At 29.0% G+C, this 109,537-nt stretch overlaps 11 protein-coding genes across 21 annotated transcripts; 6 read left to right on the top strand and 5 right to left on the bottom strand.

Annotated features, from left to right (window-relative positions):
- Positions 1 to 4,078: 4,078 nt before the first annotated feature.
- On the top strand, positions 4,079 to 11,927 carry LOC113858479 (probable ubiquitin-conjugating enzyme E2 24). Of its 9 annotated transcripts, none has more exons than XM_027491154.1 (10): positions 4,079 to 4,439; positions 5,408 to 6,234; positions 6,368 to 6,496; positions 6,611 to 8,067; positions 8,630 to 8,767; positions 9,113 to 9,547; positions 9,628 to 9,691; positions 10,272 to 10,411; positions 10,617 to 10,928; positions 11,438 to 11,927. In XM_027491154.1, exons 4-10 carry the CDS (start codon positions 6,622 to 6,624, stop codon positions 11,702 to 11,704), a joined length of 2,802 nt encoding a protein of 933 aa, XP_027346955.1. In that variant the 5' UTR covers positions 4,079 to 4,439; positions 5,408 to 6,234; positions 6,368 to 6,496; positions 6,611 to 6,621; the 3' UTR covers positions 11,705 to 11,927. The 9 variants fall into 9 exon arrangements, with proteins under 9 accessions (XP_027346955.1, XP_027346956.1, XP_027346953.1 ...); XM_027491155.1 differs by having other exon boundaries at positions 4,098 to 4,430; XM_027491152.1 differs by having other exon boundaries at positions 4,098 to 4,430; positions 6,442 to 6,496; positions 11,438 to 11,801.
- Positions 11,928 to 13,356: 1,429 nt separating this feature from the next.
- Positions 13,357 to 15,709, bottom strand: LOC113859885 (pentatricopeptide repeat-containing protein At2g33760). Its single transcript, XM_027492550.1, has 2 exons — positions 15,127 to 15,709; positions 13,357 to 14,558 (listed from the first exon to the last, which is right to left on the bottom strand). Exons 1-2 carry the CDS (start codon positions 15,707 to 15,709, stop codon positions 13,357 to 13,359), a joined length of 1,785 nt encoding a protein of 594 aa, XP_027348351.1.
- A 2,346-nt stretch (positions 15,710 to 18,055) lies between these two features.
- Positions 18,056 to 18,773, bottom strand: LOC113859884 (CASP-like protein 1C3). Its single transcript, XM_027492549.1, has 3 exons — positions 18,619 to 18,773; positions 18,383 to 18,485; positions 18,056 to 18,280 (listed from the first exon to the last, which is right to left on the bottom strand). The coding sequence occupies exons 1-3, from the start codon at positions 18,771 to 18,773 to the stop codon at positions 18,056 to 18,058; spliced, it is 483 nt and encodes a 160-aa protein (XP_027348350.1).
- Positions 18,774 to 20,172: 1,399 nt separating this feature from the next.
- LOC113858893 (protein LOL2) lies at positions 20,173 to 22,788 on the top strand. 2 transcript variants are annotated; one of them, XM_027491687.1, is made up of 4 exons: positions 20,173 to 20,349; positions 20,783 to 20,890; positions 21,653 to 21,762; positions 22,491 to 22,788. In XM_027491687.1, exons 1-4 carry the CDS (start codon positions 20,256 to 20,258, stop codon positions 22,557 to 22,559), a joined length of 381 nt encoding a protein of 126 aa, XP_027347488.1. In that variant the 5' UTR covers positions 20,173 to 20,255; the 3' UTR covers positions 22,560 to 22,788. The 2 variants fall into 2 exon arrangements, with proteins under 2 accessions (XP_027347488.1, XP_027347489.1); XM_027491688.1 differs by having other exon boundaries at positions 20,173 to 20,353; positions 22,491 to 22,780.
- Positions 22,789 to 23,862: 1,074 nt separating this feature from the next.
- Positions 23,863 to 25,705, bottom strand: LOC113858892 (DNA ligase 1). The gene is made up of 8 exons (XM_027491686.1): positions 25,580 to 25,705; positions 25,412 to 25,501; positions 24,920 to 24,979; positions 24,788 to 24,827; positions 24,580 to 24,673; positions 24,255 to 24,314; positions 24,070 to 24,161; positions 23,863 to 23,949 (listed from the first exon to the last, which is right to left on the bottom strand). Exons 1-8 carry the CDS (start codon positions 25,699 to 25,701, stop codon positions 23,863 to 23,865), a joined length of 645 nt encoding a protein of 214 aa, XP_027347487.1. The 5' UTR covers positions 25,702 to 25,705.
- Positions 25,706 to 38,198: 12,493 nt separating this feature from the next.
- On the top strand, positions 38,199 to 40,257 carry LOC113858836 (E3 ubiquitin-protein ligase RMA1H1-like). The gene is made up of 2 exons (XM_027491605.1): positions 38,199 to 38,331; positions 39,078 to 40,257. The coding sequence occupies exon 2, from the start codon at positions 39,311 to 39,313 to the stop codon at positions 40,031 to 40,033; it is 723 nt and encodes a 240-aa protein (XP_027347406.1). The 5' UTR covers positions 38,199 to 38,331; positions 39,078 to 39,310; the 3' UTR covers positions 40,034 to 40,257.
- Positions 40,258 to 45,938: 5,681 nt separating this feature from the next.
- Positions 45,939 to 58,604, top strand: LOC113857514 (vesicle-fusing ATPase-like). The gene is made up of 21 exons (XM_027489496.1): positions 45,939 to 46,266; positions 46,472 to 46,567; positions 46,647 to 46,728; positions 46,826 to 46,876; positions 47,710 to 47,880; positions 49,941 to 50,095; positions 50,179 to 50,287; positions 51,004 to 51,103; positions 51,177 to 51,232; positions 51,678 to 51,743; positions 51,840 to 51,922; positions 52,343 to 52,476; positions 53,606 to 53,816; positions 55,379 to 55,510; positions 55,585 to 55,645; positions 55,748 to 55,807; positions 56,508 to 56,566; positions 56,657 to 56,744; positions 57,052 to 57,174; positions 57,457 to 57,522; positions 58,149 to 58,604. The coding sequence occupies exons 1-21, from the start codon at positions 46,091 to 46,093 to the stop codon at positions 58,290 to 58,292; spliced, it is 2,223 nt and encodes a 740-aa protein (XP_027345297.1). The 5' UTR covers positions 45,939 to 46,090; the 3' UTR covers positions 58,293 to 58,604.
- Positions 58,605 to 58,830: 226 nt separating this feature from the next.
- Positions 58,831 to 61,778, bottom strand: LOC113858199 (30S ribosomal protein S5, chloroplastic). 2 transcript variants are annotated; one of them, XM_027490715.1, is made up of 3 exons: positions 61,041 to 61,752; positions 59,375 to 59,620; positions 58,832 to 59,104 (listed from the first exon to the last, which is right to left on the bottom strand). In XM_027490715.1, the coding sequence occupies exons 1-3, from the start codon at positions 61,694 to 61,696 to the stop codon at positions 59,017 to 59,019; spliced, it is 990 nt and encodes a 329-aa protein (XP_027346516.1). In that variant the 5' UTR covers positions 61,697 to 61,752; the 3' UTR covers positions 58,832 to 59,016. The 2 variants fall into 2 exon arrangements, with proteins under 2 accessions (XP_027346517.1, XP_027346516.1); XM_027490716.1 differs by having other exon boundaries at positions 58,831 to 59,620; positions 61,041 to 61,778.
- A 21,013-nt stretch (positions 61,779 to 82,791) lies between these two features.
- On the top strand, positions 82,792 to 85,181 carry LOC113857815 (40S ribosomal protein S6-like). The gene is made up of 6 exons (XM_027490033.1): positions 82,792 to 82,891; positions 82,973 to 83,037; positions 83,440 to 83,497; positions 83,591 to 83,699; positions 84,056 to 84,328; positions 84,752 to 85,181. The coding sequence occupies exons 1-6, from the start codon at positions 82,886 to 82,888 to the stop codon at positions 84,988 to 84,990; spliced, it is 750 nt and encodes a 249-aa protein (XP_027345834.1). The 5' UTR covers positions 82,792 to 82,885; the 3' UTR covers positions 84,991 to 85,181.
- A 3,248-nt stretch (positions 85,182 to 88,429) lies between these two features.
- Positions 88,430 to 89,723, bottom strand: LOC113859179 (uncharacterized protein C6G9.01c). Its single transcript, XM_027491994.1, has 2 exons — positions 89,304 to 89,723; positions 88,430 to 89,171 (listed from the first exon to the last, which is right to left on the bottom strand). The coding sequence occupies exon 2, from the start codon at positions 89,153 to 89,155 to the stop codon at positions 88,775 to 88,777; it is 381 nt and encodes a 126-aa protein (XP_027347795.1). The 5' UTR covers positions 89,156 to 89,171; positions 89,304 to 89,723; the 3' UTR covers positions 88,430 to 88,774.
- Positions 89,724 to 107,742: 18,019 nt separating this feature from the next.
- On the top strand, positions 107,743 to 108,489 carry LOC113859883 (dof zinc finger protein DOF1.4-like). Its single transcript, XM_027492548.1, has one exon. It carries the CDS (start codon positions 107,743 to 107,745, stop codon positions 108,487 to 108,489), a length of 747 nt encoding a protein of 248 aa, XP_027348349.1.
- The last annotated feature ends 1,048 nt before the right edge of the window (positions 108,490 to 109,537 follow it).

The raw sequence follows: 109,537 nt of genomic DNA, 5'->3' as shown, positions 1-109,537 counted from the left end.
TAAAATATTATCATTTTATAAAACGTGTGCAAGCACCTTTGTGACATGTGATTATGCATTTGAGATGTAGAATAATTCCATGTCCACCTTCATCGGTTAATATCGTTTTCCATGAATGTCGACCAAACACAAATAACACTGACACGTAAACAACATTTCAAAAATATATAATTATAATTGTATGGTGTACAGGTGGCTCAAGGCCTCCCAATTAGGAGCTCTTACCATAGGGATATTTATAATTTAATATTGATAACTTTTTAAGTAAAAATATTTAATTTATCATATATATATTACCGTTTAATTTATATTGATTTAAATATAATAGTAAATTTAGTCCAATTCTATTTAATTAAAAGTTATTTTTATTAAATTATTGAATTTTTATAATTTTATTTTTATTTAAGTAGAAGACAACATTTTATTATCTCTTCTTTGCCTTTTTTTAATTTGAATCTTATTTTTATATAAAACAAATGATTTACATATAATAAAAAAAGGACATAATAATAATTTAAATTAATAAACTTTTATATATATATATATATATGTTGAAATAATATAACGTATCCTTCATAAAGAAAAGATGTAATTTTAAAAATAAAAATATAAAAACTGTTATAAGCACGCAATATAAGTTCATAAATATATAATTATGAATAATTGAATATTAAGTTAATTTATAAAAATATATATGACACACAAATGATTGAATTGATTTTTAAAATTGAATTCAAAATATGCTTGAATAATAAAAAAATATTTTCTTTAATTTTAAATTTGTTTGATTTTTAATTTTTCTATTTAAGTTCTGGGGTTTGCAAAATTGGATTAATTTATGAAGATCCATATCTCACCATGTTGCATATTGATACCATACTATATATGTGAATTATATTGCTTGCACCCAAAATAATTTGATACAGAATATGTGAATATTCGAGTTCGTACCTCTCAGGACTGTTTAAGAGGAGAATTTGAAGAAAAAACAAAGAGGACACAAATTTTATTTTTAAATTAAAAAGTGATATATCACTCATGATAATAAAAAACCAATACATTAAAATGATATTTTAAAAACTGTTAAATTAAAATATTTTTAATTAAAATAAAAAAATTCTATTTCTCCATTTATTTTTCTAAAATCTTCAAGAGATTTTTTGGTTATTTTTTTTACCTTCACTAGGGCATATTGGTGTTTGAACGAGCAATTTTTTTTCGAATCAATGGTAGTTACCACCTGAGAGATACCCCACCATCATTTATATGAAAACCTTCTTGTTGACTACTATTATTTAAATAAAACTAAAAATTTTATTCCAACAAATATTAACATTTAAGATTACATAAACTACTGAAATAAAATTTCAATTTTATTGAAAAAACAACACCAATAATAACTGTGCTTAAGTCTTCAAAATCTTCTTGCATACACTTTGATAACCTCTTACACACCACGGATTATTGTTGTTTCTTTGTAATGCTCATATTGAGGCTTTTGAAAGATGAATAGAAACAATAACTTCCTGTGGTGCATTTATCATTGACAATAAACCCACAGTATTCAACTGGATCAAGCAGTAAGTAATTTTACTACCTTTGTTGTTCAACAACAGAAGTAAAGCAGTATGCGGTAGAAATTAATTTAACCAAAAAAGTTGTGCATAAACAAGTGGGTTGTGCTAAAAAAATCATTAGTTCAAAGCTTTCCATAGAAGAACCCTCATATCTCTTCATAACTGGTAGCCTAGCAATCATCAAGGGTCATTGAATTTGGAATCAAATATTGGGCACATACATAATCAAAGTACAAAAAGCACTGTCAATCTGGAATCCAATGAACAAAAAAGAAAAAAGAGAAGGTTTAAAATTCCATGTGCTTACAGGAAGAGAGAAACTCAGAAAAGTTGTTAGGAGTTGGTCATTTTCAATTAGTGGAATGTTCTACTTTTCCAACTAGACTGTGTCTTAGTGCTTAAGTCACATTCTTTAAATATTGGCAACTAGGAAAATCAATTCTTCTACTTTATTTTGTGGTTCAGTTAATTCATATATACTACACAACCAAACTCATTGGTTCCTAATTCCTATTTGTTTGTTAACTGTCAAGGACAATGTTGATGTAGCATATTCTGTCTATTAATAGGAAAAAGAAAGATAGAATCACTTACTTGTCTCTGCAAACATTCTTAACAAATTGTCCCTTTGTCGATCGATCATGCTAATGCTACATTTTTATGTAAAATCATTCCACTCAATTATGAGCATCAAGGATATTCTTTGTTTTAGCTAGAAAAGCAACATATGTTGATAAGAATATGCAGGAGAATAAACTTGAGATATCCTTGCTTAATGGCTAGAAATTGCTATATACGATTGGCAAATTTAGTGCTTTTATCACTAAAGCATATAAAAGATTGATTAATGGCTGTATTATGACGATATATGTTAGTGGCTTCACATACTTAAATTACTTTCTGAAGTGTTGTTAACACCGTTTCAACACAAGGAAACGAAAGGATAAATGCTAGCTTGTACAACTCCATTTTATGGTACGTTTTACTTTTGGGGAATTTAGATTAACATTTGGTTTTTATTAGGATAGTGAACTTTAATCAACAGAAAGTAAAGACAATGTAAGTTATTTAACGCTTCAAATTGAGAAAAAGTAAAGCATGAGATGTTTCATTTCTTTTTGTCTTTTGGATTAAATTTTAAGTAGATTAGTAATATCATTTTTTTAATTTGTACAAATTACATGTAATAAAAAATAAGTTTTTTTTTTATTAAAAATGATAACATTTAGTAATATTAATACATTAAATATATTTTTTTAATAAAAAATCACTATATATAAATTTTTATTACATGAAACGGTGCTAGGATTGAAAAAGCCATAACAATATTGAGGATTCAATTTGTTTTTGAGTTGTGTTTTGTTCTTTTAAAATTTGCTCGACGGTCCTACTCTTTTCATATAATCAAAACAAAAAAGTGAAAGGCTTTAGATATCTAAAGCACGTGGCCTTTTGATTGAATCCAAGATTCATGTATAGAAAACATACTATTTAGCACCTGATTGAGGAGATTTTTTTCTACCTACTACATGCATGGAATGATATTATGAGAAACGCAAAAAGAAAATGCAAGACCACTTTGTCTTTAAATTCCTTATGCGTAACATATATGAAAATTAATTTGTTAAAAAATAAGTTTCTTGAAAATAAATTTAACACATTATTAATTTTCAATTTTTTTACTACGGATCTAAACATACTATGTAACTGATTATTGTCAACTATTGCCAAAATATGTCATTCTTCAATTAATTCTTAATAACTAAAATAAAAATAAAATTCTCAGTTTAAAAAGTAAGTTAACGAAATATGAATATAATAAGTTGGAAGATTTAGTAGGGGGGTACATGTAAAAAATTAGACTATGTTATATGGATAATAGGCAACATAATAAACATATACAACTATTAGATTGTGCATGGATTTACGTAACAAAAGATCAATTAATATCAAATACATTTAGATAAATGTAATGATAAAAACTAAATTAGTTTTCATATATAGAAAAGGGTTATTTTTATATACTCTTAATTTTTTGCTATTGGAAAGAAAACGAGTTTTCCCAGTACAATTTATTGTATCATGCAGTATAAATTTTTTTTTTAACACAATAATAATAATAATAATAATAATAATAACCAAAATAATTTCATCATAATCAACCTTTTATCCCTTAATAAAATGACAACGGTCGACCCTAAAAAATTTCCTAGCTACCAATTTTACCCTAGAAGAAAAACAGAAAAACACACACAGCAAACCAACAGAGTTAATTGTGACATAGTGACATCAAACCTTTCATTAAGTCAATTATAGTTACTTAGTGGCTTCAGACCAGTTTCAAAGTGTTTGACTTCTGTGTCACATACAGTGAGGGCAAACAAGTAATTAAACACAAACTGTCTCGAAGTAGTATTTTGTGTCTCTAGTATCTGGTATATTCGTTTCAGTTGGTTCAAATAGTAACACTATTTATATGTAAGAAAAAGGCTTTATTCGTTACACTAACACTAGTTCCCTCCTTCACCAAAGCCTTAGCATTTCAGAGAGAAACAGTGTTTCCCTGCAATGGGTCCAAAGCTTTGTGGTGATGTGGAGGATGGTGGAACTGGCCGTGGAACTAAGCCTATTTGAACAATACCCACCTTTTCCTATTTCTAATAAGCCTGAAAATTTCTTAGCTAGGAAAAGAGAGCAAGCTAGTTTTTTGAAGCTTAAAGCAAAATTTCAGAAGTAGCTACTTTCAATTTGTTATGTTCCTGTGGATGGAGTTCCTTCATTTGGTGGTTAGAGTCATGGATGTTTCTTGCTTCTATGCCTTTTATAGCTTATATGGCTCCTATCATCTCAAAGGTGCTAATGGTACTTCCTTGCTCTGCAAATTTAACCCGTTTTCTTTTAACTCTTATCTTAGATTTAGTTATGTGTTGAAGATTGCAACTTTCTTTGTGTATACTCAATCTAATGCTAGATTATGTGTTTGATTGTGCTGGATTCGAGAAAGTTGATTTCCATACAACATGATTATGTTAGAAGAGATTTCAAGTGAATTCCAAGGATCAATAAAACTTTGGGATTATTATTCCAATTAAAGCAATAAAGCTGTGGTTAATTTGCCAATAACAAATTGTAGTTTGTTTAATGGATTCTACTATATCATTGTGATTTTGTAATGAAAAGATATGCTATATCACCTTTTTTTTACCTCTATCTTTTTCAAATGACCAACTTGAGACGGTGGGATTTTCTTTTTCTTGAAATTTGAAGTGCAAGATCCCCGTGATTTGTGGACAATGGTTTCCATACGAAGTAGGATGCTAGATTGGATTTTGTATGTATAAATAAAGGGTGTTGTTAACTTTAATCCTTAGGCTTAAGTTTAAGAATCCACCAGTAGTAAGTTTTTATTAAGAAGGAACACATTTATTACTATAAAAGTGTGATAAATACTTTTTTTTAGTAAAATTTTACTATTATCAGTTCTCAGAGTTGAGGTTAACATTTCCCGTAAATAAATAATGTGCATGTGTCTTATTTTATTATTTTCTAACCTATCGAAATGTAGGGAATTTAGAGAAAATATTAATTCTACACTTTTATAACTTTTCGTTTTGTTTGTCAAAACTCAGCCACTCCTTTAAATTCTATTTCTTTGATGTATAATTAAACATTTATTTATTGAAAGAAATTCTCTTACCCCGTGAACTATGATGCTACACTACACTATAAAGTAGTCAGCTTAGTTATCTGCAATATCATTCTTTTGTTATTTCCATTTTCTTTTCATGGAAAAGGTTTGGAAGAATCACTCAGTAGTCATTTTGTTGCAGGTTCAAAAGAAATAATCTGGTAACAGAAGCCCTTTCGCCAATGGCAATTGTGTTTGAAATTCTCCCTCTTGCTGTGAATCAAGAAGCAGAAAATATTTCTGTTGAGTGGCTAAACCATTCCGGATTGCAACTCTGGAATTTTATTGGTTCGGGATATTGACCAAGCTTTCCTGATACCAGATAGACCTGATAAATAGTGTTAGGCCTTGTTGTGGAAGCAAATCTCCTTTGGCAGTGTAACCTCAATCTTGGAAGAGGAAATTTTCTCTCCCTTTTGCAATTATTTATGTTTGAAGATTCAGCTGTACTGAGCAAATCTCCTTTGGCAAAAGTTACTTAATTTCCTTTGGTTGGATTCCAGTTTGTAAAAATATATGAAATACAACTTTTGCCTTCTGCAAAAGTATTACCATTCAGAAGTACTTTCTGTTGGAACTCAACCCTTTCAGTAGGGCAAATCTCCTTTGGCATCTTTTGATTGTCGTGGTCTGCTTCCTCAAATAACTAGAAATTATCCATCCGGTAAACCAACCAAAAAAATCAAGAGTTTCTTTGACATTCTGTTCCAAATTGGGATATCTCTTTTGGCATTTTGGGGTCCTTGATTGATTCCTATTACTCAATCGGGCAAATCTCCTTTGGCATCAGATCTCCAATTTCAGTGATCAATATAATCTTTTGGAGATTCTGACTATCTGTGACAGAAAGTAGTATCAATCAGAGATATTTTGTATTACACACAATTATCCATTGAACTGATTGAAGGCAATATCATCATATCTATTGTGATCACAATACATACACTCTGGGTTAATTTGCTTGAGGAGGTAAAGAAATTTTTGAATCCCTGTTTGTTGTTAATGTTCATTTATGGATATGTTAAAAGTTTATCTACAATTTTAAAGTATCCAAAGCAACATTTCAAGATAGATTACTAATTTATTTATCTTTCAAACATAGGTCTCATTCAAAGGAAAAATTTTACAGCGTTAAATCTACCTCCGCATTAACAGTTTGTGTCCTTTCTCCTCAACATACCACTTAGCACTTGGTGAAGAATAATTCTGATTCCATCTATTTTAGAATCTGGTGAGAATTCCCATACATGAACTAAAAGCTCTTTTTTTTCCTATTGCTATGTTATCATGTCATTTTATTGTACTTCAGCAGTTTAATTGATGTTATAATCATATATTATGACAGGTACATAATTGATGGATCCTATCACTAGTGATTCGGACTGGGAGACTTCCAGTGACAGCAGCAGCAGCGAGGATCAAGAGGAAATTGATTTTCTGTATGGTGGGAAAGCTCAGAGCATTCTATCAAGTTTAGAGGAAAGCATTGGAAAGATTGATGACTTTCTTTCATTTGAAAGAGCATTTGTTCTTGGGGATGTGGTGTGCTCTTTGTCAGACCCATCTGGACAAATGGGTAGGGTCATAAATGTTGATGTGTTTGTGGATTTGGAAAGTGTTAAAGGAAAAAAAGTATTTAAAAATGTGAACTCCAAGAAGCTTTTGAAGATTCGCTCCATTTCAGAAGGTGATTATGTAATTAAGGGGCCATGGTTTGGTCGGATTCAAAGGGTGGTGGACAAAGTCACTGTATTGTTTGATGATGGAGCTAAATGTGATATCATTGCCTTGGAAAAAGAGAAGATTTTATCACTGACTCGTAATTTTCCTGAAGATTCGCAGTATCCATACTATCCAGGGCAGAGAGTAAAGGTTATGTCCAATGCTTCTAAATCAGCTAGATGGCTATGTGGCACTTGGAGTGACAATCAAGATGAAGGAACTGTTTGTGATGTGGAAGCAGGCTTGGTGTATGTTAACTGGCTTGCATCTGTTCTTGTGGGTTGCAATTTGAATGCAAATGCTCCCCAATGCTGGCAAGATTCTAAGAACTTGAATGTATTATCATGTTTTTCACATGCAAACTGGCAGCTTGGGGATTGGTGCATGCTCTCAGTTGCTGACCAAAAGGAACAGATTATTCAACATATGCCTAAAAGTGATCTTACAATGGAGCATTGTATGACAAGAGGGTATGAGAGAAGTAACCTTAACTCTTACATTGGTGACTTGTTTATAATTGGGAAGATAAAGACCAAAGTTGATATTGTGTGGCAAAATGGTGAATGTACTTTGGGATTGGATCCAGAGAATTTGCTCCCAGTGAATGTTATGAACAATCATGAATTTTGGCCTCACCAGTTTGTGCTGGAAAAAGGTGCTTCTGATGATCCTCTTAAGCCTTGCAGTCAAAGATGGGGTGTCGTCCAATGTGTGGATGCAAAGGAGCGTATCGTAAAGGTAGAATGGAAAACTGTTTCCATATCCGACCCTGATAATTTGGATGAAGACAAAATGGAGGAAACTGTGAGTGCCTATGAACTTGTAGAGCACCCAGACTACTCCTGTTTTTTTGGTGATATTATGTTCAAGGCGGCTCAAAAACAGCTTGGTCACCAAGCTGATAAAGAAAAGGAAAAGTCAGTGCCTAACTTGAATATGGAGGTTGCTCCCAAAACCAGGAACCAAATGAGTTATCAGGATGAGTTCCCTGATAATTATTTCCTGAACTGTATTGGCAATGTTACTGGTTTCGATGATGGGTATGTGGAGGTGAAATGGGCTACTGGTTTCACTACCAAGGTATGATATATAATTTTCTGTATTTAATATACTGTAGTTTACGAGGCTAATAGATGAATGTGGTGCTGGAGAACTCATGAAATTTATGCTTCCCAAATCTCAGTATCTTGATGAACAGTTTGATCCTATTAGCTTATTAATCCTCAATGCTCCTTTTACATGGTAGTGTTATTTTTAAATGTGTGTCACTGTGACTATGTGCATGTTTGCTAGATATAAGATCTTTCAGAGCTTAAACAGTGGTTGATTTTGACATGCTGGTTAGTGTTGTTAAGATTGGTTTAGGATGATTTTTCTAATAGCTTCAAATATAATAGATAACTCTCCCATTCATATTCAAAATATGGTTGTCATGGTTTGTGAGTAGCCACTTGAATGACTTGAGTAACCATCCAAGTGGTTAATTAGTCCTAAAATGGAAATACCTTTTCCCATAATTCCTTTGATTTTATAGCTTTCCCAAAGTTGTTTCTCATATTCTGTGGCAATGTATACATTAATTTATATCTTTTCCTTCACTGGAGGTAACGTATGAATTTCTTTTTTTTGTTTTGCCCAACAGGCTTCACCTAATGAAATTTATCGGATTGATAAACATGAAGGTTCAACTGTTACACCCGCTTTTTATGAGACAAATGTTGAAGAGTTAACTCAAGAGATGATTGAACATGGAAGCCTACCTTCTGACCAGAAGAGAAAGGTTAGGGAATATCTTTTTTTTCATGTTTTGTATCTCTGTGTGATTCTAAGTGTATTAATGTGTATGCTTGTGTATTACTTTCATTTGTTGAATGGATTATCGAATTGGGACATTTGAGACCCAAAAGTCTGGGCTTGGAAATTATACTGAAAAGCCAGATAGTTGATAGAGCAAAAGAAAACACTCAAGGAACTTTTGCATTCATTTTAATTTGTCAAAAATGTTTAGTGTGGAAATTATTGGCATTATCATCCTAAATTATACTTTTCAAAGATTAATTGCTGATCATGAGCTTCCAAATGCAGCTGTCCAATTATAAACTGATATGTCACATTTGATGATCAGGACTTGTTAAATGATGATAGAAATATAGAGAATTGTGAAAACTATCTTGGGGAGTGTAGTTCTTTTTCCCTTCCTCGAGCTACCTTTGAACTTTTCTCCAGCATAAAAGCCAGCATATTCCAAACACTTGGTGAAAATTCACTTTCAGGAGCAGCTTCCTCAGTATCTCCATTTGGAAAGGATAATGAATCAGACTTTCTTGATAAGAAAGATTTGGAGACTTGTAACCTCTATGCTGAACAAGATCCAATGATTGAGTTGCAGTCTCCTGAAGACAAAACATCATATCCAGAAGTTATTAAGATTCATGAGAAGAATGATTTTCCATTTTCTTTAGACAACAACAATTCAAACCAGTTTAAGCAGTTTGATATCATAGAAAATTGCTGTGATCACCATTTTCATGATGAGGGAAAAGTGTTGTCATTATCACAGGTTAGTAATTCATCATCACTCAAAAGTGGCATACCATATTACAGTGATGTATCAGGCTAAATATTTTTTCTCCTTTGTAGGTAAAAAAAGGTTGGGTGAAAAAGGTTCAGCAAGAATGGAGCATCCTCGAAAAAAATCTTCCTGGTGCATACTTTATCTTATTTATTTTAAACCACACGTTTACATACAATGAAGTCTGTGTTGTTATAGAATGCATCTCTGCCACTTTATGGACCGAGATTGATAACCTTTGTAATTCCCTTAGTCATTATGGCAAGATGACATGGTATCTGTTTATACCTTATTGATTCGTAGACACTGCCAATGGACAATTTTTCATAAGGCAAATAGGGAAGTTAAATTTGAGAGAAAATTTTGATTTTAAGATCAGGATCCTTAGCTTGAGTAAATTACTGTGAAGTAGAAACCAAAATGGTGGTAGTTGTAAAGAGAAAATGAAACATTGTCAAAATTTCATCTTGTAAAAGTGAGTCCATAAATTTAATTGAAGTAAAACGTTATCATGTAATCATTATTCATTACTGATCATTGAAAATTTAACCTGGAAACAAGCCAAAAATAAGTAGCCTGTAATGTAATTTGGAGTCATGCCATGTGTTGATTGCTTCATTTACTTATGAAACGTGAAATCTGTTAGAAGTACATTGTAAATATTCATAGCAGTTTCTGCAAATGCACTAACAATCCTTGTTGACCAAAACAGAAACTATATATGTTCGTGTGTTTGAAGAAAGAATGGATCTCATGCGAGCAGCTATTGTTGGTGCATCTGGAACACCTTATCATGACGGGGTGTTTTTCTTTGATATATGCTTCCCTCCTGAGTATCCCACTGAACCTCCTGTAAGCTTTCTAAACATAGTTTTCAGTGCTTGTTAATTATTTACTTATAATTCATGCATCATCACCCTTGTTTATAAGGTTCTCCACTTCATCGAAATGAGAAGTTCAGTTAAATCCCATGCATTTTGTAGAAAATCGTCTATATTGAAACTGCTCATGTTCAAAGATCTCATGTTGTAATCATGGCCTTTGAAATCCCATGCAGATGGTGCACTACAATTCTGGTGGACTCCGATTAAATCCTAATTTATATGAGTCAGGGAAAATCTGTCTGAGTCTCCTAAACACTTGGACAGGCACAGGCACTGAAGTGTGGAACCCTGGAGCCTCCACTATTCTTCAAGTCCTTCTCTCCCTTCAGGCCCTTGTCCTTAACGAGAAACCTTATTTCAATGAGGCTGGATATGACCAACAAATTGGTAGAGCTGAGGGAGAGAAAAACTCCATCAGTTACAATGAAAATGCTTTCCTTGTCACAACCAAATCGATGCTATATCTTATAAGAAAGCCTCCAAAGGTAAATTACTACTTCTATACATAGATTTTCCTGTATTTGATTATATATGAATAGACGATAATTCATAGTGGCATCTCCGGTTAGTTGTATGTTGACCATTGGTTTAAATAATAAGTACAACATGCCAAAAATGTGTCAAGAACACACAAATGCATAAGACACTGCTAGAGCATAACCCAGATATTGTGCATATTTAAATAAAAATAAATAATTTCTCAGCGAAAGAGTAGGTTCATTTTGAAGATAAATTGGTGAATTGGTCAAAGATATATTTATTTCCCTATTTGGAGAGGATCAGATCTAGCTGTTCTGTCCATGATTTCCAATTTTTCATACTTCTTGGCATGAAAAATTATTATACTAATATACTCTAGATTAAACTGTGGTTTCTAGGCTTTGAATCCTATATATGGCCCTGTTTCTAGATTATGGTGCAAAAAAGGGGTCCATCTTAGTCCTTGAAGTAATCATATGAATGGAATTGCGACTGACAATGATGTCTGATGCAGCATTTTGAGGCACTGGTTGAAGAGCACTTTAGAAAACGCTCCCAACATATACTTCTTGCTTGCAAGGCATATCTTGAAGGGGCTTCAATTGGATGTGCTTTTGGTTGTGCGAAAACCGAACATGAAAACCGGAAGGGGACTTCAACAGGATTTAAAATTATGCTTGCTAAGCTCTTCCCCAAGCTTGTAGAGTCTTTTTCTGATAGGGGAATTGATTGCAGTCAATTTGTTGATCTTCAAAAACAACCTTTTGCTACTAAGTTGTAAGTAACTGTCAAATTTCCCGACCAAGATATTCCAATCTTATGTTTAATATCATATGTTTACACGTATCAGTTTAATATCAATTTAATATGTGGGTTTTGTACTTTGGTGGTTTGGTAATATGTTGATCAATCAATCAACATAACAGACTTGTGCTCGTGGCATGTGTATGTATCACATCGTGGCTTGTAGATGTAAAATATGAAATAAGAAATACAATGATTGGAATGATTTGTTTGTGGAATAAATATATAAACCAAAAGAAATATGAGAGGAAAATACTATGATAATGAATTTAAGAATAACATGTATTACTGCAGTCCTCTAATTTATTCACTTGAAATATATTTGTGGATATGATCAAAGTAAAACCTATAATTTCAGCAATTCTGAGTTAGTTTTTGGAGATTGAGTTAAGCCTAATTCAAATTTGAAATGGTGTAAGAATATATAGTTGATTTGATTTTAGGTTAACCTTAACTTCAATAATAATAATAATAATATTAACAACAACAACAATGATAATAGCAACTTGATTTCATGAATTTTTTAGGTAAAATTAATATTTTTATCTTCTAACTTAAATGATAAATTTAATTTTATTCTCTAACTTTATTTTGATTGATTTTAGCTTTCTAACTTTTAAAAACAGATTTAAATAAGGTTTTTCTATTAAAATATTTTTAACTTTATTTTGAAGCACACACATTAAGTATTTGAATTGAAAAAAAAGGAAGAAGAAAAAAAGATGAGAAAAAATTTAAAATCTTGAGGAACAAAATGAATAATATATAAATTAATTAAGAAAGAAAATAATAAACAGTGCACAACACGTGATAAAAAAAACAAAAAATATTAATAAAATTAACATTTTTTAATAGAGATGACTTATTTAATTTTTTTTTTTTTATAAATTAGAAGAACAAATTAAATTAAAATAAAGTTAAATGACGAAATTGAATTTACCTTTTAAATTAGAGAATAAAATCACTAATTTTGTCAATTTTTTAATACAATTAACCTTGAATCAACTATAAATCCAATTAAATACTCAGTTAAATGTAATTGTAAATTGTTTTAAATGTAGAGTTATACAAAGATTCATTAGTAACTTTTCAATTCATCATTTACCATTGGAAACTATTCATGCTAAATACCATTTTCTTTTTAAATAAATTACTAAGTTTTAAATAAATTTAAAATATGATAATATTTTTCCTCGATGCTCTCCACATTTATTGTTCTAGTTGCTTTCAACTTTAGTTCTCACTTAACAATCTTTCTCATTTTTATTTTTATGCATGTTCATATTACTAACACTTGAAATTACTGTGTATATTGAATAACGAACAATAACATTTGCAACTTTTTACATTTATTTATAAATATACTATTTATATAAAACAGTGTATGCTAATAAAATGTGATTTGACGTTGACTTTTTTCTTAGGGAATAATCAATGCTTGCCGCAATTATACTGGTGAATTTCACTTGATAATAGCAACCCAAATTCTCGTAATTTGTCTTGCATGCCATATTATATTATTCCTCACATATATTTTGGTGGTTGTATATGAAATCATTATCATTCCATCAAGAGTTTGTTCTCAAAAGAATCTCCAATTAATCAGATTCACGTGGGTTTAAATTCTCATCACCAATAATCTAAACAAGAACAAGAGCCTTCTCTAATATGATGGAAACGAAGTTTATCCCGAATGATTATCTCTCTATTTGTCACAATAGAAATGAACTTAATCGCTGAATGACAGTCTTCACATATCCTAAGGTTCTTGACAATCCTGAGAGTCATTCCATGGCTAGTTTTCATCAGTCCAAATGCTACTGCAAGCTTCTCACTATGATATCTAAGAGCATACTCCCTCTCTTCTTCTTCCAACTCATGCATTGCCGATTCAGAAACAGGGGCATAACCTGCTTCCTTGCACCTCCACATCAATTCATCCAAATAATGATAAATTGCATTTGTCTCAGGGTGAGACTTGTCACCCATGCTAAAAAGATAAGTTTTATTGTTGAAATCAACTGTGCTATAACCTACTTGCTTTTTAAGACCTTTTTGGATCATTATGTTTCTAACAGATTCCACTCTATCCATCTTTCCTGCTAATGCATACATGTTAGAAAGCAATACATAATGGCCAGGATTCTCTGGCTCTTCAGAGATGAGATACTCAGCAACTTCCACCCCAATATCAAAATTCTTATGCATCTTGCAAGCCCCAAGCATTGCAGTCCAAATTGCTGGAACAAGTTCTTCAGGACTAAGTCCTTTAACAAATTGGTATGCTTCATTGAGCAACCCAGCTCTCCCAAACATATCAACCATGCAAACATGGTGCTCCACTCCTGGAACAAGATCAAACTCATGCTTCATGCTTGCAAACACAAAACGCCCTTCGTCTATTAGCCCTGCATGAGCACAAGCAGATAAGACAGCAACAAAAGTTACATTATTAGGCACTATCCCCCATGCTTTCATTCCATGGAAAAGCTCCATTGCTTGAACACCATGACCATGCATACCATACCCAGATATCATAGCTGTCCACGTAATAACATTCCTCTCATTCACTGAATCAAAAACCGCACGCGCTCTCCTAACGTCACCACACCGCGAGAACATGTTTATCAACGAGGTAGCAAGAACCACATTCACACGAATTCCACTGCTAACGATATAGTCATGCACCCTACACCCCAGATCAAGCGATCCCAGTTGAGAACAAGCAGATAACACGCAAACAAAAGTTGCGGAATCAGGTTCAATCCCCAATTCTCGCATCTTGTTAAACAACCCCACTGCTTCATTGGCAAGCCCGTTCTGTTCATAACCTGAACAGCTAAAATATCATGTTAGTTCTTCAAACTACGAATACCACTTAATTTAATCCTTAAAATTATCAAATTACCATCCTCTAATGTAACTGTTTGGTAAAACCTAATTTTGGTAAATAATCAATTGTTTTTTAAAAATTCTCCCGATAAATTAAAAAAGTAATTATTTCTTCAAATATATATAAAATAAAAAGCACACTTAATTCTTAATATTATCAAAATAGAGTTGTTTAATCTTAATTAATTAAATACACAATAAATATGATTTTTGAGTGTGTGTGTGAATAAAATTTCAGGTGTCTGTAATCTTGGTAAAACCTAATGTAACTATTTGGTAAAACCTAATTTTGGTAAATAATCAATTGTTTTTTAAAAATTCTCCCGATAAATTAAAAAAGTAATTATTTCTTCAAATATATATAAAATAAAAAACACACTTAATTCTTAATATTATCAAAATAGAGTTGTCTAATCTTAATTAATTAAATACACAATAAATATGATTTTTGAGTGTGTGTGTGTGAATAAAATTTCAGGTGTCTGTAATTTGGCGCATTACTCTAACCAGATATCATGGAGTTCCAAGCAACGAGACTTGGTTGAGGCATCTTATCGAACACCTTCCGGGCAACACCAAGCGCACTTGATTTGGCGTAGAACGCAACAAATGCAGCTTGGACAAAGGAATCTGAGGCATGCCCAGAAGCCAAAACGTGGGAATGAATAATTGTACCGAGTCGGAGAGCAGAAAGATGAGCACAGGCTTTGATGACAGAGGTGAAGGTGTAAGTGGAAGGTGCAATGCGAGAGAGGAGCATGCGACGGTAGAAGATGATGGCATCGAGAGAGAAACCGAATTTTGAGGAAGCATTGATGAGGGAAGTGAAGAGGAAGGAATCGGGGTGAGAAACGGAGCGGAAGAGGCTGCGAGTGTAGGAGATGGAACCGGCGGCGCAAGATAGAGTGAGGAGTTTGGTGAGGAGAGCGCGGCTACGGTGACAGCCTGTGACTACAATATAAGCGTGAGCTTGTTGGAGAGGTCTCAGATGTGGTCCTGCACGTACCACAGCTTCGTATTCTGCAGATTTTGGTGGGCTTTCTGCAACGTCAAGGTTGTAGTTTTTCTTCCCCTGCTCTTTGGCTTCCATGAAAGGAAACAGTATTTGGATAGGAAGAGAACCTGGAGAAATGTTGTTTTTAGAATAAATATGAAATCTATCAAAATGTTCATTAAATTAAATTAAATATTATTTTATTCTATAATATATGCAATTATTAATCAATCATATTATTCTCTATCATACTTTTAATTGTTCCAAGATAAACTGATTTAACAAGTTAAGTGTTAATTAATTATTTTGCATAATGATAACATAATAGAATAACATGCTTTGAAGTTTATTTTTCTTAAAATATGTTAATTTGGTTTCTAAATAATTTTTAAAATTAAAATTTTATATAGATTAAATTAACCAATGAAATATTTTTTACATTATTATTAAATAACATGTCAACTTATCTTATTTATTAAAATGATTAATATTTAAGCAATATTATAGATAAATAGTTAATAATTATATATGTTGAGAACTAAAATAATTTATTGTTGCATTTTTAATACTAAAATGACATTTTATTTAAATTATAAGCAATTTAACAAGTTCTCAAAATTGTAGAGAATAAAATATTAATAATTACATCAGACTAAATAATGTTTTACTTAATTTAGGGACTATTTTGATTAATCTTAAACATAAGAATTAATTTGAGAAGTTAATTACTTTTTGTTTTTATAATAAATTTGAGTAATTTAATTTCTATTATTTTTAAAATTTATCAAAATAATTCAGAAACTGAGAAAAATACCATTTTATTCTTTCAATGTATGCAATTATATAGTTTCAAGAATTTATTAAAATATTATTTTAATTTTAATGCAGGTCATCATCAATTATTTTAATCTTCAATCTATACATTTGTTAATTATTTGTCTCAATTGTCATTTACATATTAATATTTCTAACAAATAAAATGACTTTAAAATATTAAGTATCGTGTAAATACGATACACAGCATTTAATGATGATAAAAATATTCAATCAGTTAATTTAATTATCATAAAATTTTTAATTTAAAGATTATTTCGAAACTAAATTAACAAATAGTAAAAAATAAACTTTAAGGCGTGTCACTCTATCATGTTACCATTAAATGTTAGTGAGATGATTAACTAACACTTTGATGTGTTAATTCAACTTGTACATTAAAAAAACTAATGTCTAAATAATGGTAAAAACTAAGATAATTGATTAATTGTATATGTTGAGAACTAAAATGACTAAGAATTGTATGTGTTAGAAAACTAAAATGATATTTTATTTAGATTGTAAATTATTTTAATAAATTTTTAAAATTATAAAAAATAAAATAATTAACAATTTTATATATTAGAGTCTAAAACAACATTTTTAATTAGTTTGAGAACTGTGTTTATGAATTTTAGAAATAGTAAAACTAATTTGATAGTTTACTTCAATAAATTTATTTCTCTTTTTTTTATTAATTAGAGAGTGGTAAAAAAAATTAAATAGGAGATGTAATAAAATAGTAGAGAAAATTTATCATTATAAAAATAGTATAACTCTTTTTTTAAAAGAATAATGTTAATTTCGCATGTGTCGGTTGAATTGTGCGTAGAGAAAAATAAAAGTACAGTAGATGATGAGAAAAAAATAAATGTCAAGAAAAAGCAATAATAATATTACTCTTCAATTTTACAGAGCAGAAGGTTAATGACACGTTAGAAACATTATAGAGATCAAACTCACTGTATTATTGCAAACTTACAATGTATTTAGATATATACTTTAATTAAATATTTGTTTAATAATGTTTTTAAAATAATAATTTATGTTATAAATTTTTAAAATATTAACTTTGATTCTTAATGTTAAATTTAAGTACTAATAAATAGTAAGATTTTTAAAATAATAATATATATATATTATATTTTTATAATTTAATAAAAAATATTATTTTCAATTGTTAAAACTTAACTTTTAAATATTGAAATTAATAAAATAAACTTTCGAATGGTATTTTATTAGACCAGGTCTTCAATGTTTAGTGTTTCTGAACGCGTAATCGATTTTCAATTGAAAATGGATGACATTATAGAAATACGTTACAAACAAGTCCTTAAATGGCAAATAATTTTACCGCTCTATTCACGTTAAATAAAGGTTTAACATTGAGTTTTAATTAAATATCGTAGACTCTTACTGTTAAACGAAAACAAATTCGTTGACTGCTGATTAATAGATAAAACCAGTTCTAAAATTAAAACAGAACCAGATAATTATGTATGTATCCACGCTCTTAACAGCGATGATGAGTGCATTGACATAGATATATCTAACTATAAATTAATAAATCAATACAGGTGATGTGAAGGGACAAGAAAATGCTACAAGCTCTCAGGTATTCTGGTAGTTTTACAGGAGAAGTGGGTTGTGTACAGAATAAAGAGAAGAAAAAATAAGTAAAAAGTAGATAAGAGCTGCAGCAAAAGCAGCAACTAGAGCTCCAGTAACATGGTCACAAAATTTAGGAACTTGTCCACAAATGGGTAACCAACCAGCATGACTGTTGCCTTTCTTGCCCACGTGAGCTATTGCCAATGCTGCTGAAACGCTTGAAGAAAGTAGCATGGCTATCACCTGACCCATAAAAATGTGATAGTAATTAAATAATTTTACAAAGGCTCAAAATTAAGTTAAATAGAGAGTGAGAAATTAAAAGTTACACAAATGGTAGCTTACCACATCTAGGATCACAACCAAACGCCAAAGTGAAGTTTGGGAACTTGCGAAGAGAACAATAAGGCTGTATGCACATGCTATGGCTTCAGCTATCACAAAGTACCTATAATATATAAAACATATAGGGACTAAGCCAATGAGAATTTAATTAAGTTAAAATGGTTATCATTAATAATAATAGACTAGGCATTTCTTTACATGCTCTCATAAAAGGAGAAAGGGGATGAAAATCTCACTTGAATACTTGCTCATTGCTATATTTTGCAGTGAAGGTTAGGTTTAAGACCTCAGCGGAGTCATGGCTTGTTACCATTACTACTATTGCTGCTATGGTTGCTCCAAAGGCCAATAACCTAAGGAAAAGTGTGAGGACTCTCTTGCTCTTTGTCATGGAGGATACTACCTTGAATTGATTGTCGAGTTGATCAGAAGAAAATTATACAGTGTGAATATATATATATATGCTAGCTGGTGTGGCAAGTATTAGGTAACCAATATATGGTCTAGTGGCCTCCAAAATGCATCTGGGTAGGCAAGTTTAAAGTTGGTGCTTTTGATTGTTTACCTAAGACATGTATCCAAACCAATTTGATTATGACAGCTAAAAGACATTTGTCGGCCTGTTGAGTAACTCTCAATTTGGACCTGCAAAGCTTAACATAATAACAAGATAATATTTTTATTATAATCAAGAATGTATTTATTTTATTTAATTTCAATTATGATTCTATATATAATATTAAAACAAATAAGTGTGTGTGTGTATATATATATATATATATAGTTGGAATCCTTTGAGAATTCAACTCACTAAATTAGAAAACAGACATGTTGTTAATAAGAGGGAGCACTGTTTACAGAATTACTATCTAGCTAAATTGGCCAAGAACTGAAGAGCGGGAGGTACGATCATGTACCTTACCTCATTGAGTTCTGAGTTCTGACAGTGTTTCCCATGATTTTACAGATGTAGTTATCGCATGTATTTAATTGATGGGTTTTATTAACTTGTCTTAATATTTGATAGAATAATAATATAAAAAATGTCAAGAGTATTAATTAAAATATTAAAAGTAAACAAAATCATTAAAAATATATATAAACTTGTATTTACTTTTATAATTTTAAATATATCTCAATGTAATTTATAATAACAAAAATTGTTGTTTATTAATTCTTTAAATAATATAAAAAATGTAAAATTTTAACATTGACAATGTATTAAACTTAAACTATTTAAAAATATTATTTTATTTAAAATATCATTTATAAATCTCATACCAAAATCAATTTTATCTTACAAAAAAAAATTGTTCACTTCCCCTGTAAATTAACTACTACTACCACATTAAAAAAATAATATTAGTAATACTAACAATTTTTTCGTTCTTCTTAGGTGCAAACTCTAATTAGATCAGAAGCAACAGTAACAATAAATGCAGTTAGAAAAGAGGAAACTCTTAAATTAGTCAAGAAATCACATGCATCGTATATTTTAATTTCTTAAATTTTAACTTTTTGATTTTAAGAAGTAAAATAATAATAATAAGATAAAATAAATAACATTTTATAAAATTAAAAATAATAATAGTCTTAAAAATTGAAAAATAACTTATAAATTCAATTTAAATGCATTACACTAACATCTAATCATAATGATCATAACCATAAAATTTTTTATTTTTATAATAATTAATATAAAAATCTTACCAATAATATATTATAATTAACAGTATAAATACCAAAATTAAACTGATAAGATATACTTATCATACAGTAATCTTGACGACTGTTACGAGGATTTACTCGAGTATAGTACCATTTACCCTAGCGGAACCCAAATCGATTGACTAAAGTGTAAGCAGTGAGCAAGATGCAAAATCAACAACTACACAAAGAAGACGACGATGATGGCCCGCCACCAGGGTGGCAACCCATCCCCACTCCGCCACCACCACGACCTTCCGGTCGGTTTATACTCTTTCCAATGCTTTGCTTTTCTTCAAACGTTAAAATTCAACCATAACCACTTGGGTATTTTGTGCAAATTTCTAAACTTTTTATAATTATTCATGCGTTTGTAACCAGCTTCTGCACAATTAAGTGGATTAAAGGCCTTTATTATTCTCAACCATGCCTTCTTTCTGTTTTTTTTTCCGAAGTGTATCTGACTATGGGAATATTTATTTCATTTTCTATCAAGTGATTGTTGGATGCAATATTGCAATTTTAGCATCTTGAAGTCCGCAATAGGCTTAAAGGAATTGGTTGTGTGTTTCTGGGTTGTTTTTGAGATGCCACTGAAAGTGTCCATTTTTATTATGTTTTTGAAATTTTGATAATCGTTTTGTGAAATTGGGTATTACCTTGATGACTCTGATTATCAAGCTGTGTGAACAGGTTCAGCTCAAATGATTTGTGGTTCGTGTCGTCGCCTGCTTTCATATCCACGTGGTGCCAAACATGTCAAATGTTCATGCTGTCAAACGGTCAACATTGTATTTGAAGGTTACTCATTTATCTTTGCTTCTGTCTCACATTAGCATGTCTCTGCTATGAACCTCAAGTTTAAGTTTAGTTTTATGCATTTGATTGATTGAGGGTGAGTTTGGATAAACGATTTAATTAAGTGGTCATTCAACTAGAGGTCATCATATGTGAGATAATGTTTCAAGCTTTTAATTCAATGAGCCTCAATGTGTAGTTTATCGGAACAAGTTAAAGAGTTTATAGGAGGATCATTGGTCACTTTCCCAAGTTTAACAAAACATCTTCAATGTTAGTCTTAAGTGCTTATATGATAAACCCAAATAAGTTTTGTGGAAGCTATTTCGAACACCCCCTTTCATAAGCAAATTTATACTTGCTCCAACACTACTGATATGATTTGTTTGCTCTAAGCTTCCAAATATAATTTTGTGTATTTGTTAAAATATAGAATATTTTCCTTAAAAAATAAAGAGAACATTCTGGTCTTCATAGACAGGTTGGAAGCAAAATTCCAATGAATAATCACATTTGGATTTGATGATGATATCATAGACCAAGTTTTCAACTAGAGATTTCAGTATGGCTGCATGGTAAATCTCTCCATGAATGCAGATACATTATGTGGTGATATTAAATCCTTCCATTTTGAAGTTTTTACTTATGTCACTGTATTCTATTTTCTTGAATTTCCCCGGACTTCCTTGTTCAAAATATGACATGTGGCAGTACCCTTTTTGTGTGCCAAGATATTTCTACCGATAACCCTTTCCCTCATTACAGCTGATCAGGTTGGACAAGTTAAGTGTGGTAGTTGTGCAGTATTGCTAATGTACCCATATGGTTCTTCACAAGTTAGATGTTCCTCATGCCGGTTTGTGACAGAAATTGGGGTATGTTAACTGTATTCATGCAGTAGTCTGTCTCTGATTTTGAAGTCAGTATAACTTATGTAGCTTCAAACATTTTTTTTTAATTTATTGAATACTTCATGTGAAAAATATAGTCTTCTATGTTTTTGAGATGGGGTTTGTTTTACTAGACTTACCATGAAATTACCATAGAATAAGTGTTCATATGTCAATTGATCACAATGGATGTCCCCTTAGTCAAAAAATTATATAAATGTTCCCTTAAGCTTTTAAACATGCATAATGAAAGGTAGAACATACAAAGAGGTATTTATACATATTGTGGTTGACTTAATGAAGGATCATATTTACAAATTCTATTTCAATTGGTATTGATGGTTGATTTGTTCGGAACTGTTAAATACACATGAACTCAGACTCAGCACCAAAATCCGAGATGCCCGAATACGGTGGAATTCAAAAAAAAGTGTTTTCTGTGCAAATACAGAGGAATTCACTCTGAGTATATTACAGAACAACTAATTTGAAATTTTAAGACATCCAACTCAAAGAGGACCTAGTGTTTACTTTTTAAGGAATATTATTTAATTGGTTTTTATATGGGCTGCATGATGGGAATTTATTCTCGCTCAGATAGTTAGACTTGCCTCTTTCGATTCAATCCCAAGTCTTCCTACAATTGCTACAGATTTTGTTGCCTAAAACAACTAAGAGTTTCATTTGAAAAATAATTTCACTCTTTTGCGCAGGCACACAACAGGCGGCCTCCATGGTCTGTGCAACAAAGGAAACCAACTCCTTCCAAGGCTGGTTGTTAGTGGTCTGTACATTGGCCTCTTAGATGGACCATTCTTGTATAACAAACAAATTTGGTAGGCGGGTTTCACGGATGAATCTCAAAATTGCTTTGTTTTTGAGATATGTATCCAAATGGAATTATTTATTGAACTGTAAGTCTTGGGTGTAAGAGGTGGGTTTCAGTTACCTTAGCATGACAATTTTTCTCCTGTTTTTAACTAAACTGAAATCCAAAGTTGAATTTTAGTGGACATAAATGGGGGTGGAATACCCTTCCTAAAGTAATATAAATATTGACATGGGGATAAAACTAAACAATTCAATCTTTTAAGAATGTGATGATCTTTTATTTGACATTTACCTTATCCATGATAATGTTTCATCTGGTTTCCTGCCGGTAGTGAAAGGGACTCAAGCTCAATTCATTGAATTTCATACCCTTTTTAGTATACCCAATGTCTTCTATCGCATTCATTTCAAACACAAAAGAAAAAGGTTTAGCTGTTGTAACTTTACCTAAAAAATAGCATTAATAATTTGAAATGTCCATCATTGATTCTCTTTCCTAAATTCGGCGTTTTTCATGTTTCCAACGGGAAAAAAAAAATCTATATCTGATCCCATAGTTCGTGTTTATTGTTTATTTGTCATGTTTAAATGAAAGTGGTAGGCTCCATTTCCATTATTTGAATAACCTGGAATTCTAACTTTAATATGCATTTATGCTGCTGTTGACAACCGTAATTATCCATTGACTTTCTGTAAAGAATACTAGTGCAATGCGTGTGGCAAAAAAGCCATTTGCAGGTATATTTTACTCTGTAAGATGCTGTTTTAGTTCTTTAACATGTTGGCATTTTGACTGCTGAGAGGATTTGGTGAGGTTAATTGAAATTGTAAAACCAATCATAATCGTTTGTCTACTATTCAATGATAAAGGTTAGCTTATTTCATTCGCGCGCACACCTAATTCGTCTACTGAGATAAAAAGAAGTGTTAAAAGACAAATGGGTCTTCTACTAGAGTTGTGCAGCTCAGTATTCTACTAGAGCTGTGTAGCTCAGACTTATGGAGAAAAGATGTAGAAACGGCTGCAGGAACGCTTCAGAGTTAGGGGAAAATATATCTTAATATAAGCAGATATTGCACTGAATTTGTGTTGGAAGGAATTATATTTTTAACAGCTGATTGTAATAAGAGATTAAAATACAAGTGGAACTACTTAAAGAGAGTTGATCTCGAGTTTATCTACGATGACATTTTGCTGTGAAATGAACAGAAACAATGATTGTGACTGAATCAAAATATCTCTGTATTGCAGTCTCAATCATCAGGTGGGAAATCCTCGTCTGAGGTACTTTCCAAGAATGAACCAAGAGTTTTCCTTAGAATGCTGAAAGTTTTATCGTCCTGTGTGACAAAAAATAATGAGTAAGAAATGCTGTGCCTGAAGGAACATATGAGCGTGTGAATCTGAGAACGACACGAACAGATTGATACTGAAAATCTAGATCCCACTGCTTAGTATACCTGTTTCTTCCTTTTCAAAGACTGTTCCAGTTGGGCAACTTTATCATTGCAGGCTTTTTCTTGTTCAGATAGCATAATTCTTTCCTTCTTCCCTAAAGCATTCATAAAGTTTTATAGAATAAAATCATTGAATTCGGATTTCAGTTTTACATATTCTTGAAGACGGATAAAGTTGTATAGCTTACTCATTTGTTCATATCTGACAAATAGCTTTTCCTTTTCCTCTTCAAATTTGGAGATAATATCTATCAATTGGTAGAAGTAGTTAGCATCTAACCAGCAAGGAGTATGATTATATTATATCACATAAAACAGATGAATTACCAATTTACCACTATATATTTCAAAAGTGGCACTTCTTTTCATAGAAATTACCACTACTATATATTTCAGCTACTGTCAAAAAATTATATTACGACACCACCAGTATTTTCATTCTTTCAGAAGCAGCTCAACGCTCATAACAGATGATCCTAGTTAGTCCACCGATGAAAATGTTGCAGGAAGTACCTTTCAGGGCCTGCAGAGAAGTAGCTTTCTCTTTGGAAAAATTCTCATGGAGTGCTTGAAACTTAGCAGTTTCGTTCTTCAAGGAACTTTCGTACTGCATGCTTGTAATTGCAACAATGATTAAACCGGTGTTGGAAAACACGCATTTCCCCTTCCCACTCATGACTCAGTTATCAATATCATACATAAACCATAATCGTCTACAAACCTCTTTGGAACTCTTTGAAAGCGCCTTAGCAAAGCTTTGCCTGAAATTGGAAGAACAATATACTCTTTTATACAGTGAAATAAAAAAGACAGAGAAGCCTAAACAGACATGCAGTTCTGACTTCAAACGTACCTGTCCTTCTCAATTTTGGACCTCAATCCCTCGATCATTGATTTAATCTCAGAGGCCACACTATCGCAAACAAAAAACACCAATCACACCGGTTTTGCGCCAATCACCAAAAAACGTTAATTAAACAATCAACAAATAAGAAAACAAAAATAGTGACTACATCAAATTTTACAGTTCCATATATAGAAGAAAATACTCTGGTTTAAGTTCAATTTTATGGTGTTAATATTGATAACAGAAATACAAGTCCACAATAAGAATCGGGTTTCTGGTTCACAAGTCACAAAATAAGCGTAGGAAAACAGGTTTGGATTTCAAAGAAGATCGAAAATGGAAACAGAAGTAAGCTATGTGCATCGATTCAAAATCAGAAACAAAACCGCTAGAAGCGTTTTACACATTCGAATCATTCCAGGTGCAATCTTCAAAATTCAAACCAATTTAAAATGAAAGATTCAGGTACGATCGAAATGCGAAGTGCAAAAGCAGTACCTGGAAATAGTCTCGTCGTTCTTCTTTTGACCATCCTTCTGAGCCTTATCTCTGATCAGGTGCAGCGCCGACACGATTCCTTTGATGTCACTGCAAATTTTCATTATAAGAGAAATTTTTATCATAATTCCAACCAAAATTAAAAAAGCAAAAGCGCTGAAGACGAACTCGGAGAGATCGAAATCCACATCGAGATCGAAATTATCTGTGGCTGAACGGTTATTCTTATCGGATTTGGAACGTTCGGATTCGGATAGCCGCTTCCTTGATCCGGCTTTGGTTGCAGACATTGCAAACCGTTCGACCGTTCGAAGCTCGGTGAAAAGATGCTTTCTGAGTTATGGAAGAAACCCAAGCTTTGATGGTTACTGCATAGCTATCCGCGTTTGCGCGCGCTCAAATGGTTTATGTTCCCTAATTTCAAAACTTCCACGTTGGCACAGTCGGTACATTATACAATTCTTATATTTTTATTACATTAATTATTACACTTATTTTTCTCTTTGCACAATCGTTTAACACTCTAAAATAAAATGATATATAAAAAAATACTTTCATATTTTATATTTATTCAGTTAGCACATAACAGCTATTTTAAAAAAAATTAATTAATTCCAGGATTTGCTGATAAAGGGTTACATTAAAAATTGTCACTCTAATTTTTTATTTTAATTCAACCTTTTGTCACTTTGTTAATTGTATTTTTTTTTTATCGTTTTAAAGTTTTAATTTGATCTCTTTTGTCAAGTTTTAGAAAAAGTATAAAATTTGAAAAGGTATAAAAATATGTACAAATGACAAAAGAAACTAAATTAAAATATAAAATATTAAAAAAGTTAAATTGAAATGAAAATAAAATTAAAAGTTTTGATTTAGTTTTTTTTTATTTGGCCTTTTATCGATCATGGTCATCTTTTATCGTAAAAAGTTGTTGCAATTTTTGTTAATATTACCAAGTTTTGACAATAATTAAAACTAATATTGAAACAAGAAAGAGGTGTAAAAAATATATTAATAAAAAATATAAGGCAATATTACAATTTTAAATAAATGTAAGGTCAAAAAATAATTTAATTTAAAAGAAAAGGTTTTCTTCTACCAGTAAAAACTTTTCAATTTGTACACCAATAAACAAACCAAAATATCGGGAGAAAGAATTTAATTAGTATTTTTTGTATAATTATGAAAGAAAGAAAAAAGTCTTCGCATGAACAAGGAAATTCTAAAAAATTAGGTTACGACTAATATATTTTAAAATCATAATAACAATTTTATATGATTATGAAATAATTCATTAAAAAAATTAATTCTTAATTCGTTTTTCAATTTCATATTTTAGAATTAAAATATACTACGGAATGAAACACATGCATCTCTCTATTATTTTGTAATAAACTTTTGTTATTTAAATATAAATAAATTTTTTTAAATTAATCCATACTTGTAAAATAAGCGACAAACGATGCTAAAGAAATTAAAATCAAACTTTTGCCGCTGTGCTAGGTTTCCTTTTGCCCTAGGTTCCTTGGTTTCTTGATGTTGCCACGTCGCTGGCAGCCTCTCGAAGGATCTAAAAAGGTTTCTATCTTAGAAATACTAACAATTGGTGAAGAGCAGTAATGTATGAAGCAAAATGAAAAATAGAAACGTTTAATGGAAGAGGTAGAACTAATAAATCGAAACACACAGAAGGCAAAGTTGGCTTCAACATCAACTATGGAGTTCTTCAAATCGTTCATACAAGAAGATATTCCTGCAGATTGGCAAGCTAATTAGGTGCTTTCTGAACATAACTCTCCTGCGTTTGTACCTTATAAAGATACGATTTTAGATTAAAAAACTTAGATTTAGTTTTGAGAGACAATGATATCAAAAGTTTGGTTGTAGAGGAGTTTAATATTCCTCTTGAAACTGAAGAATCTAGGATAAGCAATAATCATAGTTAAAACCTTTGTCTATAACTAAAATACCTTTAAGTTTTCATTGATAGTTAAACTTTTAGGTAACTTGATTGATTTTAACTATCTAACTCATAAATTAAGAAATATCTTGGAGGTAAATAATTTCTTAAAAAATTTAGATTTTAATAATGACTTTTTGTTGATGAAATTTGATAATATAGAAGATTATAAATATGCTTTGTTTGAAAGAATTTAGTTAATTATTGATCACTATTTTCTTATATAAAGATGAAGGCCTCTTTTTAGGTCAAAAGACTAAAATCTTAGGAAAATAGTATTTTGGGTGTGTCTACTTGATCTCTCTTTAAAATTGTACAATAAAAAATTCTTATAACAAGTATGTATTGCATGTGATTAATGTTAAAAATTAATTCTCACATTTCTCTTTTATCTAGAGATAAATTTGTTAAAATTTGTGTTGAACTGTATTTAAGGAAAAAAAAAACTAATTACTTTATAGAAAGTATGGTTATAAAAAAGAATCTTGTTCTAAAACTACTAAACCTACTCCAAATATTAGACATACTTTGCCTAGTCCTAATATTCCCAATTAGGGTAAAGAAAGTATACATGCTTCACATATTAACCTTTTTAGGAAAGAAGCTTAGGGAAATCATAAGAGAATTTCAATGGAGGAGTAGGGTAAGTTTAGATCTTAGATGTTGATCAAAAGGTTTATAAGAAAGAAGTTAGGACAACTTTGTTTAATAGGAACACTAAGTCATAGTAGAAAAATATAGGGAACTTACTTCAAGCTCTAGGTTTAATGTTTTGAATAATTTTAGTGGAAGCTAGGAAATGACATTTGTTACTCGGAATCTAATAAGTAACCATAATATGAACTATGAAATAAAGTTAGTTAAGAATGATTCACTTAAACCTAAATAAGGTTTAAAGTGAACATTTAAAAAAATATATTCTTTATTATGCATATGATTTTTATTATTTTGAAATTTTTTAAATTCAATGTTAATTTTAATTTTTTTATAATATTTAAATTTTAAAAATATCATGTTTTTAACAAATTATATTTTAAAATAATAATAATAGTTAAAACATTTTTAAAAAAATTAAAATTATATTTAGTCGTACATATTAAAGTTAAAAACATATTTAAGACTAAACTAACTTATACACACGCCCATGGTTATTTATTAAAAAAATATTTTAGTAGATATATTTTCTTAAAATAATACATAATAGTATATAAATTTTATTCTTTTCTTGTGCCTTGATTAGATGGTGAGATGAAATACGGTAAAAAGAAAAAAGAAAACAAATAAGAGAGTAAAAAATAAAATTTAAATTAAATAAAATAATATATTATTTAGATAAATAAAAGTGAAAGATAAGAAATACTTTTTTATTTATTTAAATGAGTGAATAAGAAGATAAGCAGAAACAAATAAATTTTATACAAAGACATTTTTATCTTTATATCTAACGAGTTGCTTTTATTTAATTACTATTTATTTCTCTAAAATTATAGTATAAATATTTATTACTATTTGCTTTAAAATATTTATTTTATTATTTTTATATAAAATATGTTTTTTATATTATAATATATTTTAAATTATTGTACGAACAAAACAATAGCAAGGGTTAAAATGAAAACAGCAGAGCTTGGTTTCAATTCATGAGAGATTTTTTCCGCCTTATGAGAAAAAAAAAATATTAAGGTGGAAACTGCAATTTTTTTTTACTTTCAATCTAAACTAAGGAAGTTAATGAGTTATTTTGTTTCAGATATTTGTATTCTTATTTTTTATTTAAATATTTATATAAAAACATTAAAAATAAATTTTCCTTTAAATATTTTCTGTACAGATCTTAAAAATAAAAAATAAGATGTCAAATTTATAATTTAAAAAAAAAAAAAAAAACGTTTTCAGAAATCAGAGAGACCATAATTTTTCCAATCCCTTTTCAGGGCAGGCTAATATTTTTTAGCTAAACAAAGAGAGCGTCACTGTCTTTACCGTGAGGAAAGAGCGTGTTTGTCTCTGCTTTTCAGTTTTTAGCATTTTAGAAGGCTGCACTAATTGGAGTAGCAAAAGCCGAAATGGCGCGATACAAAGCAAGTTAAAGAACCAGAAAAGGATAAGGTGAGTAGGCAGTGGGACATGTGGTTGCTTAAACACAAACAGATAACGTGCTTGCATTATTCCCTTTGCACTTTTGCAGCATGGTAATTCGATCGACCGTGATCAAGTTCAGACAAATCACAAGCAGGGATTTGTCACATGTTCATTCCTCAAGCTATTCTAGACTTTCTAGGATTATATAGAATGTTTTACTTTACAAATAAAATAATAAAGATCAGGGCAAATAACTAATCCCAATGAACAATTACATTAAATATATCACTTACTTATCAACAGAAAAAAAAACTCCCGCTATACATTTGTTATATTAGTAACAATTCATTCTACTAATTCGTACAATCTTACTCATGGGAATCAAATAATAGAATCAATTGAAGGGAAATTACCCCATTTTGCTATTAAAAAAAAAAAGAGGCGATTTGTTGCCTTTATGAATAACTTACTTCCTAAATATCTAGCCTTATCCGACTTCTATCTTCAGCTGCAGAAAGAGGCTTTAATTTGACAAGGTAAAACTTGTATTTTTTTTTTAATGTATTTTTATGTTATTTTTAATTAAAATTTATATTTGATGTTATTATATATTATATATTTAAAAATAACAAAAAAATATTTAAAAAACTGTACTTAGATTTCATGTCTTTAATATTGTGCAGGGATAGCTCGATTGTATAGAAGTTGACGCTGATAAAGAGAATCGGATAAGGTTCCATGTTTTGTGGTGCACATGCTTCCCCTTAGAATTAATGTCCTTTGAGAAGCAAAATGGGGTAATGGAGTGAGTTCCTTGCTAAAGAGAAATGTAGAAAGATCTATGCTGAGTACCAATTCTCGATGTCCCTTCTCTTTTTGTGTGACCTCTAGTTGATGGCTTATTTATTTATTTTTTAATGCATTTTAAAACATAAATTATCATTATGTGTAAAAATAAAAAAAATTTAAGAGATTTTTTTATCATATTACCACGTGTTTTGTCTATATGTCAGATAAAACTATTTTTTTAAATTAATAATTTTATCGAACTAAGAGACAAAATTTTCACAATGTAACACATGTTAATAGTTTCATTCATAAAATATAATTTTAAAAATTTAAAAAGATGTTTGTTATTTCTAAAGACACATAATTCAATCAGGAGATTTCGTTCTTGACAAAAATGAAAAAGGGTTTCATCTTTGTCAAAGATAAAATACACTAATTGGCTCATGTGTTACAACGGTTAATAATCAACGCACTTCTTTTTTTCTCTCCCTGTTTTAGTTCCTCTTTTTTCCTTCTTTTTTTTCCTTCCATTTTCACCCATCTCCATGTCTTCTTTCTTAGTTAAAGATCTTATGTTCACTTAGCTCCTTAACCTATGTCTTTTTCCTCATAAAGAAAAAGGAGTCCATCATTGTAGATCTGGTTCCACCTGCTGTCCATGACAGTTATTGGAGAGCCACCTTCACCTACATTTTGAAAGGAGTTGTCGCCAGTTTAGTAGTTGCAGGTAGTGGAGAGCGCCTAGCTGCCGATAGTTGTGAGCTGGTTGATGAAAAAATGTCATTCTTGCTGGAAAAAAGGACACTGTTCATAGCTAGAAACTACCATTATCGTCGGAAACTACTCCCAGGTATTATTTTTAAATATTTATTTTTTTAATTTGAAAAGCATTTTTTATTTAGATTACATGTAATTTAAATTTGAAAAAAATATTTATAGAATATAAAATTGAAATTTATTTAAATTTTGTAAAATGAATGTTTGTATTTAGAAGTATTTTAGTTATTTTACGTGTAAAATAAAAAATAATAGAAATTGAATAAAATTATTCAAATAGCAAATGTTAATAATTTAATGAGGAGCTTTAAAAATAGATAAATAAGATTTATTTTTATAAGATTGATTAATTATATAACATATGATATATATATATATATATATATATATATATTATGGTATTAAAATAATAATCCTATTTTTGCCTTTGACTTTAATTAAAACAAAAATTGATACAGTTAAATTATAAATTCAAATTGTAACACCCTTAATTTCGTGGCCTTTATATGAAAAAATAAGAGTTTTGGTGTAAAGTATCTTGCTGTGGCGAGATATCTCTTGTTGTAACGAGAAAGAACATTCAAAATCAGGCTCTCTGATGTTCTCTTGCTATAACAAGGATGCTCTTGCTGTAGCGAGAATGACATACAACAAAGAAAAATTTTGTCTAATTTTTTCGCTACAATAAGAGAAGAGCTCGCTATAGCAAGAATATTGTGAGTTAAGGAATATTTAAAGGTCTCCAACTTAAAAAATTGAATCACAATAAAAAAAAATTGACCTCTCCTCTGTTCTCTCTTATTTCTCACATTCTCTTCTTAGAAATTATCCTCTAAACCTTAACCCTTAAGACGATATTCTCTATCGGAATGTTGTGTCTCCCTCTCGAATCTCTAGGAAAAATCGATATGAGAGACCTATTTCTAGGTAAGGGGAGTGATCCCAAATCCTAACTTTTCTTTGGTATTTTGATTTGAAAACACTAAGTTTTCTATTAGAACCCTAATATTTTCTTAAAACCTAATGTGTAGGAATAGAGAGTTTGACATGAAAACCTCATGCTTACTTTCAAAACCAACTAAATACAATTTGTAACAAAAGTTCTGAACTAAACTATTTCAAGATATATTATGATTTTACTAGTAAACCTTGTTCAGAGGTAACTTAAGATTTACACCTTTAATATTTTTGAAATAATAGATATACTGTGAATATTGGATATTGCCAAACTTTAGGACAGATGACTGTATTGATACTAAGCAAACATGTGTATGTTAGATTGTACAATTGGGCTGAGTTTGGAAGTGTTCGATCTTTGGCACATTGTATTGGCTTGTGTAATGTGAAATTGTTTAATGATATTTTTCTATTAAATGATATAATAAATATGGATGTCGTTTGATAGTTGAAGTATGTCAAATGGGTGAAGCTATGCTATTGATGAAAAGTGTTTGATTGTTTATAAATGAAAAAAAAGTTTTTTTATATGAAATGAAATGATATGACATGATAGTAGAAATATGAGAAATGTGATTATAATACGTGAGACAGAATAGATTAATGGATGGTATTATGATACAAGTATCGTGGTACATCAAATGGTGTACTCATAATACATGTATTATAATATATTAAGTTATACAATCAAGACTCACGTAGCATGACACGTTGATCTATGAAAAGGATATGAAAAAGAATGAGAATAGTTGAGAATTGTCGAGAAAAGAGAATAATATGAAAAATAGCAAGAATAAGTATAGATAGTTATAGAGATACACTATAGGTATATAGTCTAGAGAAGATTTGAAAAATCTTGAAAAAATGAGGGTAGTGAATGCTAATTGTAAATGAGTGTACAATGATTTGCTGAAAATAAAAGCATTCACAAGCCACACACTCATTTCCTAACGAGACTCCTCACTATACATTTGTTAAAAAAGGTCGGGTCGGCACACGTGTATCTTGTTGTTGCGGCTAACCAGCAGCTATCTATGCTATAAAGTCCTAAAAGGATCCCAGAGACAATAAATGTGAAAGTGTGATGAATATGAAATAATATAGAAATTGTATGATTATAATATATGCATTGTAACATATCGGTTGATGTTGTTATGATATATGTGTTGTAATACATTGACGAGTGCTATTAGGACACATGTATTGTGACATATTAATTGATGTGGTATAAAACATGTATCATAACATACAAATTAGTGTGAAAATGCATGTCATACATATTTACAAAGATGATTGATTGATTATCATGTATATGCTCCGCTGTGATAATGATTTATATACTTTGAGTGTTATTATTAATCCAATATATATATATATATATATATATATATATATATATCAAATAATATTTTTCAGATAATAAAAGTGAAAAGATAAAAGTAGTTAGTCCGTTCTAGGTCCATAATCCAGTGACTTTGTGAAAAAAAGACTGTTCTATAGGATTTAGAATAATTTGAAGAATTGTAATATTTTATTATATTTACATTTTAAGCTGACAAAATTATGTAAATACTTTAAATGTTAATTTTTGAGTTTTAAAATACTTTGATAACTTTTGTTGTAATTAATAATTTTGAAGTGTCATTGATTATATCTTAAAATTATATGTATGCATTGTGAATTAAATAATTTGCTGGACATAAATTTAAGTTTTATTTATTACTTTAAAGTCTCAAAATTATTTTTTTGAGAATTTTAAATACTTTAAAATCTTATAGAATTTTCATAAGAGTAATATAAGTTTTACTTTTCTTCAATTCTTAAATTTATAAAACACAATAAAATTCTTCTATTTTCTCTTTTGCTATAAAAATTTATTTATTTATTTATAAGAAATCGAGGGTAATACACAAATTGTTAAAATTTTATTGGTAATATATTAATAATAATAATTTATAATTAGATATGTTTATTTATTATTAAATAAAGCAGTTAGATAATTAAATATAATTTTAGTAGTTAAATTTATATTTTAAAAATTATAAATAGATAATTGTTAATTAGTCTATAAAAAATAATTATATTGACATTAAATTTTCTGCAAGTAAAAATTGTGTTTTTAATGAATTGAAAAATAAAATTATTAATTAGATATGATTAGATATGATGAGATATAAAATTTAGCTGCCCAATCTAATAATTTTAATAGAAAGATTGTGGATATAATTTATAATTTTTTAGAATGTGGATAAAATTGTTTTCTAACAAATGGATTTGTAAAAAAAACTAAAAAATATAAATGTTGATTAGATATGTATAGTTATCATTAAATTAAAATTTTAGATTATTTTTATTAATTTTAAGAGTAAAACAGTTAATTGTATTTAGTTTAAAATAAATATAGTAAAATATAATTGTTTTTTATGATTAAATTGCAAAATCATAAATTTAAATTATCAAATTTAAAACTTAAATATTGTTTATGTAAATATTATAAATACATTGTTGTTAATTAGATTTATTTATGTATAAATAAGCAACAAAATTACATAATTACCTTGTCAAATTGAATTAGTACTTATTAACTTGTAGTTAGTTGAAATAAATAATTAGTAATGTTCAGATATTTAGTTATGATAAATTAACAATATTAGATACTTTAATTCCTATATTTAGGACTAAGAAATTCTTTTGTAATTATTTAAAATAAAATATTGGAATTTTAGAATTATTTATTTATGAATAAACAAGATCATTATTTACTAAAATTATAAAATTTAGATGTAATATTATTAAAATTCATATTTACATACTTATATTATAATTATATTTGAATGATTAAAATGCTATAAATAGAATTTGAATGTGAATTATTAAAATAGTAAGAATAGATAATTGTTTCAAAATATAAGGTTATATTAATATTAAATATTCACAAAATTTTGTTTAAAATCATTTATATTTATGTATTGTATTATAGTTTATGTATGGTAATAAATGATATTTTTACATTATGGTTGTAAATAAAGAGCATTTTTATGTAGTATTTTAAAGTATGTTGATTATTTGTGTATTTGAGGTGAAAAATTATTTTATTTAATGCTTTATGTTTGTATTAATAATATGTTTATAGTAAATATTATACTAAATTTAATCTCTAACATATACATTATGGTCAGAATCATCCTATTTTAAAAGTTAGAAAGAGTCAATTTATTCTATCTAGTTCAGATGGTATTTCAAAGGAGATCCTTCCACATTTAGACCTTTCGTTGATCACATGCATTAGTGGAGAAATGGAAGCCAAAGACGCATACATTTCACTTGCCTCCTGGGGAGTGTACCATCACTTTGCAAGACATTTTTGTGTTATTAGGTTTACAGATTGATGAAAGATCAATGATAGCACCTACTAGAGGTAACTATGCTGATATGGTTGAGGAGAGCCTAAGGATTCGACCAAAACTTGATGCTTTTGTTGGTAGCTTCTTGAAGATGAGCTAGTTAGACCAACATGTCACTCACGTCGCGATGCATGCGCAAATTTTGTTACAGATCACCCGATTTGTCAGGGTTTACATGTTATAGTTGACTGGGAGTTTTATATTGAGCGATCACTCTAACAGCAAAGTTTCAGTGAGTTACCAATATTATAGAATTTTGCTATAATCGGTCAATATAGTTGGGGGTCTGCAATATTGGAAGTTTTGTATTGAGAGCTCTGTATGGTCACTAACATTGTTTAGCTGCATTAGTTGTTATGTGAGCATGGGATAGGTTTTCGTTTGTAGCTCTTGATAACCTCCTCCCCACACACATGAGCCATCTTCTATATGCTACTAGGTATTTTTCTTACCTTTGTTTTTCCCTTTGCCTAACTAACAATGAATATTAACTTTAACATACATATTTTTTAGGTGGTTATCAAACCAAAGTTATAGAAAAGGCAGGAAGAATATTCTTATTACAGATATAAATTTGACATGCTTAGTCGTGATGAGGTAAACATATTGAGTTTTGTAATATTTGTAATTGTGTTAATATTTAATTATGTACATATTTAACTTAATTAATATTTTATAAAAAATAACATTGAACTTGTTTATTACTTGTAGATTATTTGGCAACCATATTATGATGATTTGATTTTATCATTATCACCTATATGTCGCGAGGGAATAGATTTTTGGAGAATTATATTGGTAAATTTAAGTTTGAATCAAAATCACTATCTATGTTTATATCAAATGGACTGTCTAATGGAATATGTCTTTCATCAAAATTATTCTCATATGTATTGATGTTTTCATCTTCATCTTCATCTTCAACTTCATATTGATTTACACATCCTTCAAAAAATAATTATTTATTAAATATGTGTGGCCACTACTAATAAACCATAAATTATTGTACTAAATTTTTTTATATCTTATGTAACTTTTATATTTATTGTTTTTATAAGGTTAGGTGGAGACATTGATAAGTTTAAGTCCAACATATCTAAACCAAGTTTTGAACTTTCATTAATTGTAACACTTTATTGTTCATACACATTAATTATACAATTAATGTTTTCATCATCACATATATCCAATTGAGTATATTGTTTAGCACTTAGATCAACTAAAAAAATTTGAAATTAATCTAGATATAACATGGTTATCACTAAGATTCAACTTTTCATAAATCTTTTTTTTCTAAGTCTAAAAATTTATACATTTTTGTATCTTTATCATTTTTTTATTATCTTCAAATGTCACATATTTGTTTCTTAATAATAATTTTCCATTCTAATATATAATGATAATAGTATCACTCATCATGCATGTGTAAAAAAGGAAATATTAATAAAAATTTACAATTTTATATAAATCATAAATAACAAATTAATATTTACCACATTATAACACACTACATTCACTTCTACTTACTGTTATTCCTTATCTTTTATATTTTATTTTAAATTTAATATATACTAATAAAAAAATATTTCTCCACATGCTTTAATTACTTACATGTATTACACATATTTAAATTAATTTAAAATAATAATTATAATATTATTTTAAATTAGATATTACACATAATATTAAACTTCTACTAATATAATTTTAACATCTTTTGTAAAAACTACTAACAAGTAAACTATTTTATTTTAACATACACAAACATATTTAAAAACAAAATTAAATTTACCCACATCTAATTAAACTTATTTAATTTAAAGAAACCAACAACTCTAATAATATTTATATTTAAATTTAAAAATAACATAACTAACCTAAAAAAATTGTACTAACTCTTGCTATATGTTTGCATACACCAAAGTTTATGAAGAATTTTTTTTTAATAATAAAGTGTAGTTACACTCTTAATCCATGAATAAAAATATGTGTCAAAGTTCATAGAGTTTTATTATTTTTTAGACAAAATTAACTAGATCACACCATATGTCAGTATTAAATGTTTCATTATTTTTTAAACAAAATTACTAAAATTGTCATGTGTCATAATCTCAATAATTTCTTTCCCTTAATCGACAAAATTATTAAGATCGAACTACGTGTCATCATCTAATTATTTTGTCTTGTTTTACAAAATTGATGTTAAATTGTCTTTTTATCATCGAAGCTGGTTAATTTTATCTTAATCCTAGACAAAACAGCCTTACGTTTTGTTAAGTTTTATTTTCTTATGATTTTGTTCTATATAAGAGATAAAATTATTAATTTAAAAATTAAAATATAATTTTATCTGACGTAAAGATGAAACATAAAGTGACGTGAAAAAAAAATCCTAAACAAAAAAATTGTTTATTTTTATAAGGTAATTTGTTTTTTAAAATGCATTAAAAATAAAAAAGCCTTATCTTTTCAAATTTTAAGTATACCCTCTTCATTAGGTGAGGACCGCTAGCGAGGCGATCAGTTTAATCGGGTCAGTTTGGTCGGTGTGACCACAAGACAGTGACAAAAGATTCCTTGGTTAGTATGAAAACATACATATTAATGTACCACAGAGCCTAATTTTCTTTAAATTAAAGTTTTACAAGTTTTACTTTATAAATTTATAAAGTAAAAGTTGTAAAACTTTAATTTTAATTAAAAAATACCTCCATAAATGAGCAATCCCTTCATTAAAATACTGCATATGTTGACGTTGTCATGTGACTTTCGGATTAAAAAAATTGTATAAATGAGGCCGTAACGAATGACGCGCTTCACCACTCTCCTTTCATAAACCATTAAACCCATCCGCAACTTCTCTCTCTCTCCATGGTAATCTCTGCTCTCTGCTCGAACCTTCTCTGCACACGTGGATCCCTCAAATTCTCTCTCTCTCTCTCTCTCTCTGGGTATTTCTTTTAGATCTTCTTGTTTTTGGCATTTAATATTTAATTGTTTGTTCGTTGCTAAGAATGTAACAAAATGCTTTTTGTTCTTCAATCTCACAATCGCCCCTTGTGCGTTCATATATGATTTTCGAGGGTGTAGTTGCTTTATGTTTGTCGTGGCCAATGCATGTAAATTTCTTTGGATATGAATATGTGAGCAGTTTCAGAGTTGGTTGGATCTGTCTTTTTTTTTTTCTTTTTTCTTAGGCCATCTTTGTTACTCTTGGTTCAGATATTGCTTGGAAGCAAGAGATTGGGTTTATGAAACTTGATTCATTTGATAAGAATGCTAATGTAACATTTTAGGTTTCTGATTAGATTTTTCACCTAATTTTGTCTGTGTATTAAGCCGTGACAGTGTTTGCTCCCTGTTATAAGGTATTAAGGTTTGTTGTTATGCTTGCATGTTAGGTCTTTATTTTGAAATTTCGTATCCAGTCATGGACCAATATTACCTTAGCAGTTGCTGGTGCTATCAGTGTTACCAAATACAGATGGAGAAATGAAATGCATTTTCGATTTGTTTTATGCCCTTTATGGTATTAGATTTCATGAGTGACTGATACTTTAGTGTTCGAAGTGATATGATCCTCTCCTCATGATTGATGTTTTCTTTTTCTTGCTTTTTTTAAGGTTTGGTTAAGTGTCCATTTTATTTCTATTTAAATTTAATGTCCTGTTGTTTGTTTCTTTTCTGTTGAGTGCAGCTATTTACTTAATGCCCCCAGAAACTTACTTAATTTAAGCCGGTTTGGTGATTAGTTGGTCTGGGCTAAGGGCCTGTTTTGTTTAGCTTCAAAACCTCCATTCCAGCCCAATTGAAAAATATCTCCTTCTCACGTAACTTACGTTGAAAAGCGAGTAAATTCAGTCTGAGGATTTACTTAAAGAGGCACTAAATTAGCACTGGTTGCCAAGTTCCAAGAAGGTTCCTTAATTCATGGCTTTTGAGCACTACGTTTCCCAGGAATGGAAAACCATCCCAAACCCTGAGACAGAGACAGAAAATTTGGATGGTTGTTTTGATTGCAACATCTGCTTAGATTTTGCACATGAACCAGTCGTCACCCTCTGTGGCCACCTCTATTGCTGGCCATGCATCTACAAGTGGCTCCATGTCCAAAGTGCTTCTCTTGCACCTGATGAGCACCCACAATGCCCTGTCTGCAAGGATGATATATCTCATACCACTATGGTTCCTCTCTATGGCCGGGGCCAGGGCCTTGCCCATTGTGATCGTGATAGGAAAGCATCCTATAGAGACATCTTTATACCTCCAAGACCACCTGCATTGGGTGCTCAATCTTTGTTGCCAACATCATCTCAAAATGGTCAGCAACTTCCATATCGCAATCCTTATCAGACTCAGCATTTCGACCCTCCTTTATACCAAGAAGAGGATGACTCATCATCACAAATGCTCAATCTTGGGGCCACCATCACACCAGGATTCCCCCACCTTGTGGTTGGGATGTTTGGGGAAATGTTTTATACCCGAGTCTTTGGGAACTCGGAAAATTTCTACACCTACCCAAATTCTTATTACCTGGTAGGAAGTAATAGCCCTAGGTTGAGGAGGCAAGAGATGCAGGCAGACAAATCATTGAACAGAATTTCAATTTTTCTTTTCTGTTGCTTTCTTCTGTGTCTTGTCGTCTTCTGAGCACGATTGAGATTATTCTCTATTTCCCTTTTGTATAATTTGTAAAGAAGAATGGGTGTAAGCTTAAGAACGGGATAGATTGAGGTATTGTATGTTAGGCTAAAAGAATTTCTGTTCTTCAACATTCATTACACTGTATTAGAGCTCCATTTTGCGGCGAGTCACTCTATGGGGATGTTGTATTGTACCTTATTCTATGACATGCTGAAGTTTTAAAAAATTCGATACTTCACCACCTCAATTGTGGTTTGCCCTTGAACTGCTATAGGCGCTTGTTGGGTAATTCCAGTTTCATGTGTCTACTTCAAAATTTTCAGCACTTGCTAGAAGAGATCATAAGTCCAGCCAAGATGATTGAAAATGTGTATCATGGATTGAGTGATAGATCTTTCTCTTATATAATCATAAATGTAACTGTATTCACAAGGTTTAAGTCGTGAATGAGTTTGGATAATTTACGTATGTTATAATATCTTGAAAGTATTATAACTGGTTGGTTAATCCAACCTAAGGAATTAAAAAAATGCTTCCGATGGAATTGGTAATTTTGTAATGGATAAGGTTTGCATGTTCAAGCAAATGCAATGAGCTGTCTAGTGTCTACCCTTATCAACCAACAACCGTAATGCATGTGCAACTAGCTTTTGAGATAAAGCTTTGTTTAACTACAGCTTTTTTGTTGGTGGTGGTGGGGGGCTCCATTTGGACTTTGGAAGTTGAAATTTCGGCCAGCTGACAAGGGACATTTACGAGTAAAGCCATGCACGATCTACCATTTTTATTAGAGCTGTCAAAAAGCTTTAGCTCAAGAGTGAGTTATGAAGTAATTTATCCAGTACTGTTCATGTATTAATTAAAAAATTAATTAGATTTTAAATTGATTAGTTCAAATATGAGTTAAGGTGAAGATATTTATGAGTTAACTTCAAAACACTCCAAAATTATACTTCAAATCTACCATTCTAAAATATTAATTAAACACCAATCTTTGTTTGGACTTATATTTGGCACTGATGTGCTTTGTTAATTTATTCTTCTTTTTCTTTCTTTTCATTATCCTTTATTTTATGTATAGCATTGACTAAAAAATAAATCAAATATATTATTATTAATTAATAAAACTATTGATATCATATTAAAATTTTAAACATAAAACTAATTCTTTAAAAAATGTTATTAACATTTAAAATTAACTTTAAAAGTTAATGACAATAAAAATGTTATAACCTAATTAAATTTACATATAAATTTATATTTATTTTAATATTAGTAGCTGAATTTTGGAATCACAATTACTAAAATTTTAATATATCTATAAACCTTTGGCTATTTGTTGTGTTCGAAAGAATTCATGTACATAAAATTGTTCCGATCCAAAATGTATTTCTTTTAATTTTATTAGTTTTCAGGTTAGTTGCTTTGCAACAATTAATCAAAAAATATATAAATTATGACATAAACTCTGAATAAATAATAAAATCTTTATAAAGTGTATGTATATAAAGCTACATATACACTTACACTGTAGAAATTTCAAAAACTATACAAAATACAAGTTATCGTTAAATTATTTTTTGATACTTGCTATGGTGGTAGATGTTTTACGTGTACCAAATCCTCTCAATTAGAGAGGGTATAATAGATTTCACCTTATTTTTTTATTGTCTTCTTACCATTTGTTGATTACTTTAAAACAATTGTAATAAATATTAGTTATCATAACTGACTTAATTAATTATAGTTTTATGATAAAATAAAAATAATAAACAATTCAAAGAATTAGATTAGTTATATATTTATATCTAAATAATAAAAAATAGATATAATAGATATACTCATTTCATTTCATATTAAATATTATTTCAATAATTTATACGTATTTCAAATAATTTATTACTTTAAAATATAAACATAAATTATTTTTTAATAATATTTTTATATATTATTAAAACAAATCTTACCAATTAATTATTAAAATAAATTTAATATTACTTTAAGAATAATTTTTACTAACTACCAATAATTTAATAAATTTGATTTATTTACTTATAATAATAAAAAATAATCATTTTATTAAGATCCATGCATTAATACTAAATGGTCTCTAATTTTTTTTATATTAAAACTAATAAGTAAGAAATAATAATGTACAATACATAAATAGAAAAACTTATAAAAAAAACACTTTAAAGAGTTTCACATAAATTGTAAATGCATTTGTTACTTTAAGTAAGAATTATAAATATAAATTTTATAGTATGTAAAAAGTATCAGATTATTTTTTTATATATAGTATTTAAAAATAATATATATCAAAACATAATTTTTTAAAAAAATTGCAGAAATATAAAATTCAAAAATCGTTAAAAAATTAGGATTTAGAAGTTTTAAAAGTCTCAAAATTTATCAATAAAGATTTTTCAAAAAATTATTTAAAACTTTAAAAAATAAAAAATTGTTAATATCATTTTTTTATAAAATAATAATAAAATTTTAAATATAAAAAAACACTACTGACAATTTTTTGTCAAAAAATGCCGTTGACAGTTGTTGGTAAAAAAAATTGTCATGATATGTTTTTGAAAATTTTCATATTTTCATAATTTTTCCCAAAAATACTATATTTTGGTAATTTTTATTTTTTTCTCATTTACAAAAAAAGCCAAAATTATTATTATTATTTAACCATGATAAAGTACCATATATTGAAAAAATTATATAATAAAAGATTTTTTTATTATTGTGATGAAACTTTTATTTGGTTATATAAAAAAAATTAAAATAATAAATTTTTAAAATTTAATTTAATCTTACTTTTATTTGATCTTAAAAATATATTGTTGGTGTCAAGAATAATATATAAGTTTTTACTAATTAGATAATTTATGTGTGTGTAAACCATTGAAGAATATAATAATAATTTTTTTTCCTATAAAACTTTGACCTTGACCAATTCTGTAGACTTTTTAGTTCACAAGACTTTTAATTTGTTGAGTTTTTTTTGTCCTAATTTAAACGAGTCACGGAAAGGGCTGGGCAATTGAACTTTTTAAAACCTCTTTTTGAATCAGAATAACAGCAATGTCTTAAATGATTTTTGAGAAATGTTGAACAATATGAAAGCTTATATGACAAAAATAAAATTTATTTACCAATAGAATTAAGTTACCACATTTTTGTGCGTGTGAGATTTTTGTATTATAACTTTCATATTAATTAATATTTCAATAACTTTTATCAATGCATTATAAGATTTTAGTCGTTGAATTTAATGATAAATTAAAGTTTAAGATTTATTACTGTTAACTTGTAATCTTAATTTTCATTAAATTTATTAAAATAATTTATAATTTAAATAATATATTATTTTAATCTTTAATGCATGCAAACATCAATCATTATAGTTTTTAAGTATATTATTTTTAATTATTTTAGTTTTTATTCTCATTTAGATATTAATTATTTTTACAAAGAAGTTAACCTAATATATTAAGACTAAAATATTAATTTAAAACTATTTTAATAGATTTTAAAAATAATAGTAACAAAAAATAGTTTTCTCGTAATTTTCCTTAAGCACCTGTGCACCCTTGAATTGCTTATGCACTGTAGTCTGCACCCAGAACGACTAGCTAAAAACAAGTCAAATTGGTCCAAAATCAGTGTTAAAAACTGATTTGCACCAGTTAATTTATATTTTCTTTAAAAATATATTTTTGAATTTTTTTATCTTAAAAATGTTCTTTTAAATTGAATAAAAATTACTGAAAAATTATAAAAAAATATGTACTCAGTTTTTTTTATCATATATCTTATTATTATTATCATTATTAAACAAAGCATAAAAATTATTTTATATTAATTTAAAATATATTTTTTCTTAACTTTTTAATTTTTTATGTTAATTTATTATTTAGTATTGTAACATATTAAAAAAATTAATGATCACCGGTTCAAACACGATTCAAACTACGGTTGAATAATTGAACCAATATTTGTATTAATTCAATAACTAGTTCAGTTCTAAAAATATTGATAATAATACCCTTAAATTGTGTTCCTAATTTCACATTATTATCATTAATTATATTTTTGTCTTGCTCATTTTTTCTTTTTGGCCTCCTTTTCATTTCTTGTTCATTTGCCAAGACATGTTTGGTGAATTTTATTCTTATTCACCGTTAATGAGAAAATTAATAATTTAAATTTCAACGAAAGCTCACAATTGAAAATATATTGCGGTTTTATATATTTATATATCATAAAGATTCTTTAACGAGTTCTTCTTTATTTTATTTTTATTCTTTACATGCTGAAAATATTTTTCAGAGCTGTCTTATTGTGAAAATGCCTTTTTAGTCAAGACAGTTAAAAATATAAAAATACTTATAAAAATAAAAAATATTTTAAAATTTCAATTATTATGACACTCATATATAATGTTGTTCTGCATATATCTGATCACTTCTTTATTGATCATGAACAAGATTAACATCAATTGTCAAACAATAAAATATTGTGAAGGTCTTAATTTTTCTTTTAAATATAAATACATGATATAGAGGATAGCATATGGTCGAATAGGACTCTTCATTCTCCTTCTTCTTAATCATAGTTTCTTAAAATCAGATTGCACCGATTGATTATACCGTATGAACGGAAAATTGGCCAAGTGACTTGTTTGAATAACTCATAAAGTTAAATAAACAAAGAGTTGATGAAAAGTAAAATCACATGAGATGGATGAAAATGGATGATTTTTTGTTCTAATTAATTTTTAGAACTTATTAACTTCAACTTTTAGAGTTAAGAATAAGTAAATAATAACAGTAAACTTTTATTAAAAAAATATTTATTGTATTTTTATAATTTTAATATAATAATTTTATATTTTTTATAAAAAATTTCTATTTATAAATACTTAAATTCAGTTATAAGATTAACAAAACTTTTAATTTTTATTTTAACCAAAAAATTGTTTGGGTTCAAGCATGCTCAACCTTCATCCACAATAATGCGTGAAATTCCAAGTGAAGGGCAGGTTTGATAGAGGACTCAACACTATTCTGCATACAAAACATGTTATGTTCACGTACTATATATAAAACACATTAAAAAATTCCTTTTACACTCTCTATTTTTAATCTGAAATTGAACTTCAAAATTATTCTAAAAATTAAATTTTAAAAGTAATTTATAAATTATATTTTTAAATTTAATTTCTAAAATATATTAAATATTACTTTAAAAATTAATTTTAGAAGTCATAATTTATTTTTTGAAAGCAATAAAAATAATCCTTCTTCATTATATAAAAAAAGTGCAAATAGAAAAAATAAGTAAAAAAATACTTCACCAAGCAATTTTTTAGCTCAAATATCAGTATAAATTTATATTTTTTAGTATTTCTGAACTATAAATATAGACTATACAAATATTATAAATAAAGACTAATAGAGGTTAATTTGAGTGATAAATAACTTGATATTTCTTAAATAAGGTCTCAAGTTTAATTTTTTATAAAATACTATAAACTAAATATTTTTCATCATTTTAAACTTGGATATTCAATTGTTCATTAATAAAAATATTATTATTATTATCTAATTTTTTTAAAAATGTTATTTAAACAAAATATTTTATAAACTAAATATATTTTCAATATTTTTATTTTCTTATAAAAGAAATGGAACACACTCTAAACATATTTTTAATAAAATTTGAAAATATGAAAATATTTTTTTTAAAAAATTAAAACCAAACAATCGTAAAATTTTCTGAAATTTCTCTATAAAAAGATATTTTCACTAGGGACTACATTTTTTAAATATAAATTATGCACACCCCTTCAATTTCAAACAAAAACCGAAAGATTAATAACATTTTAGGGCAAATAAACCAAACCGAAAGACCAGTTTATGGAACATTTTGTTTTTGACAATTCTGTATAGAAGGAAAATTCCATTACTTAATATCTAAGACAACTCTCCCGCGCCATTCCCATTCCATTGTGTTGTGATCTGCAGGTGGAAGAGAGAAGCAAGATCTGTTAGGAAAATGGCGAGTGGGTTCTCCGGTTCAACGTCGATGATCGTCACCAACACGCCATCGCAGGACCTCGCCCTCACCAACCTCGCCTTTTGCTCAACCTCTGATCTTCCCCAATTCGCCGTTCCCTCTCACCACAACCTCTACCTCGCTTCCATCGCCGATTCCTTCGTCTTCTCTCTCTCATATCCTCCATCACTATTCAACGCTTTCTTTTTCAATCAAATCTTACTACTACTATTATTATGATTATGATTTCCTTCAAGTCAGCTATCATTTTCCTTATTTATATTATGTTCAAAGATTGAGTTGCTTACAATCACTTGTTCATTTTTTGTCATTAATGCGTGGATTCATGATTTGTATTTTGTGGCCTTAACTGAGAATTACTGCTCATGAAAGCATACGCAGTGGCCAAATTGCGTTGAATTCCATTCAACGTCGCTGCGCCAAAGTTTCTGCTGCTGAATCCGTACCTGTGAGCCGGTTAGTTTCTTATACTATCGAATGATTGACTACCGCTTTTTCTTGGTTTCTTACGATTTCATTTTTTCTGTTGTGTAAGATTCGTGCCACCCGACAACTTCAACCTGGCATTGCTAACCCTTGAATTGGACTTCGTTAAAAAGGGAAATAAGAGTGAACAGGTGTGTTGATATGGAAAAGTGCTCGTTGTGTTGTCGTCAATTTGTTGCTCATTAGAGGGTATGGCATTAAAATTGTTGGTGTTGCTTTGTCATGTAGATTGATGCTGTTGTACTGGCTAAGCAACTTCGGAAGAGATTTATGAACCAGGTAGGGTCTTTCACAAGGTTATCTGTGGTTTGTCAGTTATCATTACTGTATGGTTGCTAGATGTTAACAATACTAATTGACAGAGATTTCTTTCAAAAAGTTCTGGCCTAGATTGATCACTGTTGTAAAACAGAAAGGAAAATATCAGGGTTGTTGCATAACTTCTTTTGTTATTATTTGCATGAATGTGTGTTTATCATTTTTGAGAAGCAGTTGCTATATGTAATACATAGTAGCATAATCAACTGATTAATATGTTATAGTTCCTCTAAAATGGTTATGTCATGTCAACAATACTATTTTTATTTGGTTTTCACAATTATTTTGAAATTTAACTTGTTCATGATACATTGATACCTGATAGTCTTTCCTTTGTAAGCGATGCATGGTTATTCTTAGTTATAAGTTTGTTTTTCTTTTTTTTCCCTCTGATCTATTAGGAGAATAATTTCTATTGAGGGGAGAGGGAGAGAGAGAGAGAGAGAGAGAGAGAGAGAGAGAGAGCTAGGGAGGAAGGTGGTATTGTATTTTTACTTGAATCGTGATATATTTTTGCATATAGCTGGATGAAAGTAAACAAATTTTCTATTGTTCACTAGCTTGCCCATGATGTTGTTTTGATATCTCGTGCATGTTATTCTGTTTAACCTTCTCTCATCTCACATTATCGCATTATTCCACAATTTCTCAAATTATTTTCTAATTCTAAGGAAGCTTGGGAACATTCTGTATCCTGGGTACCTCTATTTTCTCTTTCATGTACATTGCTTTCCTTTCGTTAGATGTACCATATTCCTGGATCAACATTTTTTATTTGATCTTATTTTATGCAGGTTATGACTGCAGGGCAAAAAGTGTTATTTGAGTATCATGGAAATAATTATAGCTTTACAGTCACTCAAGCTGCTGTTGAAGGCCAAGGAAAGTCTAATTCTCTTGAAAGAGGGATGATTTCAGATGACACATACATTGTTTTTGAAACATCACGGGATAGTGGAATTAAGGTGAGTTTCCCATTTTGCTTTCGACATCTATCTACATTTTTCTACTTGGTTCTTTCTTGATGCATTATGAATGCTTACATGGCTTAACTATCCTTTGATGCTTCACCAATTCACATGGGTCAATAGAAAAGGTAACAGACCTTTAACTTCAAAAGTGAATCATAATGATGGAACAAAAATCTCACTATTTGAATACACTGCACATAAATTACTCAACCCAAGCTGATTAAATACCTTAAATTCTAACCTTGAGTAAATATGAAGATCAAGATCAAAATGCATAATCAGCATTGTAGGGGTGCCGTACCAAGACACTATCTTTGGTCTTTATACAGGAGCCATCTGTTGCCTCAGTGTACTGTGAACTATCTCATTTAAGTTCAGCAATTCTTACCATGAAAATTTGTGCTGGGCAGTATAAAAATTCCACATCAGAGCTGGATCTGAACAACGTTTAACCTATTGATGCATGTGGTAATGGAAGTACCCAGTACAACTTAAAAAAAATAGCCAATACATAAATATGACTAAGGAGGCATCCAGTATTTTATCTGGGAAATCCAAGCTACTTCTATATTTCAAAACTAACTTAAAAAGAGGAGAGGAAAGAGCTGATCAGTGGTCCAGGTCAGGATCAACAATGGTTTTTCTTTTATCACCAGTTCACATGTCTCTAAGCATCTTAAATCCCACATCAGAAAATGTATTTTTGTCGCTTCCGTTTGCAGTTAATTCCCTACATTATGGTTCTTAAATAGAAAGAATTGAATGTAGGAAATGCCTTGTGATATTGTTTGCTATGAAAATTAATAGGTCTAAATCTTAAATTGGTTAATATTGGACATTGATTTACATTAGAATTATCTAATAATTAATAAATGTTAAAATACATAAAAATAATTTTCATGTTGCATTTATAAGATCCTTTAAATATACTGATGTGAGATGTGACCCATTGATAACTAGAAATAAGTGATTGTGGCAAACTTACATGAGTGAGAATGGCTGAAATGACAAATTCACAATTACACTTCAAAAATTATATATTGTAACTAAATATACAGTGTATGATATATTATTATAAGAGAATAATATCAAATAAAAGGAAATATGACACATAACAAGGCGCTAGGCTAGCCAATGCTCAATCACTTCTAGGAAGTCCTGAAAAATTTGTCTACTTCCATTTTTCAGTCAGCCTCTAAGCCTATTAAAGCTTGTAGGAAATATACCTAGACAAAATCGAAACAGAAACAGACAGAGAAAAAAGCAGGCCAGCATGACATACCTTTTTATATATGTGAAATAAAATTGATTACTGTGATAGTGTGATATTACCAATTCTCACTCAAATAGTAGTAAATAAACCACATAATTGTGTACATTGACAATGTGCATTCTAAATTCTCAAAACTTACAGGTATAACCAGAGAAGTTTCTAGAGGGCTATAAAATCCTAGTTCATTCTTCTTGTGGACCTACAATTTGACAGTAAAACTGAGAGGAGATGGAATTCTCATATTGGCTTCTGGTATAAGAAAGTAATTGTCTAAGAATACGAATAGATATTTCAGAAGCAGAAAGGAGAAGAGGTCGAACGATGGCTCCCCCTCTATGCATGATTGTCAACCCCATCAAATCTCATTCCTGTCTGTGTTGTTTTGAATGTGCCTCACCCCTATCAAAGCTGAGAGCCACAATGAATTTAGCAGCCATGGAGTTTTGGTGTTGCGAAGTTATTGGATTGGCTTATCTACAGTAACATTGTAAAAGCTCGACCGATGCAAACATTCTGCATTGTGTTGTTAGATTGTGATTTGGTGAATGTTTGACAATCCTTGACATTAATATTAACATAATTTTTGTTTGGCAATATCTTCTGTATGTCATCTGAAAATCAGTTATTTGGTAGTGGTTAATAGTCATTATTTTATATACTCCACATGAGATAATAGCCAATACTTTTCTGAACAAGATAATTACATTTTATGAAAACTTATGTACTCTGCTGATTGTAATTATCCTTGCATGTATTTACTGGTTTATGTTGTGCATTGTAGATTGTCAATCAACGTGAGGGTGCCACAAGCAACATTTTCAAGCAAAAAGAATTTAACCTTCAGTCTCTGGGTATTGGTGGTCTGAGCGAAGAGTTTGCTGATATATTTCGAAGAGCTTTTGCCTCTCGAGTTTTCCCTCCCCATGTGACATCCAAGTAATAGATCAGACACTGATTCATTTAATATGCTGTTTTTATTGTATTACCATGTTCTTACTTGGAAGCCTTTGAGGTTTCAGATTAGGGATCAAGCATGTGAAGGGCATGCTGCTTTATGGGCCTCCTGGAACTGGAAAGACACTTATGGCACGTCAAATTGGGAAAATTTTGAATGGGAAGGAACCAAAGGTTTGGAATTTATTCCTTATACTTGTGTAACAAATTTGAATAAGTACATCTTTATGAAATTGTTATGTATGCAATCGGCAGTTTATTGAGACAAGATATTTGTAATTTCTTTCATTGAATTAATATCTTTTAGTCCCTTCTTTATTTTTAATAGTGGACTAGTAATTGCCTTGGAATATGCTTTTGTTATACAGTTTCTGCTGTCTTCATTTTAATAAGAATAGACAAAACAAGATTCTTTTCGTGTTGTCAAATAAATCATTTATGTATGCTGTTATTGATAATGAATCTAGGCTTGATTTGACAATATTGAATTTGAATGTTTTTCTACTGTCTTTGTTTTACTTAGAATATGATAAAACAAGATTATTTTCATGTGTTGTCAACTAAATCATTTTCGTATTGGTAATGAATCTAGGCTTGATTTGACAATATTGGATTTGAATATTTTTTGTGTTTCACTCTTCTCTAACTTTGTGAATGTAGCTTGCAGAAGTTTTATTTGGGTAGGTGTTACTTTCTCCTGACATATTATCAATTCTCACCCTGCATTTATGCCTTCTATACTTACTATATTTTTGTGACATGTAATTGGCATTCTTTAATTGTTTCAAAATTGGAAAAATGTGTACTTTGCTTGCTGTATGCTGGTATTTGGTTATTATTTTTGTGGTGGTTGAGGAATCTTAGTTTTTGCTTTTTATGACATGTACTAGATTGTAAATGGCCCTGAGGTTTTGAGCAAATTTGTTGGTGAAACTGAAAAGAATGTGAGAGATCTGTTTGCTGATGCTGAACAGGACCAGAGGACCCTAGGTGACGTATAGATACACATTGCATATTCCTGAAAATTTCATATAATTCACTTTTACTGTTCACTGTTTTCCAGGGGATGAAAGTGATTTGCATGTAATTATCTTTGATGAAATTGATGCTATTTGCAAGGTATAAGGTTTCTCAACTTTGCTCAACATCAATAATCTATTATGTTGCTATTGTCAATTTGTTGATTAAGTTAATAAGCAAGTAAGCAACCATTGAGTTTTCCTTAACTGGCGAAATATTTATATTTTAGCTGTAGCATAAACTTTATTATGGTTGTTAAAAATGTGGGACATCTTAACAATGGTCACTTAGCAATGGTCACTGGTCAATATTAATTTTTTTATTCATTTTGTGTTCATGTATTTACAAGTGGAAAATTTGTTTTTATCTTAGTTTACTTGAGTAAGTTCATAACTTTGATCAATGGCAGCATGATGACATTTAAATCTGGGTCCTTGAAAATTTTGCTTTTAGTTCTTTGAGTAATCATGAGCATTGAATATCATGATTGTATTGCCTGGTACTGTATATAACCACGCATTGTTCTTTTTCATGTTTTGTGCAGTCAAGAGGTTCAACTCGAGATGGTACTGGAGTTCATGATAGCATTGTAAACCAGCTTCTTACAAAGGTCAGTGAAGGCGTTAAATGCATTTTTATTGAAAGAAACAATGTTCCTACAGTAGTTGTATCTGTAAAACTAAACGACTATTTGCTTGGTGTGCAGATAGATGGTGTGGAATCACTAAATAATGTTTTGCTTATTGGAATGACTAACAGAAAGGACATGCTTGATGAAGCTCTCTTAAGGTTTCTACATCTCCCTCCCATGTTCTAGATCTATGAATATTCTTTACATGGAAAGTATAATGTTAACACTCAGCAAGTATACCATTACTAACTATCAATGGATCTCTCCTTTTACTTATACAAACTATCAATTTCACTTCACACACTTACCCAATCTGATTTTTCCTATTTATCGCTAGTCTCTTATAACTAACTGACTGACTGACTAGTGTAACCAACTATTGAACTAACTAATGACTAATAGCTGTCCTTATTCAACTGACTAATGCAACTAACTGTTGACTAACAACTGTTCTTATTCACTCTCATTATACATCCTGACACACACTTAATCCTGACACCTGTAAATGATTTGTTAGTAGCTGTCTGCACATTTAGTGTTTATATTTTAATAATTTATCATTTACTTGCGTGTTGTAGACCAGGGAGGTTGGAAGTCCAGGTTGAGATAAGCCTTCCTGATGAAAGTGGTCGATTGCAAATTCTTCAAATTCATACCAACAAAATGAAAGAGAATTCTTTTCTAGCTCCTGACGTGAACCTTCAAGAACTTGGTATGTGTTCAGTGATGCCAGTCTTGTCATACATATGTTTATAGATTTCCCTTTTTGATGAAAGTGATAAAAAGGTTGGATATTATGCTTCTTATTTCCATTTGCAAAATATTTCATTACTAATGAATATTATTCATCATCTATTGTATGCTCTTTTATTGCATGCAACTTGAAGGCAAGTCTATCAAATTAAAAATTGGTTCACAGTTATTTTAGTTTCAAGCAGTTTCTAAATATATGTCAATCTTACCTTTGAATTGGTTTCGAAGTTACCCAAGCATGGGCACACCAGAAACAACACTAACACAGACTTTGACATTATACATGTGACGCAACAAATGGGAGATGTCCAATTACTTTTTACCATTTAGACTTTATCTTGGTGTCTGTGCTTTTGTAGAAATCACAACTAGTTCATGTAAAGGTTGGTTTTATACTAGTTTTTACTTCATATTAAATATTGTTTGCTAAAATGTGGTCAAATGATTTTTAAATTTTAAATTAAAAAAAGTGAGGAAATTTTTTGTTCAAGCATGAACTGAAAAAGTACAAGCTTATTGGATAGTTTCCTTTGTTAAAATAGTTTTGGCTTAAATATTTATCAAATAAAAATTGATTTTATAAATTTTGAATTATTATTAATCTTAAAAATTTTGGCACCAGTTCCGTTGTACCTGACTGTTTTGTTTTAGAAGCATGACAAACATCTCAAGAGGCCAAGATATTCAGAAAACACAAATGCATTCTTGTCCTTTGTGATAATACTATTCTTTGCTCAATAAACTAGACAAATTATGGCTCTATATTGTAATTTGTCAACACTTACTTTTGTTTGATGGTTTTAGTTAGTAATATAAGGATATGATTAATGGTTTAAACTTTAAAGGCAGGCATAAGATACTGAAAAAGATATTATATATACTCAGTTGTTTTGATCAAGTTCATTCTTTATTAGCAATCATGCAAATGTAGATGAAGCAAACTCTGCTATTACTGATGTCTAGATTATTTTTCATTTTAATGAAAAAAATGGAATAACAAAAAATTATCTGAATCACATTGATTGAACTATGAAGGTCATGGGATGTTTACTATGGGAATATGGTATTGTCTTTCTTGTCTTGTGCAGCTGCTCGAACAAAAAACTACAGTGGAGCAGAACTAGAAGGTGTTGTGAAAAGTGCAGTCTCGTATGCTTTAAACAGACAATTGAGTCTGGATGATCTCACCAAGCCAGTGGAGGAAGAGAACATTAAGGTTACAATGGATGACTTTTTGAATGCACTCCAAGAAGTTACTCCTGCATTTGGAGCTTCCACTGATAATCTTGAAAGATGCAGGTAGTGCTTTTAGTCACAATGCTTAAGAGTACTCAATTAAGCAATTTCATTTTATCTATTCTTACCCATTATCATTATTTAAATTTACATAAATCTAACCCATGGAAGAAATTCCAGAACCAATTTATTATGCAATCTAAGTTTAATACTTTGTGCTGTATCACATAATGAGCCAGTGATATGTTACTATTGTTTTCTGTTAACTGCTTATTTCCTCTTGCCAGCAATATCTGTTTTAGATGTAGCTGTTTGAAAAAAAAAAATGGTTAAAAGGATGGTTATGAACTCTAGAGCCATAGTCATCATTTCTAATCCTTTTGGCTGGGGAGAGAACAACTCATTTGGGGGTGTAACTACATTTACACCTAACATGGAAATAATATTTTTCACCTGTAGATAACACTAAAATAAAGAAAAAATTTCCAATTATCAGGCTGCAGATGCCTCCCAACAGTCTCTCTGTTTCTGCCCTGGTATATTGAGGCTGTTGATTATGCTTTGAGTTAATTAGCTGATGCATTCTATATGAATGGAATGAAATATGGCAGACAGGGTTCATCAAGTCTATCACCTCAATTTTGATGCAGGGCCAGTAAACATAAGTTGATTCATTAGCACATCTGAGTGCTTCTTTTTCTTCTATTAATATGAAATTAGTTTATATTTCCATAAATGCAAAAAACCATTAAAGTGCCCTTGCATTTTGTCCTAATGAAATCACCTGCATACAAAGTACTTGAATTTTTGTTTCAATTTCTTGGTTTGATCTTCCACCTCTTAAAATTTCTCTTTGTTTAAGAACAGATTGAAAATATTGGCAATATTATATTGGTTCAATGAAAGAATCTGAGCATGGGCAAGAAAATAAAGGAAAACTGTTAGTGAAAGAGTAAAAACCTGAGAGCAGTTTTTGAAACTGTGTATTTCATAATATGATAAGCTTTGATGTTAAGTTCTGAGCTCTTGCATTATGGAGTCTGTTGTACAATTGGAGACAACTATTGCTATAGGCTATAGCTAAACTAATTTTAAAAGAAGTTGTTACAAGTCTAACTGACTTTGAACAACTAACAGCAAACAAGTACAGCAGAAGCTAATATTTTTTGTAACTGAACTGGGGACTAGCACTCAGCTACATGATAATATCTCAACATTCCATCTCTTACCTCCACTATTATAGCAAAAAGGCAAAAGACTATGCAGCCCCTTACCTGACTAATATAAAACAAAGTATCAAAGTTTCACAATTTTCAGGCTATATGCAATATATTTGTTTGCTACCTCCTCATTATTGAACATTTAAACAGAAAATAATTTGATGGCTTGAAAGGTGTTGACAACTTGCTTGTAGAATGAAGATGGAGTTTGTGGGGGTCCCTTGGTTAGTTTATCACAAATATTTTTGCCGTGCTGCTGTTTTATGCTTTACTCATTTTCAAAAGCAGTTATTTAGTTTTATGATGGATTTGATAGATTGTAAACCTTACTCTATCTAGAAGTTTCGTGGAAGCTGCATTTTACTGTTACTGTTATAACATATTTTTGTGTTATTTAATTTATAGACTCCATGGCATGGTGGACTGTGGTGATCGACATAAGCACATTTATCAAAGAGCAATGCTACTTGTAGAACAAGTTAAAGTGAGTAAAGGAAGCCCACTTATTACTTGTCTGCTGGAAGGTTCTAGTGGCAGGTATGTTGTGTATGAATTTGCATCTTAATTTGAGCTTATTAATAAAATGTTTCTAACTTACTTTGTTGTCATAGTGGTAAAACCGCCCTTGCAGCTACTATTGGTATTGACAGCGACTTTCCATATGTCAAGATAGTACGTTCTCTCCATATCTTGAATATTACTCTTGGGAAATCTGCATTGCCTTTTACTTCATAATTATAACTACTTGTAATTCTGATCTGTATAATTGGGTAGGTGTCGGCTGAATCAATGATTGGTCTACATGAGAGCACCAAATGTGCACAAATTATTAAGGTTTGTCATAACTTATATTTTGGATTGATTTAAATATAATATCCTCTCTAATCTGTTCCAATTAAGAGTGAGTTAGATTTAATTGGATGATTCGTTTTTTATATTTTTGTTTTAAGTTAGAAGATGGTGGGTAAATTTTATTTTATTATTCCTTATACACTTTGTTTAATTAAAACTTATACTATATATAATAAAAAAAATGTGACACAAGAATAACTTTAAAGTTTAGACTAATCCCAAATTGATAAAATTTTAATTAGATCCAAAATCCAATCCAAACAATAAAAGTTAGGGTTTTGTGGTTTTCAGTTTGTTTTTGGTTTTTTATTTTCAATTTTTCTATAGAAAGGAGAAGAGGTATTGCATTTGACCTAAAGGTCTGAATTTATACAAGTGTGCAAGAGTCTATAATAATTATAGAAAATTATCTAATAAATGTAATCCTAATATTACGTTCCTAATTATCGTATTTACAGAAACGTAATCTTGATGTTCCTAATTATCATATTTACATATCAACATTTTCAATTTGGTTTTTGTGGTGGATTAGATTCGTTTATGAACATTATCAAGTCAACAGTCAATTACGTGCTTTTTACTTTCAATTATTTCTAGGACATTAACAACTACTTGATATAGTAGTCTTCCCTAGCTATTTAGCTGAATTATGTGAATTCTAAGGTATAATGGTTTCTAATAGGTTTTTGAGGATGCTTACAAATCACCTTTGAGTGTCATTATTCTTGATGATATTGAGCGGTAAGATTTGTGATTTTTATTTGATCATCCTTTACAATTCTTTCTTAATGTATAATATTAATTTAATTGTTTCCTTCTACATTGATTCAGATTATTGGAGTATGTGTCTATTGGTCCCCGTTTTTCAAACTTGATTTCTCAGACATTGATGGTTCTGCTGAAACGGCTTCCTCCAAAGGTTTCTGTTCATCTTAATTCTTTACGTTCCTTTAGGAAGCATATCTGTTAGAAGTTTAAAAGCAAAGCTGATCAAAATAGATCTGGATTCGATGATTTCAAATTTCAACTTGCTTGTATATCTGATTTTGTTGTTGGAAACCCAATGCCAATGCCTCTCTTTGTGTAGAGAGCAGGGAGGGGTGGTTGGCTGAAGAACATCTACTGTCATGCTACTTTACTGTGCCAGTGGGCTAACCAAATAATAATTTTGTTTCTGATGCCTAAATCTTACTCTAATTAATGTTTATTTCGATCCATGTTGTCAGGGTAAAAAACTCTTGGTTATTGGCACGACAAGTGAACTGGTTTTCTTGGATTCAATTGGATTTTGTGATACTTTCTCTGTCACTTACCATGTTCCTTCTTTGAACACTAATGATGCAAAGAAGGTAATCATAGATGTTCTTTACATAGGGGTATTGTCTGGCTCATAAGTTAATTAAGATGTACATCATGCACGTTTACTGTTATTGTTTATGCTCATTTGTTTCTCTTGATGATAAATCAGTTGTTTCATGTGTTGAAATTTAAGTGATTGTATCACTTGCTAGCGTTGAATGTGAATCAACAATTTAATGTTTCTTGAGTTTTTGTGCCAAATTGTGTCTTGTGTAAATATTGTATTTCAAAATAAATGTTAAACTTCTCTTTTCTCATCTTTGAAATCACAGGTCCTACAATATTTGAATGTTTTTTCGGATGAAGATATTGATTCTGCTGCAGAGGCGTTGAATGATGTATGTATATTCACTCCTTTATGTGCTTCATTCGTTTAGTTGTCATGTGTTAAGTATTGGCTGACTTACTTCTTAGACAAGGGAAATCCAATGATTATGTCAAAGAATACTCAGTTTTTGAATAGTTCTAAATCCTTGTCTTTTATTCTTACAAATCCTCTTAATTATGAAATGAAGAAATTATTAAATAAGTTTTTTGTTTTTAACATAATAAATGGATGTACTTTTTCATTTAATATTTACATTTTAAAGTAGTACCAGATTATTTAGAAATTATGCAAGAGGATATAGCAGAGTTTTCTTTTTATGTTAATTTGGGCTTATCCTGTATACAGATTACTAGTAGAATAGCTGTTGGTCTTCTGTCTGTTGATATTTCTCTTGTTATAAGCAAGGTTTTATTTTTACTTTTCTCAGTCTCTTTCAAAATGTGAATGGTGCTCAATTTGGAACTTTCTAGCACACTATTTCTTTTACTAGCGGGAACTTAAATTGTTTGGTTATTATTAATTTAATTTGCACAACATTTTCTATTGGAATCCAGTGGTTCGCAAAGAAAATTAATTGCATATTGTTATTGGTACCTATTCTGACTCGTCTATTTTGTGCTCAATTTTTATTCTCAGATGCCTATCAAGAAGCTATACATGTTGATTGAGATGGCAGTGCAAGGGGAGCACGGTGGATCTGCAGAAGCTATCTATTCTGGCAAAGAGAAGATTAATATCTCTCATTTCTATGATTGCCTCCAGGATGTTGTGAGAGTATAATATGTTATCGGGTTAAGCGTCTTCCCAGTTAAGAGTGCATATCATCGTCACTGTTTTGGATTCTCATTTTTTGTATAGCTCATTCCAACATTCCTTGTTACTGTTCAGTTTTGAGAAGGCTTTCTCAATCATTGTAGCTTTGTTGTGCTGATAGAAATATTTAAGAGGCGGAAATTTTTGTAGTCACATGTTTTTATCTTTATAGGTGTGGGCTTAGTTGGAACTGAGTTGCACTTAAGCTGGTATAACCTCTATTCGGGATCCTACATTATCCAAACATCTTATATTGAGGCTTCTCATGCTTTGAATTTTTTAAACGTGGAATTATGATTCTAATCAACAATCTCGAGTAGAATGTTTGCTATTAAATTAGTCCAAATCAAAACTAAAGTTGAGACTAAAAGTTTATAAACTAAAAATATGATAACTGAAAAAATGAATTAAATTGGTTATTGTTTTACCGGAACCTTGATGAAAAGGCTCTGCACACCAACATTGGAGTCTAATCTAAATGGAAGAGCGGTAGGAGGTAGGTGTAAAGAAAACGAAATATTTGTTCATTTTATAGAAGAGCAGATTTTACAATTCTACTTTCTATTAGTGGCCAACCTGACAAACTCGTCCGGAAGCAAACCAAAATGGGGAATTCAGTGTTAGATCGACATATCTATGTGTCGAACTCAAACAATGGCAGAGTAATTAGAATTGGTAACAAGCGTCCCCATCAAGAACACATTGAAGCCCAGCGTGGTTCCTTAATCGATGGTAATGGGACTCCCTCCCTGATGATGGAAGATTCACACCTTCTGCAACTGAAAATAGCATCTTGGATTGGATTTAATTAAGATGAGAGAAGAATAATGATCAGTCCTCAACTATGATGAAGCCAAGCATAAATTGTATAACCATAGATACAAATTAAACAGGGAGGTGAATAATATGTATATGATTCAAGTTGAACAAGTAGCTTTTTGAAGCAATTTTCTTTCAGAAAACTTTCAACAAAAATGGTACACTTTCACTTCCTTAACAAGAACTATGACCAGTTCTATATCACAGATGAGATTCATAGATTACATTACTTCCATAATTCTTCCATTGGAATCCCACGTTCCTCAGCAACCTCACGGAACTGCCTCATTTTCTGCACAGCAACAATGGTCGCTCTAGCATTGTTGAGCGCATTATTACTACCTATTTGTTTTCCCAAAGCATTCTCAACTCCTGCCATTTCAAGAACAATTCTCACAGACCCACCTGCAATAACTCCAGTACCAGGAGAAGCAGGTCTTAGCATCACCTTTGCTGCTCCATAATCTCCATCAGATCTAGAAAAACATATAATACACAAAAATTAGTAGCAGCAATCTACAATGAGAGCAATTTATTATTTTTAACTCAATTCATACGTAGATCAATCCAGAATGGCGGATATCAGAGTAACTGACATAGTTCTACTCTGAAATAAAAGTTCCAATTCTCATCAGGAACAAGCTAAGCTCCACAGTTCCTATTTGAGTTAAGGAACTTCCAAACAAAATTTATTTGGTTATGACTGGACAGTATACAAGTTACTATTGCTAGCTTAAAGTGATCATTATATTATGTTTCTAATACCACCATCGACGTATCATAAACTTTTTGGTATTCCAGGATGGGACTTGATCAAGGAACATTCTTGAATGACACCTGATTTGTATGCAAAAAATTATGACAGGAGATTGAGAGTTGAAAATGCATGCTCCTTTCAGTACTTCCAAGGTGGCAGTGCTACTGGTACCCAACATAAATCAGGAAGAACCATGATGATATTTTCTTTGATTTTTCTAATGTGTGCTGAAGAACATCTAATAAGAAATCAATTAATAGAAAGTTTTTATTAAAAATTGTAGCATTTAATGTTATCCATGTATTGAATTCTGTGATATCCTATGATTTCTAATAAAAACTTATTATATATAAGTATTCATCAAATGCTCAAGTACAGTGCAATAAACCTTAGGAAGTAAATAACAAACAATTATATGCCCACACTTGTACCTATTAGATACTATTTTTCCTTTATTTCTATTTAATAATTGGCAGGTAGTGGCATTTCAAACATGCAAAAGTTTCGAGATACAAGACCAACTCTACAAGTTTGGCTTCCATTATTTTCAAGAGAAATAAGCTTAGTGTTTCAGTGTACCAAAATTTTCAAGTGAACAAAGTCAGCATAACAATGCAGAATCAAGTCTAAAGTCAAGAGAGCTTCATAATACAGTTAAATAGTTTGCTAATTTAGAAATGAGGTCCCTAAAACTTTTAGATACACAAAATATCCAGGAGAAGTTCAGACACAAGATGCATTCCGATAATTCAACGTTACACACAAAGGCTCATGGGAGAATCAAGTGTATAGCTCTCATCAACGAGAACTTCAGGCCTACGGAGCTAAAACAACTTCATACAATGCATCTGACAAGTCTTTCATCAAACTAAATAGGATCCATCTAAATAATGGTAAACCCAATGTAACTGAATGCCTGCTATATCTACTTCAAAGGCATCACTATCAGAACCTGTAGAAATTTTAGGAATCAAGATGGAAAAGGGAAAAAAAAAGAAATAGAAATGTAGCAGTAGCACAAAAACAGTAAAATTTATTAAAAAGATTCTGATAAACTGCAAAACATAACACAGTTCAAAACATTCACAAGCATTGTTATTAATACTGTGTGAATTGAGGAAGCGTGGTGGTAGTAGTACCTATGTGGAAAAGTGGAGTACTTAGTCATAGGGACCTTGATGATGTTCCTCCTTGCATTAATAGCAGACTTCTGAACTGCAGCAATAACTTCCTTGGCCTTGCCAACGCCAACGCCAACTTGGCCTTTCTTGTCACCAACAACAACAACGGCTCTGAAGCGTAACTGTTTCCCTCCCTTAACCACCTTCGTCACCCTCCGAACCTGAACCACCCTCTCTTCGAACCCATCTCGAAGCTTCTCTTTCTTGACACCGGAACCGAAGCCAGTGTCCCTCTTGGTCTTTGAGTCCATCACGTAAATGTCGTTGCCGAGAACGCTGACTCCGCTGTAGGCGGGGCCGTAGAGCTCCTCGTATGCGGCGGCAATTTCATCTTCGGTTTCGGGGGGACCGTCATCGAAGGAGGGAGGGGGGACGAAGCCTTCGGGGATTTCGGGGGGTACGAAGGGAATGTCGTCTCGGGGATTGACGTTGTCGAAGAATGAGGTGTCGATGTCGTCTTGGGGTTTGGCTTTGAGGGATGATAAGAGTGAGGGTTTGGCGAGGCAGAGAGAGTGTTTGTTTGATGGTGTGGGGAGGAGAGAGAAGCGAGATGGGGTTGAGAGGGTCAGAGAGGAGAGAGAAGTGAGTGCTGCGGAGAGTGAAGGTGCTGCCATGGGAATTGGAGGAAGAAAGCCTTATCTGATCCTCAACACCCACAATGGGTCTTTCTCTTTTTAATTATAATCAAACCCCAATAACATTTTCCCACGTTTTCTGGCAAAATATATATTAGCAAAATTAAAGTATGTTTTTCATTATTAAGTGGTCATTTCCTACACAATTTGTACCCGAGTCTTTATAAAAACAATTTATGAAGATTTAATCTCTAATTTTTTATAAATTCTTCCATTGACTATTAAGTATCAGCTTTTAGTTGAATTATTTTAATTAAAATGATTAAAAATAATAGTTCATAAAAAAATAAAAATTATATTTAATAAAATAAAATACGTTATTATAAAGATAAAATTTAAACTATGCAACTTTTACATAAATCAAGCATTTAATAAGTGTCATTAGTTAAGGTGAAAATTTCATTGTTAGGGGATAGGAGCATGTCCATATGTCACAGCTGGGGCTTTAGCCATGTAGCTTAGTTCAAAGTCTTTGAGTGATTGTCTATTTGAGAAGGATAGCCATATATGATTGTGGTCGGTAGTGAGTTTGAAGGAACACTCTTTCACATTGAATTTAAATGGAGTAGTAGTGTCATTTGACTAGGATCAGATATTTAACTGTTGTTTAAATTTAATTTTGAATAATTATGAATTATTCTTTATTTTAAAATTATTAATTATATATTTTTAAATTTTATATTTATAAATTTTTAAAATATTTTTAATAACACAAATAATTATATAAGATATTAAAAGGGTATAAAAGAAATATGTAATGAATGTTTTTGTTTTGATTTCTAAAGTATGAACTTTCTTTTCTCAATTTTGTAGGAAAAAATGATAGATATAAAGGGAAATTATAGATAACAATAAATGGTGTAATAAAATAAATAAAAACAAATTGTAAGAATTTTATTACTCATGCACAATTTCTCTCTTTCTTGTAAGTCTTACTTATATGTGCCATTGTTTACCACAGATTCATTATAATCTTTCATTGTTAGCATAAATTTTATAGGTTTTTGAGTGTGGAGGCAGAAAAAAAAAATTGTGATATATAATTTTTTTAAACATCAATATTTTATTAAAAATAAATTTAAAGTATGAAAAATACTCTAACCCGTTATAATTATAAAAAAAATTAACTATACATATTAAAATATCATTAATTCAATTCATATAAAGATTAAAAAATAAAATAAAATTTAAAATATCACACACGTTAATAATAATTTTGTTATTTTCAAACTAAAAATAAATTATTTTTTTATTTATATTTTTAAATCTATGACAAATTATTACATTAACATTTCATGTCAGTTTTATTATCTTATTTAATAAATATTTCAATCAACTCAATCCTGTTTTATTTAAACTTGATTTTAATTAAACTTACATTTATTACTTTTTTCAGTTTAAAGTAAGTTGGGTGAAAAAGGTTACAACAAGCCTAAGAGATAAGTACAGCCTATCTAATAAGCATCCTTAAATTAGCAAATTTTTTGTGCACTTATATATTGCGCATATTGTTTTCACAATTAACATCCTTAATCTAGTTTTTTTTTCTTATTTTTATCTTGAAATATTGTAAATAAGGAAAAGGAATTAAGAATATAAATCAAGTGTGTACATAGTGCTTTTGAAGTATGAAGTTTTTTTTTTTCACCAATTTAGGAATTTTTCCATCAGTTGATTTTAGGATAAAAACTACTTTTACATAATGCGCCTATAGTATTCGAGCCTTAACTTATGGACTTAGTTAGCATGGCCCAACACCATTAAATAAGATATGAAATGAAATTGTACTGGACAAAAAAAAACTGATTTATATCAACATAAATTTAAAATAAAAGAAAAGAAATCGATTTATAACAATGTAAGTTGATATTTTTATAATGTCTAAGAATGGTAAATTTTTATTAAAATTATAACATTAATGTTATCAATATATCAAATCTAATAATTTTTTAATAAAAATTTATTATATAATAGGTTCTTATTATGTGATATTAAAAAAATAATTAATATTAATTCTATATTATTTCATTACCTTTTATTAGAAAATTTTGTTTCAAAATTTATGATTACATTAAAATTTCCTAGTAAATAATCAAATCTACAAAATTTTATTATTAATTTTAAATTTTTTAATAGTTTATTGATATACACTAAAAGTAAAGTTATATATGATTAAAAATATAAACATAAAAATATTTATTTATATTTTTTTGTTTATTTAAACATGCAAGGTTTTACATAAATATAAATAACTATAATTTAATGATTGAAGTACAAATTATATTTTATCAAAAGTTTAAAATAAAGCAAAAATATCATGACAGGTTATATAACAGTGTATAAGTCAAAATCACACCCATGCCATTAAATAAATTTTTGCTCAAAAGTTTAAAGCATCTTTTTATATACATCTCGCAAGATATATATATATATATATATATATATATATATATATATATATATATATATAATCTCAAATAATAGATTGACACTTTGACTAATTAAGTCTCCCACTAGTCATTTTTGAAGTGATCAAAAATATTATAATTATAGCCAACATCAAAAATATTGCCAAGGCTTCCATAGACTTCATCGAAGTTGATCTCATCATTATTTGCTTCGGTTGCTGCAGCTTTTGCTGCTGGGGCTTCGGCTTTTGCAGGAGCTTGGTTTGATGTCCTTTTAGTAATAGCATTATTGGGTAACAAGTCTTGGTCTATTTTAGGGTATTTTGTAGAACCTTCACTGGTGCATGGGGTCAAAAGGCTGTTAGCAGCTTTTGCTTCCCTCTTATGGTTAAGCTCTTTCATCGACAAAGACAAAGATACTTCCTCTTCTTCATCTTTAACTTGGTGAGTATAAGGTGTATGCAGTTTTTCCATGCTTTGTGAGGACTCAAATACTTCAACATTTCGCTCCTTTTTTACCAACACATACTGCTTCTCCACATGAAAAAAGTTCATAAATCATAACATTATGTGACTATTTTAGTGCTATAGTGAATGAAACTAGCATATATTAATATAGGTACCGTACCACTTGTTTTTTCTTTCTTATTTGGTTAAAAAAACGTTTAAAATATTGTAAGGAAAGAAAGATGTTAAAGTGTAGATATAACAACCCAAGTGTTCAATTTTGAGATCAAATGATCCTCCAAAAAAGCTAGACCCACTTAAATTAGAAATCTTTTCTTATGGATCAAATAACCTATGAATCATGCAATCTAAAAGGTTAAGCAATTAGGGTAAAAGAAAGAAACTTGCACAAATTATGAGAGGTATGAATAGAATAGGAACAGTGCAACAAAAAGTTATTAAAAACATAGAATATAGGCATGGAAGAATGGTTGTAAAGAAGTTAGAATATGATGGAAGTGGTTTTATTGCATTTTTAAAGAAAACTTTAAGGGAGGGAGAAAATACACGTGAATTTTGTTGGGATTGACAATAATAGTACATATTAAAAATCTCACATTGTTCAAGGTATGTTGGAAGAAGTCCCACATCAGCTGGGATAAACAAGGGAGTGGGTGAACAAGGCTATATAATGGACTTGAGTCCATGGTATCAAGGCACCCTAGTTAGAAATACTTTAAGCTTGTATTTTACTTTTCTTATACTCTTGTATTAGAGTGTTGTGAGGTTTAATTTAATTACTTGCTTTGGAGAGTTTGAGTGTAATTGGAGCAAGGGAAAATAGTTTATGCATTGTAAAATTTTTTACATAGTGTTATTCTCTAGTTGTCATTAGACAACGATTGTGGTTTTTTCTCTAGTTTTTGAAGTTTTCACGTTATATTCTTGTGTGATTTCTTTTATCTTATTTCTCTGTTAGAAAGGTAATGCTCAATGGGTAAAGGTGTTATTTCTTTTCTTCTTTACTTAACAGTGGTATTAGAGCTTATAGTTTGGTAGGATATTCTTAGTATGCTATGTGGTTGTAGCTTAGTTTGATCTTCCACATCAGAAAAAATTAATTCCTTATTGTTGGAGAATCATCCTTGGTTGCTGAAGCTACAATGTCATTTGCAAGTGTTGTTAAATGTGACATAGAGAAATTTGATGGAAGGATCAATGATTACACATGGACGTTGGCTAACACTGATGTAGGGTGTGCGTAATTATACATGGGCATTGGTTGGTATTGATGCAAGGTATGTGGTAATTGTACACGAGCATTGGCTAACACTGATGCAGGGTCTGCGATAATTGTACACAGGCATTGGTTAGCATTGATGTAAGGTGTGTGGTAATTGTACACAAGCATTTGGCTAACATTTATGCAGGGTGTACGGTGAAAGAAAATTCTTAGAGTGGTTTAATTCCAAGTGAGTGTACTCTTTATGGTGGAGTATGATTGTCGATATAGACAATGATTGCTGGTGTAGGCAATGAAAATAGAAAATTTAATCATGGTGGAGATTGTTGGGATTAATGAAAATAATACATCTTGAAAATCTTACACTGTTCAAGGTATGTTGGAAAAAGTCTCACATCGCCTGGGATGAATAAGGAAGTGGGTGAACAAGGCTGTATAATGAACCTGAGTCTATGGTATCAAGCCACCCCAATTAGAAACACTTTAAGCTTGTATTTTACTTTTCTTATACTCTTGTATTAGTGTTGTGAGGTTTAGTTTAATTACTTACTTTGAAGAGTGTAAGTGTAATTGGGGCAAAGGAGAATAGAGTATGCGTTGTAAAACTTTTCATATAGTGTTATTCTCTGGTTATCATTAAACAACGATTGTGATTTTTTCTCTGATTTTTGAAGTTTTTACGTTATATTTTTGTGTGATTGTTTTTATTTTATTTCTCTATTGGAAGGGTAATTCTCAAGGGGTAAAGGTATTGTTTCTTTTCTTCTTTACCCAACAAATTTCTATCATGCCCTTAAGATAAGTCCAAATATTGGCCTGAAGGATGATTGTAGCAAAAGAAAATTGGGGCTTATGTTTCTAATTCGTGAGCTAGTTCCTTCCAATTTTCCACAATTGATCTGAGTTTGTTGAACAATCTTGTTTCTTAGCAATTTTATATTAATTATTAAATGAATGAGTGGCCTTACTTATGGAACAAACATAATAGAAGCAGCCTAAAATCATAAGCAAGGACCACTTCTAGAACGAATTTTATCGCCTTAAAATTGTCTTACATGCATGGAAAATATTACCTCTGGCCTACTAAATTGTTTTTAACTGCACACTCTTGTGCTCAAACTATAAACAAGCAATTCTTGTATAAAAGAGAGGAAAACATTTATTGCATATTCTTTTTTTTATTTATAAATACTTAGTTTTACATATTATTTACAATAAATAATGATTCATTAGAGCAAGAATCAAAATGATAAAAATATGCACAAAAAATAGTGTATAAAGATCATACTATATTGATAGATTATCCTTTAATTTGTGCTTATTAGCAAAGTCTCCTTTTTTTCTCATATTCTACTTTAGAAGTTAGTAAGATATAGTGTTATCAATAGAAAATTTCAAGAGCATATTGTCCTTTACAACAGAAAGAAAATGGCTTTATGTAAAAACATGAAAAAAGGAAAAGAAAAACTAACCAGATTTTTCAATTCATCCTGATAAAGGGTTATAAAATCTCCGGTTTGTAATTTATAATGGTTCACAAAATTCACTGTTACATTGGATAAAAAAACATTTGATTATAATGCCAAAATAAAGATAACTGCAATGATAGTTGTAGTTTGCTAAAAAAAAATCGAGTTTTACCTGTATTTTCGAGAACATACATTCTACTTTTGTTATTAGCCCAAAACCTGTGCAATTTATAGCATATACTTAGCATCTTGGAAGATGACAAAAAAATATCCAATAATGAAAAGTGTATAAATTACAAAGGATTTTCTTACTTGTATTTCAAGGTCCAAATTAGCTCAGAATGTACATCTTTAATCAGAAGATCGATTCCTTCCCTGTCCCACAGCATTGGAAGCTTTACCTCAGCCTCCTTCTATTTAACATAAATATATTATCTTGGTTAGAGACAAAATATATTACTTTTTGACAACCTGAAACTAGGTAAAGGTATCTATTGAACATTAAAACTTAACAATGATGTTTAACTTTTGCACATTAGTTGCACAATTATGATCATGATTAAAAAGAGAGGTATTGTTTCTTGAATTTAACTTCATTAAAGTGAACAAAAGAATGAAGTGAGAAATTGAGCATCTATTTATCATTAATTTAATTATATTTATAAAATGCTTAAATTCAAATGAAAGATGGCTAAATCCTGATTTTTTAGAAAAAAAAAATAAAGTTAGTTTTTTTTTCCTTTATTTTTGTGCTAAAATTGATATGTCAGGAAGCAAATAGTTATTGGGTAACCTAGATCACAAACATTTTTCAGTTATCAATATGATCCTGTCAATTAGGCCATTTTTTATTGGAAGAAATACAAAGAGAACAAAATCACATAAATAATTGAAGTAAGAAATTGAAAACCTTACCTTTGGGAGGATAATGCGGCCTAGGCAGTTAACATCACTGTTTTGTAACTTCTTTGTCAAAACTTCTTCTAGCCTCTATTCTTAAAACATAAATAGTGAAAAAAATACAACAAAATAAAATAAAGACTCAAAAGAGAATTTCATATGATGTATAAGAAAGCTAATCACCTTCCCATCAGGGGTGCAAAAAGCACCGGGATTTTTGTTTTGGTTGTCAGTTACTTTCACATTGGACCCTCCACAAGTACTAGGTTGTCCCCTTATTGTCCCTGTTATTGGGGTCCCAAGAGCAGAACTTTTATTCCTTTGTCTTGCTTGTTTCCTTCTGTCTCTAGCAACTCTACTCATCCATGCTTCCTTCATCTTCCTATCTTCTTCAAGTTCAAAATTTGGCATTCTATGAACGACACTACTTTGCTCCATTGGAAGAGAATGAAAAGGATACCCAAGAGTCTGATTCACTTGAGGAAATGTGTTCATATAGGAGAACAATGGGTTCTGATCATTTGGTACCAAATAAGCACTATTATTTAGGAAGTGAACATTTTGAGGATGACCCATGTTTTTTTGTGCTTGTGCAAGGCTTAAGTTTGAGGATGAGACATTACTAGTGGAGGTAGTGGTGTTAGTGGTTGATGGGTTGGTGGCTCTTATAGAAAATGGGGCAGAAAATGGTTCCATTCTTGGAACAAATAGGTTTTGTTGTTGAGGGAAATGAGTGTGTGTGAGAGTGTATATGATGAAGCTTTTATAATAAGGGCTTGAGGTAGAGGTATAAAAGAAGCAAGCACTGAAGTGGGAAAAGCATTGCAAACGTGTCAAAAAGGAACTGATGGGTGGTGAATGGAGAAAAAGAATGATAAGGTAGCATGAGAGGAATCAAGAATGAAGAGGAAGGAGAACAGTGTGTGACAAGTGGAGAGAGTGTTGTGGCATTGGGACGCACATCTGAGTTGTAAATAGAGTCAGTACACTGACATAGATACATAGATTCAAAATCATAAAGCAAAGATGTTGAGCGAATACAACAGAAGAGAACAAGAATAAAAGACTGTGCGGAAGCATCTATTACATTTGAAGAGAGCGTTTTGGTATGATCAAGTTGTCACTTGACTTAGTATCCAGAGTGAATATATGGTGGCTATTGTCTTCATCTAATAACATAAAGCCAAAACATAGTGTGTGCTTCATGTGTTTGTAGGGCACACAGGCAGAGGAACCTAAAAATAATAATTGCTGAGGTTCTTAGCATAGTTGGCTTCCTGGGTGACAGTGGGAGTTTTTTGAACTTACTTTTGTCTTGTTTACTTGCTAGGAGTTGGTGGAATGGTGATGTTGTACAAAGAAAACTAGAAAGAAAAATAGACCCATTTTAGCTTATGTTGCTTCAGAAATACAAATAAATGATCAAAGATAACTGATCATTTACAAAGACGTAATTATTCAAATGTTTTCAGTACTCTACTTATGTTAACATTTCATTTCTAAAAACTGCTTCGCATGATAAATTTTACCATAAAAACTAATGTATATTATAGAAATATAACTTTATCTTTAACTAAAAGATAATTAAAAAAATTCAATAAATTATACATTATTCTAACAATAATTACATTTTAATAGTTCTTAAAAATATACTATTTTGAAATCAATTCTCATGAAAGAAGTGTCAGATTTAGTTTTAATTTGGCAAAATTACTCTGAAATTCACTTTTATCCTCTAACTTTTTTTTGATTTATTTTCATCCTCAAAACCTTATTTTTTTCTTATGTTAGTCATTTTCATTAGCTCTTTTACATAACATAATAGAAATGTCCTACATGGCGCTAAAGTGTCTTAACGCTATTTATTTAATTATACGTGGACACCTTTATTTAAAAAATAATTAAATAACTTCTCCTTCATCTTCGTGTAGCTCCCCAACCTCTTTTCTCCTAAATCCTCAACCCACTAGCCCTACCTTCACCTCTTGCAGCCCTTTTTTCCCCTTATCGCAACTTTCCTTCTCCTTTCTCACAGCTTCGACACTTTTTCTCCCCAACTCACCAACCTTATTTCCCCCTCCGGCAACCTCCATTTCTCCTCATAGCTTTTTCTCTTCTTTCTCGCAGCTTCGCCATCCCTTCCCTCTAACCCACTAGCCTTGTTTCTCCCTCCCGCAGCCTCCATTTTTCCTTCCTGCAAGTGAAGTGTTCCAAAATAATGAAAGATTCATATTTCGTAAAAAATTAAAGAATTATACATAAAAAGTTATGAAATTTGGAGTTTGATGGAAATCTGAAACAACCCAATAAGCAATAGAGTGAAAAGTTGCAAACTTTATACATAGAGAGAGGAAGCATAATAGATGTATTTTGTAAATCAAATTTATAATTAATAAATGGGCATGGATTGGTACTTTGCTAATTTATTTTGTAAACCAAGTGATTAAATGGATGTTTGAAATAAAATTTTGGAGATAATTTTCCATTGAATTGGGAGAAAGGATGGAGATAAGGCTGCAAGTGTAAGATGACCATGTTTTCTAGTATGATCGGTAGACCTTTTTCTATACCCAAAAATGATAATTAGAAGGCTAAACCTGAGAAACTTTTCCAAGTGAAATGACAACTAAGAAACCCAACAAAATTTTATATTATATGTAAGAATTTCTCCATTTAGGATAATTTTCTACAATGCCAATAAAGAAATTAGAACACTAACAAGCTTGTTTATGATGTAAGAATTTTTCCATTGAGGCATTCTCACCATGAACAGTGTTGACAGTAAGAAATAGGAGGGGAAATGAGTTGCGGGAAAGAGGAAACAAGGTTGATGGGTTGTGGGAAAAGGTGGAGGAAGACTACGGGAAGGAGGAGACAAAGTTGATAAGTTGGGAGAAGGGATGGGGGTGTTGTAGAGGAGGAAAGGGAGGGGGACTGTCTGAAAGTAAAGACAAGATTGCTAGAGAGATAAAACTCATGGGTTAAGGGGAAAAGGGTGATGGATCAGTGGGAGGAGGAAAAGGAGGAAAGGGGGTTGCCAGGAGGGAGAGAGGAAGCTATAGGGAGGGGAAAGAGAGGTTGTGAAAGGAGAAGGGGATTGCTGGAAAGAAAAAGAGAACTGTTGGAGGAGGAAGAGAATGGAAAGGGAAAGTTACAACTCAGCGCCACTTCACTATTTTTAATTATTTTTTAAATTAAAAAATTCAGGTTAGATTAAATAAATGGCGTTAATGCCATCTCAGCGCCACGTAGAATATTTCTGTTAGGTTATGTAACAGAGCTAATAAAAAGACTAACGTGAAAAAAAAATAATACTTCGAGAACGAAAATGAATTAAAAAAAATTAGAAAACGAAAGTAAATTTTACCCTAAAATTAAAAGATGAAAAAATTAAAAGATGAAAAGAGTAATTTTATCTTTTAATTTTTTTAAATACTTTCTTCGATTAACTTCAAATATTTAAGTGATAATTAATGAAATAATGTTTTACATAATAATTGCCACAAGAGAATGTTAGTTTTATAGGTAATATTTGAATAAATAATTAATATTTTAAAATTATACTTTTTTACAATTATTTATTTTTATTGAGTAAAATTTTAAATAAGAATTTTTATTATTAGATTCAACATTAAAGCATTCTATTATTTAGAATTTACTAATATATCAAGTTTCAAAGTTTTTTAATGTTTCTACTTTTATTACTATTAAAAAAATAGTCCATATTCACTATTGTTAAAAATAAAACTAAATATTAAAATAGTAAGATTTTCTACCTTATACCTAATGAAAAACTTCTACATTATCTTAGATGATAAAAAATAAAAATATTTATTTAAGAAAACATAATGAAAAAGTCTTTTTATCTTACACAGTATAAATTCTTTTAACTATCCAAACAATTTTTTAAAAAAAATTATATTTTAATTTCAAACAATGCTACTTCGACAAATATCTTTTAAAATGTTGATTTAAGAGATAATTGTAGAGTTTATTTTTAAAAAAATTAAAATTTTATAAAACTAAAGTTAAAACAAAATTTTAATAAGAACTAATTAAAAAATATATATTTTTAAGAACTAATTATTTATTTAAGTTCTGTCATATAAGGTTAGTATTTCATATGATAAATATTATTTAGAATAATATTGCTTAATTATTATTTAACGACTTTTAGTTAATAATAAGAACTATTTTAAAAAAAATTCAGAGCTAAAACTTACAAAAAATAGATAGAGGAACTAATTCAAAAGAAGAGTGTATTTTTTAGTAACTATTTATTTATTTAAATATTTTAAAAAAATTCTATATTTGTACCAACTTAATTAAAGCAAATGACCAAAATAATTTCACAAAAATGATGGCTATGGGTATGGGTGCATAATGTGAACCCTAGATGTGCAGTGATGGCTGCGGATCCCAATGGGAGGACCCGGTGCGGGTGGATCTCCAGGAGAGGATGAGGGTGCCTTGAGAGTCAGGAGAGGGCAACGGCCCCTCCAAAATGGACTCTAGTATTAGAGGACTTCTTTCGAGGGAGAGATTGTTGGGATGTGCGAACAGAGTCCCACATTGACTAGAATTAGGGAAGATCAAGGACATATAAGTATGGTAGATTTCTATTAGTATGAGGTCTTTTGGATAATATCCAAAAATAAAATCATGAGGGCTTAGACCCAAAGTGACAATATCATACTAGGGTAGAGATATTACAAAAAAGTTCATACTTGTCCTAACACCAAGCATGAATATATACACATTGTTCTCTTTTCATGAAATCTCAAAACCTTCAAGTTATGTCTTATACTATTGTTTAGGGTGCTTGTTAAAACTATATAAACTTGAATATATACACAATGTTCTCTTTTCATGAAATCTCAAAACCTTTAAGTTATGTCATGTATATTTCTTCATAAAGAAATGTAGTTTTCACATGCATTTGTTCAATCTTTTAGTTTAGGCTAGTTGTCAATCCAAGAATGAGAACTATTGTGCTATTTTTACCACAAGTAAGAAGATTTTTATCAAAATTATTCTTTTTTTTAGGAATCATTTAATCACTAATTTCACATTGTGCTTTATGATCTTTTCACTACTTTCTTTCTAAATCTTTATATATCTTGTTCTTTTGGAATATCACATCTCTATTTTTGAATATTTTTCTCTTATTTGGGTCTCAACTTATATCTAAACTCTTTATCTCCATAACCAATGAAGGTATATAGCATGGTTCTCGCATCAAATTTTTTCTTCGCTCTTTGCATATATGTGCAAAAATCAAAACAGTCAAACACTTTCAAATGTGAAAGACCACTAACATAATTTTTAAATGTCTCCTCCCTCATTCTCTTCTTTTGTTGCAACTTCTCTTAACTTGCACCTCTCTCATTGCTTTGTTGTTGTGTTGCCCCTTCCCTGGCCTTACCCCTCATCCCCTTTCATCCCTACTTACATTTTCGTGTAGTGGCTTTCTTACCCTTACACCTCCCACACTCTTCTTTTTTGCTACATCATCGTTTTGTGGTCTTCATCCCCTTTCTTAGAGCTTTATCATGTCGTTGATGCCCCGTACACATCCTTTTGCCTTATACTCAAAGTGCACTACTGCCGCCCTGTGTCTCCCTCTCTTTCCCTTAACTCTACTACATTGTTACTATTTTTTAAGAAAAAAATAGGTTAATAGGTCAACGTGTATCTTACTCTTAAAAAGAACAAATTACATTTTTTTAGCCCACTTTCAAAATGGTTTAGCCCAGCCCAACTCACTTTTAGGCAGGATAGGATGGGTCAACCTCATCGCAGAAGCAATTTTTGAAGCCCTATTGACTAAGGATTTATACTAATCTAAAATTTGATGCATGTTGAATATCCTTCAGCGTAATTATACATCCAATATTCGTTACTATATAAACATTGCTAATACTCACAGTCTTAGCAATACTAGTGTTTCTCATATTCATAGTGCAAAATCATCAGTCTCATATGTTGTGAAGATGTTTCTTTGGGGAGTGGCATAACAAGAAGGTGAAATATCAATTGTCCACTCCACTTCTCTACTTGACTTTGCAAGACATATCTATTATTAAACAACATATGCAATTACCTCATAACAACTGTGATTTAATTCTCCTTCTATTTCTATTTTCTCTCAATTGTTTTTCCCACTTTCTATAATAAAGGATTCCTTGTTGTTTACGCTACTATTTTTCCGTCTAGTTTCCTCATTTAACAAAACACCTTTTACATAGGATATAGTGAACTTTCCACCAAAAATATAATTGTTAAGGGTGACTACTAGAGTCTCTCAATTATAAAAAGAGAACTAAAAAGTAAGAGGGTTTACACTTCATCATTAAGATTTTACTCCACTGTAGAAAACTAATTTATTAAGTTATGAAATCCATTAGTGTACTCTACTATTGAAGTTCTACTTTGCATTTCCATATTCATTAACTTTCTCATAAAGAAGGCTTTATTCCATGTTGTCTTAGATTGATACATATCATATAGCTTCTTCCAAAGGATATAAGCATCACTTTATTGAGACACATGATAAAAAATGCTTTATTAAGACAATAATGAAAGACGCTTTGATCAATCCATTCTATTCGTACTAATTATTTTTTTATTCATCTTCTTCAATTCTAAATCCTTACTAGAATCAAGGTTTTTACCTTTATGCTCTATAGGATCGTAGTAGTATTTGCAATTGATGGGATTTTTCATCCTTGACTTTCAAAGTGTATAGTCATTGACAGTGAGTTTAATCATAACACTAAACAAATTGTTCATTCTCTGTTCCAAAAATAATAGAGCCAAATTTAAGAAAAATAGAAAAAATATAGAAATTTATCAAAAAAAAAAAAACTTGTGCTAACAAGTGATTAAACAGTGATGACATGTTGACAATTTTACACTTATGTGATAATTAATATGCGTCTTCTACTTTGGTAATGTAATTTTTGTTGATATTCCAACCCTCTATCCTCCCAAAACCTCAATCAAAACTTTGATAACACTTGTTTGGAGAATAGAATAATAACACAAAAGAAATTGGAAGAAAATAATAAACTCGATTAATAAAAAAAAATTATAACAAAACTTTCAAATATTATACTATTCTTCTAAGCTCACAACTCTCGTTTATTGTGTTTTATTTGTTATTATTATTATATCTTTACAAACTATGACAAGTACAAATATTTATAATAGTTAACATAAAATTAAACCACATAACATATATAGCATTATAATATTAATTTTCAGCCAATGAAGTGGTTAAAGGAATGCTTCTCTTGATTTCACAGTTTGATCCAATTTTCTTAACACTTGTTTAAGATCTCACACTACAATAATTAATTTTTTTTATCAAATTAAATAATCATCCTAATATTTATTAATTATTAGTAATGTATTATTCTTAGATAGAATTTAATTTTTGCTTGTGTCTTTAGTATCGAATTATTCTAAACATTTTTTTGTTTCAAGAAAATAGTCATCCATTTTACTTTTATCAATAAAGAAAAGCATAAGAGTGACTTTCAAATAAAATAATTATTTTGATCTAACTTTACAAATAAAAAAAAGGTAAGAAGGACAATTCTTTAATTAGTAGAGGTTTTACAAGTAATCAAATATAAGTATATAAATATTTATAATAATAACTAATTGTTCTTGTACGAATTGCATATAATACAAAATTTAATGTATACAAATTGAATAAGATATGTTATTATACCCAACATTTGATGGAAAGCAATATTCCATTTAATATGTATAAATTGAATAAAATATGTTATTATACACAAAATTTGATATAAAATAATATCTCATTTAATATTAATGGATAGTGATTAATATATAAGTATTGTATATTGATGAATTTGATTTTTAACTTGTGACTGAGGGACTAGAAAAAAAAAGTTTTATTCTTTTATTCAGGTTAATATTATTTATGTATTCACAAAATAAAATGTAACTAAGTACTTTTCTTTGAAATATTAAAAAAAATGAAAAGAAATGAGATATTTATATAATTTATTTGTTAGAACTTATGAAGCATAATGATTTATAATTGATTAATATACATTGAGTTGCTTCATTTTTTTAGAATTATTTCTGCATTCTAGAATATTCTACTTAGTTTAAGTTATAAAATAAAGTATTGGAAAAACACTATAAAGAATTTAAACTTATAAAAATAGTTTATAATTTTTTTTAAATATGAAACTTATTATAATAATATTTTTAATTTATTATAATAAAATTTTAGCAAAATTTATATAAACTTTCATATAATAAGAATTTATTTAAAAGTATTTAATAAAGTTATTTATTTAATATACCCTAAATATAAATTAGTTTGAATAGTTTCTCTTTATTGAATTCATATTTTTTTTTAATAAACTAGCTTTAACTATGTGGAATTGGTTTTCCAAAAATCTAAAACTTCAACTTTCCTAATTACAAGTTTATACTGTATTTAACTTTAAACTTTAACAAGTAAATTTAGTTACCTATAAAAACATGTCAATAACAACAATGGTGTTTTATGTTCACTAAGAAAGAAGTTTTTTTTTTTTTTTTAAGTTGTGTTTGGAAATACATTTTTTTCTAACAAATTATAAGGTGTTTTTAATTTCAGAAAGCTTCAAGATAAATGTCTCACAACTTTTAGTTGACGTTGATCTAAAACAAATTTACACGTGATAGATTTTGATTACAAAACGTTTTGCTAAATAAACTGAAAATAAACATATGAATGCAATGAAGGGAAAAATATTCGGAGGTTTAGAGTTAATATTAGAAGGGTATTAAATATTGGAGTATGAGAAAATATATTTTGATTTTTTTTTATATTTTTAATAAAAAAATATCACTTCATTTTTACTTTATATTTTGTTTTTAAAAGGTTTACAAAAATGATAATATATTTTTATACAAATTTAAAATAGTTAAAAATGAAATAATGTAATATATTATTATTTATTTTCAGAGTATTTTCTAGTTAATACTTTTTATATTAAAAAGTAATCTTGATATTGATCTAAATCATATGCTTAACTATGTGTTTGAATGAGAAATTTTAAGAAAATAATGTTATTGTTTAAAAAATTAACAATATAAATTTTTTTTAGAAATTTCAAGTATTTTTGTTGGTATTTTGTTAAGTATAAAATAAGAAAATTTTAAAATATTTTCACAATATATAAAAGTGTTAAATGGGTTAGTCTTAACTCATGAAGCCAAAAACTTATATGACCAAAAAATCAACAATGTGAAAAATTCATAAGACTAAAATACTCACAAAATTAAGTAGATTAAAGTTAATTCATGCACCAGCTACTTTTAAAAAATTATTATAATTCATTAAAAATATTTATTTTATACAACATTTTTTTATTGTAAACTTATAAATAAATAACATTACTTAAAAATTACTTAAAAAATAGACAAAGAACAATTAAATTTATATCATATTAAATATTTAGAATAAATGGTTATTATTAAATAATATCAAATAAAATATAATAATTTATTATTAAATTAAGGTATATATTTATTTAATTTTTATTTATATTATTGATAGTTATTAAATTATAGTAAGAATTTTCATTTATATAATTTTTTAACATATTATTTTATAATTTTATTTAAATATTAACTATAAAATTTTTCATGTTTTAATATTTTTATATTATTTATTTATTTTTATAAAATTATTTTAGAAACACTATATATTCAATAAATATTTTGAAAGTCACAGACACAAAAATAACAATAAAAAGTGATGCTAACTAAATTTATAAAGTCATCTTTTATTGAAAAAAAAATTAAATAATTTATTTAAATAAAATTTAATGTATAAAAAAAATACTACATTATTATCATGAAAATTGTAAATATATGATATTTATTATTGAAAATTTCATAAATATACAAAAATAACTTATAAATTTAACAAAAATTAATAAATATTTACAAATTTAAATTTTGACTCATCTCAATTTGATAAATATTTTTAAAAGCAAAAAATAACTTAATTTAGTAAAATTTTTAAAATTCAAAATATTTTTATTTAAAATATATATTTTGAATTATTTTTAAATAAAATAATTTAATTAAAAAATAAACACATGTATCTTTTATTAAATAAATAATATAAGTAAACTAACTCCATATAAATAGCTCATATTCACACTCTGATGTTACCGAAAATTTTCAAAGTTTTCTAATTTTTGTTTAAACAAAATTGGCATAAGTAAATGTTGCGTAAAACTATTTGTTCATTCTTCTTTTTAAGCAAGTTTAAGTTTATTTTTATTTAAATAAAAATAGAATTGGACATACAGAGGATTCATATTTGAAAAGACAGTAGATAAAGTAGTGTAACTAGTTGTGCACTCTGTCATTTTTAATAAAGAAAGTTTAATAAAAGTAATATATTTTATTATAATATTTTTAACATATTTTTTAATAAAATTTTAGTTATTAATTTAAGTTTATTAAAAATTATAAAATTAGACGAGTCTCACTTTTTTATTTTTAATTTAATAATTTATATATATATTTTTTAGTTTTAACTAATATTTAAAAGCGTGTTAAAAGGTGACTTCTTGTCTTGTGACAGTGAAATTGAATTAATTTATTTTAAAATACATTTATTGATACTAAGAGACAAGTGATGTGAAACATAATCTTTAATTGTTACTGTGTTGTTAATAAAAGCTGCAAATGGGCCTATTTTTTGGGTCATGAAATGGGCCTATTTTTTGGGTCATGAAATGGGCCAATAAGTTAATTATTTGATCTGGACAGACCGGGAATAACATAAAATAAAAAACAGAACAGAAACCCTAGCAAGAATGCTTTTATAAGCATCACACACGTTAGCGCAAACCCTGTTTTCCATTTCCCGTTTCTCTGATTTTCGTTGTGATAATTCTCTCGGCTATGTTTCTTTGAAACTTCAAGATTTTTGTAGAAAGCAGGGTCAGCTTCTTGATTGGATCTTGATGATTCTATGGTTCAGTCAATCATCTTTTCAACCTTGCGATAACAAATCTTGCAGTGTCACTCGTCTGAATTTGATTCTTCTGTGATCTTTCAGGCCCTTTATCACTGCAACATCTTCTCTATTTTCATTCCCACTCGATTTTTATTATGTTATTATTTTCCTTTTTTAACTTGAGCAAACGCACTCTGTCCCAAAACCGTGTTTGGCGCGAATGTTTCGAGGCAATTTCTTCGTTTGCGACATTAATGGAATTTCACAATCTATGGTTGTGTTTATTCCGTTCCAGCTAACTCGCCCGTTCGGTCTGTATATTTTATGGCTGAACTTTCCGGGCACATTGTTGGACTACAATTATGAATTATATTGTTTTTGAAAATTCTATAAGGTTCGATCTTGATCTCGTAAATCCATATGAATTGTTAATTTGGAAATGTTAAATCAGAATGTGATACATGAACGTTGATAACCTTGAATTATAAGATGAATGCTTTAATCCTTAATGTGAAATTGGTTGTAATATTTTAAGCATTCGTGACCCTAAACCCTAAATACTAAATAGTATAAATAATAAAATACACTTCCCCCTCGCCAAAGCAACACCACCCTCCACAGGTCGTAACAGGTGAAAAATATTGTCAACATCTTTAACAGGGGTTAAACAACCATGCTTAATTTAAAAACTTAACTTGTATCATGGTTTTATTACAGAACTAGTTTCATAACCTGCATATGTCTCTGTGCACTGCATATGATCATTGCTATCTGCATTGTCGGAAGCTCAAACTCAAATGCAAAGTTTATTCAACCTGAGAAATTTTATTATCCACTTATAAGTTGAATTACTGGGTATTGGGTCACTATCTTACTTGACAAGACACAGTAATTCAAATGAGGGACTAATTTTGTTTAAACGTGAAGTTCATTTACTCTCAATATTAACATTTTTCTGCCATTAATTATCATCCTATATAGATAAACTAACCACCTTAAGCTTACCATCACATCTTGCATCAGCTGAATGTTATGTATCACTCTTACCACAACTTTCTGTTAGTGTTGGCAACATGACTATCTAATAGTTAATTGTTATGAATGTATAGGAAAAGATGACCCAGGAAATAAGTTAAAAGTGCTAATTCTGCTGAAGTTTTAACTATTGATGCTCTTGCAGAAGTGTTGGGAAAAAATCACCTAGGACATGTACGTTGCTTGGTCTTCATAGTATTGCATTTGCATCCACTGCAATATTCAGTGGCATAGGTTGTAGTTGCAATTGCTCAAGATCCATTCAGGTGAAAGTTTTCAATTGAGAAAGAGGAGATTGTTAGTTTGAAGGCCAAGATAGTTGCATTTGAAGAAAATGTCAAGACATTACAAAATGTAATGCTTGCTTACATACAAATGAGAGAATGAAATATTCCTGCTGAACCTTGGGGTTAACACCTATTTTTGGCATAATTAAAGCTAGAGTTCTGTATTATTTGTAATTGCTGTTGTAAAAAGTCTATAATCTAGAGCTTATTCGCGTTTAAAATCTCAATACATATTTTTGGGCTATTGTACTTTGGCTCGATGTCTTTACCTTGTTGGCTACAATTTGCATGGCCTCAATATATGCAAATTGAGGGAGAGGTAACTAGCCATTTGGTGTGCTTGCTGCCAAGTGAGGTTCATATATTGATTTGTGATTTACCATTGTAGACCAACTTTTGAGTTTGAAGTTTTGCAGTAGCTCAAGAAAGTGCGAGTATTTTCTATAAATTATTTTGACTAAACTCTTATTTTGGATCCTTATAGAGTTTGTGTCTAGTATTTTAATTCTTAAAAAATTAAAAATATTACGTTAATCTCTAATTTTTATTTTTATTGTTCATTCTAGTCCTTAAAGTCAAATTCTGTTAACAAACAGTAATAGAAAGTGGACATATCAAATTAAGTGTCATGTCAAAAGTTTAACTCATAGAAACTACAACGTTTTTAAGAATTGAGAAACGGCGTCGTTTCAAAAAATTTTAAAGTGTCCTAAATGTTCAAACATTAAAGTTTTGTCAAATTCTCAATTTTTAGTCTTTCTGACTTTGACTTACTATACTCCTTGATACATGACTTGGTTTTAATTCTTGAAAACTCTTTGTGCAAATTTAAACTCTGAAACTATGTGCGTATTTGGATCTTCAGATAGCGTTGCAATAAAGACTACAAAAATTTTAGAAGCAGCAAGAGAAGTGCCAAATGACACTTTCAAGCATTGCAGCTAACAAAGTTGCAAGTCAAAAAGCTGATTCACATGGTTTCGCTTCAGTCAATGGAAGAAACACAACTTCTGTAGTCAAGTTCTCAAACGACACAAAGATGTTGTAATGTTTTAAATGGCAAAAACATATTCTTTTTATGAGTATAATAAATTTTAATTTTAAATTTTTCAGGGCCAAACACAACTACGAAGAGATTTTGCAAAAAATTTTAGGTTCTTCTGAGAGACAAAAGGAGAAATGTGTTGTAATGTTTAGAACAATGCATTTTCTGCTAATTAAAACTATTTTTCCATGTACACTTTCCCAAAACCTTTCAAAATAATGTCATTTTTGCTAACTGGACTTTTGACATTACACTTAATGTGTGATATGTCATCTTTCTTTTACTTTGTAAGTCTTTATTAACAGAGTCTGCGTTTAGAGACTAAAATGAACGACAGAGATAGAAGTTAGAAACTAATGTGATATTTTTAATTTTTTAGGAACTAATATGTTGGACGCTAATTCTTTCGGTGATCAAAATTAGAGTTTAGTCAAATTATTTTATCTTCTAATACATTTTTTACAACTTTTGAAGTGAATAAAAAATTATTTTAAATTTTAATAAATTAAAACTATAATAATTTTAGAATAAATTATTTATTTATTTAAAAATAAACTTACTTTAAATGAATTTGTAATTTTTTTATTCTCTTTTATTTATTACCAAAAGCGTTTTAAATGAAATATAAACTGTTTCAAAAGAATTTGTAATTTTTTTTATTATCCTTCATTAATTGTTGTAGCTTTTCTTATGCATATATCAAGAAAAATGTCATATAAACATTTTAAATGAAATTAAACCGTTCAAATTAAGGTTAAATGTATTAAGTTCCACTTTAGTTGAATAATATTTTTTTATGCCCAAGTTATGGAGCAAAGGAGACATCGGCTAATTAAAGTTTTTTTTTTATTAATCTAGTATTTCATAGATACTTTTATACCAAAACAAAATACTAAAATACAATTGTAATAAAATATAAGGATTTTATTAAGTTGTTTATCCAAACACGTCCTTTTAAAAAAAAGAATAGGATTCATTAACCATGGTTATTTTTCTTCATTAAATTTAATGATCTCATAGTGACTGATTTCTCTTTCTCCACCAATGAAGTTCAAAATGGAGAGGCCTGGGTTGTCACTTTTTTTTTTTACCAAACCTACACTTTTTTTTTTTGTCAACTGAACCTACACTCTTATTCAAATCGAAACAAATGTGTGCTGGGTTGGGCTTGTTATCAGCCCAAAAAGACATTGAAGTTGAACGAATAAAAGCCCAAAAATGCGTAAAACCCTACCCTCTTTCGTTATTACTGAGCTTATGCGTATGTTATAGTTTCCAAAGGCACTCACAGAGGTAGGAGCGGCGGGATCAGAAGGATATTGCAAGATGAAGGTGTTGTTTCCAAACCCCACGTGTTTCAATGTTTCGATCTTCCTGTTTTTGTGTATGAGACATCTTCCATTTTTTCCGCAGTTTAACATTGCAAATCCCACCACTGGATGCCAGAAGAAGCTGGAAATTGATGACGACCAGAAACTGTAATCTTTTTACTTTCTCTTCATTTTTCTCTTGGGATTGTCTATAGCTGATGCTCAGAAACCAAGATTTGCTTCAATGTTGCTTTCTGCTCTGTGTTTGGGTCTCCAATTGATTTGGATTTCCAATTTGCAAAAGGAATTTTGAGTATAATCGTTTCTTTAAAAATTGTTTCGTAACGTACTTTTTTATTATTAAAATTGATAGCTTTATAATTAAGTTGCTCCATACTTGTTACCTGATACACATTAATGTCTTAGTTGACTTGATATTCATGGTAATTTGATTTTTTAATTTTTACTTACTCTTTAGCTGCTATGAATTCAAGTTCCTTTTTTATGTTAGTGTTTTTGGGTTTTCGGTATTTATGTGACCTGTTTATCTGCTACTATATTATATTGCAGTCGCGCATTTTGGGACAAGAGAATCTCACAGGAGGTTCTTGGTGATGCTCTTGGTGAGGTATGCACGTCGAATGGAAATCTTACATGTCTTCTCCGGTTTTTGAGGAGCATTAATAAATGATCCTTCACCTTGTAATTTTGCTACTGCCAGGAATTCAAAGGCTATGTTTTTAAAATCACTGGTGGGTGTGACAAACAAGGATTCCCAATGAAGCAGGGAGTGTTGACCCCTGGTCGTGTACGGCTGTTGCTCCATAGAGGTAGGATTATTCTGAAGCTTCAACCTATTGGTTTTGACTTTTGTGGTTGATTATCATAATTATAATTGATCGGTGTTGGCAGCATTGGTACAAATGCCATACTCTACATTTGGCTGTGGCGCTGATAATTGTACAATTTACAATGAGTTCCTCTTTCTATGACCCCATTCTTTGTTTGATAATTTTTAGTCCCTGGTTCTTATTTTATTGATATATATTTGTTTTTGGGGGATGCCTGTGTATTTATGCAATGACTAATATCTTTCATTAGAAATCTATTTGTTGCTGAATTCTCATATAGCCACAGTCATGCTTGTTTCCAGACTTGGTTAATATTTTTCTTTTCATTTGAGCAGGAACTCCTTGCTTCCGTGGATATGGAAGGCGCAATGGAGAGCGTAGAAGGAAGTCTGTTCGTGGGTGCATTGTCAGTCCTGACCTCTCTGTTTTGAACTTGGTAATTGTGAAGAAGGGTGAAAGTGATTTGCCAGGTCTGACTGATCTTGAGAAGCCAAGGATGAGGGGTCCAAAGAGAGCATCCAAAATCAGGAAACTGTTTAACCTGTCCAAGGAAGATGATGTGAGAAAGTATGTTAACACCTACCGCCGAACCTTTACAACAAAAGCTGGTAAGTTTCTGATGTCCTTAAATTCTCTATCAGCTCTTACGTATGCTGGGCAGATGGAGAAAAAAAATTTGGTAATGAAAAACAAAGTTTGGAAGTAAACCATTCCTGTCGTGTATCAACTGCCTAGTTCTAAGTTTGAATTTATTCAACTGTTTGATGGTAATGCTTATCACCTAACTTGTATGTTCTAACATGCACATGTAATATTTTATTTTTTAGTATAGGCAAAACATTACTTTCACTAATGATAGCGCTGCCACTCTCATGTTCTACCCTTCCAAATATGATACCGAGACACACATATCTATAATATGCTTTAGATTGTGGATTATACGACCCATTTGATTAAAAGAATTATTTTACTCATAATTTAAGGACTCCCTCATGACTTGTGATGTCTAAGTAGTGGTTAATTGGTTACAGGGAAAAAAGTAAGCAAAGCACCAAAGATTCAACGACTGGTCACTCCTTTGACACTCCAAAGGAAGCGAGCAAGGATTTCAGATAAGAAAAAGAGAATTGCTAAGGCAAAATCAGAAGCAGCAGAGTACCAGAAACTCCTTGCATCTAGATTGAAGGAGCAGAGGGAACGCCGGAGTGAGAGCTTGGCCAAGCGGAGATCCAAAATTTCCAGTGCTTCCAAACCAACTGTCACAGCATAAGCTGCTTTCCGATAGTCATATGGTGAAGTTTAAACTTTGCCGTAGTTTTTTGTAGTCTTGTTTCACGAGGGTGATTTTGACTAACATTTATGATTTTGCAATTTAAATACATCCGAGTTCATTGAAGTATTTTGCAATTAATTGTTTCAGAGTTCAATCGAATTGGATGATTCTTGCCTAGTTTGAATTTTTATCTATTTGATTTGTTGGCATCACTAAAGCTACATATTACATTTCATTTTATGCACGCTATGATTAACATGAACAAATCGTTTGTATGCTTGTACGGGAAAATGTATCTTTGTTTTTTCCCAGCATTACGTGACTAGAAGGGTAGGCAGATTTTAAATCCGGTCTCGATTTTCTTGGGGTGGGTCCTCATTACTCTCTTAAATGGAATCTTGTAAGTTGTATGCCCTAAGAAGTTCTATGTCCATATTTGATAGTAGGATTTTGCTTCATTAAAATAGATTATTTTAGGATTCAGGTTTGTCTGCGATGCTGGTGGACTGAACTGATTCGGTCCCTTGGTTTGTGACCATCTGACTTACGTATATATACATCTATAATCAAGTATTTTGTGAAAGAAAAAAACACCCTAGGCATGCGAACTAGTTCATTTTCATTGAAGGTTAATGAGCTGGATAAATGTAGGTTCATTAGAATCTATATGGAATCAGAGATTGGTCTGCATACGTAGCTTTAGAACCAATTAATTGATTGAAGTCAATCTCCTATATGATTTTCAAAATTTTAAAAATACTAAAGCAGTTATTAACCAAAACAAAGATCTTCCAAGCTTAAGATACCTAAAGATAATGGTAAAGTATAATTTGAGGTAGATTGATCATTTAATTCTAAAGTCCTAATTAAGAATGCAATGAAAAATAATATAATACTTTGGCAAAGAATGATAAATGGAATTGTTCTTAGAGGTATGAAATGGTTTCCATTTTACGTTAAGTAAATGAAATTTTAGTCGCTATTTGGAAGTGTTGGATTGATGACACGTCATAGAAGTATAGGTAATGCAAAACAAGTTGCTTTGTTAAGAAATTCATTATCATTTTGAGACATACTCTGAATATAAAGACAAATGGTTGGATTATAGAATGGAACAAACCACACCATTCTAAGTATTGGTGTTACACATGTTCATGGTGCGACATCGTATGTCATTTCTAATCAAAGTTTATCTACTTACAAAAACGTGACTTGTGTACATTTCTTAAGTGCGGCATAATATTTGTCACGTAACATGACAAACATGAGCCTACAGGTCTTGCTTCTATGTTATTCACAAACATATGCAAAATGTTAATCACAAAAATGTGTTTACATGTCACTAGAATATGAGAGCAAATGTGTCTACATGTTAGGTCTAAACGAGTACGAAAAATGGCATATAGTGGGTAAAGAAATGAAAGACTAACAGGAAATAAATAAATATATAATTGCAAAACCTATATTGCAGCGTTTTTAAAATGAAAGACCAAATAAAATATTATATTTTGGACAAAAATATATTCAAGCCTTTTTATAATCAATTTAAGCTTTCATTTGCTACACGTACACTGATCATTATTTATTTTTTGCCGCAAGAAAACGTTTTTGGAGAAATAAATTACTTTACCATCTAATAGGCCTAATTGTAACCAGAAATTGATTCAGAGCTTATGAATCCACCACATAAGAGAACGGCACTTCAAAGACCCAAAATCATTTAAAAAGAATGATTACACCTTCATTAATTGCCTAGACAAAATACCATAGTTAGGATCAAGAGCTGAGGAATGTTGGGTCAAAACATGAAGACTTGTATGGTAAATACTGTAACCGATAGTATAATTTTTTAGGCAGAATTATATTTTTATTCTCTAATTTTTTAGTTTTTATTTTTACTTTGGTCTCTTAATTTTTAAAAAATTTAATTTAACCTTCTAAATTTTAAAAGCTTTTTAAATAAGGTTTTTTTATTAAAAAAACATTAATTCTATTAAAATTGCTTCTTTTCTTTCTCTTCTTTTTCTTTTCCTCCCTGTTCTTCCATTGAAAACGGTTATAACAGAAGTCCAACACGCTATAAAGCATGTCCTCTAGGTACAGCTTGGCCATGTACCAAACAAATGGACTTTGAACTGTGCCCCTCCCCCTCTCTCCTCAAATCCTCAAACCCAAATGTTTCTTCACTGTTGCAAAAACTTGCTCTTCAAATCCACTTCTTACACCTTCGATCCATCCCCATTGAATAAGAAGGACCAAGATAATGAATTAGAGGAACAGAGGAAGGAAGATGTGGGAAAGAAAGAAGTTATAAATATGAAGACAAAGATAAACAGTACACGTAATACAAAACGAAAAAAATTTAAACGTTAATGTCGTTAATAGAAAAGTTAAATTTAGTTTTGTAGCTTTTAAAAGTCGAGACCAAAAAAGGTGTAGAAATTAATAAACTATAGATATAATTTTTCTTAATTTTTTAAAGGAAGAACCAAGGAAAGACATTAAGAAATTCATCATGAAAAAAAATAATTAAAAGACGAGACAATGTCTTCCACTTCCACTATAAAACTGCTAAAAATTAAAATTACGAAGCACAAAAGCAGTCCAATCTCCATGTAAATCTGAGACTGGATATCCCCATAAAATAATGCACCGAGCATCAAAGAGAGGGTCGAAACCATATTAGAGAAAAATTGTATTTAATATTTGTTTGAGAATTTTTAAATCTGAAAAGAAGTTAATAAGTGTAAATCCATGTTTTTAAGTTCTTTGTTAACCCTTCCTCCTCCCTTCTCTATCAAAGATCTTTATTTTTTCTCTCTTCAAACTTCCAAACAAAACAATAAGAAACATTGGAACTTCTTAGTTCCACCTCCATCACACACAGGTGTTGGCATTCAGGGTCAAGATTTGAATCTGGAAAATACTGGTATGGACAAAGAAGACGGTGACTAATGGCAACTCAATGACACTGGTTAATTCCGTCTGAAAGTAAATGGTAACCCTTAAAATATCATGCATAATTCTGCTGGCTGAATTCAAAACTGGCACTTTATTTTCAAAGCGATCAAATATAAGTGAGGTGGACAACAGAAACACAGGATCATTCGCATGATTTAGCAGAGGCATTAAAGGTTAAATTTTACACCAAATATGGTACTGGTTCAGTGCAAGGACTCTAAAGCTGGTGCACCAAGATGAAAGGGGAAAATGGTTTTCCCTAATATAGAAAAATTGGGTTGTGAAATGGTAAAATCACACTAACATTGGTGCAATTTCAATAAACATAATGAAAAGACATAATAAAATTCATTCCTGTACAACTTATGCAGCCACAATACAGCATACTAATATAAACTATGAAGGTCTAAAGATGTTAGGTAATTTTTTTGTTGTTCCAAATTTCAATCATAAAAATAATAAGAAAAAAATCTAAATAAGTTGAGTTTGATTAAACATGAGAAAATGTCTTTAAAATATATATAACAGACATAATTCCAGCACCCAGAATTATAATGAATTTCTCAAACATATCTGCAGATATGCATAAATAATTGTGTTACAGGGGATGAGAGGAAGACTAACTGCTCCAAAATTCTATTATCTGAAATCTCCTAAGGAATCATATCTAGAACCAAATAATTCAAGCTCAACACATGATAACTCAGACCAATTTTGGCTAAACTATAATAAGGGAAAAACAAAGCCCCACCTTACAAATCCAAAACTGTAAGTGACAAACACATCATTAATGATTCCAAGTAATGTTTTACAGTTACCATCAAAAGCAACAAGAGCAATCAAATGGGCAGAGTGGGGTATTTCCAGCATCCGTATTATTAATACCTAACTCCTCTTCAGTGTAAACAGAAAGTCCATCCTCTGTTTTTTTTCTTGGTCGAGAAGATGGGTCTACAAACTCACCATCATCTGACCCATCAGTCTTCCTCTTCACGTTCTTCTTCTTTTTCTTTTTACTGGTTCTCTTAGTTACTTCATCAGGTTTTCCACTCTTTTCCACTTCAGACTTCTTCCTCTTTTTTCCGGCAAATATTTCATCAATTTCGTTACCTGCTTCTTTCCGTGTAGACGAGGGTTTTTCCTCTTCCGCAACTGTATTTTCTTCTTGACTTGGTGTAATTTTAGAACTCTTCTTCGTCATTGGAGTGAAAACAAAGCTGCATACCAAGTTACAACCTTTGTGAGAACTGAAACGTTTAACAAACATAAAGAATAAAAGTACTTGCAGAGAGACAATTCACAACAGCTAGCTCAATATTTGGAACCAAAGTTGATAAGGCCTGCATTACCTTTTTTTTCTCCAGTTCAGATTTTAGATATTCATAAAGAATGAGCAACGGATGGACAAATACATGTTATGCAATTTGAAGGCCTACAATATGAATTTTAAAAGAAATAGAACATTAACTAGAACCTGCAATATAAAAATTTAAAAGCAAGGATGAAAATAGGATAAAAAGGAGAAAAAAAAATAGAGGAATCAAAGGACAAAAATCAACAAGAGCTTATTTGGAATGTTTATATTGCGGATTAGGATTGGAGAGAATAATGAGGATAGTTACCAAATTCTCAGAGGGACTAGAAAATTAACCTGGTTGTGAAGCGCGATGTGAAGACGGCTATTGTTGGAGTGGTGAAGAAGCCGCTCACGAGATCAGTTTCAGTCTTTTGGAACCCTAAGCCCCTCGCCCTTCCTCTTTCAAGCATATAAATAAACTACTCATTGTATAAGATATAACATCACTTTTGAAGTTTAAAATAAATTATAAAAATATATTATTTCAATTAAAATACATAAATTTTTTATTTATCAATTTCATATGATGTCACAGAATCAAATTGTAAATATTTAAAGAGTTAAATATAATGCACGGTGTATAAAAATAAAATATTAATTAATTAAAATATATTATAGATATTAATTTTATATTAATTATTATACAAATTAATATTTTATTAATATAATAATTTATAATCAGATGATAATATAAAAAAATTATAGACTGATTAAATTAATTTCACCTTTGAAAAGTAATTAATGTAAGGAGAGAAAGTGAATCCTATAAATTAATGAATATTTACATTTATAATATAAAAATGAATAATATAGGCTTAATCACAATTTTGATTCCTATAATTTAATGTACTTTTATTTTTTTAGTTTTAATTGTTGATATTTAATTTATTTAATTTTTAAATGTTTTAAATTAAGTCTTTTATCCTAAAATTATATTTAATAATTAAAAAACATATAATAAAAATATGATATTTTGTGAAGCTATACGGATAAATTAAGAATAAATATATAGAATATTTAAATAGCAGTATAAAATATTATAGAAGCATCCACGCCAATTTACAATAGATTATTACAAGATAAAATATTCTTATTTTTCAAATTATATGAGTCTTTCAACCGATAGAAATAATTTATTATTATTGATTTAATTACTGTTTTACTATAATCAAGTCATTAATAATAAAATATTTAATTTTAATATTATATAATATGTAAAGTATTAAATTGCAAAAATTAAATTAATTGAAATTTTAAATTACTATAAAATAATCATATTACATGATTTACAAAATAAAAGCATTGAAATAGATAATCATAATTTTTATGCATATATATCATATATGAGTTTTTATTTTTAAATTATGATATAAATTTTATTAAAATATGAAATAACCAATTTAAATTGAGTTTTAAACCAGTTTTTCACGATTTTGACCAATTCATTCACACTTCACACCCGCTTCAAAAAAAATTTAAATTAATAATTTATTAACTATAAATTTAATGAATTTTTCAAAAAAATATTAAATAAACATTTTTTCTAAAAAAAATAAATCTCATAAAAAAATAATTTCATCAAACATATTCTCATTCTATGAAATTTAATTGAAATTTATTTATAATCATTTTGTTTTAACTGTAATTTATTTCAAAAATAAATTTTAATTGCATAAATAATTTTAAAAAAATATTGTAGTTTAATGCCAATTTACCAATTTTTTTTGTACATAAATTTTTTTAATTTTTGTTAATTTGTTTTATAATATTCATATATTTTCTATTGAAAAGTCAACAAATTAAAGTTAAAGTTAATTTTAAATATTATATTATTTTTTTTTGTTTGCTTACAAAACTATATTATATTTTATAAAAGGATAGTCTTATCATTTTAATATTTAAATCCTGTTATATTATTTATTTTTATTTATCTCAAATATTTAATAAAATGACATTATTTTATTTATTTATTTTCTTAAAAAATTTTTAAAAATAAAATAAAAGATACTCTTATAATATTTCGTAGTTATCTAAACTTTTATATCTCATTATTTCAAATCTAACTATATTCATCAAACAGATCGTTGATGTATTTTTAACTTCTTCAATAACATCACTATTGATAATATATATATATATATATATATATATATATATATATATATATAATTAAATGGGTTAAAAAAAAGCTAAAAATATAATATATAATTAATGGTACATAATAATATAAATAAAATGTTACTAATTAGTTGTCAATGTTATTTAATATTATATACTATTTCGTTGACCTTTCAATTATGTTAATAATGTAACTATTAATTATTATAAGTTTTGTTAAAATTAACTCTTAGAATTAAGATAAACAGTTAATAATAATAAAATTTTATTAGAAAAAAAATATTTACTGTATTTTTATAATTTAAATACAATACTCTACTAATTGAATTAGATTTCACAAGTATTTATTGTACACCTAGCTGTTATGCTAATTAAAGTCCATGCAAGCTGAGGTCCATGCAAAATTTCTCAAAGCTCAGCTTGCATGATATTGCACTTCTCCAAGTTCACTGCATAAGCATAAATCCCTCACTGTCTTGCAAAACATTACCACCATTTTCATTCTAAGTAATAACTGAATCGTCTGAATTCTATTTCATCCAACCATGAGGAGGGGTACCAACTGACGTAAGGTCGTAAGATATCTCTTTTTGGATCCAGTTAACAATTGATCTCAAATATCTTTATATTTTCAGCAACTTTAGCCCAAACTTGTCGAACAATACTCTATTTGCTGACCATTTTTTCCTCAAATGTTTTTATGCCGCCATAGTAGCAAGATAATATTTCCAAAAATAATCGCCCATTCCTTAGTTGTATATCGTCCCCAACCATGAGAAAGGTTATAACTAATCTACTGTATCTACCAATAGACAAAAATGTTTACAAAGCAATTGTAGGCACAAAGCTCTTCCAAACTTCCAATGCCTTCTCACAGTCTCGTAAGACATACATTATTGAGCCTATTTTGATTATTGAGAAGGGCATCCTTATCTACTAACCAAAGAAAAGTTATAACTCTTTGAGGATCCTGCCAATTCCATATGCTTTTAAATAGACTTACTTGTTGTTCTTATTGCCCCATAATGGCTAAGTAAGCAGATTTGATAGAGAAGTGACCATTGTAGGAATAAATTGAGTTAGATCTAATTATATAAATTTAGAATATTAATTATGAAGCAGTGATAAAGTCACTTATAGACATTATAAATTGTATTATAAATGACTTAAGTGAAGTGTGAATCCTTTCATTAGTGAAAAACTAAGATCCTCCTTTACCTAATCACGCTCTTCTAATCCTAGGTTCTCAATAGGTAAACTTAGAGAGCAGTGAAATGTGTTTATGTGATGGCAAAGGGAACTTAGCCACCATATTTATTAACCTTAGACACTTTCCATTATGGACCTAGAGATTAGGCCTACACTATATCCCACATAGATCAATATTAAGTGTCCAAAGTCCATAAGTAATTAATCATATTATTAATAGGCTTAAGCATTATCAAATAAATCACAATATTAGAACAAAATAAATATAACAACAATTGATTGTAGGCCATAACGAATTTTATAGAAAAATCTAACAACTATTGCAATATTAGCTCATTTCTAACAAAATAAAAATAACCACAATTGATTGTAGTCTATAACGAATTTTATAGAAAATTCTAACAACTATTACTAGTTTAATTCCAGGCTATACTATTTGGACCATTCCAAGGGGATGGTGGAGCTATCCCCATAATCACCTCACAAATATGTTGGGAGAGACTTAGCTGTAATTTTTATAAGTCCCAAGCTCCTAAGACTAACAAGAACACATTTAGATTAGCCTCCTTGTCACTATGCAAAATTGGATGCAAAGTTACATTATCCAAAGGGCCAACATTCGGCACCCAATTATGGCACCAAAATTTGATGTTATTTCCATTACCAATTCTGCATAAAAGGTTGCACTCAGAACCTTCTAGCTTGAGCACACATCGTGCCATAAGTTGGACTCTTTTTGTTTTCTATTACAATAGGTATTATGTCACACCACATTTGTATTTAGATCTCACTACCTTAGCTCAGAGCGCATCTTTGTTTTGTATTAGACCCTAACTAACTTTCATCATGAACGCATAATTCATATGTTTAGAGTGTCGCAGACCTAAACCTCCCAAAGCTTTTGGTTTACAAACTGAATTCCAATTAACCAAGTGAGATTTTCTCTTCTCCTGGGTGTCTCCCCATAAGAAGTCCCTCCCGTATTTAGCAAGTTCTTCACAGTTGGCCTGAGGAAACATGACTGTTTGCACAATATAGATAGGCAAAGTTGAAATAACTGAGTTGACAAGGGTCAATCTACCTGCAAATGAGAGAGAGGAAGCTTTCCAAGAGCTTAGTCGTGACACTGTTTTCTCCAAAATTCCCTTATAAGTGGATCTAGTGGTCTTATTATACAATAGCAGAAAACTAAGATATTTTCTTAGATTATCTGCTTTAAAATAATTTTAAGAGCTAATTCTACTGTAGATAACAATATAATTTTTGTTAGTATATGTTAGATTTCAAATTTATATCAATTACCTTTTTGCTTATTGATAGTTTTTATAAAAGGATAATATGAAAAGTTATATGTTTAATAAATATGTTATAATTAATAAAAATAGTATTTAATAGTTTTATTAAAATTACTTGTATAAGAAATTCAAAAAATGTTATTTATTATTAAATTATATATATATATATATATATATATATATATATATATATATACTAGTGTTTAGTCCCATACAATACACAAAATAATTTATAATATTAAATTTTAAAATTTTAATTATTAAAAAATTATACAATAAATTTAAAATATTCAATAATTGAATTTGCATATATTTGTCACAAATTATTCTATTTTTTGTCATCAACTTCGTTGAATATACATTTTATATATATTATACTAATTTTATTAAAAAAATATTTATATTAATGTAAATATTTCCTTCTTGATATATATATATATATATATATATATATATATATATATATATATCCTCATATATGTATTTGTTTGTTCAATGATATAAATTTTTTCAATTCTTAAAAAATCTATCAATTGAAAAAATAAAATAATAGAACTTAAAAAATGAGTATGTCAGTTTTTTCATAAAATTAGTTTTATTTAATTAATAATATTAAAATATCAATCTAAACTATTTTAACATATTAATTTGTTGTTAATGATATTTTTTTACGTGATTTAGTTAAATTTTTATTTTTTATTTAAAATTAAATAAAATAAAATTTTACATATTATAAGTTATAATTTATATTAAAATTTAATATATTTATTATTTTTTATTAGCTTAATTCAACAAAAGAGAAGATAATACATAACACATTAATTTTAATAAAAAAATTAACAATTTTTGTCATCAACTTTATTAAAATATACATATTATATATATTATACTTATTTTATCAAGTAAATATTAATATTAATGTAAATATTTTCTTCTTCTGATATATACATCTATATATATTCCCATATGCATTCGTTTGTTTGACTAATATATATTTTTATAATAAATTTTTTCACATATTCTTTTATGTAATAGAGATTATTACAAATAAGAATTTACAAAATAAAATATATAATAATATTATTTAAATTTTAAAAAATCTATCCATTAAAAAAGTAAAATAATATAACTTAATAAATGAGTGTGTCAACTTTTTCATAAAATTAAGTTTATTTAATTATTAAGATTAAAATGAATCTAATTTTTAAAAAAATAATAACGTGTTATTAATCATACTTTTTTACGTGATTTAGTTAGATTTTTTATCTTACATTTAAAATTAAATGAAATTTTACACAATATAAGTTATAATTTATATTTAAATTTAATATAATTATCATTTTTTATTAGTTTAATTTAAAAAAATAGAAAATAATAAATAACACTTTGATTATAATAAAAAAATTAATAATTTTCGTCATCAATTTTATTAAAATGTACATATTATATATATTATGCTATTGTTTTAAAAAAATATTTATATTAATATAATTTTTTCTTCTCATGATATATATGTATATATCTCTTCATATATGCATTGTTTGTTCGAATAATATAAATTTTTATAATAAATTTTTTAACTTCTTATTTTATATAAAAAATATTATTAAAAATAAAAGTTTATAAATTAAAATATATAATAATATTATTCAAATTTTAAAGAATCTGTTTAATATTATAACTTCATAAATAAGTGTGTCAGTTTTTTCATAAAATTAATTTTATTTGACTAGTAGTATTAAAAAGTCATCTAAATTTTCTTTAATATACTAACCTGATGTTAATAATATTTTTACGTGATTTAGTTTTATTTTTCTTTATGTATTTAAAATTAAATTAAATATTACACATGATAAGTCAAAATTTATATTTAAATTTAATATATTTATCATTTTTATATACTTAATTAAACAAAATAGAAGATAGCAAAAAATACTTTGATTATAATAAAAAACTTAATAATTTTTATCATTAACTTTATTAAAATATATATATATATATATTATATTATGTTAATTTTATCAAATAAATATTTATATTAATGTAAATATTTTTTTCCATGATATATATATATATATATATATATATATATTCTTATTTGTGCATTCGTGTGTCTGAGTTATATAAATGTTGGTAATAAATTTTTTAACTTCTTAATTTATATAAAAGAGACTATTATAAATAAAAATTTATAAATTAACATATATGATAATATTATTCAAAATTTAAAAAATTTGTCTATTAAAAAAAGTAAAATAATAAAACTTAATAAATGAGTGTATCAACTTTTTTATAAAATTAAGTTTATTTAATGTGTAATATTAAAAAATTAATATAAATTTTTATAAATTATTAATCTATCATTAATCATATTTTTTACTGATTTTTTTAGATTTTGGTTCTTGTATTTAAAATTAAATTAAATTAAATCTTACACATTTTAAGTTATAAATTATATTTAAATTTAATCTATTTATCATTTTTTAGTAACTTAATTCAATAAAATAAAAGATAATAAATAACACTTTGATTATGACGAAAAAAATTAATAATTTTTGTCATCAATTTTATTGAAATGTATAGATTATATATATTATGCTAGTTTTTTCAAATAAATATTTATATTAATGTAAGTTTTTCCTTCTCTTGATATATATATATCCTCATATGTGCATGAATTTTTTTAGATACTTTAAATTTTTATAATAAATTTTTTGACATTTTATTTTATATAAAAGAGATTATTATAAATAAAAATTTAAAAATTAAAATATATAATAATATTATTTAAATTTTAAAAAATTTGTCTAATAATAGAACTTAATAAATAAGTGTGTCAGCATTTTTAAAAAATTAAGTTTATTTAATTAGTAATATTAAATACTCGATCTAAATCATTTTAATATACTAACCTCATATTAATCATATTTTTACGTAATTTATTTAGATTTTCTTTCTTGTATTTAAATTAAATTAAAAAAATCTTACACATTATAAATTATATTTATAATTAAATTTAATATATTGAATTTTTTTTATTAGCTTAATTCAACAAAATAGATGATTATAAAAAATAATTTAATTATAATAAAAAATTTACAATTTTTACTATCAATTTTATTAAAAAGCATAATTTTATCAAATAAGTATTTATGTTAACATAAATATTTCGTTCATGTGATATATATATATATATATATATATATATCTTTATATGTACATTCGTTTATCCAAATAATATAAATTTTTTAATTTGTTATTTTATATAAAAGAGGTTATTATAAATAAAAATTTACAAATTAAAATATATAATATTATGCAAATTTTAAAAAATCTGTATATTGATAAAGTAAAATAATAGAATTTAATAATTGAGTGTGTCAGCTTTTTCATAAAATTAAGTTTATTTAATTAATAATACTAAAAATTTGATGTAAATTATTTTAATATACTAACATATTGTTAATCATAATTTTTACATGATTTATTTAGATTTTTGTTTTTGTATTTAAAATTAAATTAAACTAAGTAACATCTTACATATAACAAGTTATAATTTATAATTAAATTTAATATATTTAGTATTTTTTATTTACTCAATTCAACAACATAAAAAAATAATAAATTAAATTTGATTAAAATATAAACATTAACAACTTTTTCATTAATTTTATTATATATATATATATATATATATATATATTATATTATGCTTATTTATCAAATAAATATTTATATTATTAGAAATATTTTCTTCCTGTGATATATATATATATATATATGTGTGTGTGTGTGTATTTGTTTGTTTGAAAAATGTAAATTTTTATAATAAATTTGTTAACACCTTATTTTATATAAAAGAGATTATTTTAGCAAGAAAATAATAAATATAAAAGAGATTATTAATAACAGTAATATTCATTAAATAGGAAATTTTATTGTACTTAATATTGATACAAACTAAATGTACATAAAATTCATTTAAGAAAGATATCGATTAAAAAAATTACAATCATCCTAACATTTATATGACTTGCAAACTAAGATATCTAAAAAAATATATTTAAAGTTGCATGTTTGAATCATCAAATACAAAAATACATTTGTCTCACCCTTTACAAGTTGTATGTTAGAATCTTGTACACAACTGCTATTTGATTTGGACTGCATAACTTTCAAGCTCTCTCACCCTTTACAAATTTTGCAACTTTAATATATTCTACAACATCAAAAAATATAACCATATATTCAAACAAAAACAAAGATGTCCAACAATCTAAAAATACCAATTGACTTCTAGTAGTATGATAATGAGTTAATGCAATTGAATAGAAAAGCTCTAAGAATAAAAAGTTTGGACTTTTATTTTAACTTCATTGGTTGTATACTAATATCTATTTAAATATTAGTATATAAAACAATTGTTTTAACTAATATTTCATAAACATGTATACTAATCACTTCAAATATTAGTATATAAAGCATATGTTATATCAAAGAAATAATTAATTTTATTTTCAACATTAACTTGTCAAACTCGTTAAATATACAAAATATTATAATTTCATTTAATAGTTTGAATGCATTTGAAGGATCTTTTGCAAATAACAATGGCAAGAAAGAGTTGACAAAATATCCATCATAAAATCATTTTAGCAAAATAAATATGTACATAAATAATGGTCAACCTTGAATTTATATTTACACTATTCAACAAGAAAATAACTCTTTTTTTATAACAATATACTATTGGAGACAAAAAGTGAAGAACATAGGCAAAATATATATATATATATATATATATATATATATATATTAAAGTTGTGTAAGCAATCAAAATATAAAAAAACATAATAATAAAAAAAATAAAAAAATGCACAAAAGGATCATACCTGATTTTCGTTAGTTAACCTTTATTAACGTTTGTTACTGTCAAACAATAAAAAAATGTATAATAATGTTGCAACCGAGGCCATGACAGAACGGCGATGAGAAGGAGTTGCTACCAAAGTTTATTAAAGAAAATATTAAAAAAACTTTTAATTAAAAAAAAAACTTCGAAAACAGATTTGGGTTCGGGAGTCGTTTACGTATAAGAAATGTATTAACACCTTACGACGTCCGTTGGTTAAAACAGTTATTTTTGAATTAATTGTACAAAATTTTATTTTAACTTTAAAAACATTTATTTCACTCTAAAAGAAACTAATTAATATTTTTTTTACTATTTTCAAATTTTTTTATTATTATTTTTAGATTTATTTCTAATTTTTACAAATTTTTTGAGAGATTTTAATTTTAGTTTTTTTAAAATGAGGAAATACAATAAAAAATATTTGAATTAAAGGAATGAGTTATTTGTAAAAATATTATTCTTTTTTTTTTTCATTCTTTGTATTAAAGAAATATATAGTAGAAAAACTTATCTTAACACTTTATTTTTTTATTTTCTATTTTCTATTTTTTAAAAATAAAATAAAATCTTCATTTTTTAATTTTATAAAAAAATGTGCTAGAAATTAATCTTATTTTAAAACAATTTTAAAAATATTTTGAACTCAATTTTTTTTTAATTGAACTTGACAGATCAGGTTTCCGCTCCTACGTATCCTCTGTGTGTAACGTAGGAATCAAAGCTAAAATATTAAAAATGTTCTGAACAACTACTGAATTTACAAACTTTTAAAACTACATACTGAACTAAAAGAAAAACAACAGAAAATAAAACTCTTATTCTACTCTTCTGCTCCATCTTTATCTCTTGAAGTTTCTTCTTCATAACTTTCCTCTTCCTCTTCTTCTTCTTCTTCCTCCACTACTTCTTCAAATGTTTGCTGAGGAAAATGAGTTCTGTAGACTGGCATGTTTTTAAACACAGAGGAGCGAAGACATTGAGCATTTTCTGCTACATCAAGAGTATGGTACATCTCCTCTTTTGTCATCCCCATTTTCTGCCCAATGTTGAGCATTATGCACTCCATCAGCATAACTCCAGCCTTTATATTGTTGTGAAGCTCATTCTGCCTTTCTGCCAATTGATTTTGTCCCTCAGCTAGTAGCTTCAAGGTATCTTTCATCATCATAGGCTTCTCTTTTTTGTACTGGAGGGAATGAGAGCTACAGAAGTGCAGGAGACAGTAGCATAAATTTCTTTTATCATGGCTGCAGTAATGGAAGGTGCAGCCCTAATCCTTTCTTGATAATCTCCAATTTCTACTCCTGGATCTTCACATAACAAGGTGATGACTGAGGGAAAAGCCAGGGAATCCCTATTTGTCTTCAGAATGCCTAAGATGCAGTCACTTATAATTTCTCCCACATCTATGTAAATGTCAGAGACTATAGCAAACAACCCTCTTGACAGCCAATGTGGAACTGTGTTTGATAGGCATGAATGAGTTCAAAATGAACATGCTCCACACTTTGGAGGAGGGCAGCAAATTCTTGGTAATTATATGTTTGGGCTTCTTCGATTGGTTCAGCTCCCATGTGGTGCCTGGTCTACCAATCTTTTCCAAAATCTGCACAAAGTCAATGTCTGGACTCTCCTTAAATGATTTGAAGTCCAGTTGTGCAGAATGTTGTGCAGTGTTAATTTTCAGTACCCTATTGATATTTGCAGGTGAGAAATCAATCCTCATTCTCTTTACCATCGAGCTGAACTTAGGGATTTGCTTTCCCTTGAACCTCATGGCATTGACATAAAATTCTTGTGTAATTTCTCTCCATCCTTGACCAGCCACTGCACAAAAGAATTCTCAACCTCTTTTTTGAATTTCCTCTGTGAATTCTGGATGATTGTTCCCAACTATTTGAAAAGCTCTGTTTGGAACAATTTTTCTTCGCAGGATGTTGGCTCTGAAAAAGTTTTCATGAGCCACACTTCTAAATCTTGGGTCATGTGTTGCAGGTGGTGAGGAGGTTGAAGGTGCAGCTATTCTTGGCTGAGGTGGGTCAGAAATTTCAATGGGTGAGGAGGGTGATACCCCATCAGTTCTGGCCCTCTTTGCTACTGGAGTATTTCTAGCTGATCCAGCTTGAAGATTTCTATTGGATCTTCTTCTTGGAGTGGTGGAAGATTCAGCTTGCTTCTTTTTTGAAGGTCCAACTGGTGTATTTAGAGAAGTTCTGACCATTTTTAAATTTCTGCAAAAAGAAAAGTGTAAAATTTGAACACATAATGGTACTTTTATACTGCAACAATTCAATTCTTTTCATCAGAGAAGTTCAATCAAGAAGTTTGCAGGAATTTGATTTTTTTTTTCTAACACTATTTATCATGCAGTCTGTTAATAATTTAATTCAACATGCCAATATCAACACAGAGCTGCACAAACTTAAGCATTCACAGTCAAAGCATGTAAAATCCTACTATATGAATTTAGGGTGCACACTCTCATAAAATATCAACTTGAGGCAGAGGTAATATTACAAGTTCACCAATTTTCAACAAAATTCTGTGAAAAGATCACAAGGCTTTAGTCAATTTTCAACCAGGTATGCACTCTACTGCTTCCAGCATAATTTCTAACTCAACTTTATCACAATCATGCATTCTAATTTTCAATTCACCCTTTTCAGAAAATTTTGTTGTTATCAACTTAGATTCTGCAGAATTTTGGTTCAAGTATATTGCAATGTAGTTTCAATTATTCCAATCAGAATCATCATATCAAAATTGACAGAGAAAACCTATTCAGAGTGATGTCTATTCTATTGTTGGTCCAGATGGCACCAGAACAGTTCCCTAATTTTCAATTCTGACTTTTCCTAAAAACTTAAAAGACAGAATACGGTTCAGCAAATAATTTCAGACAATCAACTTTCAATCAAAATATTTTTATGGAAGTCTTTATTTATTACTGAACTTCCGTAGAAATTTAATCAGGCAATTAGCACAGTGCATATTCTGATTTTCTAGAAAATAACTTCAGAATTGTTCTCCATTGTTCATTCAAAAATTTCTTCTAACTTAAAACCAGAAAACAATACAGAATGTAACTCCAAACATTCATCTTCATCATTTTTATTCAATATATTTTTCTCAGTTTGTAAAATGGGTTCAAAGTTAGAAGTACAGATTACTGTTTTGTATTGAATTCAAGTCTGTTGTCAGAATATGTAATGCAGATGCATAACCTTACACAATCAGATTCATAGAAATCCTAATTTGGAAATTCAGAGTGCCTTCATTTTTACAACGAAACAGAGTAGCAGAGCAATTTGTTCAGGTTTCAACTAATTTTTCAAACATGGTTTTTAACCCAATCATTTTCAGCAGTAACGATTAAATCAATGTAATACAGATTCGAATCTTCTAAAAAAATAAATCGACAGGGAAACTGATTCAGTGTATTGTCCATGCTTTTATTGAGTCAAATAACTTCAAAAAGGGTTTGTCCTCCGTGTGTAACATAGGAATCAAAGTTACCACATAAATATTTTTCAAAAATTATATTTTGGATAAGTTTCAAAGATTTTTTGTCTTTTTTGTTTTTTTTTAAAACTTGATTTTTATTTATTATTTTTTAAGTAAATCTACTCTTGCACAGGGTTCAAGTTAGCACACGGCTATTCAATAAACCCTTTCGATCCAAGCAACATTGAAGGTGGATCCTCCACTCTATCAAAATTACTTGGTCGTTGTGTGGATTCAAAAGACTTCCTTTTTTTAATAATGAAAAATTTATGTACCTTTTAATATGAGATTTTTGCACGCAAAAAAGAAACAAATGAGAGACATACAGAACAAATAAACAAAAACAAGAGCAAACAAAAATGATAAGGAAATGACTCTTATTCGATTTAGGAATTAAGTTTTTTTTAAAGGTTAGGATATGCAAAGAAATTAGGGTTTTTAGAATTTATGAAAAGAAAGAATTTTTAAGATTTAGAAAAATTAAATTTTTATAATTTACAAAATTGTTAGGATTGAAAAAAATGGTTTGTTTTAGACCTTGTAAAAAATTGAATGATTTTGGGTTTGAAAAACAAATATTCTTTTTAGGGTTTGCAAAAAAAAAAAAATAGTTAGAAAAAAATAGTTTATTTTTAGGGTTTGCAAAAAGGTAATACTTGGATTTAGTGAAAAAAATTAATTTTTATGGATTTATATTTTTTTTTTAGGGTTTGACTGAGAGAGAAGTAATTTAGGGTTAGAAAAACATTAGAATTTCTAGGTTTACGAAAAAAAAAACAAGAGGGTTTATCATTAAAAAATAGTGGTTGGAGAAAAATTAAATTCTTTAAAATTTTGCAAAAGGAATGATTTTTTGGGATAGAAAAAAAATTAGTTTTTTTTTTTTTACAAAGCGAACAAATATTTCATGTTAAAAAAATTAGGATTTGCAAAAAGAAAAATTTTAGAGTTAAAAGAAAAATTAGAAATTTTGTAGGTTTATAAGAAAAGGAAAAGTTTAACTTAGATAAACTAGGTTTTGTAAAAGGAAAATTTTTTAATACAAATAAAAGAAAAAACACATAAAGATATGATGAGTCAAAGAAAAAAGGAACAATAAAAGAAAAATAAAATAATAGTTTTTACCAAATGATAAAGAGAAGTAGATTATATTTTTGTTGACTCATTTGTGATGATTCAGAGTTTTTAAGTTGACTTTTTCTTCAACCTTCTAGATATGTTCTTTCCAATTGATCTCTAGGACTATGCTTTAACTTTCAGTTGATTTCTTTTTAGTTCTTTCCTCTTTTTCTTTGTTTCTCGAGTTCTCTCTCTTGAATCTCCTCTTTCTCTTCTTGAATCTCCTCTTTCTCTTCGTTTCTTGAGTTTTCTCTCTTGAATTATCTTTCTTTTTCTCTCTGTACTCTCAAAGTATCTTTTTTGTAAAAAATAAAAGGTGTCTACCTCAAAGTCTCCCTTCTGAAGACCTAAACTTCCTATTTATAGGCATTTTCTAAAACCCTAGATTCTAATAAAGGCTCCTTATTTTCTGATGACTAATAATTAATTTTTTTCTTTTTTATCCGTTTTTCTAAAAATCTACTAACTACTTTGACCATTTCTAAATCTGATTTTATATTTAAAAATTAAAAATTTGAATTTAAATTTTAAATTAATTTTTTTATCTATTTTCTTAACCTCTTAAAAAAAGAAATTATTATATTTAATTTTTTGTTTTAAAATTTATTTTTGACAGGGACCCATATAAAATTGGGTATTCACAAATAAAAATGTGTAAGCAATCAAAATATAAAAAAACATAACAATGAGAAAATGAAAATAAGTGAAAAAATGCATAACAAATGTCATACTAAGTTCCATTAGTTAACCTTTATTAACATTTGTTCTGCCAAACAATAGAAAAATGCATAACAAATATGTGTAAGCAATCAAAATATAAAAAAAGCATAACAATGAAAAAAATGAAAATAAATGAAAAAATGTATAACAAAGGTCATACTTATGTTTCGTTAATTAATCTTTATTAATGTTTATTCTTGCTAAATAGTAGAAAAATGCATAACAAAAGTATGTAAGCAAGAAATCAAAATATTAAAAAAATAAAACTATATAAATATTCTATATAAAAAAACAAAGTAATGAATAATAATAAAAAGAAAGGGTGAACAAAAATGGAGATGATACTTGAGCTTATTCTTGTCAAACAATGGAAAAATGCATAGCAATGGTGTGTAAGCAATTAAAATATAAAAAAACAATAATGCTCTGTAAATCGTATAAAAGAAAAAAGAAATAATAAAAAAATGAAAGAGGAAGAAGAAGTATGAACCATATATGAAAGTGTAAGAAAAAAAAATGGAGATGATACCTGAGTTTGCTTTCTTAAGCTTTCCTTCTATTCAAATGCAGGATTTATCATAAAGGATATAGAATAGTAGAGTCGCAAAGTAAACAAAACTAATAAAAAAAAAGACTTGAGAGAGCTTGCTGTCAGTGCTGAGAGAATTTATTTTTTAGAGTGTTTATACAGTTACAATGTGAAAAAGAATAAACAGAACATGAATACATAAAAAAAATAAAATATAAATTACACCTAACTTACATTGATTAATATTTCTTCTATTTATCTACAAAGTTTGTAAATGTCGAAAGAAAGAGTAATGGAGTCAGACACACCAAATTGATTTTAAAAAATGTGAATAAGGAAGAACTAAATATAAAGACACGATAAAACAAAATGCAGATGATACTTGACTTCATTGCTTAACTTTTCTTTTATTCACCTACAAAGGTTTGTAATGGTAGGCAAAAGAGCTTCAAGACTGCAAAGTATATAAAATTGATTTCAAATTTATACTATAGGGAAAAAAAATATAAGAATCATGCGTAATGTTATCGTGTGATTTCATTTGAAAGATTCTTTGCGAAAGCAAAAGGCAAAAAAACATTGAAAGGAAAGTCTATAGTAAAAGTCTTTTGATGGAACCTAATATGTTAAATCAATGTGAAGAAGGGTAAACTAAATATGAAGAAGTAATAAAATAAAGGATAATCAAACATGATGACAAAAGAAATAAAACTCTTGTAATGGTAGGCAAGAAAAGCTTCAATATTTTAGAGCATGTAAAACTGATTTCAAAGCACATAAAACTTATTTTAAATTTTTAATAGAGTTTGGTGGTAGGTTTTATTTATTTTTTTAGGTGTTTATTGGGTTTCTTTTCTTCTGTAAATTATTGGAATAGACTTCAATATATCATGTCAAAATAATATACATATATTAAAAATGACAAATAATAAATAACATTATTAGGACATAATTATTACTTTTTTATAATTTGAAATTTGAAATCTAAATTATGAAATAGAATAAAATTTCTAAAAATAGAAAAGGATAAAGAAGAGTGTTTGAGAAGCTTTTCGATATTTCATCAAACTTTTCACAAAATGATACTCAATTATATATATATATATATATATATATATATATATATATATTCTTAAATTTGATTTAGACCATAAGTGTTTTTTAATAGATACAATTTAATACACTAAAACTCTACTTAAATTAACTGAAACCACTTTTATAATTGTTCACATAAATCTGTAATAAAATAAAATAATTTAAAATGATAACATTTTTAATATTAGTTTACATTATTACTTTTTAATAAATAAATAGTTTTTTTTAATTCTTTTTAATCTCTATTTTATCTTTAAATAGTAAAGAGTTATTTCGTCTTAACATATAATCTTAAGTTTAAGTCTCAATGAACATAATATTTTTAAGTAAATGTAAAATTTTTCTTTTCTTACATATTTTTTTTCTTTGATGAACAATTTTTTTTCACATTTTTAATCAATTTACACAATATAATATTTTGAAGAATGATTCTATATAATTGAAAAAAATTATTATATATTTGATATAATACAAATTTTTATTTTTAGCTTAAGTTCAATTAGCTTTAAAGTTATTTTTTAAAAATATATTTATTAATTTTATATGAAAAACCAATCATTCCGTTTCGTTATCCATCCTAAGTGATTAATTTTTTTAATTAAATTATCACTTTACTCTACTCTCTTCCTCGTTCTCTATATAATTTTCATCCTTAACTTGATAAATAATGTATTTTAGCATTTGAATTATTCAAATAATATACATTAATTTTTATTATTAATAGACGTTAATAACATTTAGTAAAAGTAATCAACTTAATATATTAATACTAATTGATGCGCATCAATTAAAAAATATATTCAAGTAAATGAGAGATAAAATTGTTTTTTAGAATTTGAAAAACTGGGTAAATTTAGTAGTAAATTTTAATAATTACTGTCTTAAAAATTACAGATATCTTTTTGAGCCATGATATGTTAAGTTAAAATTTTTACTAACATTAATTTACCGCAAGAACTAACTTAAAATGTATTTGAATAAATTAGAAATTAAAAAAATAAAAAAATAAATAAATTAAATATAAAACTTTAAAAATTACAAAATTATCAATTTCATATTTTCATTTTCTCTCGACTTACATGCACCGCCGCCTCGGTACAATATTGCTGAATTAATTTTCTTCTCTTTATTATTTTCTGCTCGTTACCTTATTCAGAGTCAGGACTGATAGAGAAAGATCAACTCTGAGAAATAAGTTTCAGGTGGTGTTTGTTCCCCTTTTCTTTTCTATAGTTCCTTCACCAAAGCTCAAGAACATCAACACTTGCATTATTTTCATTCCATTTTTATGCCCTCTTGGTTGGTGAGAGAAGGGACTCCACACACTCCACCCCATTTATTTTGTTTTTATCATAGTCTCACAAGCTTCTCTCTCACCATACCCATAATCCAGTTTCACCCTCTCTCCACCTCAGATTGAGACTATTCATTTTTGGACCTTGTACACGTTTCAAATCAATCCCCCATCACCCAAATTTGTAGAGGCAGAAACAGCAAGTTTCTATTTTCTCATCTTTATCATTTGGTATACTAAATACTTCAGTCCCCAAACATTTATTGAGGGTAGATTGAGAGAATCCCCTGAGATTTAATGAAATAATCCTAGAGAATTAATTCCAATACTTAGTTTCAGATATGCTCATAATGTTTTGACAAAGTTCGGAGAGCGAGGTAGGTAGTAAAACATTCACAAAGTAATAATGATAATGATCGCCGCGGTTTTGGTCACACTGTAAAAGAATCTCAACAACAGAACACAGACACGTAGAGCCTCATACAACCTCTCAAAATCTGAAACACAAACACAATTTTAATTCCTATCCAAATCCAAATCCAAATCCAAATCCAACCCACCGACCATATTATAAATACTAGGCAAATTAACCCCATCCACAAGAAAAAAACACTACAGTACACACCCTGAGATATGGAACAAGGGGAAGGGAGTGTTAAGAATAGACAACCTCAGCGAGCAGCACCAGCACCAGCACAACAACCTCAGCAGCATCAGAAATGTCCACGCTGCGATTCTTTGAACACAAAGTTCTGCTATTTCAACAACTATAGCTTGTCACAGCCTCGCCACTTCTGCAAATCGTGTAAGAGGTACTGGACACAAGGTGGAACCTTCCGGAACATTCCAATTGGTGGCACTTCCCGTAAGGGGAAACGTGCCAAAATTTCTTCATCTTCCATTTCACAAACTCAACCTCAGCCAAATTTGACAACGTTGACTAGGCCTTCTCCACCACCCACTTTGGTTCAGTCAACCACTACCCCGAATTATCAACTTGGCCTTGGTGGGTACTTGTCTTCTCTCACTGCCAGTGATGTTACGGGTTCTTCTAATTCGCCTCTTCTATCTGGCTTCTATCAGATGGCAAACAGAGATAGGGTGAACTCTCTGTATCGTGCACCACAAGGTTTCATTCCAGTTCCATCAAGCGTGGCTAGTAACATTGCTGTTAATTCTCATTCTCATAATTGGTCACAAAGATTGCTCAATAATGCTACAAACCAAAGGACTAGTTCTGATGCCTCTTTGTGGAGTACTGTCAAACCCACTTCCATCAGTGGTAACTCTGATCAGAATAATATCAGAGGTGGTTCTTCTTCTTTCAACCCGAGTCTTTACCCCGATCTACCTGGGTATGGGATTGGGCCTCCTCAATAATCCTATTGGTTTATATATTGCAGTTGCATTGTACCCTTAAAATGCAGAGAGCAATTAATTTATTTGTCTTGCCATCAGCTCCGTATGTTTGATTTATTCAAGTATTTTAGTATTGTAGCATGATATGTATTAATTATTATCTGATTCATTGTGTAAACTTTGGATAGAAGAGGATTTTATTATGTGGGTATTCGAAGTTATTCGGTTGATTTAAAGCTGGGTAAAATTAATTTTGATATTAATTTTAAGCTATTAAATATAATTGAGATGCATGCATAAATGAATTTAAACTACACAATTTTATGAAAACGTGTTTTTTATTGGAAAGTGAAAAAGTTAATAATCCTAGTCATTTTGTTTCTCGTATCATAGAGATTTTCTGGGTCGGGTTAGGTTTGGAAACTTGAGATACAATAACTTGATTATTTATATACGTTTAGAAGGTAAAGTTGCGAGCTTTCTGTTTCTTCCGATCCTCGCCTTTCTCAGAAAATTAGTTGACTTGTTAGATAGTGTTAAACAGAAGTCTAAAAAGGAAAGTGGAATAGCCAATTAACGAGGATTAAGGCGACTTGTGCTAAAGCCATGCAGAAAGAGGTGAAATCTTGGTTTGGATCTAGAAAGTTGATGAAAAAGATGGTTCCGTATCTAGTTGTTAGTTGTGCATACGGGGGTCACTAATGGGATCCATTTTTTCTCAGGTCAAGAGGAAATCAAATGCTCTTTACTTTATAACCACATTTAGTTTTAAATTTATTTTTTTATCTTATTAAATAATATGACATAGTACTTTCAAAATCTGAGACATTTTCTTGTCAAGCCATGATTTGTCATGATTAATTACAGGATTTATTAATTAAAATTAATAGAAATATATATTTTTCTTTATTCTAGTTACATTATGTCAATGTGGATTTTCCGTCGAGTTCAGAGAGCACAGGATGCATGCAAAACAACGTTATTTGTCCTTGTATGGATCTTGTGAAACTCAATTTAAAAAGTTAAACAGAGGGTATTCATTCCAAAATTCATTCATTTCCCTTTTTAA

Source organism: Abrus precatorius, unplaced genomic scaffold, assembly GCF_003935025.1.
Source record: "Abrus precatorius isolate BTA unplaced genomic scaffold, Abrus_2018 Scaffold2, whole genome shotgun sequence".
NCBI lineage: Eukaryota > Viridiplantae > Streptophyta > Magnoliopsida > Fabales > Fabaceae > Abrus > Abrus precatorius.
Note: the sequence above shows the minus strand (reverse complement) of the source record. Positions and strands in the feature narration are given on the sequence as shown.

Coding starts and splice junctions, on each gene's coding strand:
- LOC113858479 (XM_027491154.1), top strand. CDS start 6,622: ATGGATCCTATCACTAGTGATTCGGACTGGGAGACTTCCAGTGACAGC. Junction 8,768..9,112: donor CTTCTGACCAGAAGAGAAAG/GTTAGGGAATAT, acceptor TTTGATGATCAG/GACTTGTTAAATGATGATAG. Junction 9,692..10,271: donor CCTCGAAAAAAATCTTCCTG/GTGCATACTTTA, acceptor TGACCAAAACAG/AAACTATATATGTTCGTGTG.
- LOC113859885 (XM_027492550.1), bottom strand. CDS start 15,709: ATGGAAGCCAAAGAGCAGGGGAAGAAAAACTACAACCTTGACGTTGCA. Junction 14,559..15,126: donor TTGGAACTCCATGATATCTG/GTTAGAGTAATG, acceptor TTAGCTGTTCAG/GTTATGAACAGAACGGGCTT.
- LOC113859884 (XM_027492549.1), bottom strand. CDS start 18,773: ATGACAAAGAGCAAGAGAGTCCTCACACTTTTCCTTAGGTTATTGGCC. Junction 18,486..18,618: donor AGCAATGAGCAAGTATTCAA/GTGAGATTTTCA, acceptor TATATATTATAG/GTACTTTGTGATAGCTGAAG. Junction 18,281..18,382: donor TGGTTGTGATCCTAGATGTG/GTAAGCTACCAT, acceptor TTTATGGGTCAG/GTGATAGCCATGCTACTTTC.
- LOC113858893 (XM_027491687.1), top strand. CDS start 20,256: ATGCAAAATCAACAACTACACAAAGAAGACGACGATGATGGCCCGCCA. Junction 20,891..21,652: donor GGTCAACATTGTATTTGAAG/GTTACTCATTTA, acceptor CCCTCATTACAG/CTGATCAGGTTGGACAAGTT. Junction 21,763..22,490: donor GGTTTGTGACAGAAATTGGG/GTATGTTAACTG, acceptor TCTTTTGCGCAG/GCACACAACAGGCGGCCTCC.
- LOC113858892 (XM_027491686.1), bottom strand. CDS start 25,701: ATGTCTGCAACCAAAGCCGGATCAAGGAAGCGGCTATCCGAATCCGAA. Junction 24,315..24,579: donor TTCTCTGCAGGCCCTGAAAG/GTACTTCCTGCA, acceptor ACCAATTGATAG/ATATTATCTCCAAATTTGAA. Junction 23,950..24,069: donor CTTTGAAAAGGAAGAAACAG/GTATACTAAGCA, acceptor TTTGTCACACAG/GACGATAAAACTTTCAGCAT.
- LOC113858836 (XM_027491605.1), top strand. CDS start 39,311: ATGGCTTTTGAGCACTACGTTTCCCAGGAATGGAAAACCATCCCAAAC.
- LOC113857514 (XM_027489496.1), top strand. CDS start 46,091: ATGGCGAGTGGGTTCTCCGGTTCAACGTCGATGATCGTCACCAACACG. Junction 50,096..50,178: donor CCTCCCCATGTGACATCCAA/GTAATAGATCAG, acceptor TTGAGGTTTCAG/ATTAGGGATCAAGCATGTGA. Junction 53,817..55,378: donor GATAATCTTGAAAGATGCAG/GTAGTGCTTTTA, acceptor TTTAATTTATAG/ACTCCATGGCATGGTGGACT.
- LOC113858199 (XM_027490715.1), bottom strand. CDS start 61,696: ATGGCAGCACCTTCACTCTCCGCAGCACTCACTTCTCTCTCCTCTCTG. Junction 59,621..61,040: donor TACTCCACTTTTCCACATAG/GTACTACTACCA, acceptor ATGTTTTTCTAG/ATCTGATGGAGATTATGGAG. Junction 59,105..59,374: donor CCAATGGAAGAATTATGGAA/GTAATGTAATCT, acceptor TGCTATTTTCAG/TTGCAGAAGGTGTGAATCTT.
- LOC113857815 (XM_027490033.1), top strand. Junction 83,038..83,439: donor ATTGATGACGACCAGAAACT/GTAATCTTTTTA, acceptor ATTATATTGCAG/TCGCGCATTTTGGGACAAGA. Junction 83,498..83,590: donor TTGGTGATGCTCTTGGTGAG/GTATGCACGTCG, acceptor TGCTACTGCCAG/GAATTCAAAGGCTATGTTTT.
- LOC113859179 (XM_027491994.1), bottom strand. CDS start 89,155: ATGACGAAGAAGAGTTCTAAAATTACACCAAGTCAAGAAGAAAATACA.
- LOC113859883 (XM_027492548.1), top strand. CDS start 107,743: ATGGAACAAGGGGAAGGGAGTGTTAAGAATAGACAACCTCAGCGAGCA.